General features: G+C 39.3%; 2 protein-coding genes across 4 annotated transcripts; one reads left to right on the forward strand and one right to left on the reverse strand.

The window, feature by feature from the left end:
- Window positions 1-9,168: 9,168 nt before the first annotated feature.
- Window positions 9,169-90,070, reverse strand: LOC118843270 (DNA repair protein RAD50). Of its 3 annotated transcripts, none has more exons than XM_036750822.1 (26): window positions 89,934-90,070; window positions 89,120-89,292; window positions 85,877-85,960; window positions 82,294-82,445; window positions 72,994-73,179; window positions 72,629-72,833; window positions 68,381-68,509; window positions 67,950-68,115; window positions 65,994-66,187; window positions 65,493-65,699; window positions 62,684-62,866; window positions 62,140-62,297; window positions 58,019-58,194; window positions 57,359-57,596; window positions 50,848-51,037; window positions 48,435-48,561; window positions 42,204-42,397; window positions 41,167-41,277; window positions 39,924-40,016; window positions 39,728-39,841; window positions 34,623-34,750; window positions 28,876-29,100; window positions 20,263-20,348; window positions 18,760-18,902; window positions 13,784-13,917; window positions 9,169-9,524 (listed from the first exon to the last, which is right to left on the reverse strand). In XM_036750822.1, the coding sequence occupies exons 2-26, from the start codon at window positions 89,246-89,248 to the stop codon at window positions 9,338-9,340; spliced, it is 3,939 nt and encodes a 1,312-aa protein (XP_036606717.1). In that variant the 5' UTR covers window positions 89,249-89,292; window positions 89,934-90,070; the 3' UTR covers window positions 9,169-9,337. The 3 variants fall into 3 exon arrangements, with proteins under 3 accessions (XP_036606717.1, XP_036606715.1, XP_036606716.1); XM_036750820.1 differs by having other exon boundaries at window positions 9,338-9,524; window positions 89,851-89,965; XM_036750821.1 differs by having other exon boundaries at window positions 9,338-9,524; window positions 89,844-89,935.
- A 7,107-nt stretch (window positions 90,071-97,177) lies between these two features.
- Window positions 97,178-99,219, forward strand: IL5 (interleukin 5). Its single transcript, XM_036752463.1, has 4 exons — window positions 97,178-97,324; window positions 97,544-97,576; window positions 98,621-98,749; window positions 98,835-99,219. The coding sequence occupies exons 1-4, from the start codon at window positions 97,178-97,180 to the stop codon at window positions 98,931-98,933; spliced, it is 408 nt and encodes a 135-aa protein (XP_036608358.1). The 3' UTR covers window positions 98,934-99,219.
- Window positions 99,220-144,179: the final 44,960 nt, after the last annotated feature.

Below are 144,179 nucleotides of genomic sequence, written 5' to 3' on the forward strand. Positions count from 1 at the left end.
TGTTTAGCACAGTACCTGGCACATTGTAAACACTTAATAAGGGCTTGTTGACTGATTAACTTCTTACCTGCTAAAGCTGATGACTTCTTCTTAGTCCTCTTGCCCTGGATACTCCTAAAGCTTTTAACACCATTGCTCATCCCTTCCTAGTGGATATTCTTCCTCTGGGCAGATTCTCTGATTCACCTTTAGTCTTTTCGGTTGCTCCCTGTCTCCTTTTCTGCCTCCCCATCTTTTCCTTGACCTCTTCAATGTGCTCCTAAAGATTCACCTTGAGTCTCTTCTCTTCTCTCTTTCCACCGTACCCTTTGAAATTTAATGTTATCCACACGTGTGCCTTCAAGTATCCTCTCCATGAAAATGGCCTCTGCCATATATCTCATCTTGACCTCTTTTCTGAATTCCAGACCTTCATGAGAGGCAGCAGGGAACAGTGGGGTCAGAGTATTGGAGTTCAAAGTTCAAATCCCAACCTCTGTCACTCATTAGCTGTGTGAGCCTGAGGAAGTTATTTAACCTCCTGGGTCTGTTTCCTCACGTACAAAATGAGGGGAATTTCTTAAGCCCATTAGATGGTCTCAGGGTCCCTTCCAGTTCTAAATCTATGACCTTATGGTCTCCAAGAACATATAAGTCACGCCTACTTGGATGTCCCGTTGGCACTTCAAATTCAACAAGTCGAAAACCAAACTTAGAATCTTCCTCCACCCCGACTGACTTTGTTCTTTCTTCTGGTCGTACCACCATTCACCCAGTCTCCCACATTTGAAACTTAGGAGTTATCTTTCCCTTTTCTCTATCACCTCTCATAATCAATCAGTCCCCACATTTTGTTGATTTCATTGCCAACACCGCTCACATCTCTCTTATTCTCTCCATTCGAATAGCTTCCACTTAACATTAGCTTTCATCGTCACCTGTCTTCACTATTGCAAAAGCCTTTTTGCGGGTCTTCCTGTTTTCACTTTGTCTCCTTTTCAATTCACCTTTTATACTGCTGTCAAAATAAGCCCTCTTACACATAAGTATGCTCAGTTCACCTGTCTGCTCAAAAATCTTTAGTGGTTCTCTATTTAGTAAAGTTCAAAATCTTTTGCATGGCATTCAAGGCCCTCAAAATCTGGTACCACCTTCTCTTTCCAAGCTTTTTTTTTTTATATTATTATCTTCTCTCCCCTTGGAGAGTGTTGGAAAAAGACCACACATGGCTGTTTTATTAAATCTTTAAAAAAGTAAATAAAAAAATTTTCAATGAACAAAAATCTATTCCTCTCTCACACAACATCATTTGAAAAAAAGAAAATAAAAACAAAATCCTCATAGCAAATATTCATAGTCAAGCAAAAGAAACCCACCTATTGTTTACGTACAAAAAATATGCCGCCATTTTGCATCCTGAGTCCATCACCTCTAGAATCATGGGAGGTCACTGCATTGATCAGAATTCTTCAGTCTTTCAAGTTGTCTTTATAATACTGTTGTTATTTTATAATGAACTATAACCAACACTCTGCATTAGTTCATACAAATTCATCATTCTTTGTAGCACAATAGCACTCTATAATATTTATATACCATAATGTGTTCAACCATTCCCCAGCTGATGGGCAGCCCCTTAGTTTCCAGTGGCTTTCCTTTCTTCCAGGAGCAAATACAAAATGCTCTGCTTGGCACATAAAGCCTTTTATAACCTAGCTCCCTCCTACCTTTCCAGTCTTCTTACACCTTACTCCCCAAACATACTTTCCAATTTAATGACACTTGTCTCCTAGCAGTTCTACAAACAAGACACTCCCATCTCTTGGCTCCTGGCATTTTCTCTGGCTGTCCATCCTGCCTGGAATGCTCTCCCTCCTTCACTGGACTACTCACCTCCCTGGTTTCCTCTAAGTTCCAACTAAAATCTCATATTCTACAGGAAGCTTTTCTCAACTCCCCTTAATTTCAGTGCATTTTCTCTATTTATCCTGTATATAGCTTGCTTTGAATAGATTTGTTTGCACATTATCCCCCCCGCCCCATTAGAATAAGCTCCTTGAGAGCAGGAGCTATCTTTTACCTCTTTTTGTATCCCCAGCACTTACCACAGTGTTAATAAGTCGACATATTAATATTATTATGTTATGTTGCGTTGCATTGTTATGTTATATATTCTATTCTATATTATATATTATTATGGTGTATTATAATAATATATTATATATAATGTGAGAAACATGCTCACTTCTAGAAAGAATAATGCTTGTTGTGAAGCCAGGAAAGTTCATTATATTTATTTACATTTATTCTCCTGAATGAATGGGTAGTACCCTAATGGAGTACACTTGCTTCAGAAAAATGCAAGGCCTTTACGCCCTGTTTCCAATACGAATTTCCCTCCTGCTTCCCATTGGCTAGGCACTTCAGGGTTCCTAAACTCCACCCCCACGTGGGTGCACTCCTGCCACACTCCTCATTTTCTTTCTCCTGCCTTTGAAGTTGGGGATTTTATCGAAAGTAGAAGGAAGGAGTTGTTTGCCTTTAGATATGTTGATAAGCAGGTGCCCATCCTGTCAAGTGAGTGAAGTATTGACCAACCTTCCCAAGTCTTTCTAATCGTTTGTTTTTCCTGCCTTCCCCAGCAAATACAAGACTTCTGGCATGTGACATACTTTCTTGTGGAAACAGATGCTCGGTTCGTCTCTTCCAATGGCATATTACTAAATATAATATAATATAATGTAATATAATGTAATAATATTATATTATTAATACGTTGACATAATAAAGTAGACATATTAGGCACTTAATAAATGTTATTAAACTGAATTCCTTGCAACCACAAAAAGCTCCTATAAATAGTTTTGTACGTATGGGTTTGTATAAAACTAAGCCTTATAAACAATCCATTCCAATTCAAATCACTAAGCCATTTATCAAGTGCTTGCTATGAGCGAGGCCCCCTTGCAAAGCTCTGGGGATACAAAGACGGAAATGAAACAATCCCCTGCCCTCAATTTGTCAGGCAAAGGTCCTTGTGTGGGACTTCCCTGGTCGGTGGGGCTGCTACACACCCACACGTGTGGGTTGAAGCTCTGAGGGTATCACTGACCAGTAAAGGAGTAGGTAGAACCTACTGAGAAGCTGTTTTGATGAGATAAAGAAGAAAAATGAGTAATGGCACAGCTGGGATTTATGTCATTTGGGAGATGTAACAAGATACCCTTGATTTTATCATTTCCAATCTGTGGGATTCTTTATTAATCACCTCTTTAGTACCTTCCACAAAAGTCCTACTCTGATGCCTCATTGTGGCATGGAGGTGAACCAGGGTCGTGGAAGGTCAGCAGAGGCTCTGGCAGTCTGCCACAATGGAGAAGCTTCAGTGCCTGTCCCAGTATGCTGTCTGAAGACATTAGCCCAGCTAAGTATGAAACAGGGCAGCTAGATGGCACAGAGGATAGTGCATTGGGGCTGGAGTTAGGAAAATCTGAGTTCAAATCTGGCCTCAGACACTTACTGGCCATGTGACCCTGGGTGAGCCACTTAACCCCATCTGCCTTAGTTTCTCATCTGTAGAATGGGGACACTGGACAAAGAAATGGCAAACCACTCCATGGTCTCTTTGCCAAGAAAACCCCATGGAAAAGTCCATGGGGTCACGAAGAATCAGACATGACTGAACGACTGAACAACAAAGTATAAAACATACTAAGCTTTAATATTTGTAAAAGCGCTTCCTTAGCACAGTACTTGGCACACAGTAGGCATTAATAAATGCTTATACCTTTCTCTCGTCCCCTAAATATAGAACAGCTCAGCACCAGTAGCTTGGCTAGTAACCAATAATGTGGTTGGACATTTCGCTTAAAAAAAAAAAGATGATTTAAGGAAATTCCAACTAAATAGGCCAGAAAGCTCACAGGTTCTCCTTGGAGAATCAAATTGAGAGATCTGGAGGATATCAAATGGTTAAGAACATCACAGACAAAGAAGGCGGCGATTGAGAGGACCTCAATAACTAATGTTTCATATGCCTACCTTCTCATTTCTATTAAATTTTTATAAGAATGGGCCTTGAGGATGGGACAAATTGGGAAGGGAGAGAGGACCAGGGTGACAGGAGGAATTTTGGGCAATCTAGTTGACTTCAGATTTAAAGTAGCCCTCCAATTATAGACAATAAGCACATCAGGGCATGTTTCTGGGGATGAATCTTTGCAGGATGGAGAAAAGGTAGCAGCAAGTAGAGAAGTTTCATGTATTAGGGGAATCTAATCAAAAGAACAACTTCCTTGACTGATTTTGCAATCTCTCTGGAGAGCTGGCATTTCTAGAGCCACCAGAGAGGAGGGGATCCATATTAATCAGCTACTGGAGGCAGAGAATTCCAGGTTTCTGGTTCATCTTTCCCCAAAGCCCTTTGCACATAGTGGTGGTGGTTGTTTCTTCCTTCGTTTTCAAAGAGGACCAACCAGCAACATCACAGGACGGTCTGGACTCCTGCATGAACTGGATTTAAGCGCGGCAGTGTGGCATGAAGTTGTCAGCCTCACTCTCTCTTTCAGTCATTGACATCCAGTGGCAAGACAACATCAGGTGGCTGGGTATGGCCTGGGATGCCCTTGATGTCGTACCAATCTCTAAGCGCTCCACAGTACCCACTTCCAGCCGCCCTCATGGCCACTGGAACTAATTGTTCTCATCTGCCCATTCCACTGGGGGAAGTCTTCACACGCTGGGGATAGACACCTTCCTGACTCACCAATAGTTACCCTCCACCTGGTTTGGTCAGTCTATTTGAGAGGGTGTGGCCTCTGCGCATGCTACAGCTTCTTGGAGCCACAGGTGAGAATCCCTTATACAACATTCCCAACAAGTGGTCCTCAAGCATCAAATGCCAGGCTAGAGAGGTTTTTATTTTTTTAATCATAGGGACAATGGGGGTAAGGATAATGAAGGTGCATGGCATCTCCAGACCTATTCCTTAGGGAGATTACCTTGGCAGCTGTGTGGAAGATGAACTGAATAAAGAGAGATAGGAACCAGGGGCAAAGATAAGCAGTCTATTAAATAATTCTGGCAATAAATAGGTGGTGGCACGGCTTCCCCTGAGAAGAAGACGAGTTTGGACTTGAAACACTGAATTTGAATTTGCAGGCCTTAGCCAATGAGTGGATACAAGAGTGAATGAAAGATGACTCCGAAGTTATACAATTAGGAGGAGGGTGTGCTGAGAACAACAGGAAAATTTTGGAGGAGAGGCAGGGAGAGTGAAATAAACAGGAACCAATTTGGACTGTTGAGTTTGAGATGTTACTGGGACATCCAGGTGAAGATGTCCAGAAGGCAATCGATGAGGTCATATCAGAATTCTGGAAAGAAATTGGTTTGCATATATAGCTTATCAAGTCACATGCATAGGGATGATTGATCCCACAGGATGGGGCAAGACCACTTATGAGATGAAGGCTGAGGACAGAGCTACGGATACCCCTCTGCTTAGGGGCCTAGAGATGTCTGATTGCAGACGGTGAAAAAAATGAACTAGTCAGATGGGAAGAAGGAAAGCCAGGATAGAAGCCAAAGAGAGAATATTCAGGAGAGCGTGGTTGATCTCCTTCTCCATTCATGGCCCACTGGTTTGGAATCTCAGTCCTGTATTTATCAGCCTCTTCTTCATAGTTAAAATGTTGTTGGATTTGAAGTTCTTACAAAAAATTTTTAATTAGGAAGATTTTAAGTGTGTACAAGTGGGAAGTTTACATCATTTTAGTTTCTTTTTCTCATCAGGTAGTATGGGCTTCCATGTACAAAAATCCATTCCTCCTTTATCCTTTAGGATGGTACATCATCCCATCCCTGAGAGAAATATCAATCAGGGATGCCAGGTAATCAATCACAGAGCCGGGTTTTTACCTTCAGCATGGGTATCCAGGAATGAAAGCATTAGAAGAGTCCAATCTGGTTATGACTCTGTGGTATACTTATTTCTAAAATGTACATCCAGACTACTGACTCAGAAACCTGGCTGGCAGATAAATGGAAGTCCCCACTGAGAACTCCTAACCACATCACCTCTACCCTACACGTCCCCATGTCACCAGGCCAAAGACTTTGCTACTACCAGGCCTAGTGTGAGCTGAAATGCTGTACCCACGCCAGGAAGCAAATGTCAGAAAGCTTAATTCTCTGCCCCCACTCCATCCAGTCAGGAAAACTAGGTCAGAATCACTTGGAAAGTGTTTTCTCTCAAAACCAGAAATAGGGAAGTTGGATGAAGAGGAATTCCATTTTGGACATATTTAATTTTAGAGATTTCTATGATATCCAAGTAGAAATGTCCAATGGGTGTTCGTGATGTGAGACTGGAGCTCAGGAGAGAAAAGGGCTAGATATAGAATCTGACTCATCATCATTATAATAGCTTGCATTTATGTAGAACTTAAGGTTACACTTTACATACATGACCTTATTTGATAGAACGTAAGCACTTTAAGGCCAAGGAGTTACACTTTTTGTCTTGGTATCCTAGTACTTGGCACAATGCTTGGCACACAGTGTTTTAACAAATGTTTGCTGAATAACACAATCCTGGGAGATAAGTGCTATTGTTATCCCTGTATTAGAGAAGAGGAAGCCGAGTACCAGAGTGGTTGCCCTCATCGAATAGCTAGGGAATATATGAGCTAGGATTCAAACCCAGACCTTCCTGACTCCAGGTTCACCACTTCATCTTTTATGCTATGAGTCCTCTCATTTGCCTAGAGATGACAACCGAACCCAGAGGACCTTAAGAGATCACTGAGAAGCTGGAGAGAAACGAAAGGGTCCAGGACAAAGCTGGGGAGCCCACCATTGGTTAGGGTGACGATCTAGAAAAGAGACTGGAGGAGCTGCTACACAGGTAGGAAAACCAAGTGAGAGTCCTTGCCCAAATACCCAGGGAGAGTATCTAGGAAGAAGTGGTGAGCAATTTCAATATAGCAGGTTAGGAAGGATGAGGCCTGGGATGTGTTGATCTTCCTCGTCCATGACACCACCCAGGTCAACAGGCCTGAGATGCGGCCACTTTGCTGAGGTGGAGGTGGAGGCCGTGGAGGCGGTGAGGGTGTTGCTCTCATTAAGACTTCATTTTGCAGGTGTGAGAAGCTGCCAGTAACTGGTTAAGAAATGAAAATCCTCCCACAGATAGGTTGTTTCTAGGAATTTTTTTTAACAGCCAAATGATGAATTAAAGTCAAAATGACGGCATTTTCTATAAATGAAGTAATGTCCTCCTGTCAAAGGATATATGGCCACAGAATTAACCCAAAAGATGCTTAACTGTAGCTGTCACTCCAACCCCTCTAACAGTAGAGGAAATCTTATAGGATCATAGAGGCTGAAGGCATTCAGAGGCTATCCAGTATAACTCTCTCATTTTGCAGGGAAACTGAGGTCCAAGTAAGCTCAAGGACTTGAGCACAAGGTCACATGGGTGATAAGTATCAGAGGCAGGATTTTAGCCTCAGTCTTTACTAAGTCAGAACTCCTACTGTGCCCTCTTGCTGGCATCTTGGAATTGAGTTCACAGTGTGGTGAATCTGGTAGGGACCTGCCCAGTCACCGTTTGACAGCCAGCCCAAAATACCCTTCTTAAAAACGGTTTTGATGCTAATCCCTCTCCCCAGCTATTATTATTGTGCTTGTCTATAAATAGCTCCATGTCTTCCCAAAGAGAAAGGGATGAAAAGGTTAGGGCAGGTCTCTTCAACATTTCTGACTCCTGGCCATGAAATAAGGTTGCCCACAGGTAATCCGTCCAATTCAAGTATGTCAGAGTTCCATGATGGGCAGTGGGAAGATAAGAAGTAACGTGAGGTGGGCTTTAAGGATGGGTGGAAATTCAACGAGAAATTAGGGTAAAGATAGATGAGAATCCTGTCTTGCTATTTACTACTTGTGTGACTCGGGGAGAGTCATGTGATCTGTCTGGTTTTGTTTCCTCATCCATAAAATGAGGGAATTAAGACCAGGTGATCTTTAAAGATCTCTTCCAACTCTAAGTCCTATACATATGCAATCTTTGCTTAAAGTAATTACCCAACATTAAGCATTCTCATTTTTTTGCTATGACAATCAACTTGGGCCCATATCTCCTGGAGACACCTCTAATGGTCTAATGAAATCTTGTCTAGAGGCTGGGGTTGATTTTGATAGCAGCTAGAAGCGGGGAAAAGCCCCTTGAGGATCCTTTAATCTTGTTCCAGTAGACCAGAGTTTCTTAACCTTTTTTGGCAGTGGGTGAGACCTACTAACCCCTTATCAGAATGTTTTTAAATACATAGGATTACAAAGGAAATTAACTGTATCAAAATGCAATCATCAAATTATTTTTAATTCATAGATCCCAAGTTAACAAGCCAGACCCTGGCTAGTGTTTTCTAAATAACACATCTTAGTTATTTCCTGCCACATAATAATTAGCGGGGGAGGGGGGGGTAGCTGAGGTGCCCATAATAGTTCTTCCTCTGGTTTTCACTTTAAGTGAAGAGGAAATGCATCTTAATCAGGTGGAATCAACTAATGATGTTATGTTTTTGATAGTGTTAAATTATATCATTTTAGTTGCCCAGGACTATTCTAGTGTACTAAATAATCTATTGCTGATCTTGATTACAAGTTGGGTACCTTCCAAGAGTGAAGTTCTTTTCTTGGGCAACCTAGGGTATATGGGATGGTTTCTACTTCCTGCCAAGAACAACGCAATTCTCTTCTGGGTCTCTTTGAATGGCCATTATGGACCCATACACGCACAAGCAGACAACAGACACATATTTAAAGAGCACAGAGACTCCGTTCAGAAAACAGCTCAGCGAACTTGCAACAAACTCCATAGCACTTCCTCACGCAACGATTTCAATTCAAGAAACAAACACCAAGGAAGGCAAGCACGACAGATACTTCAGAACCCCCACGTTACTCATGAGGAAACTGAGACTCAGAGAGGGGAAGGGACTTGGCTAAGGTCACACAGAGAGGCACTGGAAGAGTTGGGACAGGAAGCTCCCAGGGGATGGCTTTACCCTATACCCTATTGTATCTACTGGGTACATATTACTGGGCCTTTTACCTACCAGAGAACACACTTGTACGTCTAAAATCCAAGTGAGGCATTCACAAAATGAGCAAACAAGACAAATGCCATTTAAAATCAAACTTGTCACTTTTATTAACACTCAAACTACACAGAAATGTTCAGAAGCTCAGGCCTGGGCTGCCTGAGGCCACTAGCAGGTTCTTGGCATTTCTGCTCATCAAGATACAGCGCTTCCATCTCAGAGACACCCTCAAAGGGAGAGCTACTAGAAAGACTTCAGTGAACATAAGAGCCCAGGGAGCTGACGCTACATTTGATTATCTCTGAGCACTGGTCGATGTTCTTTCTAATCCTGTAGAATTTCTCCACATACTCAGAACGACCCAAAAGCTCCACAAAATCTTCATCGTGGGTGATCACAAGAAGCTGGAAGTTGCGTTGTTGGGAACGACTCTTTATTATTCTGGAACAAAATATTTACATGTTACTGAAGGTGTAAGAATCCTTTCTCCACAGCATGTACTGCATCTCCAGGAAGCCTCTTCCCTGCTGTGCAAGTCAATAACGACGCCGCCTCGGACCTTTCTTAACTCTCTATGATACACGTTCTGAGTTATTATGTGTTGGGTGCCTCCTTCTGCTACCAGAATGTGACCTCTTTGAGGTCGGGGATCAAACAGTAAGACCCTAAATAAATATCTGTTGTATAGATCTGAGCAAAAACAGGCTGTCTTTTGTGTTGTTTACAAAGTATACCAGTGCGAATGAAGATGACTACATGTTTTTCCAACTAGTGTTTCTCAGTCTCTCCCACTGGAAAGAAAGATGGGGAGGGCAGCCTCTACAGAACCAGGTAAGAGCCGAGATGAGGACAACGGATGAAGAAGCCTTATGCTACATTTTGAAGGCTGTTGCTAAGTCAGGATCACAGATTTATAGTTCATTTTACAACATAGGAAACTGAGGCCGAGAGCAGTTAGGGGAGTTGCCCAAGGTCACAAAGGTCTAAGTGGCAGGACCAAGATAGAAACCTAAGTCCTGTGACTCCACATCCATCTTTTTACGAAGTCACACTGCCTCAAAAATCTGGCAGCTCCACTTGAATTCCAATCGCCCACAAGGAAGCGGAGTTACTTAGTCACGAACTCCAGCAGTTCTGGACCAGAAACTTCTAACCATTCTGAAGAGGTTAGGAGGAAGGAAAGAGACATTTAAATACCCAGCTTCATTAACTCAAAGCCTGCTCTCCTTGCTTTGGGAATTTCCCAGACCTGTCTGCTTTTCTTCTCTGGTGATGTTAAAAACAAAATTACAGATGATGGATGGGGGAAGAACACAAGCTGTCCCCAGTTTTCTTAGGAGTTGGGCCTACTTAGAAATGAGTCCCAACCAGTTATCAGATGCATCATTGCTATGACACACAGAAGCTAGGTGAGTGGGCGGGTTGGGAAAATTTCTGTACTTCTTTGTGGGGAGAAGTTGAACACGCCAGTTAAGAAGCTTGCTTCGGTTTAGTGAGGCAACATGAAGTTTCAGAAAAATGCTAGCCTGTGTCACAGATAGGGGTTTGAGTGGCGGCTGTCTTAGTCTAGAACACTGCACCCAAACACCGCCAGCACAGAAGATGACAAATGGTGAGAGGAAGGGGAAAACTCTATCAATGACTATTAAACTTGTAAGCACACCAACTGTCTTAGCCTGTGTGTCCCCAGAACATCGAGCTGTAGGCTAAGAGGAGACGCCCTGTCAGACACATACAACATCACCCTGAGGAGAAGTGCAGCTAAGGGACAATGACTGCCTTTCAGGACGTATTTCTAAACACCCATGAACAATACACCCAGTAGACATGTGAATATGTGGAAAACAAGCTCTGCCGTCACTCCTCACAACACAAGTGACAAAAATGGAAACAACCTCGTCATCTCTAACATTCCTATTTAAAGTTATGCTGACTCTGCAGCTGCAGCTGCCTACCTACGTAATATGCCATTCTATGCCATAAATGAGTTATTGCTTATTTTAATTTTTTTCATCACAAACTTTATAAAATGGAAAATGTTTATTTTTTTGAGTACGTATAGTATTTCCACTGAAACTCTACTCTGATGCTTTATCCTGGGGCCAGCAGGGCACAAGTTCTAATCCAGCAGGTCCTACTGACCTGAACAGGCCTCACTAACTGCAGACTTTCCTCACCACACATGCCACAGGATGATCAATTGTTTGACCACAACAACTCTCAAGGACCACTGACCAAGTTAAAGAGGGGCTATGATCTGCTGTGGGAGCGAGTAACCATATCTATGAAATCACAGATCCATGAAATATTAAAATATTTACAACCCCCTACTGCCTCACCAAACCAAGAACTGCATTTCAAAATAAGGACTGTGTATTCATAATTTCATTGATCTCATGAAGAAAAGATTTCAGCCTCCAAGCCCAGCTTTTAATAGCCAGCTCTTTATGAGCATATTGTTACATCAGGAAGGCCAAAATGTTGTCTTTGGGTTTGTCCACATTTCTCCCATTGACAGATATCTGGCTAAAGTGATCCAACTTTTCAATATTAACCATTCAGGCATTCAGGTAAAATCAGCCCATCTTGGGACCATACAGCAGTGCATTCTATACTTTTCCATGAACATTCCCATGTAAAGAAATTCAATTAAATTCCATTCACCTAACATGTTAAATACCAATTATGTCCAAGTTAAGGCATCATAGGGTGATGGACATCTGGGATGAGCTGGGATCTCACTTTCTCTGGTCCACCTTGGCTGTGTCACGAGGCAAGTCACCTAACCCCTCAGCCGTTCTCTTAGACTCCAAGTTGTAGAGAAGCGGCTGATCTGCACTGATCAAGGGCAATTCCTCCCTCAGGAAATGAGGAAAGTCAGGACCAAGGAAGAAGAGTGGTGCTGCTGTTCTGGGGACACACAACAAAGAGTCCTTGCTTGCAAGGGACAGAACGTCTACAAGGAGGGAGAAGCGACAGAGGGCATAACACCAATAAGTCTAAAGAAAAGTGGGGAGGGGAAGAGCACCAACCGCAAGGAGGAAGAGGCTCTGAGCCAATCCTGGAAAGAAGATAAGGTAAGATCTGAAGGTCTAGGTAAGAAACCAGGGTGTAGTGGGGCAAACAATCTCATGGATTCTATCTCCCTTGTGCCTCTCCTACCATCGTCTTTTCTCTGCTCCCACATCCACCACTCTAACCCATCTCGCCTAGAGGAGCATCAGAGCTCCCCAACAGTATCTCTGCCCCCCAGCCCCAATTCACATCCATCTCTCTCACTACTGTCCCCACCCTCAATGCTCCCCCTTCAGCCTCAGGACAGGTGGCTTTGCTGATCTCCCCAGCTGATGGCCAATGGCTCTCACCATCCTTGATTCTCCTTGTAGGGACAGAAATAAGGACTGGACATGTGATTGCAACAAAACAGGGAACTCCTTGATAAGGAAACTCCCCCTACCACTGTAGGGCAGCTGTTTTGATGTGAGTGATAGTTGTAGAGATGCCCAGAGCATTGAGAGGTAAAATGATTTGCCCAGCCAGGGTCATTCAGCCTCTACATGCTAGAGGCAGGACGGAGCCCAGGTCTTCCTTTTGGCTCTGAGGTCACCTCTCTACCCACTATGCCACATTGCCTCTCATTTTCCTTCTACTATACTGATTTATGCTTATCTTGCATTCTCCCAGTAGAATGTCAATATAAGAAGAGGAAAACTGAGACACAGAGAGCAGGGCACCTTGCACATAACAGGTATTTGGTCTGAGGACAGGGGTCAGGGTGGAGAAGATGACCGAATTGTGGAGCAAACTCATTCAGAAAAGGAGAGTATCGGGAGCACAACCAGGAGCTGGGCAGGGACGTATGGCTGAGGATGGGCTCCATCAGAAGGCTCTTTAGTGTTTAAGTCTGGGGCAGAAAAACCTTGGGAGACTTATGTGAACTGCTGCAGAATGAGGAAGAACCTGGGGAACAATTATACAATGAAGACAAAACTGTAAAGGAAAAGAACATTAAAAGATTTAAAAACTTTCTAAGTATGCTCCCCACCTCTTGACAGAGAGGTCAAGATGGAATATAGGTCAAGAATGAAATTTATACTTTCAAACACAACCAATGTAGGAATGTTTGTTTTTTCTGCTTGATTATGCTTAATTGTTACAAGGAAGGGTTTTTAACCTTTTTTTTTGGTGGGGTGGGAATAGAGATGCAAAGAAAAAAAAGTAACATCAGTGAAACACTTTAAAATGCACAGAAGAGTAAAAAGAAATTCAGAAGGGAACACAATGAGCCAGGCAGTGTTGTTATTACTATGTTAAATGTAATGTAGACTTAAAAATCTGAAGCTGCATAGAATAGATTCACAGTTTGATATACAATCCTCTTTTTCTGTGCTTAATGTACAGATATGTTCATGTTTTCTGATACTGGTCAAATTCATAAGAAATAAAAGAAAAGAAGAAAAAAACCTCTTTCCTGATGATGGCCAAACGTGTGGCCAGTTAAGAACACCAGCTGAATATTTTTTTAAAATGTCCAACAAAGAGTCAAACCTTTATATTGAAATGAATCAAATTCTTCATGAAGCCTTTGTACAGTTTTCATTCAAAGCTTGTTTTAAATGAGAACTTACCTTTCTCGGTATTATTTAAAAGTTATTGCTATAAAGCTACCACGGTCCCCTCCCAGTGTAATAAACACTTACTCCACCAGGGCATGTGCAAGAGATTCAATGTTTTCTCTATCGAGGTTTGTTGTAGGCTCATCCAAGGCAAGAATGCCACAGTTCAAACAGAAGGTTTCTGCGAGGGCCAAGCGAATGATAAGAGAAGCAAGCACCTGAGGGAAAATCAATGGCAGTTAGAGTTGAGTCTGTGAGGTGTAACTAAAGCCCCCAGAAGGAGGGTATTGGAATCTGAGCCTAGAAGACAGACCCCTGTGTTTGTCAGGCTCAAGGAAATGTCACAAATGTCATTCCCAACCAAAGGGCCCTGGAAGAGACAGACCTCAACCAACCACTCAGGCCACATTCTGGATAAGTCAAAGTGCATAAAAACTGTGTTCCAGTGAGGAGTATATGCCGAGAATCTAATACTACCATAGAGGAAAGGTGATGCAGTGGAGAAGGCCAGCCTTGGAGTTAGGGGCACCTGGGTTAAATCTTGTGTCTAATATCTACTAGATCTACTAGTTCTGAACAAGTCAGTGACCTCTAGCAACCTCTAAGTTGCAGAACAATAGCTATATACCTCAGTGGAGAAAGTTTCCTCATCAGGGGTTCCCTACATCAATGAAATCATAGGTCTGGACAGAAAAAAAGAAACCAAAGAGAATCCAAAACAAAACAAAACAAAAAATCATGAAAAAAAAGAAAATGCTGAACATAATGCTAAGCCTCCCAAAGATAAGTAAGGATAAGATAAAAATAGTAGCTAATGGGAACCCATAAACAGGTTCTTTTTAAGATCCTCTTGACCAGTGATGTCAAACTCAAGTAGAAACTGGCCAATAAACTGTATGTAAGGATCCCTGCAACCACATATTAACATTATCTATGTTACACTGCATCTTTATTTATTTTGTAAAATATTTCCCAGTTACATTTGCATCTGATTCAGGTTACACAGCAACGTTGCAGGTTGCATGCAGCTTTGGGCATCTGACACCTCTGCTCTAGACAACGGGGAGTCATTGAAAGATCTTTACTAAGGAGATCTATGATCCTCCTCACTGGAGGCAAAGGATTTGTCCAAAGCTACTCCAACTGTTGCAGCAGCTGAGCCGAGAACCCTGATGCCTTGTCCAGTGCTCCTGCCACTAGAGCAGAGTGTCACTCAAGCTGTATCTAACCACTACCAAGAGCTCCTATTACATCACTCATTTCTGTTTCTCTATTTCCCTAAGGGTGGTTACTAAAGATTATCACTGAAATGTGTGAGATAAAATTGATAATGTCTAAAAAAGCTCTTAAATCTGGAAAGGTCACTACACATTCTTCACCCTAGCAGTCAGCAGTCTGCTTTGATGAAATATGTCATCTCTGGGTTAGAAAGCACTCTCTTAGTTCACAGCAGTATCAGATGGTAGCTCCTATCACCATTTTCCCTAGAGAGCTGCTGTAGTTGTTCACTCCTCTTCACTTCCTCGGGAGATGGAGCTTCATTTATTTACAGCCATCTTCCTGCCTTCTTAGGAGGTTAGGGCAAATATCTTCAACTGCCCTTTAACTGGAAACGAGTAGTTCCTTGACAAAGGCTCAACACAAACGGTGGCTAAATATAGCTGACATAAATGAGCTGCTATCTAGCTCAATGTATGAGTCTGATGACTTCACATTCAATCTGAATAGAAGATGTGAAAATCCAGATACAAGTGCTTCTGATTTTGCTTTCATAAACCCATCTTTTACTTGTAAAAGTGAAAACATCAGATCAGAATTATTTTGTACTTATATACAAGTAGGAATTGGTTGTTGTAAGCTTCATCTGAAATAAGAAGTATTCAAATATCCAGCTGTTTATTTCCAGAGTTAAAACCTTAATTCTTCTTCAGCTAAACTGGAAATGCAGAAATCTTTCCCATTCTCAGAAGCTGTCCGAAGAAGGGAAGTTTATAAGCATTTATAAGCCAAAGTTGAGAGCTTTTTATGAAAATAAAAATTCAGCCAATGTATACAATAATCTCTGGATGTCTAAAATTCTCTTAATAAAGGCTCAACACAAGCCACATGATTCAGTCCTCTGCCACAGGGCAGAATTATATCTAAGTTGTAACATGTGAAAGACTATAATTTCTCTGGGAAATCTATTTGCATGTGTATCCAGGAAGGTAAGCAGGCAAATTCCATTGTACATACATACTACAGGCAACCTTATGTCCTGAATTTTCCTAGAGTCCCAAGTTCAAGAAAGGAAAATGGGTTTTAATGAGATGAAGTAAAGGAACAGCCATTATTTGGGAGTCAGAAAATATGGTCACCGTAGCCATATGGATGTGTCTAGGAAGCTTGATAATTTCTCCCAGGGCATTTTAAACCATTTCTCATGCTGTTCTCAGCAAAGGGAAAAGGCTATTTTCCCTCTTTAAAGATTAAAAAAAATTTTATAGTAGTATGTGACTATTCCAATAAGGGCAAAAACCAAGTATTTTTAATTCTAATTCTTCCAATAAAGTAGCATTACAGGTGCTACTTTATTGCCTTTTAACCTTTTACTTCTCTTTCACATTCTTTAATATTTGCCACTTCTCTCTTAAATGGTAGGTAACTACTGGAACTGAACCCAGTGACATGCTCTATGCCAGATCCAATGATCACAATGCAGTCCTAACCTCTGGATTTTCCTAAGACTTCTCCCAGACATGCAGACTAGTGCCTAGCTTAGGCACCATGGAATTCATGCTAAAAGCAGAATCAATGATACCTTACCCTTACAGATATTTCTATTAGGTCTTTAAAAGATGGTATTTATAGTTATCTCACCAAATGTGGGTGAAGTCAACGTACTGGAGACAATGTCTGTAAGTCCAAAGATTCAAACATGCCAGATAGCAATCCTACTTTTTCAAAAAGTGTGAGTTCAATTTAAAATCTCATATGTTACTAATATGGCTACTTATGGTTTCCTAAACCAATAAGAACCTCTAGAGATATCATGGAGAGAAATGAGAAGTGGCACCAGGCACTAGACTTGGAGTGAAGAGGCGTCAAATCCTAACCTGCACGTAGCTCTCTCAGGCTCATTTCCTCATCTGCAAAATGAAGGGCTTGGCCCTCAAGGCCTTTAGGGTCCTTTCCAGTTCTAACGCTTTGAACCCACAATCTAATTCCTTTGCATGTCTAGCTTGCAAACTTTTTTGGTTACTGCTACTCATAACAGAGTTTTCAGTATCTTATGGCAGTTCACTTATGACTTGCTCCATTTCCTTGTCTGACTATTAATATGAAAATTTCTTGTTTTTGTTGATTTGTATATTTTATATTTTTGCAGATATTCATCCATTTCTTTTGATGATGATGTTAGAATCCCAGAAGATCTTGACAGTCTAGAGGACTGGACTAAGAATCAACAAGGATAAATAAGAAATTTTGTACTTGGGTTAAAAAAATCACCTCAGTGCGAAGTGGCGGGAAAATTAAAAAAAACCACACACAACAATGTGACTTCAGACTACACTAATGAAGGCACAAGTTTCTAGGGAGAAAGTGACAGCTCACATCTGAAGTGCTCTATTTAGCGTTCTGTTCTGGGCATCCTAGTTTAAGAAGGGCATTGATAAGAGAAAACAGGATGGTGAAAGGCCACATCATAAGAGAATAGGTTAAAACCAGTGGGGAAGGTCTGTATCCCAAAGGAGATAAAAAACAAAAAGGAACAGGACCTACATGTACAAAAATATTTATAGCAGTTCTTTCCTGGGGGTAAAGAACTGGAAAGTGAGGGGAAGCACATTAATTGGGGAATGGCTAAATAAACTGTGCTACATAATTGTGATGGAATACTATTGCACTATAAGAAATGACGAGCAGAATGCTCTCAGAAAACCTGGAAAGACTTGCATGAGCTGATGCAAAGTAACAATAATACTGTAAGATGATCAACATGAATGACTTAGCTATTCTCAGCAATACAATGATCGACAACAACTCTGAAGGACTTAGAATGAAAAATTGCTCTCCATCCCCAGAGAAAGAACTGATGGTGTCTGAATATAGATAGAAGCATACTTTTTTTTTACTTTTTTATTCTTCTGGAGGTTTTTTTTCAGCCTGTGTTTTCTTTTACAACATGACTTATTATGGATATGTTTTGCATGACTACTCATGTATAACCTATATCAAATTGCTTGCCTTCTCAATTGAGGGGGTGGGGAGGGAGGCAAGGAGAGAATTTGGAACTCAAAGTTTTAAAAACAAATGTTAAAAATTGTTTTTACATGTAACTAGGGAAAAATAAAATACTAAATAAAAAAAAAAAACAGAAAAAAAAAGCAATGGGGAGGTTTAGCCTGGAGAAGGGATGACTCAGAGGGATATTAGAGTTGTCTTCAAGTATCTGAAAGGATGTTATGTGGAAAAAGGATTAGACTTGTTCTGTTTGGTCCCAGAGGGCAGAACCAGGAACAATGGAGGTCTGGTGTCAAGAACACCAACAACTGGAGTTATTCCAAAATGAAGTGTGTTCTCTCAGGAGTGGAGTGTTCCCCCTCGGTGAAGGTCTTCAAGCAAAAAGCTGGCACTGGGGATGTCACAGGAGGGATTCCTTTCAGATATGACCTGGACTAGATGGCTGCTGAGGTTTCTTCCAATTCTAAAATTCTGTGACTCTAGGAATTCTCAGTTTTGCAGACAGTTAAACTTTACAAATCGCTTTACATATATTATCTTCCTTGATTCTCACAACCCTCCAAGACAGGCATTATTATCATCCCCATTTTAGGGACAAGAACACTAAGACTCAGGAGCTTAAACGACCTGACCAGGGCCACCCAGATGGCATCAGAGGGAAGAGTGAAATCCAGACTTCTCCTGCCTCCGAGTTCTATGCTCCCATCACTCATACTACCTAGCTCTCTGGATCAGAATTTAGATTTCTCATCTCTGCTTGGAGAGAATCACAAGCTCCCCTTCCCCCCTTTACTCTATCTTTATATGTAACTGCTAAAACAGTTCTGTATACCTACCTTTTGCCCGGCACTGCACCGTCCTCGCATATCCAAGGCTGTATCTCCTTTTATCATTACTACTCTATAGTTGTAATTCCTCCTTTTGTCAGAAGCTGACACATTTTCATCTGTATCAGACCGAATTTCTATATATTCAATATCTGATATAGTAAAAAGAGTTTGAGAGAAAAAAAAGAATGTTTTTGTTGAAGAGAATATTGAGCAGTATGGGAATTATCCCAAGTAATAAGAGCAGAGCAGCTCCCTAGACCTCTAGGATCAAATATAAGCGCTTCTGTTTAGTTTTTAAGGCCATTCATGCCCTGACCACAGACTAACTTTGTAGCTTCACTGATCATCATTTCTCTCCTGCACTGTGATACACCAAATCTGCCTTCTCTGTTCTGTACATGGGATATGCCATCATCTCCTGTCTCAATGCCTTTGAACAGGTTGCCCTCGTGCCTGGAATGGAACTCCCTCCTCATCCCCACTGCAGAGAATCCCTTTCTTCCTTCAGGATACGGAACAAGCAATGCCTTCTACATGAAGCCTGCTGCCCTCCCAAAATACCGTATTTATTTTCTTTATACTTATTTCATATATATTTAAAGATGTGCTTGTCTCTCCCATTAGAATGGAAGCTCCTTGTGTGAAAGGACTGCTTCATGCATCGTATTTATACCCTCAGAGCCAAGCTCCATGCCTGGCACAGAGGAGACACTTATTAGTTGACTGAAAAAATTCCTGATTGACTTTAGACAGGTTAGATGACAGATGATGTAATTAGTTTTAAGTAGCACTACTAAAGTGGCACTCTGTGTCAAGTTCAAAATAAAATATTTTTATGCTTCTCTTAAAATATGAAGTTGAATCTTTTAAAAACTGACTGCCAAAGTCAGGAAGTAGCAATCACATGATGCCAAAAGTCAAGTCAGGGAATGGGGCGCCCTCTTTGCCCTTTCTAGCTCCCCTAACAGTTTCCGCATGCTGGTTTTCTCCTTATCTGAGTCAAGCTTATCCACATCTACATTCTTCAAAAGCAGGCAAGTGCAAACCCTTTTTTCTTATCACAGCTCAGGCTAATTGTTATTTGCATCACAGCCAAATTATGTAAAGTCTGACCAGGTTGTGAACAGAAAATTCTGCCTTATCTTCTCGGTAGAGGATTGTACTAAGATTAAGAAGTCTTATGAATTCTCAGGAAGAAAGTTAGTGGCAAAGTCAGAAGTAATAATGGAAAGGGAGTGACAAAGAAGGGGCAACAGGAAAGGAGCAGCAATGAAGGAACAGGCTAGCCCAAAGCCCTGGAAAGTAAAGGGCCTCCAAGAATGCTTCATCTTGAATGGTCTATAATAGTGATATGACAGTTCACGCTAGCTGGAGTGTCACTAATGCTAGGAATGGCACGGGACTGTGGGGAAGACAGCAGGAAGTATGGATGAGAATGGTTAGAGTAGAGCCGTTAATTATGGAGTAAGACTCCTGAGAAAGACTATTAATCAAATAAATAGTAATCACCTTGACCTCGGTAGGTACTTCGCCAGAGATCACGAATAATTTTATTAATTTCTTCCATTTTCATGCTATGAAACTTCATTATTGCGCTGAGAAAAGAAAATAATTTGCCAGTAAAAAATGAATATCATAAACTCCTAATTATAAAACAGCTACATCAATTTTACTTCATTTGGTACAAGTCTCTCCCCTTTCCCCTCCAAGAAATCTTAAATTGGTCAGCTTTGTTCCAGGGACCAGTGAATCGACTAAGAAATTAATTTTATTAAGTCGCTTCTTTGGCATATATTATAAACATTTTACAAAGTATATTTATTCCTTTCAGAAGTGTTTTCCTAAGTTGTGATAAGTTACCGGAGGTAAAGAGAAAGGTCTTTGGCCACTTCTCCCACTTACACTGGTATAACATACAATAATTGCTTGTTGAACAGTCTTTCTAAGGTTGGAACCAGGTCGGGGGAACTAAGATATAGATAACTCTCATTCACAGGACAAGTCTTTGAGTTGTCAGTCCCTATTACCAAACGCTGAAACTAAGACGCTAAGCTAAGCAGAGAAATCACACCACAGTTCATCTTGTATTTAAGAGTCTCAGGACAACAGCCTGCATAACTTCTCCAAACTAGAGTCTAGACTGTTGGGGCTCCTGCAGGGATCTCTGTCTTACTGTCGCCAGTAGGTGAGGGATCTCGAATTTTCAAATCATAACAGAGAGAAGACCACCACTTAACATAAAGCAGATCATGTGCCTATTCTGCTAACTCTGCTAACTAAGCAAAGAAAACAATTATTAACGAGAGTAGAGTGGTATGATGATACTGTCGGGATTCCACACACTGATGGAAGCACTAGGAGAAATTTCCTTAAGGGCAAAAGAAGCTGACTGCCATGCAATGGCACAGGTCAGGTTTCCGGCGGCTGTTCCTGGAGTCCCCAGCTCTGCTGCCTTCCCCTCTTCACTTAGATAAAGCCTACAAAGCTTCAGTTTTGGGTTTGGGGGTTTTTCCCCAATGTTCTAGTCTGGGTCCTCTACATTTTTTGTCATTTGGGCAACTTGGTCCAGCTGAGAAGCTGTGACGCAGAAGAGATGATACTGTTTAGAAGATTAAGGTGTTTTAGATGCCAAAAGGTAAACTTCAAACATCTATACATCTTAATCCCAAATCCCACATGCTATTCAGCTGTGATAAAGATTCTCCATTTGTGTTGAGACGCATTTTCTCGGTTTTATTTGGTAACTGATAGCTTTTCAACTCAAAAGAAAAGATAATTGCAAAACTGAAAGTAGTGTGACTGGCTGCAATGAAACTTCACAACTATGTGTCACCTTTCAACAAAAGATCCTCAGGTTTCTTTGGACAACTTAAGAATCTTATGACTATTACATACTATCGTTCCCCAAAGGCAGACATTATTACTCTGAGGGTAAAATGTAGACCAAGGATGTGAGGCGGACCTTACTTCCATAGCAGATCTCTTATCTGATTGCACAAAAATGAAACTTAGCTTTATGCTACTTAACTTCAGCAAAATCATTTCATGATCTTTTGATTCACCAGCAAAAGAAACAAGAAATGACTCAACATAAAATACATTTTAAATATTATCAGATGGAGGATTATAATGCAAATTATAAAAAGAATTGGAAAAAAACCAGCAAATGACTAAAACCCATACTCAGCTTGTTAATGAGGATGCCATCTGTTCCCTCATAATCGCCCCCATTTACCTTTTATACTTATTCGTAAGATCTTAGCCTTCACTCATCACATTCTAACTCCCAAACTTCTAAGTACTTCTTACTTGTGGGGAGAAAAGTTTTCTTTTTGGGACAATCATGAAAAGGGACTCCTATACCATGACTCTAATATTTTAAAATAAATTAATTCATTCATACTTTTAAAAAAATCTACTTCTGAGGCAGCTAGGTGGCTCAGTGAGTAGAGCACCGGCCCTGGAGTCAGGTGGGCCTGAGTTCGAATCTAGCCTCAGACACTTGACACACTTACTAGCTGTGGGACCTTGGGCAAGTCACTTAACTCTAATTGTCCTGCCTTACCCCCTCCAAAAAAAAAACCCAACTACTTCAACTAACACTGAAACCCAATCTATACTTGGAAGAAATACAATCTTTTTGTTCCTCTCTCATTCTCACCATAGATATGAAATGTCATAGACTTCAAAAACATTAAAATAGAGGTGGGGGAAGAAGGGAGAGGTACTGTCTGGTTTTTGCACTCAAAGCTGCTTGGAGATGGGAAATTATTTAATAATCAGAAGAATCCCAAAGAGAATCTCAGAGATCTAATGAGACCTGGTATGACTTAAACACTTGAAAAAATGTTTTGAAGTCTTAAAAGAAAAACCATACCATTCAGAACGATACTGTAATGGGGAAATATGCTGGCTATAAAACTCAACCACTTTATTTACTGAGTGAGTGTAAGGCTGGACTTGAAGATGAGGGGAAAATGGGTAAATAAGACATATTCACTTCCCTGGGGGCTTTTATGTAGTCTAACAGGAGAGAGAAGATGCACCCACAGATACCTATAAAATAAGGCAAAGTACAGGAAGGGAGTACAGAATGCTATGACTGTTTAGAAGAGGGAAAGATCACACTAAAATGGGGAGGGGGGTGGCAGGGAGGAGGGGAAGGGGGAAAGAGGGTTCCTAAGTAATGTGTCAAGGCAGATTCAACAGGCAGTGGCACACAGGATCAACTAGAAGGTAGAGAGACTACTTAGGTACTGTTATAAACTGGGGAAAGGCTAACAACAGCAACAGCTGCCGTTTATATAGCACTTGATGTCACAAAGTGTTTTACATAATCTCACTTGACTGTCAACAATTCAGTGAAGAAGATAATGCAACTATTATCACCCCTATTTTAGAGATGAGGAAAACTGGTGAAGTGACTTAATGCAGCTCTGAAGCCAGAGCCGGGATGCAAAGCTGCATCTTCTGAGCCCAAACATGTTGCTGTTTCACACTGTATGATGACAACCCAAAGCACTTATGGTGAAAAATGATGTCTGTCTCCAGGGAAAGAAATGATGAAGTCTAGATGCAGGCTGAAACACACTTTGAAAGTTTTCTTTCTTATTCTTGTCTTTGGTCTGTGTTTTCTGTTGCAACATGGCTAATGCGGAAATGTTTTACATGACTGCACATGTGTAATCTATATCAAATTACTTGCCTTCTAAAGGGGAGGAAGGGAGAGCGAGAATTTGGAACTGAAAATCTTTAAAAACAAACGTTAAAAGTCTTTTGTTTACATGTAATTGAGAAAAAATAAAAATAACCAACATAAAAATGTATACGGCTGTTTCCACCATAGCATACTGCCTCTTAGGATGGTGGGCATGGTCGTAGGAATTGGTGAGATGGTAGGAATCATCTCAAGCAAGGAGGGATCATATCTCTCTGCAGAGACCAATGCCTTTTCACATGTCTATAATATAATACTTCCATAAATGCTTAAATGCATGTTAAAGTCAAGGCACTATGCCAGTACTATAAGTCTTCTTCCTTTTCCTATTTCCAGGCAAGCTATGCTTGTTTGAAACAAGGAGTCCAGTGATTATTCAGGCCATGATGGCTCCCTGAAAGCTTCATATATTTCATTAGCAATACAAAGAGGACTACAGCAAATAGTTAAATTTAACAGGCAGATGTGAAAAAAAAATGTGGAAAGAAATTTATTTCAATCAGTGAATTGGCCAGTCAACAGACATATATGAATTGCTTACTATATGCTGGGCACTATCCTAACTGCTGGGAATATAAACACAGATAAAAACAGTCCCTGTCCTCAAGAAGGTCATATTCTAATGGAAGAGGTATGCAAAAAGATATGTGTGGAGTAGATGGAAAGTAATCTAAAAGAAAAAGGCATTAGCAGATGTGGGGACAGGCCACCTAAAGAAGGCTGGATTTGAGCTAAGTCTTGATGGAAGTCAGGAAAACCAGGAGGTATAACCTCGGAGAGAAAGCATTCTAGATGGGAAAGCCAGCGAAAGGGAATGGAGAGAGATGGAGTGTCATCTCCAAGGAACTAGTAAGGAGGATGAGGTTAATGGATCATAGAGAACCTGCAAAGAGTAAGAATGGAAAGGTGGAAAGTGGCCAGGTTGTGAAGAGCTTTAAATATAAAAGACAGGAGTTTATATGTAATCCTTCAGGTAACAGGGGAGTGATGTGGTCAGACCAATGCTTTAGAAAATCACTTTCGCAGTTGAGTGGATGATAGACTAGAGAGGGGAGTCATTTGAAGCAGAGAAACCAGTCAGAAGGCTAACAGTCCAGTGTGAAGTGATGAAGGCCCACACCAGGGTGGCTGCATACAAGAGTGGCTGTAAGGATAGAAACAACAAGAGTTGAGAAAGGATTAGACATCTATGGGATGAATAAGAGTAAAGAGGTGAGGATGACACCAAGGTAACAAGCCTAAGTAGGGTGTCTGGGAGGATGGAGGGTATCCCTGAAACCTAACAGGAAAGTTGGGAAGAGAAAGAGTTTGGAGAGAAACATAATGTGTTCTGTTTTGGATAGGCTGACTTGAGATATCTGCAGGATATTCAGTTCAAAATGTCCAAAAGTCAGGTGGTGGTGAGTAACTGGAGCTCAGGAAGGAGACTAGAATTGGATATGTAAATCTAGGAAATCATCCATATACAGAGGATAATTGAATCCATGTGAGCTGATGAAATTACCAAGTGAGATAGCACAGAGAAAAAAAGAGAAGACAGCACGGGACAGAGCACTTGCGAACATTCACAATTAGCGGATATAACACAGATTAAAATTAGTAGAGGAGACAGAAGTGGCCAGACAGGTAGGAAGAGAAACAGGGGAGAGGTATTAGGAAAATCTAGAGAGGAGAGGGTACCCAAGATGAGAAAGTGATCCATAGTGTCAAATCCTGCGAAGAAGTCAACAAAGATCAAAACTGAGAAAAGGTTATTAAATTTGGTGATTAAGAAAGCACTGGTAACTTTAGAGAGAGCAGTTTCAGTTAATGATGTCTAGGGACGTCACTGACAAACATGTATGGAATACCTATCCTGTGCCAAGTACAGTGCTAGAGTCTGGGGAGATAACTTAGAAGTAAGAGGACAATATATAAACACAAAGGGCTGTGATAAACATTACATGATTGGTGCATTATAGAATGGCAAAATAAAGTGCTATGCAAGGTCCAATTGTGAAGATCATTAGCTTCACAAAGAGCTTTAGCTGTTACTTCAGAGTTCACTCTCAAAGGGTTGTTGCTTGTTCTGTATCTGGTATATGTAGGGTCCTTCCTATCTTGTAATACCAAAACTCATGAGGCAGGAGAGAAAATTTGCTCTTTGCTTAGTAATATACTCCAAGTTCAGGCTGAATACTAATTGATTCATTATAGACCCCAAAGGCGAGGGGGGAAATAGATACAATGCAATGGATTTTCCTTACGTACACATTTAGACTTAAGATTCTCTGACCACTGGAGATAGTCTCAGTGATTTTTCCGATGATTACTAATAACAGATACTAATCAGCTTTTCTTAAAAATGCAAAGCTAATTTCCTGCATCACCTTAAATAAATATACAAATGCAACGCTACACTGAATTCAAGTTTAACTCTACGAGGTAAAACAAGGTTAACTGGGGCCATGTTTTCTTGAAGACAGAAAAGCTTCATTCAGTGTTTTCAGGAAAACTTGTATAAAAAGGGTCTGCTAGGTTCCCTTTGTTCAGTCTAGTAATTACACTGGACAAGGCATGGCAAGGCTTATAAACATGAGTATGAATCTCTGTCATCAAATAAAACATAAATAAATAAAATGAAGGATAAAGATAAGTGTGCAAATAATTGTAATACAATGCAAAATATAGTCAAGAGGCACAAGAATGGTACAAGACAAGGTAATGGATTCAGAAGGAGTGGGATCACATCTAGATATGGTTGATGAAGCAAGCCTTCATGAAGGAAGTGGCCCTTGAAATAGACCTTGAAGAATGGGTAGGATTTCAACAGGAGAAGGTGAGGGGGCGGGGGAAGTAGAGGGGAAGGATGTAAGGGAATGGGCATTTTTGGAAAAGGAAACAGCACCGAGGAAGGGTGCAGAAGGCAAAGTAAGTGCAGCAAATGATGGTATTCTGATATGAGTGTAGGAGAGTAAGTGAAGACAGGTGGGGCTAAGTGTAGACAGACCCCTGAATGGCGGAATAAGCCAACTGAATTTTACCCTTTCATCAGCTGGGACTCACTGAAGTTTTCTGAGCAGAACACTGACCTTCACCCTTTTTCAAATGTTAAAAACCTTAGTATCATCTTTAATTCTTTCCTTGTCTCACTTCTTTTATCCAACCATTTGCCAGGCCCTATCACATCTATTCCTTCTTCTTTCTTCCCACTGCCATCACATTAAGGCCTCTCGCCTAGATCATCTGAGGAGCCTCCTAATAGTCTCACCACCTTCAATCTCTCTTTCCCTTTCCAATCCATCCAACAGATTCCTGTCACTCCTCATTCTCACTCATCGCACATCACAAATCAGTTGCCAAGTCTTGGCATTACTATCTCCACCACACATCATGAGTCCTTTCTCTGCACTCACATAAACTACACCCCTTCAGGTCAGACCTTATCACCACTCACCTGGACTGAAATAATGTCGTTATCCGTCCATCTCCTTACTTTGAGTCTTTTCCTCACACCAATCCATCTCCCATACACTTACCAAAGTGATTTTCCTAAATCACATGTCTGACCTGGGCCCTCCTTTGTGGCTCCCTATTACCTCTAGGAACAAATATAAATGCCTCTGTTTATTTTTTAAAGCCCTTCACAACCTAGCCCCAAACCCACCTTTTCAGCCTTTTTAGAAATTACTTCCCTTCACACTCTTTCTGATTCAATCAAACTGACTTTCTTACTGTTCCTCATACACAACACCCCATCTCCTGTCTCTTTGCCCAGTGAAAACAAGAATCCTGGTACAGATTGTGAAATATGAACTGACTTAAGTAACTGGAACTGTAAAACAGGACTAGCCTCTGTGAGCAAGAGGCTACTCAGAAAGCTTTGCAGCACCGAGACTCATTCTCTTTCTTCTTTCAAACCATAAGTTTTCATCTCTACTAGGCATCAATGAACAGCATATTTTTTTTAAGAGTTCCTCCTTCACTGATGAACCTAACATCTCTCTAGTATTTTTCTCTTGCTCTTCCAACATTGTCTTGGGGATACTCTAACATTTGGAGGCTCAAAAACTCATGTCAACATAGTGCAGGTAACAGGATTACAGAACTAGATCCAGAAGGGTCCTTAGTGGCTACTCAATCCAATAAATTTTAGAGGTAAAGAAGTTGAGTCCCAGAGAAGTTTTTGTAAGATCATCAAGGTAATTCATGTCAGAGGTAAGCTGTGAAGCCAGGTCATCTGGCTCCAAATTGCTGTTCTTTCTACCATAATGTACTGCCTCTCCAACACGTTTTGAACTAAATAGTTGTATATCTTAAAATGTTGATCAATCAACTTTTAAAAGGTTATTTTAGAAGTCAGGTCCAATTACAACAAAAACTCTTATGCCAAGAGCCCTTTTATTTCAAACCACAGTCGAGACAACAAACTATTAAAATAAAACATCTGGTCAGTTCTTTTGAAGTTTTTAAGACTGGATATGACCCATATGAAGTATCTGGGCACTTATCCTCAACCTTTCTATGATGTAGACAGTGGTTCTGTAACTCTGAAGGCACATCCATGTGCAATCATCTCATGACTTCCAGGTGCCTTGTAGAGTCTGAGCAACACTACTTTGTGGTTTTTCTCCCTCTACTCCTCTTTTGTGTATTTGAGATCCTAAAGTACAGAAAACCTACTAGTATAATTTTTTTGAGCTGAGACCCTACTAATATAGTTCTCTCTTTATGTATATTTGCATTATGCAAATCCAACTTTATATACAGAATCCTAAAAGAAATACACATTCCAAAAAAAACACCTATATTAACTTTACTGAACAATACTGTGTTCATTTTCTCCACTCCTGCCCCTCAGCTAGGCACTCCAAAGCCTTCTCCCTACCCCCTGACCAAAACCCTCCAATTGAAAGCAGAACAACAGATGTCAGGAATGGCTGCTGACAGATCAGGCGCTTGGCCTCAGATGTCCAGTGCCAAGAGAAGAGACCTTGACCCTGGCTCCACCCACGTCCCACTGTTTGTCCCCAGCCTCCTATCTGTGTCCATGTCCAAACCCTTCTTCTTGGTTCCCAGTCAACCTCCCACATGGCTGGCCCTGGACCTGTGTGTTCCTCTGGCTCTAGCTTCTGTGTCCCTTGCCCTGTGTGTCCTTGCACTATGCCCCTCCCACTCCCTCCACAGGTATTTGGGACCCTGCTTACATCCTTTCCTCCCTCCCTCCCCCGCATCTGCAGGCAAATTTGTATTAAAGTAAATGTCTCTTTATTTGAATAATCCATTTATGTAAAGCAAGAACTGCCTGTAGTTCATGCACAGGTGAAGATGTAAATCTCTAGAGAATTAACAAAAAGAACAGAAAAATTGGAGAACTGTGTATTCTCTGAAGGAAATGAGAATGAGGTGTATAAGATGACACTTACTGGTCCAAAGCCTTGTAATAAATGTCGAGGTCCTTGTTCACAAGTTCTGTTGTTCTCATCACAATCATCATTTCTCGGTACTTTTCCTCAGCATCAGAAAACTGAGGTTCCCGCAGTTCTCTCTTGAAATGAAGAATTTCTTCCTCATAGCCTTTTTGTCGTCCTAATGCTAAACTGTGATTTCTTTTCAGTGTTTCTATTTTTTCTTCTAATGTCTGATATTCACTGTAAAGGAAGAAAAAATCAAAACTGCACTAGGACCACTATGATTCACAACAGCCCCAAGTGAAAAACCTGCTAACAGTTCAATTTGCTAAGTATTTACTGAGCATCTCCTCTGTAAAAAGCACTATGCTGGGGCAAGGCATGCATAACAAGAACGAAAGTCTCTGATCTAGAGGAATACACCGTTCACTGAGAATACCTGATATGCACACACATAACTAGGAAACAAAGAAAGCTGAAGAGGAAGAAAGCCTTAATACAGGAGATGGGGGAAGGCTTCGTGAAGAAGGGGGCACCTGTGCTAAGTTTTAAAGGAAGTCAAGGATTCTGATGGGTGAACATGAGGAAAGACTATATCTTAGACATGAGGAGGGCTCTGTGGGACTGTTTGGAAACAGGAGGTGGAGTGTCAATTTTGGTGAACAGCTACTAGTTCAGTTTCACAGAGTCACAGAATGCCAAAAGTATCTGATCAAGCCCATACTCTCTGTGGTACAACATGACTGACACACTGGGGTGTCCTTTCTATCTGTTGCAGCTGTTATATATATACCTTGAGGGAAGGGGCCTTACCATATCCTCAGGAAATCCATGTTATTTTTGGATAGCATCAGTTGATAGGAATTTTTCCCTTACCTCAAGCCTAAATTTGCCTCTTTACAATGTCTAGCCACTGCCTGTTTCTGCCCCGTAGGGCGATGAAGAACAAGTTTCTTCCCTCTTCCATGTGGTAGCCTTTCAAATACTTAAAGCTCTTACACAACACCCCTTCCCACGCGCCTCCCCCCCCAGTCTTCTCCAAGATAAACATCCCCGGTTCCTTCAAATGATCTTTGCACAGCCTGAATTCAAGGTCCTTGACCATACTGATTGCTTCCTCTGGACACATTTCAGCTTACCAAAACCTTTCCTAAAATGTGGCCCCTGGAATGGAACACAATGCAGACAGGATCTTACCAAGGGTGCAGATCCACCAAAGGAGAATCAAAGGGTTAAAAAGGTAGAGATGAAAGAACAGGAGGCAATGATCAGAGAAGGAATATCAAAGATCAGGGCCAGGAAGGCAGCATTCATGGGCAATGGAGATCTAAGGTATAACTACCCCTACTGATGGCTGGGGTGGAATGAAGCAATTGAAGAGAATGATGAATTGGGTGACCAGACTAGGATTTAGAGCTGGAAGGGACTTTAGAGGTCATTTAGTCCAATGCTCTCATTTTACAGGGAGGGAAACTGAGGCCCACTGAGGTTAAATGACTTGCCCAATATCACAGAGCAGAATCAGAATGTGAACCAAGGTTCCCTGACCCCAAAATCAGCTATACCAACCTGTCGCCCTCCCTTTGGGAAAAGGTAACTCACTTTTAATCACTCCAAGGTGCCCCTTGAAGCAAAAATTTATGCTTTTAAAAACATCAATTTTTTTTACAGTGATAACTATGAATCATGGAATAAATACCACAATCTTCAAAAAATCAAAATTTCGAGTAAGCCAAAGGTCAATAGAAATATGTAGAGTAGTCATTCCTCAACTGATAAACGGTCAAAGGATATGAGCAGGCAGCTCTTCAATGAAGAAATCAAAACTATATATAGTCATATGAAAAAATGCCCTAAACCATTATTAATAAGAGAAATGAAAATTAAGACAACTTTGAGATATCATCTTACGCCTATGAGACTGGCTAAAATAGGAGATAGAGGGGACTACAGAGGGGATTTTGGAGGGCACACACAAAAACTGGGACACTAATTCACAGTTGGTGGAACTGTGAACTGATCTAGCCATTGTGGAGAGCAATCTGGAATCATACCCAAGGAGTCATAAACTGTGCACACCCTTCAACCCTGCAATGCCACTGTTAGATCTGCTTCCCAAGGGGATTAGGGAAAAAAGGAAAAGAACTCGTATGTTCTAAAATATTTATAGCAGCTCTTTTTCATGGTGGCGAAGAACTGGGAATTGAGTGGATGCCCATTATTTGGGGAATGGCTAAACAAGTTGTGGTATACGATTGTGATGGAATACTACCATGCTATAAGAAATGATGAACTGGTTGATTTTAGAAAAACACAGAAAGACTTGCATGAAATAATGAAGAGTGACATGAGCAGAACCAAGAGAACATCGTACAGAGCAAAAGCAATATCGTTCTAAGAAGAATTTGAATGACTAACTCATTTTGAGTATCATAAATACTCAAATCAACTATGAAGGTCCTATGAAGGACAACATTATCCACCACTAGAGAAAGAACTGGCAAACAGAAGTATGTACAGTATGGTACCTGTGTCTAATGGTGGCCTTCTCTAGTGTGGGGTGGGGAGTGAGAGAGGAAGAAAAAAGTGCACAGCACACAACAAAAGAAAACTCAGAAGGAAGCAAAGAAAAGTGGGGTAGCTTTGAAAACAATGCGTAGTGTTTATTACATAGCTTTCAAAAAAAGTAAACAGTGTGAAATGGAGATTTATGGTTTCACATTGAATCCTCTTTTTGTACTATGCTATATATGTGGATTTTTTTTGTCTTTTGTATTTAAGTTCAAGATGAATAAAATTTTTTAAAAAGATGTAGAATGAATATAAGTAAGTTATAGCATTACTATCAACAACTTAGCAGGAAAAGGCATAAAATATATCATTCAAAATGTGCATGACAGGAAAAGAGAGGGGTTAGTTACATAAAAAAGGTAAAGAATAAGGATACATATATATAACCTTATATAATCCTCACAACAACTCATTTTATAGATGGGGGAACTGAGGCTGAGAATCACTTACCAAAAGCTAATAAATGACAATCTCTCTCTTAGTTTCCTCTCTCTCTAAAATGTGGATAACAGCACTTACCCCACAAGGTCACCTGTAAAGTATTATGTATTTTACTTACACACATATACACCCATGTGTGCATGTAACACTTTGCAAAACATTAAGTGATATATCATGTTAACTATTAAGTGACTAAGGCAAGTCTTGAATTCAGGTACTCCTAACTTTATATACTAAGCCATGGAAATCAAGGAAATAAAAAATCCATTTGAATATTTTGCTCTTAACGTTACACAGAGAGAATAAATCTATAAATCATTCTACTTAAATGGATCTGAGAACTTGTCAATGTGGGTACTCCCTCCACTGTTAAAGTCTACCCAGGCTTTCCATCCTGGGTTATTTATGTCAATATCTTTCCATAACTTCTCTTGGCACCTATATTCCTCTAGTTCTTTTAATATTTTGTGGCTACTAACGTAGCACATAGGCTGTTTATCACTTGTTCCTGCTACCTGAATGGTCCATCTTCTTTTCCGCAATATTCTGTGGCTCACTTATGACCACCACATGTCTTTCATAGTCCCCTCTGTGCCACGTGGAAATGATTCTTCGGCTATCATAGTGTTCGATATTCACAAGATTACAGCATCACCATGATGTGCTTTTGTGGCAGAAAGAAGACTAAGATCGCTGCAAGATTTCCCAAAGGCAATGTAGTAGGACCTTTTAAAAAAAACTCCAGACCTGGCACTACATTTATCTTTGGCACCCACTTCAGTGAGAGATCTGTCCAACTGCAGAGCATAACCTGGGTAATGTGCACTCATCACTTTTTTTAGTGTGAATGTTCAGGCTGACCTCTTTCAAGTAACCATGGATCTCAGTGAAGAGGTCCAGTAATGTTCCCAGGCACAATGCTATTCGTGAACAGAAGTATATAGAAAACCTTGCTATGAGAAAGAATCCTTTGTCAGGTACCTTCCCTGACACTGGTGAGCATGTTTCCTTGTTCTATGACTTGTTGACACCCAACAGATTAATGAACAGTTATTCCATGGTTGAATTCAGTCATGAAATCTTGTATGATTTAAATGTATAGCTGGGAGACACAATGTGTTGGAGGAGAACCTTTATAGCTATACTCAAATAAGCTGAATACCTTTTTTTTTGAGTAATCAATAACAAATACAGCATAACTTTATATTCTCTACATCTCTCAGTCAGGTACACGGCTGTGAAGATGCTATCTGCCATAAAAACACTATCTACAAAAGCCCGTTTCCTTCTTACTTTTTTACTGAGGTTACCTTCAATCCATGCATCTAACCATTTTCATGAAATTTTAAAGAGATGAGCATAGGAGCTGGTAGCTGCTGCTGTCTTCTCTCAGACATTTTTTTCCATTCAAGAGTACTGTCCACATTTTTTTTCCATTCTTTTGGAATCTTTTCTCCTTTAAAATATCTTGAAAATCAAGGAGCACTTTAACAACTATGTCACTTTCAGTATCTTCAGAATGCCTTTGTTCAGGTCCAGTCACCTCTGACTTGATCTCCTGAAGTGTCACTGCCCTGTTTCCTTACAGAGGAGCTGGGTCCAGAAATGATGAGAGAGACTACAGTGGAAATGCCAAAACTCGTCCTCTTTATTGTTCTCTTTCTAGTTTCATCTACAAATGTTATTGCGATGATCTGACCTGACTTAGAAAAGCCTTGTGATAGAGTGGAGAGGGTCCTGGACCCGGAGTCAGGAGTCTTGAGTAGAAATCTTGTTTTCAGACCTTTAGTAACTATGTGATAACAGGCAAGTCTCATCGAAGCTGACAGTCCCTGTTCCACTTCACACATGCACTAAGACCTCCCGATCACATGCTCCTCCTGATCTCTGCTTTTCAATCCTTAGCTTTCTTCCAGGCTCAACTCAAACACCACCTCTTACTCTAAGCCTTTTCTGATGCCCCAGATATTACGGCTCTCTTCCTTGTCAGCTTAGCTCCTATTTACTTCTCTGTGTACAGGTTCCATCTTGGAAAAATATAACTTCCTTGAGGGCAAGAACAGTTTCATTTTTCTCTCTAGTGACTAGTACCTATCTATGCAGATTTGCACCTCATCTGTAATGCTTCATCTTAGAGATCTGCCTGGGATGGGGGCACTATGCAACACTGAGAGTTAGTAATTTGCCTATGCTCATACGGCCAAGGTCAGAGCCTGGACTTGAATTTAGGCCGCCTTGACTCAAGGTTGACTCTCTAAGCACTGTAATACACTGCCTTCCTCTTGTACCTAACTGTGTGATCCTTAATAAATGTCTGTTTAATTGAATGAATATTTTAGCTTTCAAAATTAATATGCTTTCTAAAATCCTAATTTATTTAGATTTTTCTTTAAAATATGCTTTAAACCTAGCTTGCTATTTTTGTTGAGAATTTACTACTCAACCCATCTGAAGTTCCTCTTTGTTTGCATGGATCTTTCCAATTTGAGGCTCTCACCAATAAACTTTGTTCCTTCATGGTTTTTTGCTCCTACTCCTTGGTAAGAGGCTGGGTGCCAATTCTTTGATCTTCCTAGAAATTTCTCCCATAGTTTTTTTTTTTTAAACAATGCATACTTTTCTATCAACTCAAGAATTCTTTACAGTTATGTCTATTTAAAATGCATCAAGAGTTCAGTCGAAGTGCTTTGAATTCTTTTTCACTAATAATTTTTAAACAAATTAAAGAATAAACTTTTAAAAGTTCCTACTTTTTCAGCTGTAAAACCTGCATCTGTCCCATCTCCTTTAAGTGCTGCTTTCTTTCTTCTTCAACCTCTTTCAGTTCCTCATTTCTCTTCCTCAGAGTAAGGTTATCTTGTAGCCACCTTTCCTGCACCTAAAGAGATAGACAGTAAGTCAGAGTCTGTACATGGCCCACTGACACAGGGTATTTCTAAGGGGGATATACTATTTTTTTCCCTTGACTTAAAACCATACTACACATGATAACAGACTGGCAAATGGAACACAGATGACAGAGGGTGGGATTTGGAGTCAAAGGACCTTGGTTCAAATGCTATCCCTGTAACCTAATGTGACCCCAGACAAGTCTCTGGGCCTCAGTTTCTTCATTTATAAAAGGAGAGGGCTACATTCAGTGGCTTCTAATGTTCTTTCCAGCTCTAAATCTGTGATCCTATGAAACTAGAGTTGACAATATCTCAATGATAGGGAACCTTTGGTTTTTGACAAATAAGCATTAGAAGAATACACGGCAGTGAAAACAAAACAGGTTTTTACAATTCCTTAGTGGCAATACTCTAAAGAGCCACAAGATGGCAACACCATGCTATAGGAACAAAGGCTCTCCAAACATCTAACAATGCTGTATTGGAGCGATCACCAACCTCTCCTGGATTCTTTCTCTTCTTTGGGTTATCATGAAATGGCTCTCTCCTGGGTCTCTTTCTACCTGTCTCACCACTCTTTTTAGTCTCTTTTGCTAGACCTTCACCAAAGTCATGACCACGAATTATGGGTGTCTGTCAAGGGTCTGTTCCGAGCCCTATTCTCCTCCATCACTTGGTGATCTCATCAGCTCCCATGGATTCAGTTTTTATTTCTATGCAGATGAATCCCAGATCTACACACCCAGACTCGGTCTTTCTCCTGAGCTTCAGTCTCACATTATCAATTGTTTTGTGGACATTTCAAAAAAAGGTACTGTTTACACAGATCTCTAAAACTCAAAACATCCAAAACAGAATTCGATGTTTTCCCACAAAACTAGCCTCTTCCAAGCTTCCCTGTTTCTGCTGCAGACACCACCGGGTTCAGTTTCCCAGGGTTGTACTTGACTCCTCATCCTCCCTCACTCCACACATCCTATCAATCACTAAATGTACTGCTCCTCCTATTGCAACCTCCTGTTTCTCTATGAAAATGTTTTTTGTCTCTGGGTGCTGGGAGATCAGAAGGGGGGAGCAGGAAGAGAGAGAGATGAATAAAAAAAATCCGTTCCTATGAGAAAATGTACCCAAATATAATTGCTGCCTTGTCTTCTAGTTAAAGGCCATGTAAATGATGTTTCCTCATTGTTACATTGTTGCTGGAGTTGTGAACTGATCCAGCCATTCTGAAGAGCAATTTGGAACTATGCCCAAAGGGCTATAAAAATGTGCGTCCCTTTGACCCAGCAATATCACTTCTAGGGCTGTATCCCAAAGAGATCACACAAGTGGGAAATGGATCGGTATATTTATAGCAGCTCTTTTTGTGGTGGCAAAGAATTGGAAATCAAGGGGATACCCATGAACTGGGGAATGGCTAAACAAATTGTGGTATATGAATGCAATGGAATACTATTGTGCTATAAGAAATGGGGAGCAGATGGACTTCATTACAATCTGGAAAGATTTATTTGAACTGATGCTGAGTGAGGGGAACAGAACCAGGAGAACATTATACACAATTACAGATAGATGGTATCTGTAAGGACTAACTTTGACAGTCTTGGCTCTTCTAAGCAATGCAAGGTTCAAAGACAGCTCCAAAAGACTCATGATGGAAAAAGCTATGCACATCCAGAGACAGAATTATGGAGTCTGAATGCAGATTGAGGAAAGCTTTTTGCTCTTTTTTTCCTTCTTTTTCGGTTTCATTTCTCCTTTCTCATGATTCATTCCATTGGTTATAATTCTTCTTTACAACTGGACTATTATGTAAGTAAGTTCAATGTGAAGGTATATGTAGAACCTACACTGGATTACATGCTGTCTTGGGGGGGAGATAGGAGGAGGGGGAGGGAGAAAAAATTTGGAACCCAAAAACTTGTGGAACTGAGTGCTGGAAATTAAAAATAAAAAATAAATTTATTTAAAAAAAAAAAGAAAATAATGATGTTTCCTGTTTCTGTGTGCTGAATGAATGTAAGCATTTTCCATTTCTTTTCCTATATGTTTTATATATTTATCAAACAGATTTTCTGTTTCTTATTCTTAGTTTTTAAAAAGTCAATGAGTAAAGTATTTTATATTTCCCCTAAAATAAAGATTTCACCCACGTAAAAATTGTTAGAAAACAAAGGGACCAATCATTAGCTCAAATTCTAAGTCTTTCTTGGAGTAACAATGATCAAATTGAATGTGCTTCTCTAACTTTATTAGAAATTTTCCTATGTTTCCATGCTATCATGAAGCAAACATTTTTATCTGAATGTAATGTTAATATTCAGTCTGACACGGATAGAGTTGGCCATTCTCCCTGCCAAGGCCAATTCCTCCACTTGTGTCCCTGAACTCATCGTCCTTCGTCTCCTCTAGGACCTTGTCTCAGTCATTTCCTTTCTCATCTCTAATCTCTCCTTACTCTACCCCGCCGTCGACAAAAATGCCCAAGTTGTCACCTTAAGCTATTGTCCTGTATAACTTTTCCCTTTCCTAGCCAAACTTCTAAAGGGTTGTCTACACTTTCTGTTTCCACATCTTCATGTCAGCCTCTTATAATCTGGTTCCTATACCACCATGCTATTGAAATTGCTCTCTCCCAAGTTATTATGACATTTTAACTGCTAACACAATGGTTCTTCTCAGTCCTCATTCTACTTGATCTCCTTGCAGCTTCCATAGGCAAGACTCCTTTCCTTGTGGTCCCTTCTTTGGTTTCTGTGATACTGCTTCCTCTTGGCTCTCTCCCTGTGCTAGATCATCTACTATCTTCAACCCACTTAGGAGGTTGAGCAACAAGGTTATGTTTGGGGACTGTTCTCCCTTTACACTTACTTCCTTGGTGATCTCATCGGTTCTCAAGTTAGCATCTCAACACAGATGGCTCCCTAAAGAGCTCAACCTAATCTCTATCCTAAACTTCATCTTGTCTTCACCAACTGGGCATCTCCATTTGGATGTCCCCTCAGCTAGGTGGTACAGTAGACCTCGCTTAACTATTTGCCTGCTTCCTCAACTGTGAAATGGGATAATAACAGCACCTACCTCACAGGCTGGCGTAACATTTGTAAACTGCTTAGCTTTATTATTATTATGATAGCTATCATCATCATCATCATCACCATCATCATTAAACTTAATATAACCAGAATGCAATTCCCTTAACCCTATCACCATTCCAAACACACCTGCTTCTGCTGAGCTTGTAGAAGGTAGCACTATCTTTCCAGTGACCTAACCAGTTACCAGTTAACTATGCAACCTCGGAGTCATTTCTGATTCTTCCCTCTCTTTGGCTTCCCATATCCAATCAGCTGCTAGATTTTATCTACTCTACCTGTAGAACTTCTCTCACATTTATTTTCTCTCCGTGCACATGACCACTCCTCTAGTTCCGACTCCCATCATCTTTCACTTGGACTTTTATAACAGCCTCTTAATAGATCTCCCTCAAATCTTCCCTTTCTCTACATCAACCAACTACATGTCAAAACTGTGCTCAAAAACCTTAAGTGGCTCCCTGCTCCCTTTAAATACACCCACACACGTGAGTGTATATATACACATATAAATACATACAGAAAGAGAGAACTGAGCAGCTTGGCATTTAAGGCCCTCCACAATCTGGCTTCTTTGTCCATTCTCAGACTTAGTTTATGTTATTCCCCTTGGTGCACTACATGTTCTAGACAAACTGACCTACTAGCTTTTCCCCCTAGGCTGACATTCTACCTTTTATTTCTGTACCTTTGCAAGACTGTCCTCCACACTAGAAATGCCCTCTTCATCTCTGACTCTTAAAATGATTAGCTTCCTTCAAGGTTTTTAGTTCAGGTGTCTCTTTTTGGATCAATCCGTCAATCCTTTATTAGACATCTTTTTGCCAGGCACTGTTTTTCACAAAACCTGAAATGAACCCTACACTTATGAAGACAGAAGTTTAGTGACTCAACCATAGTCACCCAGCCACTGCTTGAAACCAGATTTAAACTCAGATCTTCCTGCCTCCAGATGTTTTCTAAGGTCTCTTCCAGTTCCAGGATTTGATGGTTCTTACTACTGTCCAACTATACCAATATTTCACCCAATTTTATCTGATTTAGCGACCAACTTATAAAAGGGCAATGATTTGTAAATCTCATTGAGTTTCCTATTAGATAAGCAATTTCTTCAAAAGCTGCAAATATTTTTATACCTTTCACTGAAACCTATGACAATTAAGCATTCTGTTATGCAGTAGACCTGATTCTCACAAATTCATATAAGATACTTTTTTGAGCATTTAAAAATTACAGCAAGGAGCCTCTGTAAATCTGACATTTCATTCATATTCACAAAAATTCCTGGGCCTACAGCCAAGGGAGATGTAGACAAGCTTACTGGGACAGCTTTCACAGATATACTTACTTGTAGAAGCATTTCCAAAAGAAAGGATGATTTTATCAACTAATTAACCTCATCAAGCATTAAAACATGATAAAACAACAAATTCAGGGTAGAAACAGCAGGAGCAAGAGACTAATGGGTGTGCACAGAAACTAGGCCGTTTTATTTAAAGAGCACTAGCTCCAGAAACACTGGAGTCAGGCTCAAGTCCTGACTCTGACACTACGGGTGTGGTCTTAGGACATCACTAATTTCCCTTGGTCTTAGTTTTCTCATCTGTAAAATGAGGGAATTGGACTAGATAGCTTCCCTTCCCTTCCATTTCTAGATCTATGATCCTGTATCTCAGAGGTCAACCTTTTGTTCCTGTGGAAAATATTAACTGTAATGAATATCAACAGAAAAATGATTTGACATAAAGTAGTATTAACAGTAACTTTTAAGAACATATTTAATGTAGAGAGCTAGTTCAAACCTTCCCATCATTTAAATCACATAGCATATGCCTTCCCATTAAGTCACAGGCAACAAAGAACACCCACCTTCTGCATATTAATGTCTTGTCTCATAGTCTCCATGTCCTTACTTATCTTGTCTTTTTGTTTTTCACATTCATTGAACTGACTTATTACTTTATTGAGTTCTGCTTCTTTTTGCTACAAAAAAAAGAGAAATTTGGAAGTATATGGAAAATTTCATAAGCTTACTCAAATGGATTATTTTTAGGCTTTAAATTACCACTTTGTAGCTGTCTTTTCCATCTTGAATATAGTTCTCAATGTCTTTCATGTAACTAGAGATGTTTTTAACCTTCTCTTTGATATCATTTAACTGTGGAAAGACATAAATTCATGAGTTTAAACCATTTCCCAGCATTACATACAGACATGTACAAAGTATTAAAAAAAGATTTTTTCTCATGAAATGATTAATAGCATGTCTGGGTATACACAGTACCAAACTACAGCCAAGCTAGAACTAGAAGCTAGGTTTCAATTTGCTGCGTTGCTTTGCGTTGGTTATGCCCCCACTCCCCAATTCCTCATAAAATGGAGAAATTCAACAAGTGATTAGAAGCCCTGTCAACTCTAGCATCTCATACTTCCATAAACTGCAAAATCTAATACGATGAGACTATAAGATAATGATTAAAACTGCCATTATAACTTTGTTCAACTTACGTGAAAATATTTTTACAATGTAAACATCAATTTTTCTCTCCTTTTGTGGACAATGCAACTCAAAATCATACATCATCTTTTTAAAATAAGATTTTATGAACAAGTTCACATCCTAACTTGATGTTGTCTTTGTCAAACCCTCTCTCTCCATTTCTAATTAAGTCAGATATTTGCTCACTAGAATCTTTATAGGTTCTTTTGAATATAAGTCCTTTAGGCCAGGTGGATCCTCTGTGACAAACTTGAGAGAAAACACAGATGAATCATATAGAATAGGCAGGCAAGATGAGCTGCCATCTGCATCAATGGAGGGAACTGAATCAATAAGGTCAGAGATCCATTACAGGATATGTATAAACAAGACCATTTTGTGATACACTGAAAGATCCATTATTTTAATAGTATGATTACTCCTAGCCAACCTTTTGTGATGAGTCCAGCCTTTCCTAATCTTTTTACCCAGGCTGATCCTTAAACATACATCTGACTTGTTTCCAGGCCTACATTCAAAGATTCTCCAGCTCAGTGAATTAGATCCAATAGAAACTGTGTTTTGCTGCAAAGGTCTTTTAAGAATCCAGGGCCACAAGAGTGGGACTCAGATAAAGAAGGTAAGATCTCAAGGCAAAAACAATCTAAATATAACTATTGGAATCATAGAATGTTAAGTACCAAAAGCCCTTCAGAGATCATCTAGCTCAACACTGTCATCTGAAAGAGAAGGAAACTGTTCATGAATGATATAAAGTAAAAAGCAATTTCATGAAAAATACACACAATTTTTACAAGTGAAGTCTTACTTTTTCCTGTACTGCACTGTTACTTGTGTTCTTTTTGTTAATTAATTCTTCTTTTTCTTGCTGCAATTTTCCCAGAGTGGCTTCCAAAGGACACAGCTGCTCTTTTGAATCCTAAAAGAAAAAAAAAAATGCATATACACTAAGGAGGGATGGCTTCATATTATCCCATGATCTTTACTATGAAATGTCTCTAGGATGATTCTTAGGGCTACTTTAACACAGATTTCAGAAGCACAGCAGTTTGTGGGTGAGGTGGTATCCTTTATTTATGTTTCTACCTTGTTCTTGTTAATCGACATATATAGAACTATAAAGACATTCGGTAATACATTTATCAGGGCTTAATGAACATAACAAATAACTCTGATAGTAAATCTAAAAGTTTAATTAAAATGACTCCATCTCTCAAGTTGTAACACAATTCCAGAACCTTAAGAGTTGGAAGAAATCTTAGTCTGAGGGTTCTTAATCTAAGCTGTATGATATTGCTTTATAAAATATTTTGATAACTGTATTGCAATGCAAGTGGTTTTCTTTGTAACTCTATGTATCTTTTTTATACATTTAAAAACATCATTCTGAGAAGGGGCCCAATAGGCCTCACTAGACTGCCAAAGGGGTTCACACATAAAAGTAGTTAAGGACCCCTGGTCTAATCCAACCTAAGTAGGAATTCCCTTTCCTGACAGGTAGTCATCCAGCCTTTACTGAAATAATGGGAATCTTACTGTCTGATAATGAACTGACTCCATTTTTAACAATTTAATTGTTAGGAAGTGACTCTTCATATTGAGCTGAAATTTGCCTCTCTTAACTCACAGGCACCGATCCTACTTCTGCCCTCTCAAGCCAACATACACTTATACCTTCTTCCACATAACAGGCCTTCAAATATTGGAAGACATTTATCATGTCTCCCCTTAACTAATCTTGTTATAACTGAAAGGGTAAAACAGAGAAAACTCAAATAATAATAATCCCTTGTTAGTTTCCAAACTGTTTTCACATATGTTGGTTGTCAATTTATATATTCTTACTTTTATTTCTCGATGTAAGGACTGAACTTCTGTAGACAATTCTACAGTCTGTTCCTCCAGCTGCTGTCGACGTTGCAGATTACTAGATATCTGAAGTTTCTCTGATTTCAGTTCATTTACTGTGCTTTTTAGGTGCTGGATTTGTTCCTGCTGATCTTGTATAAGCTTACGATTCAGCTCAATTTTACTGGAGACTACAATGAAAACACACGCCATCAAAGATGAAAATATTGTATCACTCAACATTTACCACTGTAAATCAAGGAAAACTTCTAGAAGTTCATTTGCAGCAAAAAGTCCTGTCAGACTATATATCAATTAACCAATTTAAAAGTATTTATTAAGCAGTTAATATGTGCAAGGTATCTCCAGTAAGACAGTTCCTATCCTTCAGGGACTTACATTTTATCAGGGATAGCTTGGTGATATAGTGGGGCAGCAATGGGACTGGAGTCAGGGAGACCTGAGTTCAAATCCAGTGATCCTGGGCAATGCAATTAACCTCTGCTTGCCTCAGTTTCCTCAACTGTAAACTGGGGATAATAAAAGCACCTACCTCACAGGTCTGTGGTGAAGATCAAATGAAATCATATTTGTAAAGTGCCTGGAACATAGTAGGCATGTAATTGTAAGCTATTATTATTGTTAGAGTCATCATGTGCACATGAGAGGAGTGAATACATTTCCAAGGAATGTTGTTATGTATGAGGAACATCAAGAAACCCAGTCCGTCAACTCTATAGTACGTGAAAGGGAGTCATATATAATAAGCCTGGAAACTGGAAATTGGAGTCAGGTTGTAAGGGGCTTTAAGAGCCAAAAAGAAGAGTCTGCATTTGATCCTAAAGGTCCCCAAAGAGGACAGGGAAGAGTTGTGACTCGGAATATCACTTTTGCATCCATGACTGAAATAATCCAGGTGAGAAGTAATGAGGATTTGAATTAGGGTGGTGATCATATGAGGGGACTGATATGGGGGTAGACGAAACAAGACTTGGTAAGTCAGAACAGCTAGGTGGTACAGTAGATAGAACACTGGTCCTGGAGTCCACAGGACCTGAGTTTAAATCCAGCCTCAGACACTTGGCACTTACTAGCTGTGTGACCCTGTGCAAGTCACTTAACCTCGACTGCTTCACCAAAAAAAAAAGAAGAAAAAAAAGACTTCGTAAGTCACTGAATCTGGGGATGAAGGCGAGTGAGAACTACTTGTCTCTGAGAGCAGGTGTACCTTTCTCCTTACAACTAATCTTTCCATTAATTAATTAATCCTTAATCCCCTCCCCTCACCTTCCCTTGGACAGAATATCCCCACAATCTCTGTCTCTCTCTAACAGCCAATCTCTCCCTATAAATTGGCTCATTTCCGGCTGCCTACAAATACATCCAGGTCTTTCCCATACTTAAAACACCCTTGTTTAACCAGACCCTGTCCTCAAGCTATCATCTTCTATTTTTCCTCCCTTTCACAGTTACATTCCTAGAGAAAACAGTCTTCTTTTGTTGCCATATTACCTCTCTTTCACTCACTTCTCAAACCCATGCACCCAACCACATTGTTCACCGGAAAATGCTCTCTCAAAAGTTATTCATGATCTCTTAATTTCTCACTAGAATGGCTTTTTTAAAGTCTACATCTCTGTAGCATCTGACAGTATTGACCACTCTCTCCTCATGGCTACTTTCTTCTCTCTGGTTTTTTGTGACATAGTCAGTCAGTCGATAAACATTCATTAAGCACTGCTATGTGCCAGGCACTGTGCCACATGCTGGGGATATAAAGAAAGGCTTCCCTCTTCATTCTCCTCCAGCCTGTCTCACTACTCTGTCTCAGCTGCTTCGCTGGCTAGTCATCTATGTCATTTTTTCAACTGTGCATTGTATCCCAAGGCTTTGTCCTTGAAGCTTCTTTTCTTCTCCCCTCCACAATATCTTGCTCAGTGTTATTGCCTGATATCAGGGGTTCAATTGCCATCCCTATGCAAATGATTCCCAGACAAATCTATCCAACCCTACTCTCTCTCATGAGCTCCAATACCACATCACCAACTGCCTACTAGACACTTCAAATTAGATGCCCCGGAGGCATTCAGAAAGCAATGTGTCTGATAAAGAACTCATTATGTTTTCCTTAGACCTCCATCTCCCCGCAACCCTCCCTATTAATTTCAAGAGTACTTCCTTCCTTCCAACCATCATGTCCAATGACTAAAGATGTCGCAACTGCTATCTTCAAAAGATAGCTGAGTCCACACTGATCGAGAGAACCAGAAGTCATCCACTGATAGTCATAGTAACATTCATCACTAAAGAACAGAGACAGCTCCTTCCAAAGTTATCCTTGCCATTCAATCTACAAGCATGAAGATCAATGGGCCTGTCTAGTCCTCTACCCTTCCCATCGCCATTCGATATTACTGTTTAAGGCACAGACTCAGGACTATGAAGAAAAAGGTTATAATTTAGAAGACATTTGGAAAAGATGGGAGATGTGTTAAGATTAACTCTAGAGTAAGAAATACAAAACAAACCCACAAAATCATTGGCCTTTCTGTATATTACCAATAAAACCCAGCACGAAGATATTTCATTCAAAGAAGAATTCTTTGAGGATTGAGAAAAGATAGTCCATTCAAAATAATCACAGAAATATGAGTAATGACTAATAGCCATGTCCCAAAAGGTAAGTGGTTAAAGGATATAAACAGTTCGCAAAAGAATTACAAAGTGTTCACAAGAAAGAATACTCCAAATCACTAATAATAAGCGAAATGCAAATCCAAACACCTCTGAGGTTTGACCTCACATCCTGCAGATTGGCAAAATAGCAAAAATTAGCACAGTCAATGCTGCAGGGATTGTGGAATGACTGGCACACTAACACACCGTTGATGGAGCTGTGAAATGGCACAACCATTTTGGTAAACAATGTGGAATTACACAAATAAAGTGACTACGATATCCATACCATCTGAACCAGAGATTTCATTACTGGGCTCGTACCCTAAGGAACCCATCAATGAAAAGAAAGTTCCCATAAACACCAATTATAGCAGCATTGTTTTTTGTGACAGCAACGAACTAGAAACAAAGTAGATGCCCATCGACTGGGGAATGGCTAAACAAGCTCTGATCAATGAATGTAATGAGATTCTACTATACTCTAAGAAATTATGTATGTAATGAATATAGAGAAGCATCGAAAGATGTACACGGATATATATATGTATTGAATATATATATATATGCAGAGTAAAGTAAGCAGAGCACAATAATTCCAACAGAGTAACAGAAAGAACAATCACACACCAAAAAATTAAAAATCAAAGTAACAAAATTATAAAGATGAAGTTTGACTTAAATGAAGCAATCTGAACCAGACTTGACCCATGCCTTTGTGGAGGCGAGAAGTCCACATGTGATTTTGGCCTTTTTTCAACATACCAATTTTGCTGATTTTCCCCCCTTAAAAAAAAACCATGCTATTTGTCATATGGGATGGTTGTCTGGGCAAGAGAGGAGGAAGGATACGGAAGATAGCTATGATGATGCAAGAAACAGAAAACATCAACAAAAACTTAATTTTTAAAATGGCAGAATATATAAAATATCCTAGAGACCAGCTGCTGAGACACACACAAGGAAGATAAACTTGTCGACTGAAAGCAAAAGGAGAAGGGAACAGCAGAGGAAGAGATGGACAGTATCATGGACACAACGAACATGAGCATGGATAAACTTTGGCAGACAATGAAGAATGAAAGGACCCGGTGTGCTGTGGTCTATGGGGTCACGAAGAGTCAAATGTGACTGAACGACTGAACAACAACAAAAGCCTGTCATGCAGCCGAAGTGAGGGACAGACAACCTGAATATTGCTAGCTGTATGATGTCAAGAGAGCAAGAAGACACCTAGAACACCGGGCATTCCACTTATGGAAGATTTATGAGAACACGAGCAAGAGTCATCTAGAACGAGAGGGCATGGATGAGCTGCAATCTCCACCATGGTAGTAAACACTCCCCTCAATACGTCGGAGACGATCAAGTAACTGACATCATCATCTCTCCCCCAGTGTGCTGTGCACAACTGCAGTTGCTTATTAATTTAATATTTTTATGTCCTATATACATTTTATGAAGTAGGAACTTCTTAGCCTGGCAATTAAGGCTCTCCACATGTCAGCTCTAAGCTGCTAGAATTACAGGCAAACCTTATTTCATTGCGCTTCATTTATTATGCTTCATAGATACAGCATTTTTTTTTTTTTACAAATTGAAGGTTTAGGTCAACCTTTTACTGAGCAAGCCATTTTTTGAAAAGCATACGCTTACACTGTGTCTCTGTCACATTCTGGTAATTCTCACAATATTTCAAACTTTGTCATTATTATTATATCTGTTATGGTGATCTGTGATCAATGATCTTTGATGTTACCACTGTAATTGTTTTGGAGTGCCACAAACCCCACCCAAGTGAGATGGCAAACTTAATGAATGTTGCATATGTTCGGACTGCTCCATTGACTGGCCATTCCCCATCTCTCTCCCCCTCTTCTGGCCTCTCTATTCCCTGAGACAACGAGACTGAAATTAGGCCAATTAATAAACCTACAATGGCCTCTAAGTGTTCAAGTGAAAAATGTTCAAGCGGGATGGGTTGGGAAGGAGCAAAATGTAGTTGGCCTTTCACAACATGAGTGTTGTGGAAGGGTTGTGCATAGTGATGCATGCGTGGCCTAGGTTGAAGTGCTCGACTTCTTGGGGAGGGTGGGTGGGAGGGGAGGAAGAGAGAGAATTTGGGACTCAGGGTTTTAGAAGCTGATGTTCAAAAACAAACAAAAAAAAAAGTTTTTGCATGCAACTGAAAAGTGGGATGCACAGGCAATGGGGCGTAGAAATTTATCTTGCCCTACAAGAGGGGAGGGGGAAAGGGGATGAGAGGGGAGGGGGGTGATAGAGGGGAGGGCTTACTGGGGAACGGGGCAACCAGAGTATATGCCATGTTGGAGTGGGGGGGAGGGTGGAAATTGGGAGAAAATTTGTAATTCAAAATTTTGTGAAAATCAATGCTGAAAACCAAATATGTTAAATAAATAAATTTAAATAAAATAAAATAAAAAAGAAAAGAAAAATGTTCAAGAGTCAATCAATGTAGTAAATGTCATTGTATTATTTTAAGGAACTGCCACAGCCACCCCAACCTTTAGCAACCACCACCCTGATCAGTCAGTATCTATCAGCACTGAAGCAAGACCTTCTTCTACATCAAAGATTACAACTCACTGAAGGTTCAGATGTTGTTAGCACTTTTTAAAAATGAAGTATTTTTAATTAAGGTATATATATTTTTTAGACAAAAGACTATTGCACACTTAAAAGACTACAGTATGGTGTAAACGCAACTTTTTAAATGTACTGGGAAACCAAAAAATTTGTGATTTGCTTTATTGTGATATGCACTTTATTGCAGTGGTCTAGAACTAAATCTACAGTATCTCCAATGTATATCTGTATTTTACTCCATTCCCCTTCATAGGTATTCTACATTCTGGCCAAACAGGATTACCAGCTGTTCTGCTTTCCTCCTTTTTCCATAAATTTGCACAGACCATCCCACATCCTTAGAACATATTATTTCCTTATCTTCACCCATTAAAATCCTATTCTTCCTTCAAAATTCAACTTGGGTACCACATCCTCTTTGAAGATTTGACAGCTTCAGCTGAAAATAATAGCTTACTTCTCATGTAGATACATTCATACCAATCTGTCTATATAAATATGTATGCATATATATGAAAGATATATAATAAGGTATTATTATAATTACAATATAAAATAATATACAAATAAAAATAATTACAACAAAGTATATGTAATTTAATTAAATAAATTAATAAATAAAAATAAATTAATTTAATTAAATTTAATAAAGTAATTTTTTCTAGACACCCATTCCTTTGCCCAGATATCTTTTTATCATTCATTTGGGTGACATAAGGTAGAATCTGATATTATTTTTCATATTGGTGTCCCATACAACCTCAAGACAGTGCAGGGGATAAATACTTGTTTAACTGAATGGCTATTTAAGTTGATAAACCATTATCAATCTGAAGAAAATCAGGTAGTAGAAATTTCTGTTGGGACAACAAGGAAAAATGGGTAAAAGAGGTGTTTTATATAATAAAAGTCATCATTTTGGGAATATTGAATTTTCTGTCTTACCTGTGTCCAGTCTATGTTGTTTTTCTTGCTTTTCTTGATTTACTTGTTGAACAGTTCGATCCAAATCTACGCCTTGTAGCTTAGCGGCTTGTTGTGCAATTTTTCGTTCAACATCTCTAAGCTCCATCTTAAAAATAATAAAACTATTTCATTAAATTTTTTTGCACAATACAGTGAATGCATTCTGTTATTCAAAATCTTCAAAGTGAATAGGTACAACAGAACAGGTATCATGCTAAGTGTAGATACTAGACGTGGGGTGGCACTGAGAAATGCCTCTAGTAGAAGGTGGGATTTAAACTGAATCTTGAAGAAAGCCAAGCAGCTCAGAGGCAGGAAGAAGAGCATTTCAAGCATGGGGGACAGGCAGTGAAAAGGGATGGAACCAGGAGACAGGGTGTCATGTGCAAAGACTAGCAAGAAGACCAGTGAAGTTGGATGGCAGAGGGAAGTAAAGAGTGAGAAGACTAGAAAAATAGGAAGGGGCCAGGTTGTATAAGCCAAGAAGAGTATTTTATAGGGAGTCACTGGAGGGGAGACCCAGGGGATGAGGAAACATGGTCAGACTTCCATTGTAGGAAAATCTCAAAATCGAGCTGAAAATGGACAGAGTAAGGAGACACTTGAGGGAGAGCCACCAGCAGGCTTCTGCAATAGTCCAGCTAGGAGGGGATGAGGGCCTATATCAGGGTGGCAGAGGCTGTGTGAGCAGAGAAAGGGCCATATATAAGAGATGCTGTGAAGGTAGAAATGACAAGACTTGACAAGACTGGATATGGATGTTGATAGAGAATAAGGAACCTAGGATAACACTCAGATTTCAAGACCAGGTGATTGGGAGGATAAAGGAATTAGGAAGGGCGGGTGAATGAGGAAAAAGATAATGTGTCTGGATATGCGAGTTTGAGATGTCTACAGGATATTGGGCTCAAGCTGTCCAAAACGAAACTAGTGACGTGAGATTGGAGCTCGGGAGAGAGACTGGGCCTAGATATAGAGATCTTAAAATCATCCCCATAGAGGCTGCACTCATGGGAACTGGTAAAATTGCCAGCAAGATGGTACAGAGGGAGAAGAGGACCCAAGACAGACCCTTGGGGGATACCCACATGGCCATGACCTGGATGAAGATCTAGCAAAGAAGACTGAGAAGGAAGAGGCAGTTAGAAGAAAAACCAGGAATAAAGAATGTCATAAAAACCTAGGGAGGACAGAGTAGATGGTGAACGACTGTGTTAAATGCTGCTAAGAGGTCAAAAAGGATGAGGATTGAGAAAAGGTCATTAAATTTGGTAATTAAGACATTGCTGGAAACCATGGCGAGAATAATTTCAGTTGAATGATGAGGTCAGAATGAATCAGTTTTGAAGAGAGTGAGAGAAGAAAAAGTGGAAACACCAACTGTATATGACTTTCTCAAGGAATTTAGCCACAAACAAGTAGAGAGATATAGGCTGGTTTTAGAATGACTGTCACAGTCAGTCTGCTGCTAGACTTTCCACGAAGCCTTTCAGTTTGGTAAAAACTACCACAGCTTATACTCTGATGGTATAACTCATAGACCCCTAGTTTACAAGTTTAATTAATTTTTAGGAAATTAAGTTAATGAAACAATAAAAATGTTAGCAAATAAAAATGTAGTTAGGAATGCAAATGACATACAAAGAATAATACAGAAATGAAAAGGAAGTTGACTAATATTTATTTGTTAACAAATTGAAAGAAATTTCATTTCTATACAGTGCAAAACCAAAGACTACAACAATGAAGTTCTGCTTTCTAATTCTGATTTTGATGTACCACTCAGCTTTCCTCTTCAATTTTAGGTTAACTTGCCAAATGCCTAAGCATCATAATCCTCTTATTTTCTAGCAGATTCTTTTAAATTTGAAGATACTATTTCTTCATCCTTAACATTTCATCTTTCCTAAAAGAGATGCCTAACACCATGTGGAGACTATAAAGCTATGGCTACGAGGATGAATAGCAAGTACATTGCACTACGAGCTCTCTTATTGAGCTCATGCTACATGCAAGACTATTTCAAGAAGAGGGCTGCAACAAGACATTTTTATACAGTTGTATGTCAGACTTTCCTAGCAAAAAGTCAAGAACAAGCTGTATTTCAGCGTTTCCATTTAAAATCACACCATGCTGGCCACCTCCTCCTCAAATAAAATTTATCTATAATCAGCTGCTGGAAGAGGTCAACGGATTGGATAAGAGAACTGAAGAACAAGACAAAAAGTTGGTAAGAGCAAATCAAAAGGTTAGCTTGAGGGACCAATGAGCCTGCAAGTTAATGGATTATGAGATTTGATGAGAATGCTGAGGAACAACGACCAGGAAAGAAAACTACAGAAACTATAAAACTATAAAAAATTCTACAGAAGTGTTATCATGGCCTACATACCTGTAACCTTTCCATGATAGTAACATCTGTTAAGCATGCTTTAGCACTTTCTTCTTCAGGTATTATAGTACCTAAGAGAGTCTCCTGTTCTTCTATTTCACCCTTTAGATGCTCTATGTCCCTGTTCACACTCTGTAGTTTATTCCTCAATTCTGGTATTTCTCTTTCCTTCAAATCAATTATGTTTTGTCTTGAAAAAAAAAAAAAAAACACAACAAACACAAAATTCTAAGTAAAAAATCAGTTCAACAATTATATTCAACATATACTCACTAAGTTATGTACTATATGCAAAGCATTTGTTTTTAATATTAAAATATATTTTAAGCTATCATTGATGCCTGACTTACAGCCATTTCCCAACATAATTCCCCCTCTCACTGAACCCTTCCTTGTGAAAAAGAGAAACAGTAAAGCAAAGCTATCAAACACAACAACCACATCAAACCATACATGCGACATTTTCCATGTAGAGTCTCCCACCTTTCTACACAGAGGAGGGACATGGTGTTTTATCATCTTTGGGACCAAGGGATCACTACAGTAAATCAGAATCTGGCTCTTTCAGTGTTGTACTCACTGTGTGTACTGTTCTCCTTTTCTGTTAACCTAATAAGATTTATTTTCAAGTAAATGGTTTCTAATGAAACCATATATAGAAGATATATTGTAAGAGAAGTACCCCAAAAGCTGTATTTCAACCAAGTCAAACTCTTTTGTGTAATAAACAAAGTGGGATTACTCTCTCTCTCTCATGCACACTGCAATAATCCGTATTTTGGGGGCTTACTTAGGCTGTTGTAACAAGCCATCTCTGCTCTAGACATGCTCCTCTATATCTACAATCTTCCATGATAGAATCTATGCAGGAAACTTCTACCGTGTGGGTCTGAGTAGTCAAAGCCTGGCGACTCCTTGTCCATGATAATCAGAGGCAGGAAACAAATCAGATGCCCTGAGCAATCCTCCTCCCCTGGTCTTCCACTGTATCACTAAATAGCTCTGTGGTATCGAGATGAGAACCCAGTTGAAACACATATATCAACTAAATTTGCTTCTTCATTATTTTTCCTAATCCTATCTCCTGTGGTCAAAAAGAATAAATTAAAGCCTTCTTCCACATGACAGCCCTTCAAATACTTGAAACGGTGTCCTTCCTAACACATCTTCAATCTAAACATTCTCATTTCCTTCAACCAATACTAATATGGCCATGATCTCAAGGCCCTTTACTATCCTCATCATTGTCCTCTGGACATCCTCTACTTATAAATGTCCTTCAGGGGACACTGACATAAACATAAAATATAGGAGTCAGAAAATAAAACCCTAGATGTTGTCTGACCATAGCACTAGTCCTTGACACCGCCTCATTAAATGAAGTCTTAAGGTCGAGTTAGCTCTCTTTCATACTGACCTTAAGTTTTGGTAATCAATACCTTCTCAACTAACCCTCAGTTACCTCTCCTCTCTGACTAGAGGGCTAGAGGGCAGAGCGTTAAACTTCTCCCAAAGCCTTCCTTTATAAAGGGCTTAACAAGTTTCCCAGTAACTCCATTTTCCATCGGCATCTCTGCTTGGCTTCAACTCCAGGGAACACCATGCCTCAGTGTCCAGCTCCCCCGTGGTAGATATTTTCCCCTACCTCCCAGTTTCTGAGCTTCTTTTTGTATGCTGTCTTCCTCCATTAAATTGTAAGCCTGAGGGCAAGGACTGTCTTTTCTTATTTGTGTCTCCAGCACTTAGCACAGTGCCTCACCCATAATGGGTGTTTAATAAATGTTTATTAAATTTAATAACAGTCCCCTAAAACTCACAGATCATTTTTAGATAGACTGCTATCTAGCTACTACTCTCCAAACTCATCCTCATGAAGTTGAGTTTTTGAACCCAAGTAGAAAACTTTACAGTTAAAAAGAGGCATGACATAATAAAAAGGGCACAGGACTTGTCAGAAAGACTTGGTTTGAAAGGTGTGTGACCTAGACAAACCAAGTAACCTCTCCCAGCCTCAGGTTCCATATCTGTAACATGGGAGTCATTTTATCTGTTGCACTTATCTCTCAGAATTGTTGACACTGAAATGGGAAACTATATGTAAAACACTTTATAAATGTCCTTTCTTATTATAATATACTGATTTGAAATTTGCTGTTATACACACACACACACACACACACACACTCATTTGAACTTCACAACACCCTGTAAGGTAGATACTACAGGTATTATAATCACAGAGCTAGAAAAAAGCCTCAGCAGCCATCTAGTTCAATCCACATTTGAACAGTAACCTCTACTACAACATACCCAACCAGCCAAGGCAAGATAACTATCTAGTCTGTGCCAGAAGACTAGCCCACTATCTTCAAAGGCAGCCCATTCCACAATAGATAGCTTTTGAAACTTTTCCCCTGGTTCCTGATCCTGATTCCTCTGGGGATAAATGGAGTTAAGTGATCCTCCTTTTACATAAAAGCTCTTCAAATACTTAAAGCCATTTAAACCCTCTCCTCTGGACTCTTCTCCAAATTAAGCATCCCTGGGCAATTCTCAAATGTCAAGGACTGTAGTCCTTTCACCATAGTGATTGTCCTCTTGTGGGCAAAACTTTGGGACCCAGAACTGAACTATATGATACTCCAGATGTAATTTGACCCAAGGCTAAATACACAGAGATGCCTTATTCTTGGAAGCCATTGCTATCTTAATGAAACTCAAGATCACATTAGCTTTTTCTTGGTTGCCACCCAAATATGATTGCTGATTTATTGCAAGTCTACCCAAACCCCTAAATCTTTCAGTGCTTAGTATACCAAACGTATGCTTGCCTAAAAGACTTATTTTATGGAGAACTCACAGGGCAAGCATTCACATGGGGGTCAAAAGAAGAGATACAAGGACACTCTCAAGGTCTCTCTCAAGAACTTTGGAATTGTGTGACATGGGAGACACTTGGACAGGACAACCCAGCATGGCATGCCCTCATCAGAGAAGGGGCTGTGCTCTATGAGCAAAGCAGAATTGAAATAGTTCAAAAGAAACACACGATGTGCAAAGTTAGAGAAGCCACTCCAAATGGACTATTTGTGCCCAACCTGTGGTAGAATATCACTTGATCCTCTTCGAGAACAAAGGACAACAGTACCTGGCAGAAAGTAACCTTGGGTTTTTTTTTTCTTTTTGTAAAAGAATAATTTTTTTTTGTCATCGTGAGCTCGAAAAATACTGACAAAATGGAATACTGACATTATGTATATATACATACATAACACACATACACACACAAAACAACATCAAAGGGTTATGTATATGAAACTGAATCTCCTTTACCTACAACTTATAATAAATTAATTCCAAACCAATACCACTTGTCTACTTCTTTCTGAAACTCCTTTTCTCTTCCATGCATTTTTTAAATGGTCCACTGATTTTTTTGGCATTATTATTTTTTAAATTCGCAAAAATCTATTTTCTTACTTTTCTACCCCCTCTGGAATTGTGGCTGGTCATCATACTAACCTGAGTTCCTAAACCTTTCAAAGTTGCTTGACTTTAATTAAATTGTCCTCCTGGTTCTGTTCACTTTACTCTGCATCAGTTCATAAAAATTTCCCAAGTTTCTCAAAAACTATGTCTTTTAGTATTTCTTATAGCACAACCTTATTTAGGTGATATTTATATACCATACTTTGTTCAGGAATTCTCCAATTGATGGGTATTGCCTTCAGAATCCAATTCCTTGTCACCACAAAAAAAGCTTTAAATATATTTGTACCTCCTTATTAAAGAATTTATTTTGTTTAGGACTCCTCCCTCTCTTAATCTACCCTCCCTCTAATTCCCATGGTTTCCTAGGGTCTCTTGTTTCATGTTTCTCTACTCAACTTTTGTGTGTCTGCGCGCGAGTGTGTGTGAATGTATGTGTATTCTTTCCTCCTTTGACTAGTTCAGGTGAGAGTTAAGTTCAAGTGCTAGCCACTCCTCCAACTCCTTCCACCTATAGAGGAGCACCCAATTGTGTGAGATAATTTCCCCTTTCTATTCTTCTTTTAAGATCATCAAGACATGTGAGAACCACTCTCAGTCTCTCCCAATCTAATTAGACTCTTAAGGCTAACAGGATTCAGAAGGATAAATATATTATCTCCCCATATGTGAATGTAAGCATTTTATTCTTGTTTAGTTCCATTATCATTATTCACTCATGCTTAACTTTTTGTTTCTCTTGACTCCTGAGTTTGAATTTCAAAGTTTCTGTGCAGCTCTGGTCTTTCCAACAGGCTGCTGACAAGTTCTCTATTTCATTAAAGATCCATTTTTTTTTCCTCTGAAGACTTTCAGTTTTGCTACATAAATTATTCTTGGTTGTAAGTCTATATCCTTTGCTTTTTGAAGTGTTATATTCTAAGCTCTCTACTCCTTTATAGTGGTGACTATGATCCTGACTGTCTCTTCTGGTCACTTGAGTTCTTTCTTTCTGGCCACTTTGGCCTGAAAGGTCTGGAATTAGGCTATGATGGGAGTTTACATTTTGGGACTTCTTTCAAGAGGTGATCAGAGAATTATAATTCCAGTTTGTTCTCTGGTTCTAAGAGATTTGGTTAGTGTTTTTTTATGATTTCTTGAAATAAGATGCCTAGAATCTTTTTGTCGGTCATAGCTTTTATGTAATCCAAAGATTCTTAAATTCTCTCTCCTTGATAGGTTTTCTAGGTCATTTGATTTTGATAAGAGACTTTAAATTTTCTTCCATTTTTCAGTCTTTACTTTGTCTTACTATTTCTTGTTGTTTCAGGAAGTCAGTGGCTTTTATTTGTTTCATTCTAATTTTCAGGGCGCTTATTGCTTAGGCAAAGTTTTCTTACTCTTGTGCCAAACTCCTAATTCTCTTTCCAATTCTTTGTGCTCTTATTTCTTTTCCATTTTTCCCTCTCCTCCATTCTCATTTGGTTTTTAAAATCATTTTTAGCTCTTAAAAAACCCAAATTCTAGCTTCAACTCTTCCAGAAATTTTAGCTAAATTTGTGCCAAAATTGTGTTCTTCTTTGAGGTTTTTGCTGGCAAATGTTCCAAAGTCACTCTCTTTTCCTGCATTTGTGTTCTTATCTGTCATGCTAAGAGCTTTTTATAGTGGGTTCCTTTTTTTGTTTGCTCATTCTTATGACCTACTTTCTGACTTTGGTCTTTATATTAGGGCCAGGTTTTATGTGCTTCTGGATGGAATGTCTGGGCTGGTTTTGCTAATACTTTCTTTGGGTACAGAATTGTATACTGGGGTACATGCTGTGTTATTCCAATATCTCAGGGACAGCCCAGGCTGGGGACCTGTAAGCTTTCTGTGTCCTTTCTGTAAGCTTTTCCTGGTCTGATGCAGGGCAAGTATGATCACTATTCTGCTGGTCTGAGCTCTGCAAGTTCCTGACCTGGATTTGGGTCTGAATAACACTCATGTGGGTTTTGTCTCAAGTCGGAAGTTCCAGTAGACTGCTGCTGGACTTAGCCACTATCGGCCAGCTGGGAAGATGTGCTAGTTCAGAGTGACAGAACTGCAGGGTTCCATTTGCTCTGGAATTTCTATCGTGGTTATTCCACTGCAGGCTTCAAATCGGGTTAGAGGCTAGTTTTGAGGTCCCATTTTGTTTTTGATTTCAGAGCCACATGGCTGCTGTTTGTTTCTGAATTTGTTCCTCATTCAATACACAGCCTAGCACCACCCATGTCCAGTCCCTTCCTCAGTCTACCCCAAATCTGTGACCTAGAAGTGGGCAGTGAGTGACAAAACTGCCAGTTTGTACCTGTTCCCACTCCCTGTACAAGGTAGAGGTGCTGCAGTACAGGTCTGAGACCATTTGTTGCTCTTGAACTCAGCCTCAGTCTTCTTTCAGTCCTGGGGTGTTGGAATGGTCTCAGCTAAGTGACTATAGCATGTTTGTTGACAGACCCTGTCCTGATAAATCTGTCTGTCTGTCGCCCCATGCTCCTTGTGACTCTTCTCATGGACTTCCCCATTGTAATGTGGTCTGGTGCATTTTCTAGATATGTCTGGAGCTTTTTGTTTTATTTTGCTTTGTGGTGGGGTAGAGTCTATGGGGGGAGACAGGAAGGGAACCTTGCTGCATTTCTTCCTGCTACTCGGTCATAGTAAGCTCTTAATAAAAAGCTTGTTAACCTGACTTTTGTTTTGCAAAAATATATCACCTAGAAGCAACTGTGAAGAATTCAGCATAAAAGTTGATCTGTTTCATGACTACTTTAAGAACTTTCCACTAAGATGGGTATTAGCAATAAAAATAACAGCATGAGGCAATGAATGCCAGCCTGTTGCATTCACTAGGATGCCTAATACTTTATTCCAGACACACACACAAAAAAGGAATGATAATTTAATATTTCACCTCAACTTTATTTTAGAAAGGACTAGCTAACAAACACTTGGTTTGAATGGGTGAATTTTGATACTTACAGTGCTACTATAAGAAAAACGTTCGGTTTGGGGTTTTTTTTTTACCTTATTGGTTTCAGCCCCATCATTTCATCACGCCTTTTTTCTCTTCTCTTCAGCTCAGATTCTGTTGACTTGAGTTTGTCTGGAGCAAGGCGTAGCTTGGATTGCAAATCACTTATCACATCTTGTAGTTCAGCCTCTGTCTGAAAGACTCTTTGACATACGGGGCAACATGACTGGTTTTCATCAGTTAGCTGAGTAATAAACTGGGAGTAAACTGCTGTGGCTCCAGCAAGCATTGCTGTTTTTAAGAAAGGAAAATAAAATTTTCTAAATTTGGTGTTTTATAAGCTAGATTTCATGTATCTGAAGAGGAGATATCAAAGTTGTCCTCTTTTCTAAAATGAGTATGACTGTTTATAATTCCTCGAATGAACACGCTATTAAAAAGCCTCAGCTGCCTGATACGGATGATAATAGCTGCACTTACCTCATGTAGTAGTTTTGAAGATCAAATGAAATGTTTGTAAAGCATTTAGCACAGGCCCTAGCACACATGGGCACTATATACACACTTATTCCTTTCCCTTCCCCCTTAAATCTTCTTTTGTGAAAGATTCCTAATGATCATTTGTATAAATTACTTTTTTGATTTAAGGAAGAAGTATGATAAAGGGAACTCTAAGCACATTTTTAAATGGTCAAAAAAATGATAAATTTTACCTCGTTTTTTAGAAGATTTTTCAATTTCATCCATTAGTTTGTCTAAATCACTTTCAAAATCTTGACTCCCACAGACATCAAACAGTTTGTCTTCATATTTGGCCAGCTGCTCTTCCTTCTGCTTGAGTTCATTGTTGATGTGATTTTTATTTTGTTCCGCTGAAGCTAGTTCTTTACTGAAATAGAAATGGCCTGCTTTTAAAACACAAACTGTGCTCTTAAAACACGTGGAAGGGAAACAGAGTAATATATATGGCTAAAAACTGAATCAAAATAATTCCCTTTCCACAAAAGTATATATACATATATCAAAGAAAATATGATGACAGCTAAGAGAATATAAAAATAACTAAGGGAACACTCCTTGATGGGGTGGAGGCTGAACAAGATAGGTGAAAATGTGTTACCAAGCATGATAACTAAAAAGGAGGTTAGTGACTAAAGCTGGTATACAATTAATATTGCTTCAACAAAGCTTGCTAAGTACTCGGTAGGGTTAGCAACGGACAGATTTAGTACATGCAATAAAGCAAACAGATCTAGCGAATATATCAGTCAATTGACAAGCCATTACTGTCTACTACTGTGGTTCTTGTGTCACGGACCCCATTCAGCAGTCTGGTGAAGATTATGCACTCTTTCCCAGAATAGTGTTTTTAAGCAACTGAAAGAAATGCTAAATTTCAGTTAGAGGCTAGTGAGAATAGAGATGTAATTTTTTTCCCATCCAGGTTTAACCCCTGGTCTACTCTGTGCCATGCACCATGCTAGGTGCTGGAGATAACAAAGACAAAAATGAAATGGTCCCTCTTCCTAAGAACAGTATAGTCATATATAAGTATATAAAGAGTAAATAACCCATCTATAGCTCTTATGAGGCCTAGCACAAAGAGACCACGGGAGAAAAAGCATCTACGTATAAACAAATTTCTTTCTGTAGTAGTAAAGAAGTGAAAATTAAGGGGTTATCCATCTATTGAGAAAATGTCTAAATAAATTATGGTATATGAGTGTAAAGGAGGATTAATATAAGAAATGATTAAATGGATGGTTTCAGAGAAACCTGGGAAGACTTGTATTAACTAATACAGACTGAAGTGAGCAGAAGAGAACAATTTATACAATATCATTGTTTAAAACACCAGCTTTCAAAGACTTGAGAAGTCTGATCAACGCAAGGACCAACTGTGAATCCAGAGGACTGATGATGAAGCTACCTCTTAACAGAGAGGTGACAGACTCAAGATGTAGAATAAGACACACTTTTTCAGACACAGCCAAGGTGGCAATTTGTTTTGCTTAATATGCCTATTTTTTACAAGGGCTTTTTTCTTTTCGGTTCCAAAAGAGAGGAAGGGAGGAGATACCTTTTTTAAAAAGTAGAGAACAAAACAAAGACTAGAAATAAGAACACACATGCAAGACAACTTCAAAAGCCACAGGTTAAATTTATTATATACTTATAAAGAAAATCAATACTTATATAATAGAGACCTGCAGTTCCATGTAAAATCTTTTCTGTTTTTTTCTGTTCTCTTTTCTGTTGTATGTATGTATGTATGTGTGTGTGTGTGTATATATATATATATATATATAGACACATTTTATTTGTTTTGGGGTTTCTTGGGGGGAGGTCAAGTTAAGAATAAAAATAAGTTTAAAAAATAAATTCAAAATAAATACAAGGTGTTTCAGGAGGGAGGATATCACAGCTTGGGGACAGGGATCAAGGAAGGCTTCATGTAAAAGGTAGTCCTTTAGCTGAGCTTTGAAAGAAGGATTCAGGAGGGAGTACATTCCAGGTATATGAGGATAACCAGTGCAAAGGCGTAGAGATGAGAGATGGAATGCTATGTATAAAGAACAAGAAGGACAGTTTGGCTGGACTATAGTGTGTGTGCCACAGAGTAATATAAAATGATTGTGAAAGGCCTTAAAAAACAAAAAAGGGGCATGTAATTTATCCTAAAAGCAATAGGGAGCCACTGGGGATGACACGGTCAGACTGGCACTTAAGGAAAATCACTCTGGTGATTATGTGGAGGATGAACTAGAGTGGGTGAGATTTCAATCAGGGAGACTGATTAGCACAGCACTCTACTGCAACAGTCCAGGAGAAACAAAGGATTGAGGTAGCAGCTATGTGGATAGGTAGAAATCACCCGATACAAGAAATGTTGAGGGTATAAATATCAAGAGCTGACAACTGACTGGATATGTAGGATGAGGAAATCTAAGGAGATACCAAGACTGTGAACCTGGGAGACTGGAATCATGATGGTTCTCTCAATTAAAACAGGGAAGTTGTTGTTAATAGGGCTGTGTTTGTGGGTAAAGATAATTCTATTTTGGATATGCTGAGTTTGAGATATCTGTGGGACAATCAGTTCGAAATGCCCAAAAGGCAACTCATGGGACTAGATCTCAGGAGAAAGACTGGACCTGAACATTGATCTGTGAGTCATCTACAAAGAGATAATAATCAAAGCCATGGAAGACAATGTCAGCAAGGGAGAGAATATAGTAAGAAAGCACTATAAGGGACAGGGCCTTGTGATATGCACACTTAGGAGACATGGGTGGATGATTCAGAAGAGTGAGAAGAAGCCAGGTAGGAAGAGAACCAGGAGAAGGGAGTGTCATGTCAAATCGGAGAGTATCTAGGAAGAAAGCATGGTCAGCAGTGTCAGATGCTACAAAGATCAAGAAAGATGAGGACCGAGAAAAGACCATCAAATCAGGCAATTAGAGGTCACTGTTAACCTTGCAGCTTCAGTTAAGTGACAAGACTGGTAACTAGACTGCAAACTGTTGAGAAGTGAGAGATAGGAGACCAACAAGTGTAAACAGCCTTTTTCTATGATGATGACCTGGAATTTGCTCAAGATACAGAATGATAGCTCTAGTGAAGGTTTAATCAGCAAGCCAAGTTAGGATGAGAGGAGTCAAGAAGCTGAAACAAGAAAGTGTCTAGCCCAGGGCAGTTCAGGACTCTCCAATTCAGACACAGCAACAGCTGCCTCAATTTTAAAAGAGGCCTAAGAGAATGGTGGAGCCTGGTTCCCCTAGGGAAATAATTTTGTTTTCCCGACCCAGAGGTGGAATTCTCAAAGTATGAAGAAGGCAGCAGGGAGGGAAGAAGTTCTATATCCTCGGAACATGGAGATTTGAAAGGGTATGAGATCCTTAAGAGTTCTTGGGGCCCCTGATATCTATTTAGGACTGTTGGAGGCCTCAGGTTAGATATAATAAAAAAAATAGCCTATCATAACAATGTTTTCTTAATTTACCAAAAACAAACAAAAAACCTCATTTATGAGGGATTGGTCACCCATACACACCATAATATACAGGATTTATTAAAAGTACCCCTTATTAGGATCATAAAAACTAATAACGAAAATATTACGAATCTGATTTTCTTGGTCTCTTAAACAGCTATACAAGATTTCATAGGGAAAATAGAACAAATCATCACTATTTGCCTATGCAACTCCATATATTCATTTATAAAGATATACTACTATGTAGGGATAAGACCTAGACCTACGATTTCATTGGTATAGATAACTTGCAAGTGAGGGAACTCCTTCTATCAATGCAGGTTGGCACCCCTTTTGCGATATATAGTCTTAAGAAACTTGCCTCTAGCACTGCGAGATTAAGGGACTTGCCATGGGTCACACAGCCACTATGTGTCAGAGTCACAGCCTCAAGGACTATACTGCCTGCTTCTCAATACATGAATACATACAACTTGAAAAACACAAAAATGTCCTATTGAATATGTCAAGATAAGAGTCAACATGGCATAGTGAGATTTCAGACTAGGAGTCAAGAAGACTTAGGTTCAAAATATTGCCACAGACACTAGCTAGCTGACCCTTGGCAAGACACTCAACAATTCCTCATCTCTGAAGTAGATAAGTACCTACCTCACAGAGCTGTCATGAAGATGATGTTAACAAGATAACGTACCTCAAGCACTCGGCAAATATTAAGATGCTATATGATGCCAACTATTAAAATACACCATTTTACCACAATAACCAATTTTAGGAACAATTTTTAAAAACTCGATCAGTATGAAAAAAAAGACTCCTACAAGAATAACAACTTACTTAAATTTGGCAAGTCTGTCCCTTGTCTGATTAATTTCTTTAGATTTACTATGAAGCCAGTCTTCAAGTTGCTTTTTGTTGGGAAAATAGCCTAACAATGAAGTTAATTCATCATTGTGTCTTGATTTTATTTTTCTTATTTGTTCATCTTTGTCAGCCTATGGAAAAAAAATTTAAGACTATTATTTTTTTTAATGGAAATGCATCTGACAGTTTTGATATGCCAATTATGATACCAAAAGAAATATCATTATCTCAGTTACTAATTGGATTGGACCTGAGATTTCACTGGTAGAGGGGCCTCCCAACTGAAGAAACTCCAGCTACCAATATAGGCCAGCATCTTCTCTGCAGCTTAGAGTCTCCCAAGAATTGCCCATAGCACCTTGAGGCAGTAGTTCTGTTTTGAAGTGGAACATGAACCCAGGTATTCCTGGTTTTGATGCCATCTCTCTATCCACCACAATACAGTGCCTCATCAGTTACTAATGCCAAACCAAAATTTCAATACTACATTAATACCACTAGAATTAAGATGCAATACTTTGTCTCTGGTCAACATTTCCATTTGGGTTCTCGTCATGGTGTGGAGGTTTAATTGTTCCATCTCCTGGTCTAATTTACGAAGGCTTCTGTCCAGGTCTCCTTTCTCCCGGAGCAGTGCTGGTACTTCTTCTTTCAGTGCTGCTATGTTACTGCTCTCCTCTGCCTTGCCAAGTTCAAGTTCCTAAGGAAAAAAAGCAGCACAAATTTACCTTCTGAGCAGTGACGAATAACAAGAAGTTGGAAAGTCCATTAGAAAGCTACTGAGCATCAAACAAGGGGAAGAAACATCCATGGGTGACCAAAAACACACTCCATGCCAATTAAGGAGACTTTCCTGTGGACTCATGGTATGTGAGCAATTGGCCAAACCACACGTAACGAATGTGCTGTTTGTATTTCGGTGACAATTTCATGAAGAATATTCCCACCAGAAAGACAACTACTAAGAAAAACAAACCAACAGATCCAAAAGGAGTGGGAAAAAAAGAATATTCTTGACATCATCTCATCCTGCCCTCTTTTCACCAGGTTCTGACAAAGAGGGACAAGGCCGGCCCCTCTCCTGTGTCCTTGATACCACTCTCTCCTGTCCTCTACAGCACGTTGCATCAGCAGTCATCTCAAGTTTTCATCCTCTAACTACTGGGTTTTTCACTAATCCTTAAAACATGCCAAGATTATTTAAAAATCTTCACTAGATGCCACTATCCCCTCAAGCTATCACCCTATATCTCTCTTCCCTTTCTTAGCCAAACTCCTTGAAAAGAGTTGTCTATACTTGCCTCCCTCATTTCCTTTTCTTCCTACTCACTCCTCAACCTTTTGCAATGTGGCTTCTGAGACCTCATCACTGAACTGAAACTCCTCTCTCCATAGTGACCAACAGTCTCTTAATTGCCAAACTGGATCTTTTCTAAGTCTTCATCTTTCTCAGACAATTGGACACAGGTGATGCTGTTGACTACTCTTTCCTCCTGGATGCTATCTCTTCTCTGGATTCTCACAACACCACCCCTCCTGGTTTTCTTCTTACCTGCGTGAGAGCTTTTCTGTCACTTTTGCCAGCTCATTATCCATACTACATCCCCTAATGGTGGGTGTACACCAAGGTCTTGTACAAGACCCTCTTTTCTTCTCTTTACAAGTCTCTCTCTCAGTAACCCCATCAGTTCCCAAGGTTAACTATCAACTCCATGCAGATGACTAAGAGATCTAGATATCTAGTCCCAGTTTCTCCTCTGAGCTTCAGTCCCACATCACAAATTACCTATTGGACATTTTGAACTGGATGTCCCAGAAACATCTCAAATTCAACATGTCCAAAACAGAATTTTTCATCTTTCCCCTAAATCTTCTCCTTTTCCAAACTTCACTATTTCTTTTTTTTTTTGGAGGGGGGAAGGCAGGGCAATTGGGGTTAAGTGCCTTGCCCAAGGTCACACAGCTAGTGTGTCAAGTGTCTGAGGCCGAATTTGAACTCAAGTCCTCCTGACTCCAGGGCCAGTGCTCTACTCACTGCACCACCTATCTGCCCCCTAAACCTCACTATTTCTGTTGAAGACATCCCCAGTCTTCCAGTCTTCCAGGTTTGTAATCTCAGCATTATCTTCAATTCATTATTTGCCTTCACCCCATTTCTAATTGGTAGTCACATCTCCACAACATCTTTTATTTCTTTCCTTCTCTCTACTCACACAGCCACCACCTTAGTTCAGGCCCTTATTACCTCTCACCTAGATTAGCACAAGAAATGTTTCCTAATTGGTCTCCTCATTACAAGTCTCTAATCGCTTGAGTTTCTCCTATAAAATGCAGCCAAAGGAATTTTCTTTAAGCACAGACCTGACTATGAAACTCCCTTACTCAATCAATTCCAGGTGCTCCCTATTGCCTCCAGGATCAACTATCAGCTCTTTTGTTTAGATTTTAAATCCTTCACAGGTTGGCTTTAACCTATTTAAACTCTCACTGAATATTACTCCCATGTCTGTGCTCACTGATCCAGGCAAACTGGCTTTCTTCCAGCACACAGCCAACACTCTACCTCCAGTCTCCAGGCCTTTGCAATGGCCATGCCCCATGCCTAGAATTCACTCTCTCCTCACCTCTACTGCACAGAGTCCCTCTTTTTCTTTCAAGATCAACTGAAGCACTACCTGCTGAAAAAAAGCTTTCTCATCTCCTTCCCACCACCTGCTAACATGTTCCTCTCCTGAAACTATCTTGTATTTACCTATACTTACTCATTTTGTATTTATTATGCATATACCTAAGTATGTATTTGTTGTCTCCATTAGGATCTGAGGTCACTTAGAATTGTTTCTTTCTTTGTACTGGCATACTGAGCACCTATTTCCTAAAAAATAGCCTAACTGAAAACCATTTTTAAAAAACACAAGAAATTACAAGAAATGTGGGGGAAAAGGAGCTATGATCTCCCAGGAGTCTGTCTCCATGTGCCTGCATTTTGATTTTTTGATAAAAGTTGAAAAAACACTGAGAACATCTAAAAGTCTATTACCATAGGCTGAAAGAACTGTTCTTTCGGGGCAGGGACTGAAGCTGCTCTAAAGGTCTGTTATGTGGCAGAGTTGGGGGAGGGGTTGAGTGGTGGGAAGAGCCTCTAGGAAACTTTTCTACAAAGGTGTGCAAATTAATGCTTCTTTACATTACCAACTTATAAGGGCTCTACACTGTCTACCACATTACCATGTTTGTGTGTCAACAAGCACGATAAAATTTGAGCAAGGAGGATGTTGACTAAGTCATTAGGTCTATTCCTTAATTACATTAGACAAATATCTTACAGTTTTTCCAAGTTCCTGGTCCAGTTCAAGAATTCTGTCCGAAGATCCCTCTAGCTCTTGCAGTTCATATTTTACATTTTTCAGCTCAGTCTGTTTCTTATTTTGAATTTCTAATTTCAGTTCAATTATTCTTTCCAGGCCAGTTTTCTTATCTCTTATTTCATCTATCTGTTTTTGTTTCATACTTTCTTTTCCTGCAAAGTCATTCTAAATACAAATATAAAAAAAAAAATAAACAATTTTGTCATTATGTACTTAGATATGTAAGGGAAATTCATTTATGACTGTTAAAATATAAAGATTTCAATCTTTTTTTTCTTTTAAAAAAACAAGTTTCTTTAATGTATATCTCAATACGAGTTTTAAAATCTCTTAGAGCCAAGATATATATTATCTTCAAAGATTTCACATTAAATGCCACTTAAAGATTAATACCAAAACCAGACAAACAATGCAAAAAGATGAAAAATACCACAGACTGACATATTACAAAATGTTTACCATCATTCGCCTATTAGCTTCTGTTTCTTTTTCTTCTATGTCCCTCACAAGCTTCTGAAAATTTTTAATTTGTCTTTCATTAAATGGTGCCCGCTCATAACCATCTAATTCTAAATGTGTTGCCAAAGACTGTATTAATGAATCTCTAGCTCGGATGTTCTGTTGATGGCGATCTGCTTGTAGTTGCAGACGACCTTTACATAAAAAGAAACACAAAATCATTAACAATTCTATTCATATGAAATTAAGACCTAAGACTTTAATTGCTTATATCTTATTCTTTCCAATTACAGGTAAAAACAATTTTTTAACATTAATTTTTTTAAAAGTTGAGTTTCAAATTCTCTCCCTCCCTTCTCTCCCCAAGAAGGTAGGCAATTTGATACAGATAATACATGTGCAGTCATGCAAGACATATTTCCATATTAGCTATGTTGCACATGGACCAACTCCCCCCCCCCCCCCCAAAAAACCCCAAAATATAAAAAGGTTAAAAAAAAGTTTCAATCTGCCCTTAGACTCCATCAATTCTTTCTCTGGAGGTGGATAGCATTTTTCACCATAAGTACTTTGGAATTGTCTTGATTAGGGTAGCTAAGTAAGCCTAATTTTTAACATTTCATGCCAAAAATATATGACCCTGTGGAAAAATGCCACAGACAATGCTTTTCAAGAGTGTATGTTCCAATAGTTGTATTACTCAGACTTTTGGAAGATAAGAAGTATTTTATAAGCATCCTCTAGAGGTAGTGTATTATAGCAGAGAGAGTGCTGGGCCTAGAATCAAGCAGACCTGGGTTCAATCAAATTCCATTTCTGACATTTATTAGCTAGATCGGGGCTATCCAAAATGTGGCCTACACTTTGTGGTCCACCTAAAAGCATAGAAATTTACATAAATGCTTTAGTAAACGAAGCCAAGCTACTGCAGAGCTCTCACTAAAATGGCAAATCAAAATATATTGTCTATCATCTCAATAAAAATCTAAGGTTGGACAGCCCTGAGCTAGATGATGGGCAAACTACTTAACATCTATGTGTTTCAAGCAAATCCCTATAACTTATGTTCTAAAGCCATTGCCAGGTTAGGATTTGGTTCAGTAAAGAGAGTTCCCACCACCTAAATCATAGATCTTTGGAAAGTACCATCCTTTCACCTACACTCTTTAGTAGAACATTCTTAAGGAAAAGCATAGCACTTAGATTATTGGCCTATATGCTTCTTAATTATTATCCACTTGGTAAGTGTCTTATAGCAGAGTATTATATAAACAGTATTTTCCTATGTATTTGTTGGCATAATTAAGAAGTTGATTTTAATGTACAGTCGTGTTGCTGCTGTTTTTTAAATATACAGTCTCCTGATCTCAAATTGTCAAATAAAGTGTTTTATAAGCCCTTAAAATATTTTTTTTTAATTCCCAAGATGTGTGTTAACAGTTGATCAATTGTGATTCCATAAAGAATCTGTGATTTCATGAGTTTATCATGGCAGGATGAAAACTCTCTTACCAATATAGACTGCAATCCTATACAGACAGAATCATCTATGAGTCTTAAAACAGAGATAATTAGCATGGGGCCTGTGAATGCGGATTAAACATTTTTTTCTGTAACCAAATTTTAATGTAATTTGTTTCCTTTCTAATCCTAAGTATTTTATTTTATGCATTTAAAAGCATATTCTGATCATCAGCTGCACAGACTGCCAAAGGGGTCCATGAGACACAAAAAAGGTAAAGAACACCTGGCTTAGAGAGTTGCTCAGAGAGGTTAAATGACCCACCTATTGTCACATGGCTAGGAGACATAAGAAGTATGATCTGAACCCAAATCTTGCTGGCTGCAGATCCAGTATTCTATCTCTTCCCCCACAGTGTCTCTCCAGTAATAACACCTAGCCACACTAAATACACTGACTCTCGCCATGAATAAAGTTCAAATAGTCCATTCTACCCTGTTCCACAAGCAGTTCTGATTTTTCATGATTCAGCAGCTTAGACTCCTTATTTGTTCTGTCCAGCTCTCGCTGACAGTCGATCAGTCTCCTTTCCTTTTCTCTCACTGTTCTCTGGTGATTGTGGTACAAATCATTTAGCTGTTCATCAGTCCCTTGAAATACCTGGGCAAAACCAGAATAAATAGCTTTAAAACAAAAATGTAAGGGGATATTAGCGTTGCTTTAACTAGCAGCAACTTGTGTAGATATGCCATTATTTTGGGAAGGAAAAAACCCAAAGCTCCAAACCTCACTATTATTTATAGAAGAAATATTAACATTAAAATAATGATCATTTTCAAAAAGAAGAGGGCAGTGCCATGGTTTAACACAATAATCTCTTTTATACAACTTATATTCTACGGTGGAATAAAATTTCAATACAAACCTTCTCCATTTTCTGCTCCAGTTCATTGTTGTCCTTTTCCATCTGCTTCTTTCTACTTTCCAGAGCTTTAATGTCATTGTCAAGCCTCACTATTTTAGAAAGATTCTGTTCAATTTCCTTTAGATGAGCCTGAAAATAAAATAAGCCTCTTCATATATGAAACTTACCATAGCTTAACTTGTTATTTAAATCATTTTAAATGCTCACAGAACTTAATTTAACTGAACACACTGCATTTAAGGACAGCAAAGAGGTTTCTATAGTAAGAAATTTTTATTTTAGATGGATCAAGAATTTTGAGGGAAATCAGTCTTTTCACATATCCCACAAAAACAGCAACAAGCATCTTGAACCTAGCACTAAGACTCAAGAGAAACTAAGGGAAAGAGAAATACCCTTTACAAAAACCATGAAGTATGTGTGAGCACTAACTTAACACATAAGACATATAAGAGGTCTATATAAGGACAATTTCAAAATGATTTTGACAGAAATTGAGGAAGAAGAAATGAAATAAAAGGACAGGGACAGATATGTGGTACAGTTAAGAAACCACTGGGCCTAGAGACAGGAAAACCTGAATTCAAATCCAGCTTTTCAGATACTAGCTGTGTGACCCTGGGCAACTCACTTAACATCTAATTTATCTCAGTTTCCTCATCTGTAAAATGGTATAACAATATTATCTACCTCACAAGGTTGCTGCGAGAATCGAGTGTAAAATGTTTAACACAGTCCCTGGCACATAGCAAACATTGTATAAATGCTAGCTATTATCAAATTCCTGTACATCATTAGGTCATGCAAATATTATACTTGTCTAACTTGCTGATTTAATGCAATACAAATCAAAATATTAACTGAGGTTATAAAATAGTGGTTTGATTTGCAAGGAGTAGGTTCCTTCTGTATATCTGTCAAATAAGTAAAGAAATTAATTGAATTATGGATAAGAATGATTATCAAAGTACTCTTCAACTTGAACTCTTCAAAGGAGGAATGCTAAAAATTTATGGTATCTCAAAGCACTTTGCTCAGGAATGAATGCAAAAGTGTTTATTAAACACTTACCATATGCCAAGCACCATGATAAGTGCTAAGGATACAATTCCTGCCCTCAGGAAGCTCAAGTTCTAATAGAAGAAAATAACACATACAGGGGTACAATGACCAGAGAGAGGGATATTTTGGTTTGGAGAGTTACAGGGATGGGTTGAGGGAGCCACAGAGGAGGACACTTGTATAACATCATTCCAAAGTCACCAGTGATCTCTTCTCTGCCAAATCTGATGGATTTCCTTAAACCTCATCTTTCCAGACCTCCCTGTGGCATAAGAAATGGTTGGCCACCCACTACTCTTGCATATTTTCTCTCCTTCATGGGTTACATGTGCAATGGCTTCTTCTCCACCTCTTTTGCTGATTCACAATCCAGATTACTCCCCACTAACTGTGTGTAGACTCCCAAAGCTCTTCCTGGTCCTCTTTTATTCTTCCTCTATGGACTTTTACTTATATATGCCTCATTGGCTCCCATGGATTTAATTATCATATCTATGCTGCTGACTCCTCAATCTAGATATCACCTATTTCTAGCCTCTATTCTGTGCTTCAGTAATGCATCTCCAACTGCTTGTTGGACAAATCAAACTGGACGTCACACACCTCAAACTCAACATGTCTAAAATGGAATTATTTTTCACTCCTAAACCCTCTTTCCTTCTAAATTTTTCTGCTTATATTGGAAGTACCTACCACAGTTCACCCAAGCTCATAATCAATCACTAAGTATTTATTAAGCACTTTATGTGCCAGGCTCTGGGGATACAAGTATAAAGAATGAAACAATCTGGGGCAGCTAGGTGGCAGTGAGTAGAGCACCAGCCCTGCAGTCAGGAGGACCTGAGTTCAAATCCGACCTCAGACACTTGACACACTTACTAGCTGTGTGACCTTGGGCAAATCACTTAACCCCAAATGCCCTGCCTTCTCCCCTCCAAAAAAAAAAAATGAAACAATTCTTACTCACATTCTAATGGGAGAGACAAGCACATTTAAAAAAATATAAAACATAAACAACAAGTTAATAAATACTAAAACAAAGTTAAATGCAAGTACTTTGGGAGGGAAGGCACTAGTTGTTGAGGGGAATAAGAAAGGTTTCATGCAGAAGGTGGTATCTGAACTATATTTTAAAGGAAGACTGTGAAGGGAAGGCAGAGACAGAGTGGATTCCAGGCATGGAGGGCAGCCAGTACAAAGGCACAGAGACCGTAGGTAGAGAGAAATAGGTTATCTTGTGCGAGGAAGAAAAGGCCAGTTTGGATGGATCAGGGCACAGGAAGGAGAGTACTGTCCTATGAGGTTAGGGTCAGTTTATAAAGGCCTTTAAAAGTCAAATAAAGAAGCTGATATTTTATCCTACAGGCAATAGGAAGCCACTGAAGTTAAATGAATAGGAGAGTCAAATGGTCAGACCTGCATTTTAGCAAAATTTTGGCAGCAAATCTGTAGGACAGACTGGAGTGCTAAGATACTTGAGGCAGAAAACCAATATGTTATCACAATAATATAAGGGAGAGGTAATGAGAGCCTGAACTAAGGTGCAAAATGTATAAAATGGAGAGAAGGGGTCCGATGTGAGAGACAACGTGAAAGTAGAAATACCAAGATTTGGCAACTAACTCTTTATATGAGACGAGAGAGAGTGAAAAATAAAAGATAATGCTGACATTATGAACTTGGGAGACTTCAGGGATTGAGGTACCTTAGACAGAAATAAGGAGGTTTGGAAATGGGGAAGATTAGGAGACAGACAGAGCTGGATATATAGATCTCTGAATTATCTGCTTAGTTGATAGTTAAACCCATGGGAGCTTATTAGTGGGGTGGGGAGAGCAGGAGGGAAAGAGAATGAGAGCGAGAGAGAAGGCAAGAGAGAAAGAGAGAGAGCGAGAGTGAGAGAGCGAGAGCGCAAGAGTGAGAGAGAGCGACAGAGAGAGAGAGAAGATGAATAACAAAGAGAAGACGATTTAGCACAGAATCTTGGTGAATATTCACAATCAGGAGGCATAATATGGTTGATGAAGTAGCAAGAGACAGAGGAGCCAAGACAGGGAGAACCAGGAAAGAGCAGTATCACAAAACCCCACCCATATATAATCAGTATCCAAGTCTTGCCATCTCTATCTCCACAACATTTCTGGTATCCATCCCTTCCAATCTCTCACCAGCTCAGCTGAAGTTCTCATCACCTCTTGACTTTATAAATGACTAGAAGAGCTCCTAATCAGGCTCCTACCTCCCTATCGCATCCACATAGCTGCCAAAGAGATTTTCATAAAATGCAGGTTTGACTACATCACTAAACTGAAATGGCTCCATTTTACCTCTAGGATCAAATATAAGCTCCTTTTTAGCTTTTAAAGTCCTTCACAACTAAGTCCCAACCTATCTTCCCCATCTCATATGGAAACCTGTGTTCTCCCCACACTCCAGTGCGGAGTCAAACTGGCCTTCCTGCTCTCCCTCCCACCTCAGGCCTGTGCCCTGGCCTAGAATCCACTCTAGCCTCACTCTGGCTCTTGGAATCCCTCATCTGGCTCAAATCTCTGAGCGAGCCATATCTTCTATGTGAAGCCTTTCCTAATATTTCAGCTGTCTTGGGTGCCCCTCCCCCCAACTGCATCTTATGTATGTTTTGTAGATACTCTGCATATCATTTTTACTTATGTACAAGCTGTCTCCTTCATAAAGTGTAAGCGCTGCGCAGCCAAGGATGTTTTGTCTTTGTACAACTGGCACCAAGCACCATGTCTGGCACGTACTAAGCATTTAATAAATGCTGAATGGTAAATTTTCAATAATGCATCCTAGTAGACAGGCAGAGTAACCAATGATTAGGAAATGATGCAACCAACTACAGTATATGAATACAACGGCATATTACTATACCATAAGGAATAATGTGAGAAATATGAAATTTGAATAAAAACAATACAAAAAAATACAAAAAACCCAACTGTCAAAACATGAGATCATGCTGATACTGCACTTTCAAAGTTGAAGCACGTATCTTTCCTTTCCATTAGTCAAATGGCTTTAGAACATTACAGGAGGAAGACAGAAGAGATCACTGTCAGCTAACGCAGTAAAAGAAGGCTCCATGGAAGAAGCCAGTTCAATCAGATCCGGATGCCTACTGTGTCCATCTACCTAGGCATTGCCCTCATTCCACGAGTAGATTACCTTCAGCGGTCCAAGCTCATTGTCATAAGACTTGACAAACTCTTTAGAAGATGCTAACTGAGCTTCCTTGCTGACAATCTGATCTCGAATCTCACAAGCTTTTTCCTTATTCTGTTTCAGGTACTTTAGCTCAGTCTGACATTCCTTTACCCGAATGCTTTGGTTGAGACGCACTGAACGAAGTGTCTCCAAGGCTTTAATGTACCTGAAAGAAAGGCATAGAAAGGGTATTATTTTTCTGCTGCAGTAGTTAACAGCAGCATAACGTAACTCTGAACCAAATGAAACATTTTAAAAGAGCTAACACAATTATTTAAACAGATGCAATTTTGCTAATGAACTAAGAGGCACAAAATGCTACAAACCTTGTCGCTGAAAAGATCTCATCAAATTTCTGTTTCAGGGCTTTCCCTTCACTTAAAGGCCAATTAGAATCTTCTTGATGGCAAAAAATGACATTGTTGAGCACGGATTTGGAAACACCAAGGGAGCTGATCATCTCTCTGTCGATTTCTGCACACTTAGAGCTGAGGCTCACCTTCTCACCGTGCCTACAGATGATGACGACGAAAAATATCTTAGATTTGTGTAACGAATTACATCATTTTATTTTATCCTCACAACAGCCCCATGACCTACATAGAGCATGTATTACTATCACCTTCATTTTAAATATGGGGAAACTGAGGCTCAATGAGGATAAGTTACCTGTCCATGATCAATAAACAGGTGAAAAGCCTGAATTTTTAAAGAAGACTTAAGTAGATAGAACCTGCAAACTACATACTGGTGAACTTTACTTCTACTTGTGACAAAATTTTAGAACATATTATTATAGGGATGTAAGCATTTAGAAAAGGAAGAACCAATCAAATGGAATGAGTCATGCCAAGCTAACCTCATTTCATTTTCTGATAGTTACTAGACCCTTAAAATAAGAGAATACAGTAGACAAAGTACTTCCAATTTCAGCAAAGTACTTAACAAAGTCCTCCAAATAATCCTCATAGACAAGATGGAGGGAATGTAGATTAGATGAAATAAAGGTAGGAATATCTGGAAATGCCTTAACTACTTGACCCAGAAGGGGTCAACGTGAAGTGAGGTCCTCAGTGAAGTACAATAGTCCTATGCTGCTTAACATTTTTATCAGTGACTTGGATGAAGGGATAGAAGGTCTCCTTATCAAATTTTCAGAGGATACAAAGCTATGATGGATGACACACTATGGATCCAAAAAGATCCCGACAGTTAGAACAGGCCTCGAGGCTGCAGGTCCCCCACTCCAGGCTAGAACAATGAGCCATAGCTAATAATATGAACTTTAATAAAGAGAAAAGTAAAATTCTACACTTGAGCTTGAAAAAGCAACTTCACAAATACAAGTGGGAGAGAATAATTACCCGCATAAAACAAATTCTAGCCAACTTAACCACTACATACTCCTAGAACTTAGTGTGTTTCTTGCATCTGTGTACTTACACATACCTTCCCCTGTATACCTAGAATGCATGTGTTCCTCATCAATTCTGACTAGTTATCCCTTCCACATCATGATTTTTCACATTGCGACTTTCTCCATCACAGGTTCAATATATCATGGGTAGGCATAAGAAATTACATGGGAATTTGGGGGGAGTTTAGCAGAAGCCACACACGACACACAAAGGGTAGCAGAGCCTATGACCAAATAATTAGGCCAAATTTAAAATAAAGTAATGTAAACACCCTATAAAAGAAAAAAATTCAGACTTCTTCTCTAGTACAAAGAGAAGGCCAAAAACTTTTATGCAGATTTTCTAGATCCCGGGGGTGCTGAGCCCCTAATTCCCATAATGTAGAAGGAATAACTGGATTGGAAGTCTTGCTTTCTGCTTTTTCTTCTGCTCTCTCCTCTACTGAGCTTTCTCAAATCTCCACAAACTCAAAGTACTCTTCCCAGACTCAATTTTTTCTAGATTACTGAACCGGGATCTCTCCTGTCACCATGACTTCCTACTTTACATACTAATCTACCTACACGTGTCGTAATCCCCCAAAACTAGCTGTATGTTAGTGCCCTAAGGACAAGAACTAGGCCATACTTTATCTTTGTATCCTTAGGGTATACAGCATGACTTAATGGTTACAGAGGTAGGCTAAAAACTAAGAAGACCTAGGTTCAAGTTGTACCTCTAATATTGGCTGTGTGACCCTAGGCAACTCGTTAAGACTCTGAATTACACGCTAATGCATGGTTGGTAGAGTTGTGAACCGATCCAGCCATTCTGGAGAGTAATTTGGAACTATGGCCAAAGGACTATAAAAATGTGCATACCCTTTGACCAAGCAATACGACTTCTAGGTCTGTATCCCAAAGAGATCATAAAAATGAGAAAAGGATTCACATGTACAAAAGTATTTATAGTTCTTTCTGTGGTGGCAAAGAATCAGAAATTGAGGGGATGTCCATTGATGGGAGAATGGCTGAACAAGTTGCAGTATATGAATGTAATAGAATACTATTGTGCTATAAGAAATGATGAGCAGCTGGTGGTCAGAAAAACCTGGAAAGACTTGAATGAACTCATGCTGAATGAAGTGAGTAGAACCAGCAGGTCACTATACAAAGTAATAGCCACACTGTGTGAAGACTAACTTTGATGGACTTATCTTTTCATAGCAGTGCAAGGATCTAAGATAACTCCAAAAGACTCATAATGGAAAATGCTATCCACATCCAGAGAAAGAACTATGGAGTCTGAATCTAGATGGAAGCATACTCTTTGCATGCTCTTTTTTTTTTTTTTGCTTCTTCTTTCTTGTGGTTCCTCCTATTGGTTCTAATTCTTCTTTACAAAATGACTAATATGAAAGTGTTTAATATGAATGTATATGTAGAGCCTATACCAGATTGCATGCTATCTTGGGGTGAGAGGAGGAAGTGGGGAAAAAATTTGGAATTCAAAAAAACCTTATGGAACTGAATGTTGAAAACTGAAAAAAAAATTAATTTAAAAATGTTAAAAGAAAAATAAATGTTAAAATTGTCTTTACATGTAATTGGAAAAAAATAAAATATTACTTTTAAAAATAAAAAACCCTCCAAATTATAGAGAATATGTCAACCTGCTTTGAGAGAGAAATTTTCCTCACTCAGGAGTTCTCTATTCAACTAAATCATAGCTCTAGTCTCTATCCATATTCTTTAGTCCCCAAAACTTAGTTCTTTGCAAAAAGTATATACTTCATACAGGTTTATAAAATCAAATTTAAGAGTGCACTTTAAAAAAGCAACATATGCCTTATTTTTATTCATCGATCAGCTACCTTTTTTTGAGGTGAGGAAAAAATTTCCCTTCAAAAAGTGTAAAAATTGCCTCTATTGTCTAAAAATAACATTTGAATGATAAAAGCCAAATAATTATATATGAGTTTAATGTGGCATAACTTAGAACAGGGCTGTCTAACCTTAGGTTATCTTAGGGCCAAATTAAAATAAGTATTCGAGGGCTGCACCCAGAAAGTGGAGGAATGTGCATCATCAATATGACAGGCAAAGGCGCAAAGCATGAAAGCAAACACAAAACAACAAAGTGACAACACAACAGTATAAAGGTAGGTGCATACTGACTAGTCTGCATCGTACAGACCAAACGCATCCCAGAGATCTATTGAAAATTCCATGCAATATGTTCCCAACTGTAATACTTCTTAAAAGTATCAAAGAAAATGAACATCAACGAGATTATTTATTAGTGATGGAATTAAAAAATCTAATATGCATTCCATGCAAATTATTTTATTTTTTCACTTGTGAAAATTAAAACCCACAGGTGGGCTGCATAAAATCGCACTGCGGGCCACATGTGGCCCATGGGCCATATTTTGGACAGCCCTGGCTTAGAATAATGCTTATACTCACTTACTATGTTTCTTATGGTAAAGTATAAGAAGCAAGTTTTTAGACTACCAATGAATTACAAGAATTTCTTCTGAAGTCAATATAAGACTTATTTTAATAGAAAGACAGAGGTTGAAACAGCCAAATTAATTTTCTTAACTGGGCCCTCATCACTAATAGCAATTACTTATTCTTCCCTGACTCTAATTTACTCTCCAAAGTAGTTACTCTAAACCTTTGCCTTTCTCCTCCAGACTCCTCCTCTACCTTTTTTCCATCCCTCTCGGCAAAGAATCACTTCTGACTTTACTAACAAAATGTAGACCACCCATCGATAGGAGAACAGCTGAACAAATTGTGGTACATGAATGTAAGATTATTATGGCAACATAAGAAATGACAAATATGAAAAATTCAGAGAAACTTGAGAAGACTTATATAACTTAAGGCAACACGAAGCAAGCAGAATCAGAAAAATTTACACAATGACCACAATACATAAGGGGAAACAACACTTAAAAACCACCAGAAAAAAAATGATGAAGCATGCCTCTTGGGGGAGATAGCAGACTACAGGTATGTAATGATGTATAATGGCCAACATGCTCATTTATTTTGCTTAACTGTATTTGTTTAGTACAGGGAAGGGTTATATTTGGGGAAAAACATGTAAAAAAAGAACCCATGGGGGGCAGAGCCAAGATGGCAGCTGGAAAGAGGGACTTAAGCTCTCCCCCAAATCCCTCCTAACACCTGTAAAAAATGGCTTATGAAATAGGAGAGGGAAGCAGGTCTCCAGCCCAGGACGGACTGGATGGTCGCTGGGAAGGGTCTATCGCATGGTGCTGCGAGCGGAGCGCAGCCCAGCTTGGGCCACGCCAGGACAGACCAGACCAGGAGTCCACTGAAGCAGGCCTTAGGGCCATGAATCATTGAGCTGTGGCAGTTAATAGACTTCTCAATCCATAAACGCCAAAGACCACAGATCAGGTTAGTGGGTAAACTGCTAGACAGCCACCAGCCCTGGGGGTGGCAGAGGTGGTGCGGCAGTGGAGCTCCAGCATCAGCTGCTTCCAGAGTCCCTGGCTCACACAGTGGGAGGAATCAAGCGGCAGACCAGAGCAGGAGTGCAGGGCTTGCTTTGCCCTGCTTGGATATGGGTCGCGATCCTGGTTGGCGGTTCTTGGGGGAGGAGGAGCACTGGTGTGGCAGAGCTTGCGGTGACAGTGTAGTAGAAGTAGCTCTGAAAACAGCAGTGCAGCCCCTAAAGCTTGGGACAAAGGGCTCTCTACTCTATACGCAGTCATAGCCTGACAAAAAGCTCAAGTAGCTGGCTGGGAACATGGCCAGGCAGCGAAAAAGGATGCAGACTGAGACTCAGACTCTAAAATCTTTTTTTGGTGACAAAGAAGATCAAAACATACACCAGAAGAAGTCAACAAAGTCAAAGAGCCTACATCAAAAGGCTCCAAGAAAAGCATGAACTGGTCTCAGGCCATGGAGGAGTTCCAAAAGGATTTGGAAAAGCAAGTAAGAGAAGTAGGGGAAAAATTGGGAAGAGAAATGAGAGTGATGTGAGAAAACCATGAAAAACAAGTCAACTTGCTAAAGGAGACCCAAAAAAAATACTGAAGAAAATAACACCTTAAAAAATAGACTAACTCAAATGGCGAAAGAGCTCCAAAAAGCCAAGAAGAGAAAAATGCCTTAAAAGGCAGAATTAGCCAAATGGAAAAGAAAGTCCAAAAGACCACTGAAGAAAATACCACCTTAAAAATTAGACTGGAGCAAGTGGAAGCTAGTGACTTTATGAGAAATCAAGATATTATAAAACAGAACCAAAGAAATGAAAAAATGGAAGACAATGTAAAATATCTCATTGGAAAAACCACTCACCTGGAGAATAGATCCAGGAGAGATAATTTTAAAATTATTGGACTACCTGAAAGCCATGATCAAAAAAAGAGCCTACATATCATCTTTCAAGAAATTATCAAGGAGAACTGCCCTCATATTCTAGAGCCAGAGGGTAAAATAGAAATTCAAAGAATCCACCCATTGCCTCCCGAAAAAGATCCCTAAAAGAAAACTCCCAGGAATATTGTCACCAAATTTCAGAGTTCCCAGGTCAAGGAGAAAATACTGCAAGCAGCCAGAAAGAAACAATTTGAGTATTGTGGAAATACAATCAGAATAACACAGGATCTAGCAGCTTCTACCTTAAGGGATTGAAGGGCTTGGAATACGATATTCCAGAGGTCAACGGAGCTAGGATTAAAACCAAGAATCACCTACCCAGCAAAACTGAGTATCATGCTCCAAGGCAAAATATGGATTTTCAATAAAATAGAGGACTTTCAAGCTTTCTCAGTGAAAAGACCAGAGCTGAATAGAAAATTTGACTTTCAAGCACAAGAATCAAGAGAAGCATGAAAAGGTAAACAAGAAAGAGAAATCATAAGGGACTTACTAAAGTTGAACTGTTTTGTTTACATTCCTACATAGAAAGATGATGTGTGTAATTCATGAGATCTTTCTCAGTATTAGGGTAGTGGAAGGGAATATATGTGTATATATAGACAGAGGGCACAGGGTGAGTTGAATATGAAGGGGGTGATATCTACAAAAATAAAACTAAATTAAGGGATGAGAGAGGAATATATTGAGAGAGGGAGAAACGGAGAGATAGAATGGGGTAAATTATCTCACATAAAAGTGGCAAGAAAAAGCAGTTCTGTTGGAAGAGGGGGCAGGTGAGGGGGAATAAGTGAATCTTGCTCTCATTGGATTTAACTGAGGAGGGAATAACATACACACTCAATTGGGTATCTTAGGGGGAAGGGAATAAAAAAGGGGAGATGATAGAAGGGAGGGCAGATAGGGGAAGGTGGTAATCAAAAGCAAACACTTTTGAAAAGGGACAGGGTCAAGGGAGAAAACTGAATAAAGGGGGACAGGATACGATGGAGAGAAATACAGTTAGTCTTTCACAACATGAGTATTGTGGAAGTGCTTTACATAATGATACATATGTGGCCTATGTTGAATTGCCTGCCTTCTTAGGGAGGGTGGGTGGGAAGGGAAGAGGGGAGAGCATTTGGAACTCAAAGTTTTAAAAGTAGATGCTCAAAAAAAAAATTGTTTTTGCATGTGACTGAGAAATAAAATATATAGGTAATGGGGCATAGAAATCTATCCTGCCCTACAAGAAAGTAAGGGGAAAGGGGATGGGGGGAATGGGGTGACAGAAGGAAGGGCTGACTGGGGAACAAGACAATCAGAATATATGCCATGTTGGAGTGGGGGCAAGGTAGAAATGGGGAAAAGGAAAATAGAAGCCTTCTATCATTAACTCCCTTTGCTGACCTACTCAAAACCCTCCCCACCCCAGCCCATGTAGGCCAAAGCGAACCCCTTTACTTGCTCTCTTGACTCTAACCTTCTCCATCTTTCTCTAGGAGCACGTCTCTCAATCATTCCTGCTTTATCCTCTTTGATTTCTCCTCCGCTACTGATTCCTTTCCCATCTACTGGATATACAGTGGACACATTAGACTCAACATATCCAAAATGGAACTCATCATTTTCCCCTCTAAACCTTCCCCCTCCTCAATTAGTGTAGGACAGCACCATCCTTCCAGCCAACAGTCATCCTGGACTCCTCAATATCTCACCCTTCCCCACCCCCATATCCAATCTGTTGCCAAAGCCTGTCAATTTCACCTTTGCAAAGTTTCTCAAATACATCTCCTTCTCTCCTCTGATGCTGCCACCACTCCAGGACAGTCTTCATCGCCTCACACCTGGATTATTACAATAACCTGCTGGTGGATATGCCTGCGTCAAGTCTCTCTCTGCTCCAATCTATCCTCTTTTCAATCACTAAAGTAATTTTCCTAAAGTGCAGATCTGATCACATTACCCTCCTACTCAATGAAATCCAGTGGCTTCCCAAAGCCTCCAGAAGCAAATACAAAGTGTTGTGTTTAGTATTCAAAGCCCTTTAGAACCTAGCCCTCTCCTACCTTTCTATTCTTCTTACACTCCTCCATGTACTCTTCGAACCAATGATATCAATTTCCTTGCTCATTCCCAACCAAGTCACTCCATCTCTTGGGCCTAGGCGGTTTCTCTGTCTTCCATGTAGAATACTCTCCCTCCCCCACACTGTGATTACTGACCTCCTTGACTTCTTAAGTCTCAACTAAAATCCCACCTGCTTCCTGTAGGAAGCCTTCCCTAACCCATCTTAATTTTAGTGCCTTCCCTCTTTTAATTATTCCCTATTTATACTTTATAGAGCTTGTTTGTCATATTTGCTTGCTTGTTGGTTCTCCCATTAGACTGTAAGCTCCTAGAGGTCAGGAACTATCCTTTGCCTCTTTTCGCATCTCTAGCATTTAGCACAGTGACTAGCATATAGTAGCCACTTGATAAATGTTTAATGACTGAGTGATTTACCTATCTGTGCATATATTGTATTCCCCCATTTTATGTGTGCCTTTGTATCCCTAGTGCCTAACTCAATGTCTTACCCACAAGAAAGAAAAAACAATGCTGACATAGCAGTTTAAGATTTGTAAAGCACTTTTCATACGTGATATCACCTGATCCTCATAACAATCCTGTAAGATGTTATGATCAACGCATTTTACGGGTGAAGAAACCATGATAGAAAAATTACTAGAAACTTTCCCACAGTCACACAGATAGTAACTGACAGTTGTGTTCGAGGCAGGATTCAAACCCAGAGCCTGGTGAATCCAAGTCCAGCACTGCTGGCACTACACCAGGCTAACAGGTGACTCAGATATCTGCTGACTTTAACTGAATGTCCCATTTACCTTGTTTCCCGCATCAACTACTTGCAGAATTCCCCAATGATTTTTTTTTTCCATTCAGCATGTGTTACTCTATGAATTACATCGCAGAAGCATGACAACATCTCCTAAAGCCTTTAAAGGCACCATTCAGTTTACCCAAGTGTCATATATTAAATGATACCTGATCTGTATCCCAAAGAGATCATAAAAATGGGAAAAGGACCCACATGTACAAAAATATTTATAGCAGCTCTTTTTGTGATGGCAAAGAATTGGAAATTGAGGGGATGTCCATCAACTGGGGAATGGTATATGAATGTAATGGAATATTATTGTGCTATAAGAAATGATGAGCACCTGGTGGTCAGAAAAACCTGGAAAGACTTACATGAACTGATGCTGAAGGAAGTGAGTAGAATCAGGAGAACATTGTACACAGAAATAGCCACAGTGTGTGATGACTGACTTTGATGGACTTATCTTTTCATAGCAGTGCAAGGATCTAAGATAACTCCAAAAGACTCATAATGGAAAATGCTACCCACATCCAGATAAAGAAATTTGGATTCTGAATGCAGATGGAAGCATACCATTTGCTCTCTTTTTCTTTTGTTGGTTTTTTTTTGTTTTTTCTTTCTTGTGGTTCCTCCCAATAGTTCTAAATTTTCTTTACATCATGACTAACGTGAAAATGTTTAATATGAATGTATAAGTAGGGTCTATATCAGATTGCATGCCATCTCAGGGAGAAGGGGAAGAAAATTTGGAACTCAAAATCTTACAGAAGTGAATGTTTAAAACTAAAAATACATTATTTTTAAAAATGATACCTGAATGTCATGGAAGAATAAACTTCGTTATTCATGAAAGAATAAAGTTCACGAACCTACGCAATGGAAAAAATATTCTTCTTGTGAACATAAAATGAAAAGGAAATGGAACATGAAACAATAACTTACTTTGTTCTAGTAATGACTCCTTCCAGGGTTTTAAATTCTGTTTTTTTGCTTTTCTGAGTACACACCATTGACCTCTGTACAGCTACAAGTTCCCCATTGACATCACGAAACTGTAGACGAATCTGAGCTTTAACATCTGTTTCTTGAGCAATCTATGATTCAAACCAAAGAAAATAATCAATTTTACAGAAAAAAATCCATTTCACCCTTTATACTTTCTGTAATAATGCAATATCACTTAAAAGATATGTGTACCAGGGAAGACTATTTCAGCTTTAGTTCCTCCCAAATTACAATTATTCAAGCACACACACCCCTACCTGGTGTCACTTTGCCTTTTCAGAATTTTCACATTGCTCCCTGGCACATAATCTATGCTCCAGTTGAACCAAGCCCTTTCTTGTCTTTATGTACATTTGCTCACATTGTTCCATATGCCTTCCTGTTGAATATAAGCTCATCATTTAAAGCCCAATTCAAATGTCACTACTTTCACCAAACTTTCCCTGAATTCTTTCCATGACCAGCCCCATCTCCCCTTAAGTAAAGAATTTTTACCCCTCGGATTTCACAGAGTACTTTGCCTATAACTAACTCCCTCAGGGACTTAGGAAATTTCTTGCATTATGGTTATCAATGAATAAATTATATCTACCTACCTACTATATCTACCTCTAAGCTCTATGAAAACAAGAAACTGTCTTGCCTAAAGTTTCTTGCTTCCCTAGCACCTAGAACAGCTAATTGTTAAAACTGACCAAAAAGTATGATAAAAGCAAGGAGCTAGTTTCCTCTAAAGACAATCTCCTATCCTTGAGGCCAGAAGCAGGAAATCTTTTTATCTACTAGAGGCCACTAAACCAAAGAAAAAAAAATAACTGAAAGATACATAAATGAATTACAAGTTAACTTGGGCTTTCTTTTTTAAAGTAGATATAAAATATTTCACTTCTTCACTTTAAAAATCAAGAACTAAGAAAAAAATTTATTACACAGACACAAAATCTTTAAGGGAAATCTAAGAAAAATGATTTATAATGAGGACAAAGAGGCTAGACTTTGGGCAAGTGTTCTGACCTCTCTGGGCATCAGTTCTATCACCTGTAAATGAGGGAAGTGAACTAAAGTCCCTTCCAGCTCTTTCTATGATGCTCTGAAAAGAGCATTTGATCTAAAGAAACCCCACAGACACAAAGGAACTTGTCAAACAATTTAGATTTTTAAAAAGACAAGTACAGAAGATAGGATCAAGGACAGATAAAAGGAAATCAGCACAAAAGTCTATCACTGTCCTGTAAAAGCACCAAAATTGCTAAAGCTCAGAATGAGCTGGGGCTCTCAAAGAAAAGTGAAGACAACAAAAAGAGAATTATTCTAGCTGTACTGGAGAAAGTAAAGGGCCAAGGAAGACATTCAACTACTGTTCTAAGATGGAGCAGTGTTTAAGGCAAAGACTGTTAACGTCTTATTTTGCTTTTCTTTACTTTGTTGAGGAAAATTATCTCTGGACTGAAAAGGACAGAATAAATATTTCCAAAGGGAGTTGAAACTAAGGATGAACAGAAATTAACAGATAGCCTAATTGCTTTTGATGAGTTCAAGCCAACAAATCCGAACAAATCACATTCACTCATTCATTTAATAAGCATTTATTATATGCCTATTATGAGCCAAATAGTAAGTTAAGCACAGAGATTTCAAAGACAAACATGAAACAGTCCTTGACCTCCCAAAACTTATGTTCCACTGGGACCAATAATATATGCATAAGTAGATACAAAATAAGTACAAAGTAAATATAAGATAATTTTAGATAAAGTAGTGAGTGGTGAGGGGGAGGAGAGGGCAGGGAGAAAAGGGAAAACAACTAGAAACTGAGAGTACAGAAACAAAAAAGAGTCTCTGTCCTCAAGGTGCTTATATCCCAGGAATTAAAAGAATTGGCATATGTTATTGTTGAGCAACTAATCTGTAATCTTTAAAAAATTATGAAGCACAGAAGAGGTACCATAAAACTGACATGTCCCATTCTGAAAGACAGAAGAGGGTAGGATCTTCAAAATATAGGCCAGTGAGCTCGACCAATATTCCTGGCAAAATTCTAGACTATTATTAAAATGAATGAACATCTTCAAAAGAAGTGACAATCAAAGAGAGTCAGACTGGATTCAATAACTGCAGGTCTAGTCAGACTAATATCACTTGGTTTTTGACAAAGTGCCTGAGAGGGAAAGAGAGCAGACATAGTTTACCTATTTAAATTTCAGTCAAACATGCAATGAAATCTCTCATGCTATCTTTTTAGATAAGAGAGGCAAACAATTGTTAGATGAATTTGGAAGTGGTTAACTATGTAGACCTAAAGAGTCACTGATGGTTTGATATCAATTTGGATGGAAATCTCCAGTGGATCACCAGAGGAGATCTGTCCTTAACCTTGTGCTGGTTGAGATTTTTATCAGACTTGAATAATGGCACGGATGACATGCTTATCAAAAATGTAGATGACGTAAAGTTTGAAGGGATATCTAACACTCTGGATGACATTTATGAATCAAAGACTAAAATTGGAAAGATGAAATGTAATATAAATGTCAATCTTATTAATTCAAAACTCAACTTCATAATTACTATGTGGTAGATAAGCATAGTCTGAAAGAGATCTGAGGTTTCAACAGACTTTAAACTCAATGAGTCAGGTGCTCTATGATACACAGCACCAAAAATGAATGTTCTATGAGGATGTACTGAGCAAGGCTTAGTGTTTAGGACTAAGGGAGGTGTCAGTCTTACTGTACTCTATCCTGGCCAGATCACAAATGGATTCTTAGGTTTAACTATGATGGGAGGACATTATAGGAAGTACACTGCTAAATAGGCAATCATCCAAGCAAGGACCACTGAGATAGTTAAAGGACTAGAGATCATGCCAACTGAGTAGTTGAAAGATCTAGGGATATGTAGCCTGGAGAAGACAAGTAAAGGAGAGTCATGATAGCTCTCTTTTAAGAACAAGGTCTTCCAAAAGTCTTAGTGCAGTTTTAAGACTTTGGGGACACCCTGTTTATGAAGGGCTGCCACGTGGAAAAGGGATGTGGTCCCAGAAAACAGAATTAGGAACAATGGGCAGAATTTGCAAAGAAACAGATTTAAGCTTGATATAGGAACAAGTTCCTAACAAGTACATCTGTCCAAAAGTGGAATGAGATATTTCAGGTTGGCTTAAAGAACTCCCTTGCCAGAAGTCTTCAAGCAAACATAGGATAATCATTTGTCAAGTATATTATGGGGGGAAGGGGGATTCATATGCAGGTTCAGGTTGAACTAAATAGTTTTAGGATCCCTCTTGACATGAAGATTTTTGTAATGGTATACCCTAGAAACATATGAAACAGTGGTATGAGTGATTATGACATAAAAGAGATACGGCCTTACTATTTTCTTCGGATTATGTTATGTTTAAAAGCTGCTCAAATTTCTCTGTTATACTACAACCTGTAAGTTTTATTACTATTTCTGTTAACATTTTTTAAAAAGTGTATCAGAAAAATACAAATTACCTTTGCATATATATTCTTCTTACCTTTGGATCATAAACAAATGTATTTCCTTTGGTACCAGGAGGGAAATCTCCAGTAGAAACATACTTCAGACATTCAATGATGGTCTAAATACATGAAAAATGATATATTACACAAGATGAGCTATTCAAAATGGACTTCAGTGTTCTCATCTGTAAAATGAGCATGTTGAAATAAATGACCTCTAAGGCTCATTTTAGCTTTAAAGCTATGATTTTATAATCAAGAGACAACATTTGCAATAACTTAGCACAATGCCTGGAACATAGAAGGCACTTGTAAAAATACTTGATCTCCTCTCCCTTATCATCCTGTGATAAAACATTACTCAATTTGTTTCTTCCATATACTGTAAAGTCATCAAACAAATACCTGCATCACAAATGTCTACTGCATGCATAACTTTGCACATGAGACTATAAGGAATGCAAAGAATACAGCATACGGTCATTGTCACTGTACGCAGAAGCCATTTAAAAACTATTTGTTGAAAGCATTCTTCCAATTTATTTATAATTTAGTTCCTATATACAAAGTTTAATAACAAAGTTGTCTTGAAAAAGGCAATACAAGAAATATTACAAGATAGGTTAAGTATGTCAAATGAATGGTACAAGCAATAAATACAAGGACACAGTAATATACATGTTGGTTATGTTGTAGGGAGAGGATTAGTGAAAGATTGAGAAGGCAAAAGGTAGTCTGGGATTAGACTGTAGTCGTACATATGGTATGTTTATTAATTTAAGTGGGAAAGACATTGTCCTTTATCATAATACAGAGCTGTCCAAAATGCGGCCCGCAGTGCGATTTTATGGGGCCTACCTGTGAGTTTTAATTTTCCCAAGCAAAAAAATAAAATAATAATTTGCATGGAATGCATATTAGAGTTTTTAATTCCATCAGTAATAAATAATCTCATTGATATTTTCTTTGGTGCTTTTAAACAGTATTATGGACAAAACATACCGCGCAGAATTTTCAATCGATCAGTGGGATAAGTTCCATCTGTATGATGCAGACTAGTCAGTATGCGCCTACCTTTATACTGTTGTGTTTTCGCTTTGTTGCTTTGTATTTGCTCTTGCACTTCATTCCTTCGCCTGTTATATTGATGACGTATTCCCCTACTTTCTATTAGTGTACTGTATTTTTTATTCTGGGTGCGGCCCTCAAATAATTATCTTATTTTAATTCAGCCCTAAGATAACCTAAGTTTGGACAGCCCTGTCATAAAATGTAAACTACACTCAGAGTTTGGTTGATTCTATCACCACAACCTCTCAAATCCATTCCCTGTCCTTTTCACTCCCAGGTATCCAAACTCTACCTGAACTATTTTAACAACTCTTGACAGGTCTTCCTGCCGTTAGTCTCTCCCATAAAATACCACTCTCATAGTATTACTCTCCTGATCAAATATTTGGTTCCCCACTGCCTACTTACTAGATTAAGTCCAAATTCCTTATTCTAGCATTCAAAGTCCTCTATAATCTACATCTGACCAGTACTCCCAGCTTTACTTTACAATATTTCTCTTTCGTACACACTACAAATTTCAATATCAATTTAATTTGTATAATTACTTTTTTATGTCTTGTCTCTGCCTGTCTACCTATTAGATTATCAGCTGCTTGATTTCCGGGACTATGTCTTATTCATCTCTATATCCTTAGTACCTAGTAGTCTTTGCAAATAGTAGGTACTTAATTTGTTGAACTGAATTTTTTGATGGAATAAGACTATTGTGATAATCACACCAAGATTCTTAAACTAGCCCTACTCAATGCCACACAAGTTTAAAAGTTGCTTAACTGACATTTCACATTCATTTTGCTTTTACTTTGTTGTACATTTTTCTCCAAAATATATATGGATTTCTACTTTGTTTTCTAAACCATATATTACATGTACTAACCACACCAGGAGTGTGGATGGTAAGATAAAGAAATAGTACAATGACTTAATAAATATTAAATAAGCAAGAATCAGACCAAAGGAGAGATTAGTTATATTAATAAATATTTTTCATTCATATATAAGGGCCTTTCTTCATAAAATCCTGTGACTTAGGTGGGATGAGATCATAGCTAGAGATGAAAGGATCCTCAGAAGCCATCTAAGTCCAACCCCTCTTTTTACACATGAGAAAACTGAGGCCCAAAGAAGTTAAATGACTGACTCAAGATCATACAAGTAGTTTTAGAGGTGGGATCTTCTCTGAAGTACTCTGACTAATCACAGTTAGAGATGAAAGGATCCTCAGAAGCCATTTAATTCCTTTTTACACATGAGGAAACTGAGGCCCAAGGAAGTTAAGTGACAGACTCAAAGTCATACAAGTAGTTTTAGAGGTGGGATCTTATCTGAAGTACTCTGAGTGGAGTCAGTGCTCTTTCCCTGTATTGTAGTACTTAGAGACAATCTACAAGAAAATCTTTCTAGTTTCTTAAATGAGTAGACATTCTTATTAAGGTCCAAGAAAATAAATCTTGGATGAATTTTATGTTTTAAAACAATACTTTAAAAGATTAACATTACATAATTCATCCTCATTTTGGGATTTTTTTTTCATAATCTAAGCCTTTAACTTGGATTGAAGATACCTGAGATCACTTACCAGGTCTCCCTCCCCTTCCCCTCCTTACTCAATAAACTCCAGTGGTTTCTTATTGCCTCCAGGAAGAAATACAAAATGCTGTTTGGCCCACAAAGCCCTTCATAATCCAGCCCCCCTCACCTTTCCAGTATTCTTACACCTTACTCCCAGACAAGTACTCTTCAATGTAGTGACACTGTAGTGACATCTGTCTGCTCCCAGGCATCCTCTCTGGCTGTTTCCCCTTGCCTGGAATACTCTCCCTCCCCCCCTCTGAATAGTGACCTCCCTGGCTTCAAGTCTCCCCCAAAACCCCACCCTCTACAAGAAACCTCTCCCAAACCCTCTTAATTCTAGCGCCTTCCCTCTGTTAATTATTTCCTATTTATCCTTCATACAGCTTGCTTTGTATATACGTTTGCATGTTGCTGCCCTCATTAGATTGTAAGCTTCTTGACAGTAGGGATTATCTTTTGCCTCTTTTTCATCCCCAGCACTTAACACTGTCTGGCACACAGTAGGTGCTTAGTAAATGTTTTACTGAGTTATCAACTGTTCTCGTCTGCAGCATAGCACAGAACCAAAACTGTTACGGAACTGAAGTGAAAACGGGCGCATTTTTGTCCTGTAGCCCAATAAGACTTACCGTCTTGCCCGCACCATTGGGTCCAACCAAAATCGTTAAAGGACTGAAGAAAGTGATAACTTGCTTATCCTTGTCTTCTATTCCAAAACTCCTCACACCCATAATGCTCATCTTTTCGATCCTAGACATGTTTTCAATTTTTTTCTTTTTTCAATATACAGAATTTTGATGACCTAAGCAGAAAAATATTTTATTTTATTTTGGAGCAAACTCCAACCTCTAAGGATAATTTCTACCGTCCAATAGAGTGAACGGATAACGGCTCTGCGTTGCCCTAAGTTCTACTCAGCTTGGCATCTGTGGTTTAAGGTCAAACCAATGGCAGAGGCTCCGTTGGACCAGAAGCCTCGGTGGTAGAGACTGCTACGTTTTGCCACTCAGACCCAACAACCTTACACCCGAACCCGGGGCTCAGGCAGCGCTCCAGGCTGGGGATCAGCGAAAGGGAACGAGGAGGGAAGAGGGATGATAGTACTGGCTGGGGTCTTTCAGGCTGGAGCTGAGGTGATGTAAATGAGGAAGGGGCGAGGAAGGAAGGTTTAGGTAGTGGAGCCGGGATAGGACACGTGACGATGTGGTGGGGAGGAAATGGGGAGATGTGGCCAGCGGTAAGGGGATTGAGGGAGGTGGGGAGGTGAGGATAAGAGGACGTGAGGGAGCCCGGGGCCATGAGACAACTGTAGGCCACAGCTCAGACCCCGCAACTGAGACCCCAACCTCCTACCGGCTACCTTCCTAGTGGCCGAGGCGGGGTCGGGGTCGGAGTGGGTGCCCCTCCACCAAGCTAGCAACTCGGATACCTCCAATCACACACCTGCGCTTCCCGCTCGCCTGCGCCCCACCCCTTTCCGTTGCGCAGCCCCGCCTCTTCCGGCCTCTCGCGCGCGCGCTTCTTCCCCCGCCTCTTCCGGGCCGTGCGCCCAGTAGTCGCATACCGGAAGTCCAAGCTTTTCTCCGCCCCCTCGAGGCGGGGAAAACGCCGGAAGCGGAAGCAGCCCAAGCCTGCTAAGAGGTCACCCGCGACCACAGGGTCGGAACTAGAGCAGTTTGGGCTGGTTTGTGTGTCCGTGTTTCGGGTGTGGTTTCTCTCGCTGCGAGTGGGTTAAAGGGAGCTGGGCGGGACTCCAAGCACCCCGGCTTGCCCGGGAGCGGGAAGCGAAGTTGTGGGAGACAACGCAGCTGAAGCTAGATCGTAGTTTGGGGTCCGTCCTCAAGAGGGGGGAACCACATGGCAGAGCGCCGGAGGACGCCTTCCCATGCCAGGCTCAGAGCTTAGAGAAGTGAACGGGACCAGGGTAAATATGCCTCAAGCCAGATTCAGAGCCGACAGGCCCCGGTGACCAACCCCTAGTCTTACAGACGAGGAAACTGAGGCAGACGGAGTTAAGGTGACTTGCCCAGTGTCCCGCATCCACGGCTGGTAAAAGTGCCCGAGGCGGCCTGCGAACCCGAGTCCGGCCCTGTGTTCTCTGTGCAGCGCTGCCTCTCCAGTTAAATACCCATGCAGAGTTTTAATGTCTTGACGTTTTGAGTAGCCAGGGAAAAGCTGCAAAATTAAACGCTCAAAATGTTAGGAACGAGTAGTTAATTATTCCTTTTTTTGCTCAAAATGGTTGGGACTAACATATCGTTTTGCTTTCTACCTCTCTAAATGCATCTTCCACGTGATATTTATTAGACATTATAATAATCTTCGTTTGCCCATTTTCTTCCCGGATCTCTGTAAACAATGAATTTCTATTTCTTTAGCCTAACCCAAGTCAAATAGGCCTTTCTTGTTTCTGACGCAGGAAAAGTCTTTGTGCATCGAGTGAGGCTTTGGTCAGCATACAAAACATAGCGTAGAGAACTCTTGGGCGAGGAAACTGCATTTTGGCACCTTTGCAGTTCTCTGAAGCCGGGGGCTGCTCAATCTGAACTTTGTCTCTCTCGTCTTCACTCAGGGCTTAGAAGTTGAATAAATATCTAGTGAATGAACAGAATTGCATCTTCCCAAGTCTGCCACTTAAAACCTGTATGGCCTTAACCATACCGACCCAGTTTCCTCATCTGTAAATTAAGGATGCTGAACTTGATGGCCTTGGTTGTCTTTTCTCATTTTAAGGCCGTGATCCAAGATTACCTGAAAGATTAGACACCTGATAAAATAGCAATAATACAAGCCTCCCTCCCTGTGCTAAAAAAGATACTAGTTGAATTTTCTTACTGCTTTGGTGCCTGTGCCCAAAGGCTAATGGAAAGAACATTTAAACTAATTTAATAGGCATTAGTAATAATATTAGTAATGTAATTGAAAAATCTTTATCTGTACTTAAAATGTGCCTTGCTCATGTTCCCATTTTAGTTTCTGCTTTGTGCTCTATATATGAAAGAGGCACCATGCATAGTGCATAGAGCCACCCTCAGAACCAGGAAAACTTGCCTTCGAGAAATACTGGTCTCTCAGTGTTCTGGGCACCTCACTAAGACTCTAAATTTCTGAGAAAGTATCAACTTACATTAGTGAGGGGAGTCTTCTTATCCAGGAATTCTGTATATCAATGAAATCACAGTCCCTATCCTTATCTATATTCTCACTCAATGCCCTAAGATGCTTCTTGTGTTAGAAACAAGAAAAGTCTTTTTGACTTGTTTTATGATGAAGAAAAAATAAATGTGTTGTCAGGTTCAAAGTCAACAAAACTAGCAGAACTGGTTTTCTGAGATACCCAAGGGCACTGACTTGTTCTTCCTTGGGCTTCTAAGATGAGATGCTTCTTGTCAAGACATGAGGGTCTGTCTCATCCACACATGGATAACTGTCTTGCCTGCCATTTTCCAATGTGGACAGTCACACACATCCCCTTATCTTACTCAACCAGCTGGGTTGTAAAATTCCACTCTGAATCACTCTTCTTCATGTGCCCTGGGCTGTACACCCTGATTTGAGTACTAAAAGTAGTTTGGGGACCGCTGTGGCTCCCTGCTTAAGATCTCACAGAAGGGAATTTACTCATTACAAATGTAATTTGAAAAACATACAATCATTGTCTATGTTGAAAGATGGATGTGATTTCCAGATACTTTATCCTCTCTCTTCCCTTTCTCTTTCCCCTAAGCCACCATAGTACCTTCAATCTTTTCTCACCAGGAGTCATTTCTGGTAACAGTCATTAGTAGGTTGTCTTCTAAATTCAATTGTCGCCCAAACAATGGAAGTTTGCCTGTAAATAAAAATGGAAGGGAGAGTAAAAGGATCAGATTATACATTAAATGTCTCTCACTAATAGGTTATCATTTGGTTCTGAGTGGGTGACATTTTCTAAGCTCCCTTTCTCTTTATTACGTTTGCGCTGTGACACATTCAGTGAGCCCAAACTAAACAAGGTATTATGAGGGATAATCAGTATGCTGAATAATAAAATCAGAATCCAAAAACATCTGCATAAGCTGGAATGGTAGTCTGAAGTTTGCACTGTGAATTTAAAAGAATAAAGTTCTCCACATTGATTTTTAAAAATTAGTTGCAAAAGTACAGGATAGAAGAGGCATGTTTCATGTGTAAAATGCCTAGAGGTTTTTAGTGAATTGCATGCTTAATATGATTCAGCAATAAATGGCAGCCAAAAAAAGCTAATAACTTTCATAGACTTAAAATTGTTTCCAATTATATGTGAAAACATTTTTAACATTTGTTTTTTTTTAAATTTTGAATTCTAAATTCTCTCCCTTTGTCCCTTTCAGGGAAGAATACACTCCTCCAGACTAAGGGTGCCCTACTATGATTGACTCTTCTAAAAGAAAAATGCAAAAGTGGTTGACAAGCTTTAGAAAATGAACCCTAGCTCTCTCCCAGGGACATGAACAATTCTTCAGACTTACAGTTTCACTTTGTAGATGAGATACCCCCAGAAAGTAAATGTACTTGGAATTGCTGAAGAGTCAGACCTTCTCCATGTCATCAGATATCTCAGTGTGAGGTTAATGGGTAAAACAAAGGCCTCATCCTGTGATTTCATCAATTTAACCAACCTCTCATAGTCATAAACTCCGTAGAAGTATACTGTCTAAAACTAGGGGAAGAATGATTCAAAGTACAGAGCCTACATACTTTGCCAGGATCAGACCACATCTGGAATATTATATCTAGTTCAAAATGATATATTTTAGAAGAGACATTGATAAACTGGAAGGAAACCAGAGGAGGAAAATCAGGATTATAAGGGGACTCAAACCATCCCATGCTAAAATTAACTGAAGGTAGTCTGAAGGAGTAGGGGAGGAAGAGGAGGTATGATGAATCTGGAGGAACTTTGAGGACACTTCATATATTTGAAGGGCTGTCACATGGTTGCCTTCTTGTGGACACTTCCCAATTTATGAATGTCCTTCCTAAAATACTACACAGTACTCTAGGTGTGTTCTAATCTTGGCAGAGTATAGTACAGTGGTCTGTTACCTCCCTTGTCCTGGATTCTAGGCCTCTCAGTGTGGCTTAGCACAGTATCAACTTTTTTGTGAGTGGAAAGGGTCTATGTTGTCCTGTTGACCTGCTGAGTTTGCAGCCTACTAAAGCCCTCCAATCTTTCTCACGCAAACTTTTTTCTAGATACACTTTCCCCATTAGTTAGATAGATAATTGCTCTTACTTTCTATATAGGATGGCCATTGTATAAGGGAAAGCATACTGAACTTGTAGTCAGAAAAGACCTTGGTTGGATTCCCAAGTTTGACTATTAGCTATGTGGCCATGGGGAAGTACTGGGGAGAAGCATCTGCTATCGAGTTCCCAAAATGGGGAAGGAAAGCCCAGGTTGCCTCAGCCAATGGGACACAAATAACTGAAAGTCAGACAAATGTTTCCTCCTTGGGGTAACTCCTTAAAAGCTGCCTGTGGCTCTAAGATGTTTGTGGCAGCCTACCTATCTGTTAAGGTGTGAGAATACTGGATTCCTGAGCCCACGGGAATTATTAGCTTTCTCCTCAACTGCCCAGTTCCAGACTGGGCCACGCAGGTCTTGAAGCCTCAAGATAATGACAAGCTTAAGATTCAATTTGTTCCAGATGCTTTTCCTAGGCAAGGAATATGAGAACCTGAAAGAGAAACCTCCCCAGGGCGGAGAGAGGAACGTGAAATGAATTCACTTCCTTTCCTAGCTTGAAGAGAAATAATCAATATGATCGCTGTCGCTGGCAAATACTAAATCAGAGCTGGTCTGACCAAGTGGTCGTTAGCAGATCCTATATGGAAAGTAAGAGCAATTAGCTATCTAACTCATGGGGAGAGTGTATCTAGAAAACAGTTTGTGTGAGAAAGATTGGAGGGCTTTAGTAGGCTACAAACTCAGCAGGTCAACAGGACAACATAGACCCCTTCCACTCACAAAAAAGTTGATACTGTGCTAAGCCACATTGAGAGGCATAGTATCCAGAACAAGGGAGGTAACAGACCACTGTACTGTACTCTGCCAAGATTAGACCACATCTAGAGTACTGTATAATATTTTAGGAAGGACATTAATAAATTGGGAAGTGTCCACAAGAAGGCAACCATATTAGTGAGAGGCCTTGAGACTCATAAAAAGATCCATAAAAGAACTAGATATTTGGCCAGGAGAAGAAAAGACATAGAGGAGGCCTGATAGCAATCTTCAAATGTTTGAAGGACTATCGAATGAAAAAAAGAATTAGAGTTTTTGTGCTGGTGGAAATTGCAGAAAGGCAGATTCAGCTTCAATGTGAGAAAAAATTTGCTCACAGTAAGAATTATCCAAAAGCAGAATGAGCCATCTTGGGAGGTAATGGGTTCCCCCTCACTAAATAAAGGTCTTAAAAGGGAATCTGGGTGACCACTTTGTATTGTAGAGGGAATTCCTATACAAGCTATAGTAGATGGCTTCTGGGGTCTCTTTGAACTCTGAGATTCTATAATTTTGTAATATCCTGGAGTTCAACAGGACCTGTCCTCCATATAGGGTTGTTGTGAGGACCAAACAAGATAATATTCTAAAAATGCTATATAAATGTCATCTGTGACTATTCTGCTGGACTTCAGATGGAAGAACTTGGTCCAGGAGGAGGATGAAATAGACCAGCTCAAAATGAGGAAAAAATTCCTAACAATTGGCATATCCAATTGCGTTGCTTGGGGTAGATGGTGAGTTCCCTGTCACTAGAAGCCTCTCAAGCAGAGGCTGGATAACTATTTTCCAGGAATGGTGTAGACAGGATTCACGATTTGCATATGGATTAGGCTTGATGACATTTGTAGCGCCTTCCATCTCTCTGATTTAACACCATCTCCAAGGTTCCATATTCCTTCCAAACTAATTTTTTAAAACACATATAAAACCAAGCAAAACTAAAGCTTGTGGGTGAAAAGTTCAGTTATAAAAGATTTCAGTTCAAGATAATGCTGGCATTTTAGATAGAATCAATGCCAGTCAGTGCTAGTGTTATTTGTAGTGTCATTTCTTAAAACTAGAACAACCTAAGTTGGGTAAAACAGTGGATAGAATGGTGGATTTGGAAAATTAAATTCAAATCCTGCTTCAGGTATTTACCAACTGTATGGCCCTGGGCAAATTGTTTGGCCTCAGTTTCCTCATCTATAAACTACCTTATAGGGTCATTGTGACAATAAAATGAGATGATATTTGTAAAGCACTTTAGAAACCTTAAGCATTTTATAAGTGGACATCTATTATTACATATTATTAATAATCTCAAGTTTAATAAAATGTTATTTCTGTCTTCTAGCCAATTTTCTCAAGTCTTGTCCTTTACTGTCTTGGTTGTATTTATTTCCCTTCTGGAATCTATTTGATTTTCTGCATTGGCTGATGTTGTTTTTTGACTGTAGCACCACTTTAAGGGTGACCAAGTGGCTTTCTAAAAGGAACAGTCTGCTTATTCCTTCATCCTAAAGGAGAGGGAAGAGCAGAAATCTCTCAAGAGGCAAGAAGTCGGCAAGCATACTGAGAGGAGGCTGTGAGGAGCTCCAGCAGAACTTCCTTAATCACTGGTCACCCTCAAAAAAGTAAACACTTCCTTAAGATGGTGGATTCCCAAGAGTTTACCATTCCCTTTAGATTAAAAACACAATCTCCTCCATTGGCATGTAAAGTCCTTCCTAACCTGGCTTCCGCCTACTTTGTCAAGTTGATAACACATTTCTCCTTCTTACGTTATAGGGCTATAGCAAACCTGACTTGCTTGCTATTCCCCCGTGTTCTGTTCCCCAGTGTTCCATCTCCTGAGTCTGCACCTTTGCCCAGGCTCTACCTCATGCCTGGAATGCTTTCCCTCCGCCCTTCTCCTCTTGGGAACTCCAAGCTCCCTTCAAGACTCAGCTCAAATACCAGGTCTTTCAAGAAGCCTTCTCTGATTGCTTCACTTACTAGTGTCACACACCCTCCCCCCCACCCCCAATCACTCCTCTTAAAGGGATTATCTCACTATGGTATCCTAAGGGCACAATACCCAATCCATAGCAGGTACTTCATAAATGCCACATTGATTGATCAGATGACTGCAGTATTTCAAGTCACTGGTCTTAAGGAGGCAAACTTGCTATTTTAGGAAGTATAATCAGAGGTGACTGCGTGATATGAAAGAGGGGACATGGAATAATGGACAGAGAGCTGTTCTTAGAGCCAAGAAGACCTGGGTTCGAGTCCTGCCTGTGATACATGCAGGCTATGAGGTCCTAGACGAGTCACTTAACTTATGAGTGCTCTAGGCAATGCTCTAAGACTATGAGATACAGAGAAGGTGCCAACCTGTATTGGTAGAGGGAGTTCCCTCCATAGTATTGAAATCACAGGTCTAGTCCCTATCCCTATGAATCATTTTAGTAAAGTTAGGAAAGACATATCATTTTGTGAGGAGATAAAAACAAAATAGAGAAGGAGAAATGGAAATAATTATGTTCCATGAGGTGCCCCTCTTCAGAATTCTCTATCAGTATCAAAGATCAATAGAAATTATTCATTTCCTCAAAGAGAGAGAATAAATTGGTTGGGGATATGGGCCAGCAGTACAGTTTCTTTGCTGGGGATTAACCTTGAGCAGCTCAGCATGATGAAAACGCTTGTTTGCTTTCCACTACTGGCTTTCTATGTAAGCTGTGCTTATGGGGTCGCCACAGGAAATCGAGTGAGCAGCCTGGTCACAGAAACGCTATCATTAATCACAGCTCACCGAACTTTGCTGATAGGCAATGGGGTAATTTTCAATTTATTTAACAGATTCTTTTTAAAGTGGTGTCATACTTTTGGTGTTTTGCTTACCATTTCTTGTTGATATTAATAATGAAGTAATGGAATATTTTAGAGAAAAGTTTTGACAATTAAAACTAGCAACTAACAATTAAAGCCACTCTATTGTCAGTCACAAGTGCCAAATAACTCAAAAGATAACCCTCGTGTTTGCTTTTATTTTTAGACTCTGAGGATTTCAATACCTGACCCACAAAATGTAAGTGAAATAAATTATGGTCGTAGAATAATCATCTGTAAACAAATAGCATATTTGTATAACATAAAAAAACAGCAATTACTGTCTGGAATTAAGTACTCTGGACATCTTCTTTCTGTATGTTGGTTCTCCCGTATGATGTTAGGATTATGAAGAACTTCCTAGTAATTCTTTGTTAATTGAGAGGCAGCCTAGGTAGTGGAAAGATGACTTGTCTTGGAGTCAGAAGGTCCAAGTTATAGTCACAACTTTGATACTCACTAGCTGTGTGACTGCAGGCAAATCACTTAAACTCTGATCCTCAGTTTCCTCATTTATATAGAGAGAAAATACTTATTTTGTCCACCATGAGGAAAGCATTTTGTAAATCTTAAAAATAATATACAACTGTGAGCTATTATTATCATTATTAATAGCTGTTTAAAAATAGAGTGGGCTGCGTCATGAGATAGTGAGCCCTACCTGTGAGGGTTATCACATAGCAAATTCCTTTGTGGCATTATATGGCCAACCTGGTCACTTTTAACTCTGAGATTCTCTGATTGGGGTGCGTGCATGTGTGCGTGTGCGTGCATGTGTGTGTGTGTGTGTGTGTGTGTGTGTGACAGAGAGAGAGAGAGAAAGAGAAAGAGAGTTGCACATGTACCCTTCTTCCTGGTGCTTAGCACAGTGCTAATGGTAACTTAGTATGGTATAGTTGGAACTTATAAATGCTTATTGACCAATTGACTGATACTTGTCTAAAATACCCATGTATTGATTTCTGACAGTCTTAGTGATTTAAAGCTACATTTATTACACACATATAGGCATCACAGTGTAAATGATGACAGCCTAACTGAATGGGCCGTATTTAAGTTTGTCATTATATAATTATATTAAAATTGTAAAATATATATATCCAGTAGGCTATGTGTTAATTATAATATGAGAGGTGGACCTAGCAAAACTTTAGGGAACTACAAACATGCAGTCAATGCCAAATGAAGTATATATTTTAAAATAAGTGTTTACCCTTTGTTTTTTGCTATACTTTTTTTCTAGCATCCACTGTGTATTGAAGAAATCTTCCGGGGAATAGAAACACTGAAGAACCAAACTGCTGAAGAGAATGTGGCAGAAAAAATTTTTCAAAACTTGTCTTCTCTAAAACCATACATGATTGCCAGAGAAGTGAGTTCTGAGGATCAGTGATATTTTATATGATTGTGGTCTGATAAGGGATAGCCTCTAACAATACTGTTTCTTCTTTTTTCAGAAACAGTGTAGAGGAGAAAGAAGACGAGTAGAGCAGTTCTTGAACTACCTGGAAGATTTTCTTCGGACAGTAAACACTGAGTGGACAGTAGAAAGTTAAGAATGAAAAGGGAGGTTGCAATGGACCGATTTGAGGGAGGTAAATGAGTCTTGCCTGGCCGGGATGGAGGACACTTCCACAACTCTTCCAAAACAAATGAACTCTTTTGGTTATTACAAACATTTTATGTAAAACAGAATATCTTTATTTTTTTATGATACTCTTTCTAATTTCTTCTTCACATGTTCAAATATTAGTTTTATCCAACTGGATTTTTGGAAAATTCCAAAAATGAATTGATTCCTCTAAAAAATGCCAAGGCAAGTGGTACCCAGTGTGTCTTAATAACTGGCAGTTTTATCTGCCTGCTTTCTGCTCCCAAATGCAGCTATGATGTCTGTTTCTGTTTGGTGTTTTCCTCATCACTTGCACATGCAATGACAGCAACCTTGGCTACAGATTTTGTGGCATTTTTGGCCTCAAGAAATTACATGGTCATACTTTATTTATTTGCTTTGATATATTTAAATGAAGGTCATTTGGACCCCTTTGTTTGATTGTGGACTTGTTACATTCTGAGCTTCAGTGTCTTTATGTGTAAAACAGTGGGAGTGTAATGTAAACCAACATAACAGTAAAAAGCAATGCTATGAACATAGTCACAGTGACATCTTCTGGATAAGAGACGAGGAAAACTCTTTAGAGAGGTATGGACCTATGGGTGTGGCATTCGGTACACTGTCAGTGTACAAATGTGACCAATGTATTGGTTGGGTTTTTTTGGGGGGGGTTTCATTTTATTACAAGAAAAGATTCACTGGTCAGGTGTGAGAGTATGTATGTGTATAAATATACCCCAAAATAAATGTGATGGGGGAAAAAAGCATCCAGAAAACTTTTTTTAAAATTAGAGGTTTAGACTAAATAGAAGCCATTTACTCCCTCTTCTACCCTGTTCTACATATCTAAATCCCTTGATATCATCCCCCATTTTCTCCTATCCTTCAGTCGCTGATGGAGAATTGAACCTATTCTTCACCAAGGCCGTCCCCTCTGCTCACTGTCTGGAGTTAAGTGTTCTGAGCATCTTCTGTATTTTGCTTCTCCCTTATTGATTTTAGGATTATGAAGAATCACTTACTAGTAATTCTTTTTTTTAATTTATGGAATAAAGCAAGCATTTCTATAACATAGTATAATAAAAAAGATGATTGCACATGAAACTGAAAAACTATTATGTACAACTTGCTATTCCTTTTAAATATATAATAAAGTTATTGTGTACATTTCTTTTTCTTTTCTGTTTTTTTCTTCCCTCCTCCCTCCCTGCCCCCCACCCCCACTCTGCTCTAATTCAGAGGCCACTTGGTATGTGGAAAGATCACTTGTCTTAGAGTAAGAAGGCTTAATCTCCAGTCCCAACTCTGGATCCCATCCTCTCGAATTTTCGGTCTGTCTATATTTTCTGGTCCCTTCCCTGTTACCCACAAACATGTCCAAGTCCCTCTAGCTTCAAAACAAAAACCAAACAAAACAAAAAACTGCCCTTCACCAGACCCTCTCATCCACTCTAGCTATCATCCTGTATGACTTCTAAAGAATCTGTCTGCTTTCTTTGCCTCCACTTTCTCTTCATTCACTTCTTAGTACTTTGCAATCTGTACTTCATCACTCAAATCAAAATTACTGTCTCCAGAGTTAACAAAGATTTCTTAATGACCAAATATGATGATCTTTTCTCAGTCTTGTCTTTCTTGACCATCATCTCTTCTCTAAGTTTTCATGACACTACTTTTTCCTGGGCTTTGTCCTAACTGTTTGACCACTCCTCTATATAATACTTGTAGCTGAGCTCTGTGCATGCCCAGATCACCTAAGATGAGGCATCCATGTGGGAAGAGGCAGGAACTTGCTTCTGGGAGAGATATACTATGCTCCCCCTACCACATAGGTGGAAGTAGTCTCTTTGCATTGGCTGTATAGCTGGAAGATGGTGCTTCTTTAAAACTACCAGACTGGGATAGTATCCTCTCTTTTCTGCACTATCCAGAGGGTAAAGGTCCTATTTACCTGAAGCTTAAGCAACATGCATTGAGCTGTGATGGTGGGGGAGGAGGAAGAACAATTTTCCCCATCTCCTTTTTAGGCACTGTGGCCCCAAAGAATCAGGCTTGGCATTTTTGTTGTTTGTCCTTTCCATTTCTAAGCTCAGGAAGCTCAAACCATGGTGGGAGGGAAGTTTTGCTCCACTGAATCAATTCAGGATGTCCTCAATTCATATCTTTATTGAATATCCATCTCCTGCTATGGTTAAGTAAATATCCTTTAGGTAACCATTGTTACTCCTAGCTCTTTCTACATGATCAGTCCATCTTTTTTTACCCCTGGCTCTACATTTTTTCAATGACATTCTATACACCAATTCCGGGTAATTCCTCATTTGTAGTGTTCACAACCGTCATGTTGTGATTTGTCTTTTCTGATTCATCCTCTGTTGTCTTTTGGGAAATTCTCCTTTTCAGCTCTGAGATAGTAGTACATGACTCAAAACCATATGATATCACTGGAAGTTTATTGGTATTAAAAGATAAGTCCATAATAAGTTATCAATATGTCATAAGAAGTGAAAAATATGATGAATACACAGGAGCATGAGAAGACTCATGAACTGATGTGAAGTAAAGCAAGCAAAACCAGGAAAGCAAAATGTACAATTACAACCATAGAAATAAGGACAGCAAGAGCAAAATAATAAAAACTGAGTACTATGAAATTATAATGATCAAGCTGGGGCCCAAAGAAGAGATATGAGAAGGCACCTTTCCCTACTTTTTTTTTTTTGCAGAGGTAAGAGAAAATGGGTGTGGAATACCACATATGTCATATTTTTTTGATGTGTTGATTAGTTTTGCAGGTGGATTTTTCCTGTTTTTTTCCTCTTTGTTTTAAGTATATGGTATTTTTGGAGGGATACAGGGAAATGTAGATGATGAAAAAACAAAATATATCAATCAAATTTTTTTTTCTTTTTAAAGATAAGCTGTTTTTTCATGGAGAAGGTTGGAGTCTTAAAAACAGGGCAATTTTTCCAGGGCAATCCAGGCAATCCCAACTGCTAAATTCTGAGCCCAGCTCATTCTTTATTTGCAGTGTCTATCTAAGGTACCGATAACTCTATATTTGTGTGGGCAATGGACGTTCTTCATCCACCTCAGCCCTCGCTGATGCATATCTATCCTTTCACTCTTTTCTGATTCATTTTCTATCATAGTTTATGATCCCCTGTCTTCTCCTTCTTTGCTCTAGGCTTGGAGGAATATGTGGACTTTACCCTTGTGATTGCCAACTCTTCTTAAGTTTTCTTGACACTGGTCTTTGATAACTTGAGAGGAGAAAGTGAGGCTGATGGTTTTCTGCAACTGCCTCACTTAAATCCAATTCGAGCAAGTCAAGATCACCTTTGTGATGTCATTGGTCCTCTTCGAAAACAAAGGACAAACAACAACTCTTCTACTTCCATCATCCTGTCTTCTCTGGCAGCTTTCCCTGTGATCATCCCTCTTCTCTTTAACATATGCAAATTATGCAAATCAGTAGGCCTGGACTCTTGACCAAGACCAGGCCCTTGATAAGCTTGAACTGGTTCAACTGGTTTGGCCTCTCTAGTTCCCCTGACTGCCTACATCATGCTCTCCTCAAATGGCTCATTTAAGCAAGAGTACAAGCCTCTGACCTTTCACCTGACTGACCTGAGGCCTGGTTTCTGCTAAAGCTGGGGTGGAGGAGGGGAAGTACACCTTCAGTTCTGTGGAAACAAAACTCCTCCTCCCATTTCTTACATATAGATTGGGAGCTATCTTCATAAAGATGATAGCTGAATCCAAGAGAGTTGATTATATTAACAGGACAGAGGGTATATATAGAGAAAAGAAGACCAGGACAGAGCTTTGGGTTTCACTTGTGCATAGTGGATGGGACATGAATTATAATCCCTGCAAAGGGCAAATATTCAACCTTTCCTTATCTACTTCCTTCATCATCACTTTTAAATGTGCACTGATCTTCCCTATTGTTGAACGAATTTCATCTAAACTTGCCATTCCCTCAATCTATCATCCTATATCTTTCTTCCCTTTCTCAGCCAAACTCCTAGGGGAAAAAAAACTGTCCGTGCTCTTGACTCTGTTTTTTTCCTTCTTCCACTCACTTCTCAACCTCTCATGATATGAATTCTGTCCCCACTACTAGGTCTTAGCTGACTCTTTGCTGACCCCATTTGGAGTTTTCTTGTCAAGGATACAGGAGTAGTTTGCTGTTTCCTTCTCCAGCTCATTTTATAGATGAGGAAACTGAGGCAAACAATGTTAAATGACTTGCCCAGGGTCACACAGCTAGTAAGTGTCTGCGATCATATCTGAACTCCGGTCTTCCTGACTCTAGGCCTGGCACTCTATCCACTGTGCCACCTAGCTACCAGTTAAAACTACTCTTGGCAAATTCACCAATTATCTGTTTATTGCTAAAGCCCATGACCTCTTCAGACTTTGTCTTTCTTGATCTCTCTATTGCATTTGATACTATTGACTACCCCTTCTTAATATAAACTCTCCTCTCTGGGTTTTTGTGACATTGCTCTGTCTCTATTCAATACTTTTCTTCTTGTATGTAATATTGATCCTTCTTATTTTCCTTTGTGGGATTATAATTCATGTCCCACACAGTATGCACAAGTAAAACCCAAAGCTCTGTCCTGGTCTTCTTTTCTCTATATATACCCTCTGTCCTGTTAATATAATCAACTCTCTTGGATTCAGCTATCTTCTTTATGAAGATAGCTCCCAATCTATATGTAAGAAATGGGAGGAGGAGTTTTGTTTCCACAGAACTGAAGGTGTACTTCCCCTCCTCCTCCACCCCAGCTTTAGCAGAAACCAGGCCTCAGGTCAGTCAGGTGAAAGGTCAGAGGCTTATACTCATGCTTAAATGAGCCATTTGAGGAGAGCATGATGTAGGCAGTCAGGGGAACTAGAGAGGCCAAACCAGTTGAACCAGTTCAAGCTTATCAAGGGCCTGGTCTTGGTCAAGAGTCCAGACCTACTGATTTGCATAATTTGCATATGTTAAAGAGGGAAGATAGGGGAAATAAAGAATGTAGATTAATCCTGAACTCAGACAAGGAAAATCTAATTAACTTCACTTTTGCTTCTGTATCCTTATTATCCTACCTATATAAACTGTATAACCCAGGAAAACTAACTGTAACTCTAGCAGGAGTGGAAGGAATGGTCCTCCCCCCCCCCCCCCCCCCCCCCCCCGCCCCACCCCTGCAGCTGCATCAGTGTGAGTGTTCCCAGTGAGCACTATACCGCTCTCTTGAGGAGAGTAATAAATGCCTTCCTCTGCCCACTCTGGTCCTGATTCTTTGGGTGAGAATGGGCAAATCACATGGATCTTCCCAAGGTCATGGGAAAAGGAAAGCAATAAGCTGTGGAAGCACATCTCAAGCTAACTTCCTGACCCTGCCCTGGGGAGTCCTGTGATCCCCACTGCAGTGTTAAGAGGGCTACCACTTGGGATTTCCCTGGGGAACCCTGTGGTCTGCACGGCCTTCTTAAGGGGACATCACTTGGGACTTCCGGCCCTGTCTTGGAAGCCTTGTGATCTTACCACCTTTCTAAGGGGCCATCACTTGGGTCCTCCTTAGGGTCGGACCCCTAGGAGGCCCTGTGATCCCCACAGATTAAGGGGGGCTACCACTTGGTCTTCCTCTGGGAGTCCTGTGGTCTGCACAGCCTTCCATAGGGGTAATCATGTGGCTCTTTTCTAGGGTCCAACCCTAGGAGGTCCTGTGATTCCCTACAACGGTTCTAAGGGGCCATCACTTGGGTCCTCCTTAGGGTCTGACCCCTAGGAGCCCTGTGATCCCCACAGATTAAGGGGGCTACCACTTGGCCTTCCTCTGAGAGTCCTGTGGTCTGCACAGCCTTCCTTAGGGATTATCACAGGGTTCTTCCTCAGGACTTTGGCCTGGCTTAGGAAGTCTAGTGATCCCCAAAACCTCATTTCTCACAATTTGGGGAAGTCCAATGATCCCCAAAACCATGTTTCTCACATATAGATCCAGGCTTTGACTTATTTCTCTCCCGAGCTCCAGTCCTATAATTCCAACAGTCTGCTTGATATTTCCTTTTGGATATGCCCATAGGCATCTCAAATTCAACATGTCTAAAACAAAAGTAATTATCCCCCTAAATCCAGCATTCCTCTTAACTTCCTTATTTCTACTAAAGAATCATTCCTCCAGTCTCTCAGTTTCACAATTTAAGAACCATGCTCAACTTCTCCCTTACTCACTGTCCTCATATTCAATTTTCTGCTTTTGTTGATCCCACTCCCTCAATATCTTTCACGTGTCCCCTTCTCTTCACTCACACCACAACCACCCTAGTCTATTCTGTTATTTCCTCTTCTTTATTCTACTGAAATAGACTCCTAATTGGTCTTCCTCACTGAGTCTCTCCCATTCCCATTCTATTCTCATATAGACACCAAATTGATATTTCTAAAAGATAGATTTGACTGTGTTACTTACTTGAACAAAAAGCTTCAGTGGTTCCCCATTGCTAACAGGACAGGAGTTCTTAACATGGAATTGTTAAGGCAATCAGACTTTTCCCTGTTCTTCCCTTCTGGGATGCTAAGACTATTAAGTCTCCCCTTTGTTTGAATTGGTGGGAAACCTTTCGCTGTCTTTGTTTGGGAATATTTCTCAGCTATTTCTCAGCACTGAGGCAATCAGGAGTCATTGACTTGTATATGATGTGATACTGGGGATGGGAAACTTTCACACACCCAGCCTGGGTGAGGTCAGAACCTTCAGTGTTATGAACAGGATATAATTGAGGGGAGCTTGGTGTTTGACTTTTGGGGCTCACTTATGGAAGGAGTGTTGAGACTCTGAGCAAGCCATGTAACTGCCCCCTGGCTTTGCTAACCCAGACCCATTGGGTCTTCTCTGGTAACTATGAATTGTGATTTGAATCAGACAAGGTCTGTCTGCTGATGTTTGTAGTTTCTGTTTGTATTTGCCTTGAAGTTCAGGGGGCTGATCTTTTCCCCCTGAACTAAGTGAGATTGTTAACTCCTTAAAGTTGCTTTCCTTAGAAAAGCAGATCAAAGAAACTGTGTTGGCAGCCCTTTCTGTGTGCTGGTTGTTGGTCTTACACTGCCACAGTAGCTGCTAGCAAGGTAGTTGCTACAGGAGTCTATGAACTTTTTAAAAAATGTTATTTCTTTTTTTTATGAAAAAATCATGCCCTCACTATGTGCCAGGCACTGTGCCAAGAATTAGCGATACAAATATGAACAAGGAAGATAAACTCCCCCCTCTCAAATACATTATTATTTCAATATATTTGGTTTTCTTTGTAATCCTATACATTTTACGTTATGCATTTAAAAATATTATTCTGAGGAGTCTATAGGCTTCACCAGTCTGCCAAAAAAATATCCATACACAAAAAATGGTAAAGAACCTCTGCTGTAGTATAAAATAAAAACTCCTCTATTGGGCTTTTTAAGACCCTCACAATCTGGCTCCAGCCTATCTTTCCAGGTTGTTTACATAGCACTCCTCATCTACTCTACCCTCCAGTCAAACGGCCTATGCTGTTCTTCACAGTCCTCCTTTTATTTCTTGCCTCCGCATATTTACACAGGCTGTTCCACATGCCTGGAATAGACCTTTCAAGGCTCAGCTCAAGTTTCATATCCTTCAAGAGGTCTTTCCTGACCTCTCTAGTTGTTACTGTCCCACCCTAATCTCTTAGTGTTACACATACATAAATACCCACAGTGTCACAAAAGTCAGCATAGTTTTATGCTATAATAACTTCAGAAATATAAATGCTACAAACTTAACAGAAACAATTTTAAATTTACATAGTTTCACAGATTTTGAATAATACGTTTTAAATTTTAATAAAATGGACCAACCTGTCATTATGCATTACATGGGTAACAGTTTTTGGAAAACACTTTCTCAGACTGGTGTACCAGTAGAGGAAGTCCTAGACTTATGGTATAGAAACTCAGAAGCTTATAGCTTGGTCCCTCCTGTCTCCAATACTCCTTCACCTAACAGCAGGAAATAATAGACATGGTAGAGATAGAAGAACATTTGTGTCTTGCTTCTGGCCATTGGTAGGCCCATGGGGAAAGCAGCCACTTGTGCTACCTCTTTCTTCCCACCCAGAGGCACTCTTCCTCTTAATCACCACTAGGAAAGAGAGAGACTGATTGGACCAATTAAAGTCTTTTGTATGCATACTCAACTCAAACTCAGCTGCCAATCAAAAGGTTTTTCTTCACTGAGCAGTAAGTGCACAGGAAACAATCACAAAATACCTATGTGTGTTCTGAAGTAGAGAGACCAACCCTTCCATTCTACGTATCAAACGCTTCTAGAAGCAGGTTCACCAAACACCCACATGGGTCTCTCGCGCATGCTCCGAGGACTGGAACCATCTTGGCCAGTCTCCCGTTGTTGTTGCTTGTCTTTAGTTCTCAAAGAGGACCATGGCATCAGGAAGGTGATGCCATGACTTGCAAGTGGATTGGATTTAAGTGAGGGAGGGTTGTACAAAGTCGCCAACCACACTTTCTTCTCCAGAGCCATTTGGATCTAGTGGCAAGATATGGAGCAGGATGACTAGAGATGACCCCCATGCAGTGGGAGACGACCTTTTTAAGCTAAGGTCTTTCCCAAGTCTCATTTCGACTGAGACAATGCCCATTCAGTGATTAAGGTTAGGTAAGAAATGAGGCAAAGAATGGCCTCTTTTATCTAGTTAAAAAAAATCAGTTTGGGAGGGGAAGACCTTCAGGGTTTCTGGCCAAAACAGAAACAATTTCTATTTACACTCACTCTGATAAGCTAGCTTTCGCCTTATTTTACAAGGATGCAAATTCATAGTAAAGAATTAAAAACAAAGCAGATATACATTGATTGAGAATGGCTAAATGATTGCAGTACATAAATATAATGGAATTTTACTATACTGTAAGAAACAATGTATATGAAGAATTCAGAAAAATGTGAGAAGACGTCTATGAACTGGTGCAGAGTGAAGTAAGCAAAACCAAGAAAACATACACAATGATCCCAACAATATAAGTGGGCAGAAGAATAAAATAGAACTGGATGTTGTATAATTATAATGACCACTGTTGAATTGGGGGACTGTGTATGAAATACTGTATATCCTGCCAGAAATGTGGTTTGGTTTAAACAAACTAATTTTGCTTTCCATTTTAACATTTGTTACAGTAAACTATCTGCAGGGAAGGAGAAGGAGGATTGATATATATATATATATATATATATGGAAATGAATGTTATGTAAATATAAAAAGCATCAATTTTTAAAAAACAGAATGTAGGCTCCTTGAAAACAGAGACCGAATCATTTTTGTATTTGTATCACCAAAGCCTACTACGATACCTAGAACATGACTGGTGTTTAATAGTTTCTCCACTTGTTTTCTGTTGTTTGAATGGTTAAACCAAACTCTTGATTTAGCATAGATTTAATTTTGGAGGTCCCACAATGCTCCGGAGTATGAAGCAATCAGCACAATGTCATCTGTAAACATTTACATGTGCCGCTCTAAATGCAGGAGAAAATGAGGAAGGAGAAGAGTCTGATGAAAATGATTTTCCCTCATATAGAGTGTTGGAATAATATAATTATGGACTTAGAAATGGAACGATACTATTATTTGCTAATAGACTAATATTGCTACCGAAGGATAGAATTAAAACTCTTACACTTGAGAAATTTATTTGAGTGCGTAAAAAAAAACAAACTAAAATCCTCAAAGACTGTGCCTCCCACCGTGGGCTTCTTTCTACTTTCATTAATCAGATATTGGTGAATCTGACACAGAGGATCTTGATAATTCTTGATAAATGTTTGATAAATATTCTTGTTCTTAGCTGCTAACAAAGACAAATGAATTTCACTTCTTGAGCAGTTTTCCTATAATTAGGAAATATAATTCTTTACTTGGTGAACTCAGTGTCTTGAGGGGAGAAAACAAACAAAAATGTTCCTTTCAGAACCCTTCCAAGTTCTCTTTCCTAGTCCAAACCTCAATTGTCTTTAGTCACCAAGAAAGATCTCTGCTTCCCAACCCTGGAATGGCACTTATCCTATAAATAGCTTGTCTATAAATAATTATTTGCATGTGATCTTCCACATTCGATTGTGAACTCCTTGAGGGCAGAAACTTTTACCTTTCTTTGCAGTTCCAGAACTTAGCACAGTGTGGTGTTTGATGCACAGTAGGTGATTAATAAATTCTCATTGACTGACTAAGTTATCTGTCACTTCCTTTCTCTCTAACCCCTAACAGGTAACTTGCAAATAATAAACCTGGCTTCCAAGAAGGGGGAAGTCCCTTGAGTATGCCCCCCCCCTCCCCACACCCTCCCTCCACAGAGCCACATTTAAACATAGCTTCTTGTTACTAAGCACCTCTGAGGTTGTTGGATTCAAGATCATCAGTTCAGGAGTTAATGTTAAAGATATTAGAAATACAGCAAAAGAGGAGAATGCACATGTCATGGTAGTGGGCATCCTGAAAAACGGTGTTTGCTTCATGTTCCTTAAGTAGCAGAATCCCCAAATGCAACATGTACTGCCAGTTATTACTTTTTAGTCCCCTAGAGATGGGGATAATGAGAGCCCCAGGGTGAAGGGCCTTTCTCAGCAATTGAGGAGGCAGAGAAATCACAGGTACCATTGGAAGTGGAACTGTCTCCTAACCCAACATCATCCTCTGTCTTCCACACAAAACCCTCTCCCTAAGAATAAGTTACTCTGAACAACTGAGATCTGACCAAGATCATAATAAACTGAACAAAAAAGTTGAACTCTGACCTGGACATGGTTAATTTAGGATACTCATCTTTTGTTACAGCAAGCCAAAGCTGACTGATGATAAACCCCAAACCCTTTGTTCTTCCAACAGGATGCTCACAGCACTAGGAACCAAACGGTAACCCCCAGGGGGATTGTGCTCATGGCAGCTGAAGTTGGAGCCCTAACTAGGAATGATTGTGTCTGGGGCATGTGCCCCAAATCCTTCCCTAGGCAAGTAGTACCAAAGAGCTTAGTCTAGCATAAAGAGTACTGGCTTGCACTTCATACTGGCTAAGAAATAGAGGGGTAGATTAGGTTAGGCTACTGTTTGATAAACCCAAAGACCCCAGCTTCTGGGACAAGAGCTCACTGTTTGACAAAAACAGCTGGAAAAACTGAAAAATAGTAGGCAGAAACTGGGCATAGACCAATGTCTGACACCGTATACCAGAATAAAGTCCAAATGGGTACACGATCTAGGTATAAAGGATGATACTATAAACAAATTAGGGGAGCAAGGAATAGTTTATCTGTCAGATTTATGAGGAATGGAGGAATTTGTGACCAAACAAGAGATAGAGAACATTATGAAATGCAAAATGGATAATTTTGATTACATTAAATTGAAAAGTTTTTGCACAAACAAAGCCAGTGCAACCAAGATTAGGAGGGAAACAGAAAACTGGGAAAGAATTTTTACAACTAGTATCTCTGATAAAGGCCTCTTTTCTAAAATATGTAGAGAACAGAGTCAAATTTGCAAGACTACAAGTCATTACCCAAATGATAAATGGTCAAAGGATATGAACAGGCAGTTTTCAGATGAAGAAATTAAAGCTCCCTATAGTCATATGAAAAAATGCTCTATATCATTATTGATTAGAGAGATGCAAATTAAAATAACTCTGAGGTACCACATCACACCTATCAGATTGGCTAGCATGACAAAACAGGAAAAAGATAAATGCTGGAGAAGATGTGGGAAAGTTGGAACACTAATTCATTGTTGGTGGAGTTGTGAACTGATTTAATCATTCTGGAGAGCATTTGGAACTATGCCCAAAGGGCTATAAAACTGTGCATACCCTTTGACCCAGCAATATCACTTCTAGGGCTGTATCCCAAAGAGATCATGAAATTAGGAAAAGGACCCACATGAACAAAAATATTTATAGCAACTCTTTTTTGTGGTGGCCAAGAACTGGAAATTGAGGGGATGCCCAGCAATTGGAGAATGGTTGAACAAGTTGTGGTATATGAAGGTAATGGAATACTATTGTGCTATAAGAAATGATAAGCAGGTGGACTTTGGGAAAACCTGGAAAGACTTATATGAACTGATACTAAGTGAAATGAGCAGAAGCAGGAGAACATTGTACACAGTAACTGTGTACACACTGTGTGAAGACTGATTTTGATAGACTTAGCCCTTCTCAGCAATTCAAGAACCTAAAACTTTTCCAAAGGACTCATGATGGAAAATGCCATCCACATCCAGAGAACAAACAATGGAGTTGAAATGCAGAGCAAAGCAGACTCTTTTCTCTTTTGTTTTGTTTTGTTTTGTTTTGTTGTCTTTCTCATGGTTTCTACCATTCGTTATAATTCTTTTATGCAACATGACTAATGTGAAAATGTATTTAATAGGAATGTATGTGCGGAGCACGTATTGGATTGCATGCCATCTTGGGGAGGGAGGAGGAGAAAATTTAAAACTTATAGAAATGAATGTTTAAAACTGAAAATAAATAAATTAAATATTTTTTTTTAAAAAGGGAGTAATGTCTTGGAGTCAGAGGACCTGAGTTTAAATACCACTTCTGAGGCTTACAACCTGTATGACTTTAGGCAAGCTACTCAACTTCCCTGTGTCTAGGTTTCCTCACCTGTAAAATGAAAAGATTGGACTAGATGGCCTCTGAGGTTCCTTCCAGCTCTAAATCCATGATCTTAAAGACACTCTCCTGGGGGTGAGGAGTTGGACACCATGCTGTGGGAAGAGAAAGAGACTCCAGGATACTTTAAGACTCCTCCATGGAAGGTACCCATCCTCCTCCCAACTAGAGGAAAAGGAAGCCACTAAGTAGTGTCTTATTTAAGTCAATGTTCCTACCTAGTTATAAAGAATAATTACTTGGAAAGGGATTAGGAATGTGATGAACAAGATGGAGGACTAGACATTTTCTCTGAGCCTCAAAAACCTCTCAAAGCTCATAAAATAGGAATTATGCACGAGATAAAGCAATTTCAGCTGTCTACATGTTCTAGGACACCAAGAACCCAAATGAAGAAATAATTCAATGAACTAAAGGCAGAGAAGGATACTCCCTAGATCCTAACATACCCAGTCAGCACCCCCTCCCCCAGTACTTGCCACACTCTGGTAGTAGATTGTCCTGGCTGGTACACTGGTACAGTCACATGGTAGTGACTATGCTACAACAAAACTAAGCCAGAGAACTGAGGGCACTGGAGCAGCGTGTGTGTGTGTGTGTGTGTGTGTGTGTGTGTGTGTGAGAGAGAGAGAGAGAGACAGAGAGAGAGAGAGAGAGGGAGAGAGAGGGAGAGAGAGAGAGAGATAGAGAGAGAGATAGAGAGAGAGATAGAGAGAGAGAGATAGAGATTCCACTAAACTTGAGGGGAAGAGCTCAGAATCCAGCTGGGTCCAATTCTGTACACCCAGAAGTCACTTGGTGAAGAAGCTAAGGCCTATGGAATGTGAATTGTTCAATGTGAAAAGAGGCTGAGATAGCTTTGAGGTCTAGCTTCCAGGAAAACCACCATCAAAGGGGAAGGGGTTGGAAAGTGAGCAATAGAACATAAGGAGGGCAAAAGACTGAAATTATCAAAGATCTCAGGAGGTAAAAAAACAAACAAACAAACAAACCCAAAACACCTGTTAAAGACCTTGAGAATGAGCAGGTAAGCCAGTTGGGAAGATATTAAGAAAGAAGGAAATATGGACTCCAGATCAGCTAAAAGAGAGTAGAATCTATGAATAAATATTATGACAGGGCTGTCCAAAACACGGGCTGTGCGCCCCCATGTGGCCCTCCTGTGTCCACCATAAGCACAGAAATTGATACAAATGCTTTAGTTAAAGCATTTATGTCAATTTCCATGCCGGTAGTAAACACAGGCTGGCCTCATAAAATCACATTTTGGGCCACATAAGGCTGGAGGGCCACACTTTGTACGGCCCTATTGTAAGACTCAATACTTGATGAGGCAGAAAACCTTGTGGGTTCCTAAGAGATCATAAAATGACAGTAGGATGTTCCTAAATTGTTTAAAAGAGAAATAAGTATTGTAAGAGCAGAATTTATAGCCTGCACAGCAGAAATAATTGGCAGAATAGAAAACCTTGAATCCATGGTGACAATTCTCATGGAGAAAAACAAAAGAGAGAATAAATAATTGGGGATACAAGTGCACAGAATTGAAGAACCATCTGGAAAAACAGAAGAAAAAACAATAACATTAAAAGAAAACACTCTACACAAACAAAGCATAAGAATATTGAAGACAGGATGCATAGTGACAACTTAAGGATTATAAGTCTCTCAGAAGAACATAAGAGATTAAAAAAAATAAACTAAACATCATAATTGAAGAAGTAATAAAAGACAACTACCCAGAACTTTCCAACACCAAAAACTAAGTGTAAGTCAAAAGAATCTCAAGATTGCCTCCAGGAAAACAAAACAAACATGCTACAATCTCTAAGACATATAGTAGTAAAATTTAACAGTTCCAGTGACAAACAATAAATTCTGCAGATGACTTTGAGAGATCTTCAAATATAAAGGAAAGGAAATTTGAATAACAGAAGACTATTTTTCAACTGCCAGAAGCAACAGGAGGGAAATGTATGATGTGTTCTCAAGAGAAAAGCTCTAGATGTAACCTGAGAAAATGTATTCTGCATATCTGAGCCTGACGACAAATGAAAAAGACTTTCAAAGCACCTTTAAGAGAAAATCAGATATGAACAAATTATTTGCTTCGAAAACACCTCTGAATAGATAAACAAGAAAAGCAAACAAATACAGCAGCTAACAACAAAAGAACGACAGATAATGAAGAGATTCCTTTCTGAATGCACATGAGGAGACAGTTAAAACCACAAGTCAAATAGAAGTAATGATGGAGACAGAGGCCTGACACATTACAGACTAAATCTGATAACACACCACATACAAATGAATCGAAGTTTTATGCAAGATTAAATTACAGAATAGGAAAGTGCATAAAAGATGGGGAGGGGAAGAAGAAAATAGGAATATATGATTTACCCTAATCAAGGTAAAGGTTAACAGTGAAGGGAAAATAATTCCTGTGGTCTCTCAGTAAGAACACTTACAAGAGAATGGGAAAAGAGGCAAATGGAAGGATTGAAAAGAAGGCAATGAAATGGGAAAATATTGCCTTAGTGAAGGAAGGAGGTGCCATTGATGAAAGCTCCACTGGGAGAAGAGAAATAGTCTATAAAGGGAGACTGGGACTTTTAATGGGTATAATTTGCAAAGATTTGGTGCTTAGAAAGACCACTTATCCTGCCTGAGCAGAAGGGGAGTCAGAGCTCCTGGGGACAACTGACACTCAGAAAAGTGGGAGAGCAAAGACTCAAGGAGGAGATTTGAGTTTGAGATTTGAAGGGGGAAAAATGACCAAGAGGAGGGCAAAAGCTAGTAGTGAAATACACAAACAGGGACACAAAAAAATTCATACAGTGAGGTGATATCATCTCTATCATTTGCAGAAAAATTGTATTTCTAAAAGTAAATCATAACAGAAGAAAGGTGGTGTGGGCTAATATCCACAAAGCAATAACATAAAAACTGCTTAGAAGGAGCCTGATGAGGATAGGATCTTAGAAGTTTTGTTGTTATGGTTGTCCTTCATTTTCAAAGAAGACGGTGACATTAGGGAAATGATGACATGACTTGCAGTTGACCTGGATTTGAGTGAGGGAGGGCTGTGCAAGGTCACCAGCCTCACTTTCTCCTCCAGAGCCATCTGGATCCAGTGACCAGATGTTCAACAGGATGCCTGGAGATGGTTCAGGATGCAATGGGAGACCCTGGCCCTTTTAGGCTCAGGCCATTTCATGTACTCACTTAGAGGGAGGCATTATCAATGAGCATTAGCCCATTCCATGCATGAGGAATATACAGACTAAAGGACTACATAAGTATGAGGACAAGGAATCAAAGAATAAAAGCATAGGATAGACAGAAAAAGAAGACAAATTATGAAGATAATGAGTAGAAGAAATCCTTTTTAGAAAAAGGCGTAGAAGTTCTAAAAACTAATAAATAAAACAAGTTGAAGGGGACGAAAAGAAGGGAAGTTTTACCTAGCTATTTAACTGAGAGAAAAAAGAGAGGAAGAATTAAGAAGATAAGAGCAAAAAAGTATCTAATAAGTTAAACAAAGCTCCAAAACTAGGGAAAGGGATAACAAATAGGAGGTAGGAGGCAAAGCTTGAAAGTGAGAGGGAGCCAATGAGAAGAGAGTTGCCTTAAAATAGATTAAGATAAAATAACTGAAGAGATCTAGTACTGTGTTTACCTGAGGAGAGGGAAAAAAATCCTAATATGGAAAAAACCCCACAGTATCAGTGACATTGAGAGGGATACATAAATCTAATTCTCCTGACTTTAAGTGTAAATAGATTAAGCAATCTAATAAAATAAAAAAAGAACAACAGAATGAATAAGAAAACAAAACCCCACAATCTGTTGCTCACAAGAGACAAAAAAATATATAAAACAAATATGTATATAGAATAAAAATGAAGGGGTTAAAAATACTATGCATCAGATAAATTCAAAATGGCAGAAGTTCCAATCATACTATTAGATGAAACAAAGACATTCAAAACATAGAAAGGAAAAAACAAGGAAACTACATTATTCTAAAAGGTGCCATAAAACAATCACTCTTTGAAGATGATATGATGGTATACTTGAAGAATCCCAGAGAATCAACTAAAAAACTTGTTGAAATAATTAACAACTTTAGCAAAGCTACAGGATACCCACATAAACTAACAGCATTTCTATATATTACTAACAAAGTCTGACAGCAAGAGATACTAAACTAAAAGAGAAACTGAAAAAAGTACAGGAATAAAACTAAAAGTTGGTTATTTGACCTAAAGAATAAAATCAATAAACTTTCAGCCAATCTTGTTAAAAATAAGAAGGAAGAAAAATCACCAAAATAACAAAAGCAGAAGAAATAAAAAGAATAATTAGAACCTATTTAACATAGTTATACACTAACAAAACTGAGAACACAAAAGAAATAAAGGAATACCTTAAAAAATACAAAATACTCAAACTGACAGATCTAAGTATATATAAATATATATAATATGTAAATAATAAATATATGTAAATAAATATATAAATAGAGATCTTAAATAACCCAGTCCCAGAAAAGAAAACAGAACTAGCTCTAAAGGAACTATCAAAAAAAAATTCCTGGTCCTAATGAATTTACGAGAGAATTCTATCAAACTTTACAGTCAGAGCAATGCTACACAAATTATTCTCAAAAATAAAGAAATAAAGCATCCTGCCAGATTTCTTTTATGAGACAAATATAGTTTTAATATCTAAACCAAGGAAGGAAGAAGCATACAAGGAAAACTATAGACCAATATTATTAATGAATATATGATGTAGATACAAACGGTACCCTAAGGGTTAAAAAGAATATTAAGGGTTGCTTTTCCCAGTATTTTGTGAAGCCCCTCCTGAAGGGATTGGGTCTCATTCTGTAGTTTATCCTATAACTTGAGAGCATCCTAAAGTCCTTTTCCCCTTATCTTGAAATACCATAAAACTTCTTCCCTTGTAAGACCAAAAGAATTGCTTTTCCCCCCTTATCCTGTGTCCTCCTAACTTTATCTTTAACTCCTACAAAAACCTCTAAAACTATATCATCATTCTGAAACCTCTATATAAGCATAACTCCCCCAAATATTGGTTTCTCAATTAGCTTTCTTGCCATGGGAGGCCTGTGTTGCTTACAGGTTAAATAAAGCTCCCAATGAATGACTAAGAAAAAAAAAGCAATTCTTAATATTCTTTTTAACCATTAGTGTACCTTGTATCCACACCACTAATATTATTTGACATAGTCCTAGAAATGCTAGCAACAGCAATAAGACAAGAAAAATAAATTAAAGGCACAAAGATAGGTAAAGAGGAAATAAAACTACTTCTATCTGCTGATAACATGACAATTTACATAAAAATCCTAGGAAATCAGCAAAGATACTAATTGAGGTAATTAATACAGCAAAGTTGTAGGCTACAATAGAAACCCTCAAATTTCTAAAACATTCCTGTATAATAATAACAAAATTCAGGAAGCAATAATAGAAAGGGAAACCCTATTCCAAATAACTATAAAACAAAATATCCGGAGATCAATATAACATAGCATATTCTATTCTATTACAAGGATTCTATTAGACTCTTTTTTAAAATTCATATTTAATTTATTTAATATATTTAGTTTTCAGCATTGATTTTCACAAGAGTTTGAATTACAAATTTTCTCCTGATTTCTACCCTCCCCCCCACTCCAAGATGGCGTATATTCTGGCTGCCCCGTTCCCCAGTCAGCCCTCCCTTCTGTCACCCCACTCCCTTCCCATCCCCCTTTCCCTTCTTCTCTTGTAGGGCAAGATAAATTTCTATGCCCCATTGCCTGTGCATTTTATTTCCTAGTTGCATGCAAAACCTTTTTGTTTGTTTGTTTTTGAACGTCTGTTTTTAAGACTTTGAGTTCCAAATTCTCTCCCCTTTTCCTCCCCGCCCACCCTCCCTAAGAAGGGAAGCAATTCAACATAGGCGTATCATTATGTAAAATCCTTCCACAATCTACTCATTTTGTGAAGATTAACTATGTTTTGCTCCTTCCTAACCTATCCCCCTTTATTGAATTTTCTCCCTTGGCCCTGTCCCTTTTTGAAAGTGTTTGTTTTTGATTACCTCCTCCCCCTGTCTGCCCTCCCTTCTGTCACCCCCTTTTTTATCTTCTTCCTCCTTCTTTCCTCTGGGGTAAGATACCCAATTGAGTGTGTATGTTATTCCCTTCTCAGGTCAAATCTGATGAGAGCAAGATTCACTCATTCCCCCTCACCTGCCCCCTCTTCCCTTCCTACAGAACTGCTTTTTCTTGCCACTTTTATGTGAGATAATTTACACCATTCTATCTCTCCCTTTCTACCTCTCAATATATTCCTCTCTTATCCCTTAATTTGATTTTATTTTTTTAGATATCATCCCTTCATATTCAACTCACCCTGTGCCCTCTGTTTCTATATACATACCTACATATATACATACATAGAAACACATATATGTATATGTATATATGTATGCATATTCCTTTCAGCTACTATGATACTGAGGTCTCATGAATCATACACATCATCTTTCCGTATAGGAATGTAAACAAAACAGTTCAACTTTAGTAAGTCCCTTATGACTTCTCTTTCTTGTTTACCTTTTCATGCTTCTCTTGATTCTTGTGCTTGAAAGTCAAATTTTCTATTCAGCTCTGGTCTTTTCACTGAGAAAGCTTAAAAGTCCTCTATTTTATTGAAAATCCATATTTTGCCTTGGAGCATGATACTCAGTTTTGCTGGGTAGGTGATTCTTGGTTTTAATCCTAGCTCCATTGACCTCCGGAATATCGTATTCCAAGCCCTTTGATCCCTTAATGTGAAATCTGCCGGATCCTGTATTATTCTGATTGTTTTTCCACAAGACTCAAATTGTTTCTTTCTGGCTGCTTGCAATAGTTTCTCCTTGACCTGGGAGTTCTAGAATTTGGTGACAATGTTCCTAGGAGTTTTCTTTTTGGGATCTTTTTGAGGAGGTGATCTGTAGATTCTTTCAATTTCTATTTTACTCTCTGGCTTTAGAATATCAGGGCAGTTCTCCTTGATAATTTCTTGAAAGATGATATCTAGGCTCTTTTTTTTGATCATGGCTTTCTGGTAGTCCAATAATTTTTAAATTATCTCTCCTGGGTCTATTTTCCAGGTCAGTGGTTTTTCCAATGAGATATTTCACATTGTCTTCCATGTTTTCTGTTTTAGAATATCTTGATTTCTCATAAAGTCCCTAGCTTCCACTTGCTCCAATCTAATTTTTAAGGTAGTATTTTCTTCAGTGGTCTTTGGACCTCCTTTTCCATTTGGCTAATTCTGCCTTTTAAGACATTCTTCTCCTCATTGGCTTTTTGGAGCTCTTTTGCCGTTTGAGTTTGTCTATTTTTTAAGGTGTTGTTTTCTTCAATATTTTTTTCAGTATTTTTTTGGGTGTCCTTTAGTAAGTCATTGACTAGTTTTTCATGGTTTTCTCGCATCCTTCTCATTTCTCATCCCAATTTTTCCTCTACTTCTCTAGCTTGCTTTTCCAACTCCTTTTTGAGCTCTTCCGTGGCCTGAGACTAGTTCATGTTTTTCTTGGAGGCTTTTGATATAGGCTCTTTGACTTCATTGACTTCTTCTTGCTGTATGTTTTGGTCTTCTTTGTCACCAAAGAAAGATTCCAAAGTCTGAGACTGAATCTGAGTGTGTTTTCGCTGCCTGGCCATACTCCCAGCCAACTTACTTGACCCTTGAGTTTTTCTTTGGGGTATGACTGCTTGTAGAGCAAAGAGTACTTTGTTCCAAGCTTGAGGGTATGCGCTGTTGATTTCAGAGCTATTTCTATACAGCCAGCTCTGCCACACCAGCATTCCTCCTTGCTCAAGAACCGCAAACCTAGACCTGATGCAAATCTTAAGCAGGCTCTGCACTCCTTCTCTGATCTGCCACTTAATTCCTCCCACCAGGTGAGCCTGGGGCCAGAAGTAACTGCAGCTGTAGTTCTGTAGCTGCACCACCCCCCGCCCCACCCCCTGCTGCCCCTGGGGTGGTGGCCAAACCGTGAACTCTGTCTCCCACAGCTTTTCCCACTAACCTTCTCTGTTGTCTTTGGTGTTTGTGAGTTGAGAAGTCTGGTAACTGCCACAGCTCACTGATTCAGGACGCTAGGGCCTGTTCTACCTAGCTCCTGGTCTGGTTGGTCCTGCCGCTGCCCACGCTGGGCTCTGCTCCCCTCCATTCCCAGCTCCGTGTGTGATAGACCTCACCCAGTGACCATCCAGGCTGTCCTGGGCTGGAGCCCTGCTTTCCTCTGCTATTTTGTGGGTTCTGCAGTTCTAGAATTTGTTCAGAGCCATTTTTATAGGTTTTTGGAGGAACGTGGTGGGGAGCTCACGCAAGTTCCTGCTTTCTAGCCACCATCTTGGCCGGATTTTATTAGATTTTTAAAGAATAGAAAGAATAATTTAAATAGCTAGAGGAATATTCACTCATGATGGCCAGTCTGTGTTAATATAATAAAAATGGTGATACTACCAAAGTTTTAGTGCTATATCAATAAAAATATTAAAAGGATACTTTCCAGGACTTGATAAAAATAATAATAATTCATTTGGAAAAATAAAGTGTCTAGAATATCAAGGGAAATAATGAAAAGACCTATGGATAAAGAGGGAATAGTACTTCTAGACTTCATACTGTGTTATAAAAGATCAGTCATCAAAGCCATCTGGTACTGGTTAAAAATAGAGAGGTAGATCAACGATACAGACTAGACAAGGAAGAATCAGAGACAATGGAACTCAATAATCCAGTGTTTGATAAACCAGAAAATATAAATTACTTGGAAAAGAATTCCTTATTTGATAAAAACTGTTGCAAACACTGGAAATCAGTGTGGCAGAAATTAAGTTTAGACTAATAGCAGATACAATACTCCACAACACATTCTAAATGAATATGTGATCTTAATAACATTATTTTGGGCTCTTTAAAATATATATTTATTTATTTTATTTTAAAACTGAGTTCCAAATTCTTCCCCTCCCTCCCAACATCTTCTACTCACTGAGAAATGATATCAATTATACAAGGGATATAATGCAAAACATATTTCCATATTAGTCATATCACCAAAAAACCAAAAAAAAACAGAAAGAAGATTACACTTCAATTTGTGGTCAGAGTTCATCAGTTCTTTCTGCAGTCAGATAACATTTTTTCATCATGAGTCCTTGAGAATTGTCTTTCATAGTTGATCATCATTACAATATTGCCCTTACTGTGCACAATTATCTCCCAGTTTTTCTCACTTCATTTTGCATCAGTTCATATAAGTCTTGTTATGTTTTTCTGAAACCATTGCCTTGTCATTTCTTGTTGTACAAAAGCACTCCATCACAATCATTTGCCATGACTTGTGGAGCCATTCCCCAACTGATGAGCATCTCCTCAATTTCCAATTCTCTGTCACCATAAAAAGAGCTGCTATAAATATTTTTGTACATATAGGTTCTTTTCCTTTTTCTTTGATCTCTCTGGGGTGCAGACTTAGAAGTGGTATTGCTAGGTCAGAGGGTATGCATATTTTTATTGTCCTTTGCGTATATTTCTAAATTGTTCTCCAACATGGTTGGAATAGTTTAGAACTCCAATATCATTATTAACTTCCAGATCATTCTACAAAAAAATTAGAAAAGAAGCATATCATATAACGCTCACAGATATGGGTAAGAGATGTATTCTTTTTTAAAAAATTCTTTTGGATTTTTTATTTTAGTTTTCAACAAAGTTCTAAATTTTCTTCCCCTCCCCTCCCTCCTCTCCCCAAGACAGTACAGAATCCGATATATGTTTTACATATATCTTTGCATTAAACTTATTTACACAATAGTCAAGTTATAAAGAAGAATTATGACCAATGGAATGAATCATGAGAAAGAAGAAACCAAACCAAAAAAGAAGAGAAAAAAAAAAGAGCACATAGTTTGCTTCAGTCTGCATTCAGACTCTATAGTTCTTTCTCTGGATGTAGATAGCTCTTTCCATCATGAGTCCTTTGGAACTGTGTTTGAACCTTGTATTGCTGAGAAGAGCCAAGTCTATCAAAGTTAGTCATCATGGAAGCAATATGACTGTGGTTGTGTACAATGCTCCCCTGGTTCTGCTCCCCTCACTCAGCATCAGCTCATGAAGGTCTTTCCAGGTTATTATGAAGTCCATATCTTCCCCATTTCTTATAGCACAGTAGTATTCCATTACATTCATATGCCACAACTTGTTCAGCCATTCCCCAATTGATGGGCATCCTCTTGATTTCCAATTCTTTGCTACCACAAAAAGAGCTGCTATAAATATTTTTAGTACATATGGATCCCTTTCCCGCTTGTGTGATCTCTTTGAGATACAACCCTAGAAATGAAAGTATTGCTGGACCAGAGGGTATGCACATTTTTATAACTCTTTGGGCATAGTTGCAAATTGTTCTCCAGAATGCCTGGATCTGTTCACAACTCCACCAACAATGTAACAGTGTTCCGATTTTCCTACATCCTCTGCAGTATTTATCATTTTCCTGTTTTGTCATGTTAGCCAATCTGACAGGAGAGATGTGGTACCTAAGAGTTGTTTTGATTTGCATTTTTCTAATCAATAGTGATTTAGAGTATTTTTTTCACATGCTTATAGATATCTTTAATTTCTTCCTCTGAAAACTGTCTGTTCATGAGATATATTCTTAATCAAACAAAATATAGAGGAAATTATAGAATATAAAATAAATAATTTTGATTATATAAAACTAAAAAGCTGTGTAAACCAAATTAATGCATCTAGGATAAGAAGTGAAGGGGCCAAATGGAAAAAAAAGTCTTTTTAACAAATTTCTCAGTTATATATATATATATATATATATATATATATATATATATCCAAGATATATAAACAATTAACATATCTGATATATATGCATACATATGGACACATAAGTTCTATATCACATATACATTTACATATATGCATATCCACATATATCTATATATATGTATTATACAATACACAGTACATATGTGCTTACATGTGTAAGTATATACATGTCTATATACTTATATATGTATATGTGTGGATATATATGTAGTCAAAGAATATTAATAGTTTTAAACAAAGAATTTCAATGTATTAACAACCATAAGAATGCTCTAAATCATTAACAATTAAAGAAATGCAAATCAAAACAAGATAGCAATAGTCAATGTTGGAAGAGCTGTGGGAAGATAGGCACATAGGTGCATTGTTCATGGATCTATGATTCAGTAAGACAATTTTGAAAAAGAATTTTGAATTATACAACTAAATTAACCAAAATGCTCATACCCTTTGACCTGGAGATTTTATTGCTGGAATTATACCTAAGGAGGCCACTGATGAGAAGAAAGTCCTCATATATTCTAGGAGCACTTTTTGTGATAGCAAAGAATTAGAAACGAAGTCAAGGCCCATCCATTGAAAATGGCTACGGTCTATGAACATTATGGAATATTACTATGCTAGGAGAAATGAATGATATATGTGATGAATACAGAGAAGCGTGGAAAGATCTACATGAAATGATAAAAAGTGAAGTCAACAAAGACAAAGAAAACAATATACACAATGACTAGAACGATGTAAATGGAAGGAACAACCACAAAAAAATCAAGAGTGAATATTGCAAAATTGTACTTCTGCATAGCTTGAAAGAAGATATGAGAAGACATTCCCACCCCACCCCTTTGCAGAGGTGAGAGGTTCACAAGTGTTGTATATCGTACATATTCTCATACTTCTTTAATGTACTGATCAGTTATGCTCATTTCCCTCTTCTTTTACCTTTACATTTTTTGTTTTAAAAAAAATACTATTTGTTGTATGGTATGGTTTTCTGAGAGAGGGAAATGGAGGAATACTGGGGGAAACTATGGTGATGAAAAAAGATATCAATAGAGCTTATTTTTAAAAAATGAATAGTTAGTTGTTTCTTCACACTTGGCATCCAAGGAGCCTAATTACTAGGGGTCGGGTAGGAGTTGATGAGGGGAAAGTGTTAAATACAAACATTTTTCAGAAGAAATTGAAAGAAGGCTTGAAAGCCAAATTTCCCAAATCTTCAAAGTATCACATTAGAACTAAAAGAGATATTAGAGGTTATCTAGTTCATCTCCTTGGAGCAGGAAATAAAAGGTTCCCGATGGTGAAGCCAAAGACTTACCCAAGTTCAGAGAGGAGGGTTCATTCATCTTTTATTGAGATTGATACTGAGTTGAAGCAAAGATCTTTAGAACTAAAAGGACTTTAGAAACCACCTGGTCCAACCTCCTCATTAAAAAGAAGAGGAAATAGCCCCTGAGTATTTGTCTTCCTAGCCAGAACTCCTTATAAAGACTAGCTAGGAAGTGATGTATCTAAAACTTCTTTTTTTCCGATCTGAATTTAGAGAGCAGAAAGGTTGACTGCCCTTTCTTTTATTGGGATATTTCCGTTTAAGGCCAGTCTCTAAGTGAAAGCTCTTTCCTGCTGATTGAATAGGCCAACAAAGGGAGGCCAGATTAGAGGCAGGCCCACACCCTTTCACTAACTAGGTGTGAGGACCCAGGCCCCACACCTTTTTGCTAACTAGACTCTGAGCCCTCAGGGCCCTGAACAGGGTACAAGAGCTCTGAGGCTGGCCATTTGCCTTTGGAGGCACAGTCATTGCAAGAATGTTGGTGATTTGGCCAGATGAGACTCTGGGTAGCTGTTGGAGCCTCCACCAGCTTTGAAAACCCAGATGTTGGTGCCTCTCTCTGGTAACTATGTAATTCCCTGGTCAGACAGATAGAGGCCTGTATGTTGATTTCTGTGTGTGTTTGCTCTGTTTATATAATGTATGCTTGTAATTTCTGTTTGTATTTGCTCTAAAGTTCAGGGTGCTGGCTTTTTTCCCCTGAACTAAATGAATGATATATGTATGATTAATTAAACTGAGATTGTTAACCCCTTAAAGTTGCTTTCCTTAGAAAAGCAGATCAAAAAACCTGTGTTGGCAGCCCTTCTGTGTGCTGTTGTTGTTGGTCTCATACCCCCACAGCAGCTGCTAGCAACATTGTGGTTACATTCTGTTCTCTTCATTTTCCTATTTTTAACTTGGTCCTCCTACCACCAAAATTAGCCTCTAGGCCTCGAGAAAGTTTAAGAAGCAAACTATTGGGAAAAGAAAGGGCAAAAAGATTTTCCCTAAGCACAAGTCTGACCGTGTCATTGCCCAACTCCATGCACTATAGGTGCATATATAGGTGAGGAGAAGGGAATAAGCATTTGTATAGCACCTACTACGTGCTGGCCATTGTGCTATGCAGTTTATAAATGTTTCATTTCATCCTCATAACAACCCTGCAAAGCAAGCGTCATTATTATCTTCACTTCACAGTTGAGAAAACTGAGGCAAACAGAGCTAAGTGACTTGCCCAGGGTCACACTGTAGCATCTGAGGCCAAATTTGAACTCGAGTCTTTCTGACTCCAGGCCCGTGCTTCATTATAGCCCTAGGTGCCTCTAAGTACAAACTCCTCTGTTTGGCATTCAAAGTTTTTCACAATTTGGCTCTAACTACCTTTTCAGACTGATTATACATCACTTTCTTTTGTCTATCCTACAGCCCCATCAGACTGGTTTACTTGCTGTTCATCGAACCTAACATTCCATCTTTCCTCTCCTTGCTTTTGCACAGGCTCCGCCCCTTACCTAGAATGTATTGCCTCCTTACCTCTGCCTCCTAGAATCCCTCATTTCCTTAAAAGTTCCGTTCAAATCACCTTCTACATGAAGCCTCTCCTAATTTTCCCAAAAGCTAGCCCCTTCTCCCCCAACAAAAAATTATTTTGTACTATATATATACATACATACATATGTATGCATACATATTATAGTTAGATACACACACGTTGTCTTCCTCACAGAATAATGTAAGCTAATTGAGGGCTGAAATCGGTCCATTTCTTCTTTCTTCTTCCTCTCTCCACCCTCTATAGATTGAAAATGGGTTGAGGAATGATGTAACATGAGGCCTCTGGTCTCCAGTCTTCCCCCTCTCCCCATTTGACTGGATGTGATATGTGAATTGGTCCCTAAAGTGCTACCCACTGTCTGTACTGAGGGGACCGGAGCGTTGAGCAAGGGATGGGCCGTTCTCTCAACCTCTAGATGGGGACAGAGCTTACGTCCCACCAGGCTCTGACTTTGCTTAAGGAATGCTTCTAGACTCAATCACTCAGTTGGTTTCCCTGTCAAGAGGTTCTTTTAGCCTTTGCTCTTAAGAACTGCGTGCCACCCCCCCCCCCCAGCTCCTGTCACTGGTCACTGACTTTCCCAGGCTCCAAGGAGGTTCCTCCTGTCCACTCCCACCCTACCATCAGGCTCTACCCCTGCCCTGCAACTAAACTAGGCTGCAGCCTTTTTGCTTAGAAGAATATAATTGATTGTCTGTGGCCCTTTACGTTTCCCACCCCGGGGTGAATTGGAGGGGAAAATCCCAAGGACCCACTCTAGCTCAAACCCAGGGTGACTCCCCTGCTCTTCACATCCCACTTGGTTCTGCCCTTTGATTTCCTGAATACTCTAAAAGTAACCTAAATGGAGAAAGAAGTTAATTCTGCCTTGATTCACAGGAAACCATTATTTTCAATTTTTTCCCTTCTAAGAAGTTTACTTTGCCCCCAGTTTCACCCTGGGAATCCCCACCAGAGGGAGAAAGAGAAATTTATTTTCTCCTCCTCCCCCACTCCCTCCCCCCACCTCCTTCCTGCTCTGCCTCAACCCTTTTGTGTCACCATCCGTTGAGGACAATAGCCTCTGAGATGCTTTTGACTTCTGATCCAAGCATCTGATACTCACAGAGGAGGTACAATTCCCACATCCCTTCTAGCGCTTAGCACAGGTGCCTGGCATGTAGTAGGCAACAAATAAATGTTTATTGACTGAATGAATAAAAGCTATAGTCAGTTGTTCTTGCCCAGCTCATCCAAGCGGGGTGAGGGTAATTACCACAGACTTAGCTGAGGCTTGAGAGGAAGTGGGCACTGCGTCCCCGTCTCTCTCCATCCTAAACTTAAGCTGAGGGCCAGGGGAAAAACAAGGCCTAGGCCTGGGAGTTGTGCTCAGTCTATCTGATTTAGCATTTTCTACAAGAAAAGCCCCAATGTTTCTCTCCTTCCTGAATCTGGCAGAGTGTGCAAAGGGAAAAAAAATAGATGGAATTTATGTTGGAGCAACTGAGTTCATAATACCAGATTTATCACTTACTATCTGTGTGATTTTGGGCTAGCTAGTTCACCTTTCTGGGTCAAAGTTTCTTTATCTGTGAAATGAGGGAGTCAGTCTAGATCTGACATCTAGATCACACCTCTGAGGTCAGTTCCAGCTCAAGAGACCTATGATTCCATGTTCCAGCAATTCCAGCAATCAGCTTACTTTCTTCCAGGTGGCCCAAGCAAACCACCCACAGAAGCCACTCTAAGAAGCCACCCATGATAGCCTGGGTTCAGAGGTAAAAGTTCAGGGACTCTTACCCCAGAGCAGTAGCTCTCCATGTGTGGTCCCCAGACCTTTTCAGGGGGTCCATCAGGTCAAAACTATTTTTATCATAATAAGATGTTTTAATCTCTAATATAGTAAATATCCATAGACCTAATCCACACAAACAAAACCTCTTTGGGGAGTCCTCAATCATTTTTAAGAGTACCAAAGAGTCCCGAGACCAAAGTGTTTGAGAATCTCTGCCCTGTTGTCTGCTTTTGCCCTCAGCCTTGACTGGAAATTCAACTGCTGTTATGTCAGCCACCCCGGCTCTAGCTCCTGACTAACCTTTGGCCACTATTCCCTGTGCTATCACTCCCTCTCCTCTTCCTTCTCTCTGCTTCTGCAGTGAGGCTCTACTCATCACCTTCCATGATGAGTCAACAAGAAATCATATCTTTTCTTCCATGCTATGGGGTTTGCCAGAGAAGGAGAAGCCATAGCTTCTGCCCTGAAGGAGCTCACACAATGGTTGGGAAGATACTGTCATACAAAAAAAAGAACTAAAGGATGATGTACGATAGCATGTAAGCAAATGCTACCTTGAAGTTTAAACTGTGAGTCCTGTAAGAGAATGTAAGATCAATGCAACCTGGAGGAGGTCTTCAAGGATGAGGTGGATTTTGAAGGATAGATAGGGTTTTAACAGGTAGGAAATGTGCGTGAAAGCTTTCTGCTTTCTATAGAGTTTCTGCTGGCCCAGAGAGCACTTTATCAGCCCCTTTGGCTCCTGTTTATGCTGTCCTTGCAAAAATTGACAGGCAAAACATAGCAATTCAACACCTGAGATCACAATTCTGGAAACACTACGACTCTAGGCAAATCACTTAACCCTGTTTGCCTCAGCTGGAGAAGGAAATGGCAAACCACTCCAGTATCTTTGCCAAGAAAACTCCAAATGGAATGATGCAGAGTTGGACGTGACCAAAAAGACTCAATCACTACCACCACCAACAAATGTGTGAAGAACAGTGCTAGGCACTGGGGATAAAAATTAAAAAAAAAAAGACATGGGTACTGCTCTCAAAGAATTTGTTATCTATGAGTGGACATTGATTGCAATTACACAATTAGAACTAGAGGTGCCTTCAAAAGGCCTTATTCAGCCTCAGCCCTTTCTTTTACTTAAATCGCTACCCCTGGTTTAACTCCTTTGCTGCTGGTACCCGGAGAGCAATAACGTAAGAGGAGAGGCCTTGGACCATCTCCTCTATGGGGCCTTTGAACATGGGCCTTGATTTTTTTTTGCTTACATCAGTGTTTATTCTTTTGTTTTAGGTGAAGGTGAGTTATAAATAGTCAGAAGATTTAGCTGTCCAGGCATCTAGATATCTGGGAGTCAAGGTGTCGGGAAGTTTTGGGACTCTAGGAGTCCAATCCATGCTGGGTTTTACAGTCAGCCCATCATCAATGCACCATGGAACAACCTTTGGGATCCACCTCAGCAGTAGCTGAGAAAAGGATTCAGCTGAAAATGATATGACATTTGGACATGAACTTGTTAAAACTAATACTTTGGAGAAATTGTGCCAAGCTTCAAGGCACTCTCTTCAGACGTATGTACCTGGAGTGTTGGGGGGAAATGTTTCTGCTTTTCATGCTATATCTTTAAAGTGAATCTCCCTTTGTAAAAGTTAATTGATATTAAATGGAACTGGGATTCTTCTAGTCACTGGTGGACAAGGTAGTCAGTCACCTAGAACTCTGAAGGGCAGATGTAGCATCCTAGCTCTGAGATAATGAGCCAGAGCATAGTTACTACATATACAGCAATAACTGTCAGTGCTCTCCCTCCCAAATTATCTTTTATTTAACTTTTTTCAGTCTTTTCAATCATGTCTGACTCTCTGTGGCCCCATTTGGAGTTTTCTTCGCGAACATACTGGAGTGGTTTGCCATTTCCTTCTCCAGCTCATTTTATAGATGATGGACTGAGAGAAACAGGGTTAAGTGACTTGTCCAGGGTCACACAGTTACTAAAGTGTCCAGATTTGAACACAGGAAGATGAGTCTCCTGATTCCAAACCCAGTGCTCCATCTACTCTATCACTTAGTTGATCTTTATTTAGCTACTTTGTGTGTGTGTGTGTGTGTGTGTGTGTGTGTGTGTAGAACATACAATAAATCTGGAAATACAGAATGGGGTTTTGTTGCGAAGGGCTTTAAAAGCTAAACAGAGTTTATATTTTATCCTAGAGGAATTAGAAATCCACTGGATTTTATTGAGAAGGGGAGTGGTGTGGTTAGACCTGCACTGAAGGGAAATTACTTTGACAGCAGTGTATAGAATGGACTGGAGCGGGAAGAGACCTGAGGCAAGGAATCCAGCCAGGAGGTTGTCCTAATACTCTGGGAGAGAACTGATAAGTTTGTGTGAGTGGACAGAAGGGGTTAGTAGGAAGAGTATAAGATGTCTTCAAGGTATTGAGCCCCAAGTGCCTAGGAGTATAGTGGTATCATCAAGGAATAGGGAAGTTGAGTATCTTGCTGATTACAATGAGATAGGGCAGCTAGATGGTGAAGTGGATAGACCATTGGTCCTGGAGTCAGGAGTACCTGAGTTCAAATCTGGCCGCAGATTTTTTTTTAACTTTTGACCCCGAGTAAGTCCTTTAATTCCAATTACCTCCCCCAATTTTTTTGGATGAGATGAATTCAAACTCATCTTGTTTGATAATGGGATCTGAAGCTGGTGAGATATCTAGGTTCAGGCACACAGAGAAGGGGACAAGAGTCCAGGGGAGAGACATTATATGATTTCTAATCCGAGCTTCACACAGACAGCTTCAATTACATAATTTCCTATCAAAATCTCTAATGACTCCCAGTGTCTACAGAATAAAGTCCAATTATTTTAGCCTGGGTTTCAAGGATCCTCACAGTCTGCCTACATTTTTGCTTTCATTCCTGGTCCTGTATTCCATCCCTACATGTCCTCTGGCTATACTTGGGAGAGCCCCCTTACCTTACCCCACATCTCCCAGGCTTCTCATCCTCTAATCTCATTCCATCTCTACATCTTTGCTCCCAATGTTCTCTTCTACTTGAGAAAGCTTTCACGCACATTTCCTACCTGTTAAAACCCTATCTATCCTTCAAAATCCACCTCATCCTTGAAGACCTCCTCCAGGTTGCATTGATCTTACATTCTCTTACAGGACTCACAGTTTAAACTTCAAGGTAGCATTTGCTTACATGCTATCGTACATCATCCTTTAGTTCTTTTTTTTGTATGACAGTATCTTCCCAACCATTGTGTGAGCTCCTTCAGGGCAGAAGCTATGGCTTCTCCTTCTCTGGCAAACCCCATAGCATGGAAGAAAAGATATGATTTCTTGTTGACTCATCATGGAAGGTGATGAGTAGAGCCTCACTGCAGAAGCAGAGAGAAGGAAGAGGAGAGGGAGTGATAGCACAGGGAATAGTGGCCAAAGGTTAGTCAGGAGCTAGAGCCGGGGTGGCTGACATAACAGCAGTTGAATTTCCAGTCAAGGCTGAGGGCAAAAGCAGACAACAATTTCTGAGTTACTGACTACTTACTTCCAAGAAGACAAATGCAAATTCAATATCTACTAATTCAATATCTATGCAAATTAAAGAAATGTCATTGTTCAATCTCTCTTACTTAATAACAGTCCTCTTAAAAAAATGTTGGTTTCTCCACCATTTTTAAAGACAATCTTTTTCTGTTGTCCTCACAAACTGAAACAGGGAATGACCCTCAAAAGGCAGCAAAGAACAGTCATTCTTAAAGTCACAAGTAAAATGAACTTGATAGCGTATCTTATCACCTTCTACAAATCCAGTTATATGTAACAGCATTTCCTGTTTCTCAGGAGCAGAAGCCTAAGCAGATATCTTTTAAAGAAGAGAACTGAGAATACTTACCCCCAGGGACCTGCCTTGTTTATTGAGGCTAACTCATAATTCCAAACCATAAGAACATCCCCAGTTTCTAAGCTCCCTGGATTGGGTCTCCATCTAGTTTCACACAGTGAGACAGAGACAGGAAAACCAATAGATAGGGTATAAAGATGTAAGGTCCCTGATGGTGAGAGATCATGCGGGCTCCTATGAACACTCAGAGATACCACAGTGATAGGAAATGCAAACTCGGGCATTTTCAAAATAGGTCACTTTACTGAATAAATAGATCAGCATTGGTAAGTAAGAAAACCGAAGTTGTTGCTGTCTCACTGCTTCCTCCCCTAGCCTCTTCCTCTTGAGCTTCTCTTTGCACACTATAGCTAGTTCAAGATATTCATTTGTGATCAAGATCTGGTCTTTTCCTTTATTCAACAGCTATTCTTTTGATATCATCTATGTGCCAAGCCTATACTAGGTTCCTAGTCTCTTCTTTCAGGTGGTTTACAATCAAATAAGGAAGAATAGTCATAAGGTAGAATAAAAATAGAATAAAAGAAAGGCACATAGTAGGTGCTATAAGAGTTTATATGAGAGGAACATAATATGTGGGTGGGTGGGGATAGGAATCAAAGAAGGAAGCCTTCATGGAAGAAGCAGCATTTGAGTGAAACTTGAAGAATAGGTAGGAATTCAATAAATGGCAATAGGGAAAAGGCTGTTTGATCAGTTAGTTAATCAATATTTACTAAGCACCTACTATGTGTCAAGTGGGGTGCATGGGATGCTCAGAAAGCACTAGCACCTTTGGAATGCTAAGCTCTTTTCAGGGATGCTCACCCACCTTTGGTGTCCACCTTTCACCCAACTCTCACTTGTGGCTCCAAGAAGCTATAGCGTGTGCAGTGGTCACACCCCAGGAAAACCATCTCAGCAGACAGGCTAAACTAGGTTGAGGGTAACATACAGGTAACAGACAGACAAATCTGTCAGTGAGTTAAGGGGATGTCTACCACAAGAATGTGACAACTTCTCTGGTGGAATGGGCAGATCAGAACAACTTGTTCCAACCACCATAAAGATAGCTGAAGCAGGTGCTGTGGAGTGCTTAGAGCTTGGTCAGACATCAAAGATCCCAAGGTCTTTCACTACATCCTGGGCCATCACCAGTCATCTTGACTTTTGTCTTGCTACTGGACTCCAATGACTCTGGAAGAGAGAGTGAGGCTGATGACTTTGTGGGACTCTCCTCACTTAAATCCAATTCACAAATAAGACAAGACATCACTCATTTATGATATCATTGATCTTTTTCAAAAAAAGAAGGATGTGTCATGTGCTGGGATACAAATATGAAAAATAAAGACCAGCTCTCCCCTCAAGGAGCTTATTATCTAATAGGGGACAAATAAGACAAAAGAAAGATAAATAGGAAGGGAAAGCTGAGTGGAGGAAACGGGACCAGAACTGGGCTTTGAAGTAAGACAAGATTTCTTTTTCTTTTTTAATTGATTACTTTATTTCCCCCCAATTACATGTAATAACAATTTTTAACATTTATTTTTTAAAATGTTAAGTTCAAAATTTTCTCCCGTTCTTCCTCTCCTTCCCTCCACTGAAAAGGGAAGAATTTGATATAGGTTGTACGTGTACAGTTATGCAAAACATATCTCAATGTTTATTGTGAAAGAAAACCCAGACCAAAAAAAAACTCAAGAAAAATAAAGTAATGAAAAATTATGCTTCAATGTGCATTCAGATTCCATTTGGTTCTTTCTCTGGAGATGGATAGCATTTTTTCATCATAAGTCCTTCATAATTGTCTTGGATCATTGTATTGCTGAGAATAGCTAAGTCATTCACAGTTAACCATCACACAACATTGCTGTATACAGTACGGTATTGCTGTATACAGTACAGTAGTATACAATGTTCTCCTGATTCAGCTCATTTCGCTTTGCGTCAGTTCATGTACATCTTTTTAGGTTTTTCTGAGAGCATCCTGCTCGTCATTTCTTACATCACAATAGTATTCCATTACATTCATATACAACAATTTGTTCAGCCATTCCCAAATTGATGGGGATTTGCAATTTGCAATTCTTTGCCACCACTAAAAGAGCTACTATAAATATATATGAGTCCTTTTCCTTTTTGTTTTTTATCTCTTTGGGATTTAGACTTAGTAGTGGCATTGCTTGGTCAAAGGATATATATGTGTGTGTATATATATATATATATATATATATATATATATATATATATATATATATATATATATATATATATATGTTGGTTTGTTTGGGCTTTTTTTTAGCCCTTTGGACATAGTTCAAAATTGCTCTACAGAATCAGTATACCATTTCACCAACAGCGCATTAGTGTCTCAATTTTTCCACATCCCCTTCAACATTTGTCAAATTAACCATTCTGATAGCTTTGGGGTGTTAGCTCAGCATTGTTTAATTTGCATTTTTCTAATTAATAGTGATTTAGAACATTTTTTAATATGACTAGAGATAGCTTTGATTACTTCATATGAATATTTCCTATTCATATCCTTTGACCATTTATCAACTGAGGAATGGCTCTTATTTCTATAACTTTTCATTCAGTTCTCTATATATTTGAGAAATGAGGTCTTTATCAGAAAACATTGTACACTTTTTTTCCACAGTTATGATTACTATGTATTTCCCTCCATCCTATTTTCCCTGTTTATCCTGCTCTTTCTCTCTCCTTTCACCCTGTCCATTCTCAAAAGTGCTTTGCTTCTGACTTTTAAACTCCCTCCCATCACCAAATCTGCCCTCACTTCTATCAGCCCCTCCCCCTTCTCTTATCTCCTTACCCTCCTAATTTCCTGTATGGTGAGATAGATCTATACTCAACTGGGTGTGTATGTTATTCCCTCTTTGAGCCAATTCTGATGAGTGTACGGTTCTTGTGCTTCCCTTCCCTACCTCCCCTATCTCCCCTTACACTGTAAAAGTTCTTTTGTGTTTCTTTTATGTCAGATAATTTATCCCATTCTATTTCTACATTTTCCATCCTCCCAGGGCATCCCTCTTTATTACCCCTTACTGTTATTTTTTAAGATGATTATCTCATCATTCAACTTATATCCATGTCCTCTGTCTATGAATACTCCTCCTAATTGCTCTAATAACGAGAAAGTTTTTAGGAGTTACAAGTATCATTTCCCCATGTAGGAATGTAAACAGTTTAGCCTTATTGAATATTCTATTCAGCTCTGGTCTTTTCATCAGGAACGTTTGAAAGTCCCCTATTTCATTGAATTTCCCTCTGGAATATAATAGTTCAAGCTCTCTGATCCTCTAATGTAGAAACTGCTAAATCTTGTTTTATTCTGACTGTGACTCTACAATATTTGAATAATTTTTTTTTTGGCTGCTTGCAATATTTTCTCTTTGACCTGGGAGCTCTAGAATTTGTCTATAACATCCTTGGGAGTTTTCATTTTGGGATCTCTTTCAAGAGATGATCAGCAGATTTTTTCAATTTCTATTCTACCCTCTGGTTCTAGAATATCAGGGAATTTTTCCTTGCTAATTTCTAGAAAGATGATATCCAGGCCCTTTTTTTGATCATGACTTTTAGGTAGTCCAATACTTCTTAAATTATCTCTCCTGGATCTGTTTTCCAGGTCAGTTGTTTTTCCAATGAGATATTTCACATTTTCTTCTATTTTTTCATTCTTTTGATTTTGTTTTATTGTTTCTTGATGTCTCATAAAGTCATTAGTTTCCATTTGCCCAATTCTAATTTTTAAGGAATTATTTTCTTCGATAAGCTTTTGTACCTCCTTTTCCATTTGACCAGTTCTGATTTTTAAGGCACTCTCTTCATTGAACAATTGAACCTCTTTTTCCATTTGGCCAATTCTGCTTTTCAAGGCATTCTTCTTTTCATTGAATTTTTGTGCCTCTTTTACTATTTGGACTATTATGCCTTTTAAGTTATTATTTTCTTCAGTATTTTTTGTGCCCCTTTGCCAAAATTGTTGACTCTTTTTTCGTGATTTTCTTGCATCACTCTCATTTCTCTTTTCAATGTTTCCTCTACCTCTCTTACTTGATTTTCAAAATCCTTTTGGAACTCTTCCATGACATAAGACCAATCCGTATTTGTCTTTGAGGCTTCTGATGTAGTGGTTTTGATTTGTTGTCTTCTGAGTTTGCAATTTGGTCTTCCCTGTCACCATAGTAACTTTCTATAGCCAGGATCTTTTTCTACTGTTTGCTCATTTTTCCAGCTTATTTTCTGACTTTTAACTCTATACTAAAGTGTGGCTCTGCTTCTGGAGTGGAGGGGCACTAACTTTAAGATCTTTCAAGGTGGTGTGGTATAGGGAGAGGTGTATTTGCTACTCTCCTGGCCTGTGTTCTGGTCTGTGAGCAACCACAAGCAGTCTTTTCAACCCTGGAACTGTGACCAAGACCCCAACTCCCCTGTGACTGTAAGCTCTGATATGCTAGCGCTCCTCCTCACACTGGAACTGAGATCCAGGACTGCAACCCAGATCCAAGTATGGGCAAAGCAACAGAATCCTACCCTTGTGCCAGCAAAGGGACCCTTATAATCTCCTTAGGACCAGTTGTCTGACTCCCTTACTGACTGTGAACTGAGAGGTCTGGCAACTGCCACTGCTACCACTGATTCAGTAGCCCCTAAAGCCTACTACTGGTTTACTGGGACACATCCTACCCAGAACTGTGCTCCACTCTCACCCTGGTGCAACAGACCTTTCCTGCTGATCTTTTAAGTAGTCTTGAGCTGAAAAATTGTTTCACCCTTACCTTTTGTGGGTCCTGCTGCTCCAAAATTTGTTTTGGGCCATTATTTAAGCTGTTTAGAGGGGTTTTGGGGAGAGTTCAGACAAGTTCCTACCTTTTCTCTGCCATCTTGGCTCTGAAGACAATTTTTAAGAGATAGAGATAAAGAGGGACATTCCAGGTGTGAGAAATGGATTGTGTAAATGCAGAATTGTGCAAATGCATAATGCACTGAGACAGGAGATAGAATATCAGATTTGGAGAATAGTTCAATTTGACTGGGACATTGAGTTTATGAAGGAGAGTAATGCAACGTAAGGCTGGAAAGGCTGATGAAAGTTGTTGTTCATTCTTCATTTTTAAAGAGCACCAATGACACGATGTCATGACTGGATTTAAGTGAGGCAGAGTTGCACAAAGTCATCAGCCTCACCCTCCCTTCCAGAGTCATTGGAGTCCAGTGGCAAGACAAAAGTCAAGATGACTCATGATGGCCCAGGATGCAGGGGATGACCTTGGGATCTTCATTATCTGACCAAGCTTTAAGTACTCCACAATACCTGCTTCAGCCAACTTCATGGTGGAGCAAATTGTTCTCGTCTGCCCATTCTACCACAGGAAGATTTCAAATGCTTGGGGTAGACATCCCCTTGACTCACTGACAGTTTTGAGGCTTGTCTGTTACTCTCGATCTGGTTTAGCTCATCCGCCCAGACAGTTTACTGGGATGCGACTGCTGCACATATGACGGCTTCTTGGAGCCACAGGTGAGAATTAAGTGCCAAGTGGACTCCAAAGGTGGATGAGCAGCCCTGACAAGAGCTCAGCAGCCTTCACTCCAGAGGTGCTGGTCCTCCCTGAACACAATAGCAATGGTGGAGACCCAGTGCATACCAGGTCAAAGAGAGACTTCCTGCTAATAGTGAGGTCCTCTAGCTGTTCCTGTTTGTGGATAATATTGTATTTATTGTCTCTAATCTCAAAACATTGCTGAACCTTCTGGAAGAGATCTGGAATTATTCATAGGAGTGTGGCCTGTCCATCCACACAGAAAAGACCAAAAAGATGAATAATTTTTATTGCCTAGATTTCAACACGCATCTTAATGTGGGACAGACAACTACAGATAGACAGTCATCTGCACCCACAGCTGAAAAGGAGCTGGAGAACAGGTTGGGTGATCATATCAGGAAGGTAAGTAAATGCGAGGCTATGGAGTTTGTATTTTTCCTAAAGGAAAGAGAGAGTCACTGAAAGCTTTTGAGCAGAGGAGGCTTGAATCTTAGGAAGATGATTTTGGCAGCTGTGTTTGTTAAATGGAATGGGATAGACTTGAACATCTCTCAGATTCGTCCCTTTTCTCCACACAGCCACCAACTCAGTTCAGACCCCTTGTCACATCTCACTTCCTAATTGGTCTCCCTGCTTCCAAGGTCTTCCCTCTTGAATACATTATCCACACAGCTATGAGGAGGTTGGACCAATGATCTCAGAGGTCTCTTCCAGTTCTAAGTCTATGATCCAAAACAGCATAAGGAAAGATGAAGGTTGTACAATTAAGATGTAACATTTCTGAAATGGCAATGCCAACTAGTGGAAAAATGGAATCCAATTTATAAAGAATTAACTGATTGACTCGCAATTTTACTGAAATACACTGACTAGATCAAGTAAGGTGAGCTATATAGAATTATCCTTAAAAAAATTTAAAATTCATTTTATAACAAAATAAATCATTTCCATGTAGACAGTACAACATAGAGGATTTAATATAAAACCATGAATTTCCATTTTAGATTGTTTACTTTTAAAAAATTATGTAATAAATACTGTAACTATAATAGTTATATTAACTATAAAAACTATATAATAACTATAATAAACTATGTCATATATATGGATGTACATGTATATATATATACACATATAAACATAATACCACACTATACATACTTCTGTTTATCAGTTTTTTCTCTGGAGTTGGATAGTACCTTCCTTCACAAGTCCATAAGTAATTTAATTGGGATGGCATTGAATAGATTAGCTAGGTAATTTTAATTAAATCTATTTTAGCTTTAATTTTGTCTGAGATTATGATTGCTATCTCTGCTTTTTTTATATCAGCTGCAGCATAATAAATTCTATTTCAGTCCTTTATTTTAACTCTGTGTGTATCTCTCATTTTTAATGTAATTGTAAACAACATATTGCGGGATGATTTTTAATTCATTCTGCTATCTGTTTCTGTTTTATGAGTGAGTTCATCCCATTCACATTCGAAGTTATAATTATTAGTTGTGTATTTCCCTCCATTCTATTTTTCCTCGCTATTTATCCTTCTCGCCCTATTTACCGTATCCCTCTTTAGGCATCTAATTTACTTTTAACCACTACCTTACCCTCCTATTCTTTAATCTACCCACCCTTCTAAGAGTACCTCCCTTATACTTTCTCCCTACCCTCCTACTTCTTGATCTACATACCCTTCTAAAAGTCCCCCTCTCATTCTATCCCCTTGACCTCCCTTTTCTTTGTAAAATTATAAAACTTTTATACCCTTCTAGATGTATATATTATTCCCTTTTTAACCCAGTTCCTATGTGAGTAAGATTCCAGCACTACCAGTCCTCCAACCCTCTCTGCTTCCACTGCAACAATTCTTCCATTCATGCCCTGTTTGTATAATTACTACATTTTACTTCTCCCTGAACAACTTCATTTTTTAGAATCATCCCATCATATTCAACCCCAAACCTTTTATCTCTGTATGATCTTTCAAACTACTCGAATAATGATAACAATCTTAAAAATACAGATAACATTTTCCCGTATAAGATGTAAACAGTTCGACCTATTGAGTCCCTTTTAATTGGTCTTTAATGTATGTAGCATTCATTATTTGCAACATCCATCCTTGGTCATTTGGAGAGTTGCAGAGATCAGATGCAGTGTAATATACAATAGCTCCCTCTTCTGACAGAACAAGCTACGTTTAGAAATTGGTTCCTTACAACATCAGACGAAAAGGAAACTCAAGTATTCAAGATTTTTTTGTCCATTTTGTGGGTACTCCAAGAATTGTTCTTCTCCCCTTTTTCTCTCTGACAGCATGTTAGTGTAGTCTTCCAAGTCACATTCAGGTTCATGGAATCTATTTGGGTCCAAATTCTATTGCTCATAAACCCTCTCTTCCCCTCTGAATCTCATGTCCAAAGTTAGGCCCTCAGAAGAGGGCATTTACTTAAAATACAAATGTTCAAGGTAAATAATAAAGAATTATCATAAGCCGCAAATGTAGTTGGCACTCCTACTCTGACCCTTTCAAATTTCTTTGGGGACTCTTGCTTTCTAAGGAAGCCCCCATTCTTCATGCAACCTAGTAGGTATAAGATATAGCCAGTCAACTCATGGCCCACTGGTCAGTAATGGCTGCAGTCCCTCGCTGAAGTATTTCTCATCTCATGTCATGTGGCTGCCTAGGGTATATTGAACAGTAGGCACTAGAATTTCACAGTATGGCAGGCTTAGAAGCATTCTCTTTCTTCTGCTGCACCTGGAATTCTTTCTGGTCATGCCTAAGGTCCTTTGTTTAGCCTTTTCCAAATACTGACATTTCTTTCTGTCTCTCATCTCTCTCCCTACTCAATTCTGGCTTCTTTAGTTCTTTCAAAACCTCTTCCCTCAGAGATGGTTCCACATTGTGTGCTCACACACAGGCTTCTCTGAGAGCCAATTCAGGACCCTCTCCCCAATGAAAGAACCAAAGTACCCAAAGAATTGTGGAAATGTGACCATTTTTCAAAAAGCTGCCTTATATCAATGGCAATCCTGACTAGGAAGGAGGACATGAAAGGCATAGTTCTTGGGGAGAGTTCTCTCACACTGGAGGAGAGTAAGTAAATGAAAGAGATTTGGGAATTGTCCGCAGATCAAATTTATTTACATTAATATTATTTATTTATTTATATCCATGCTTATTTATTTATATCTATAAATTCTCGTCGATTATCTATTTCCTTTTCTTCTCTTTCTAGGGTAACTTAGAGTCATCATACTCTTCTACGTCTGGGGCTATAAGCCTGTTGATGTCAAGATTAATACTACGCTACACATAGCTGGCGTTAGTGATATGTGTCAAGTCAGCACTTATCTCCCTTCCCTTAAACCTCCCTAGGAGGAGCAGCTGGAAATACCATTTGGGAAACGGACGAGTGTCCAGCACAGACTACCAGTACTCTACCATGAGCGTACAGGGCATGGCCTAGAGCAGGACTGTCCAAAGTGCCGCCCGCAGTGCGATTTTATGAGGCCTGCCTGTGTTTACTACGGGCGTGGAAATTGACATAAATGCTTTAACTAAAGCATTTGCGTCAATTTTAGTGCTTGTGGTGGACACAGGCGGGCCACATGGGGGCGCACAGCCTGTTTTGGACAGCCTTGGCCTACAGCAGACAGCTGATGCTGGAGCTCATGAATGAGAATGATCGAGAGAACTCCTGTGATCTGCTATAGCCATGAAGACTCATAAGAGGCAGGCTGAAGAGAAGACAGAAGCATTGCAACAGCCTTGGGACCCATGATTCCACTTAAAATGTAGGGACTTCATGTTTTGTTGAGTCAGTGGGGACTATAGATGAATCTTCCAGAACTGAATTGAATTCTTTTTTTTATATCACCTTCATTTTCCTGCATGCACCTTCTCCCGAGTTATCCCTTATAATAAAGAATAAATATGAAAGCTAACAAAACACAGTTCAACAGAGCCAACATATCAACTGTTTGACACTATGTATGCATATGCAATGTTTCACACATATCGCCTCTCACCTCTGCAAGGGAGGGAGGTGCGTTTTCTCATCTCTCCTCTGAGGACAAGTTTTGTCACTATAATTACATGACATTCAGTTTCTTTTTGGGGGGATGTTCCCATTTACGTTGCTACTGTCAGTGAGTATTTTGTTTCCCTTGGTTCTTCGTACTTTACTTTGTGTCAATTCATATGTCTTAATCTTGAAGATAAACTATTTTTTTTTTGCACTTTTGATGCAACCTTGGGTAAGTTATATGACCTTCTTATTTCTTTGCAAAGGAATCTAACCTCTAAACTAGGGGCCAGGTCACAGGTGGATCCTGAGTGGAGGAAAAGATTAGGGGATCCCTGCTTGGGAGTATTGTTCAGTGTCACATAGGTTTCTTCAAGAATGAACAGAGTGGGTTTTTGAGGATCAGGTGGGCTATACATTAGGTGTCAAATAAAGTTGAACCAAAAGTTTCCTCCTAGGAACTAGAGCTATGGGGAGAAGGAACTGGCCAATGGGGTCACAGTCTTTGGAGCATGTGTAATATTCTCTGCCTGCTGCAAATCCATGTGAGGGCTTCTGAGACTGCCTTTAGATATGTGTAGCAATTGATTTTGGTCATCATTCAGAGCATGCACAGATATGCCACAACCATTTTCTTTCAACTTAACTGTGTGGTGAAGAAAAATTTTTTAATTCACCGCAGAGCTAGAACTGGGTGTGCCTGCAAAAGTCATGAACAAGAAAAATCACCCTCTCTTCTCTGGTGGTTTTTGAGTGAAGAAGAAGAGCTGCTACAAGCCTCCTGAGAGGGGGAGGGGCACTATTTCAGAAGGCTTATCTCCCCCGGACCACCATGTGGCCAGGAATGCATGACTCTGTCTCTTTTATCTCTGTTCTTACCTGATTATAGGTGAATGGATATCAGGGATATAATGGACCAGGAGCTTTGAAAGGTGGGAAGAGCCATCAAAGGTACAAGAACTGGAGTCCATAGCAGAGTTTACCAGCAGCTGAGCCCAGAGAGGAGAAATGAACTGCTTGGCCCATTCTAATAGCAGACTAGCCTGGTAAATGAGACACTATGTCCTGCAAGTAAGGGACTGACTTGCCCATTGGCTAGGTAGCACCTAGAAATGAATTTCATGGAGGAATGGTTTGCATTCCTTTAAGTTTGAATCTTACACTCCCCAGGGACAAAGACAGTAGAGGAGAGTATGCTCTGGGTTTTAAAGGTTTGTGTATTTTACTGTAGTGTACTTTGCCTCTCTACTGCTAGTGTTTTTTCTCTGAGATTATCTCCTATTTACATTGTTTGTATCTTGTATGTACATAATATTTTGCATGACGCTTCCATTAGAATGTGAGTTCCCTGAGGGCAGAGACCATGTTTTTTGCTTTTCTTTGTATCCCCAGCACTTAGTAGACTGTCCGGTTCATAGTAGGTGCTTGTTGGCTGATTAAATATCAGTCAAAAATCAGCTTCGTAAAAGCTAATTGATTTTAATTGGTTAATAGTATAGACCTCTCACCAAACCATATTGAACCCCCAAGACCTGAGAAAGGCCTAAAACCTGTATTGGCCAATCAGGAGAGGCATTGTGGCCCACTCTGAGCTTAATCTACCATAATGCTTTGCAACACTCTGGCATAATAGACATACCTTGCTCTCTGACTGAACTCAAAATGCCCCTTCCTGTGTCAATACTACAAGGCCAGGTGAAGCTGGCCAGAGCATTCTTCTGTTAATGATTACCAAGGACAAGATGCCTTGACTGGACACTACCTTGAATAATGGACTTTTCTTATCTTAATATTTTATGGACATATACTATGCTATGTCATGTTAAATGGTAAAAGAAACACAGATATCCTGTGTTTTCAATTGACACTTTGTCAGCTCTCTTATCTTATCATATTTACAACCTATTCTAAGAAAATTCCTTTCTCATAGTATGGTTAAACATATATGGAGATCATAAATTTGAGTGACACAGATATCTTGAGTTGGGATTGTTCTAAAACATATTTAAAAGCTTCTCATTCTTTTATCAGACAGTCAGAATCTAATTTTTGACTCCATGTACATATATCTGCTAGCTTAAAGGGAATAAACACTATGAATTTATATATCACCCACCCTGTTTGCCTCTTTTAACCAAACTTTCAAGTCGACAATAGTGATGCAGAAGAGATTGATCCATTTCATCACCGGGGTTGATCAATCAAAATTATATTGAGGCAATAATCACTGGTTAGATGCTATCAAGGAAATACTCATTGATTTGATATTGGGGAGATATTAATTCATAATTGATATTGACAGGGGTGGGGGTGGGCATTGGTATAGCTCATATAAGTTCTGGAGCTACTTTCCTAATCTCTACTTAGACTAGAAGATCAGGTCCCCAGAAAAAGAATAGGGATTCTCCTTCAGGGTTCTACTGATAACACTGAGGAATTTGGTGTGTCTTTTTCTAACACCATAGCTTACCAGCCCCTATCTGGTATACTCCCCCTAATGTCAATCACTTATTCACCTAAAATCAAGAAAGAAGAAACACAATTAAGATGGAAAAAACAGCAGTGATGCATGCATTCATAGCCATATGGTAGCCTGGTAGATAGGGCAGGTGAAGCTGCTCTTGAACTCCCTGCCTAGAGGCTTACAGAAGTTTTCTTCCACATTCAAAAGCAACCTGGGAAGATAAATCAATTTTGCTTATTCATGCCTTTTATAAGTATACTGAGTTCCAACTCAGCAGCCAGTTAAAAGTACTGTCTTCTCCACATACTAAGTGAACAGGAAATAGTTACATATCACTTGTGCATTCTCTGAATTGAGAGCAGGGTCCTGCTGTTTTACATCATCAAACATTTCCATAAGTAAATGCAGAAGCCTCCATTTGGACGCTCACTAGTTAGAGAATACTAACTATTATGATACCAACTAATACCAACTAGCTCCAAGGCCTGGGCCCCTATTTCAATACATTCGTATAGAACTTCAAGGTTTAAAAGTACCTTGCATATATATTATCTCATTTGACAGTTTATATTATAATTATTTTTATTAGGCTGTGAGGGCAGGAGAAGAAAAGCTAAAAACAAAACAGGAGTTCTAAGGACCTGGTCTAAACTTCAAAAATGCCATTTTCCCCATAATATCTGGCCAAACCAGAAGGATAAGGGGGTGAGAGTAGGCAGAAAGCTTGACAGAACCCTACATATATCTGTGTATACCGGGTATCCCCGGTGGCTACGTCAGATGTGTTTCATTAGGTCTGGAGGAGACAGGCTGGAGCTCAAACAACCCAGAGCCAAAGTTAGCCTCTTTTCTCCCCTATCCCTCAAATTCCCCGGCGTTCTGAGGCTCTTACGTTTCCTATAGAGGTCAAGACCCATTTCTTATGATCCCACTGATGGCCCCTAGGGGG

Source organism: Trichosurus vulpecula, chromosome 3 (assembly GCF_011100635.1).
Source record: "Trichosurus vulpecula isolate mTriVul1 chromosome 3, mTriVul1.pri, whole genome shotgun sequence".
Lineage (NCBI taxonomy): Eukaryota > Metazoa > Chordata > Mammalia > Diprotodontia > Phalangeridae > Trichosurus > Trichosurus vulpecula.

Coding starts and splice junctions, on each gene's coding strand:
- LOC118843270 (XM_036750822.1), bottom strand. CDS start 89,248: ATGTCTAGGATCGAAAAGATGAGCATTATGGGTGTGAGGAGTTTTGGA. Junction 39,842..39,923: donor GAAAAGACAGCTACAAAGTG/GTAATTTAAAGC, acceptor TTTTTTTTGTAG/CAAAAAGAAGCAGAACTCAA. Junction 18,903..20,262: donor AAGTACCTACCGAGGTCAAG/GTGATTACTATT, acceptor TTACTATATCAG/ATATTGAATATATAGAAATT.
- IL5 (XM_036752463.1), top strand. CDS start 97,178: ATGATGAAAACGCTTGTTTGCTTTCCACTACTGGCTTTCTATGTAAGC. Junction 97,577..98,620: donor CAATACCTGACCCACAAAAT/GTAAGTGAAATA, acceptor CTTTTTTTCTAG/CATCCACTGTGTATTGAAGA. Junction 98,750..98,834: donor CATACATGATTGCCAGAGAA/GTGAGTTCTGAG, acceptor TTCTTTTTTCAG/AAACAGTGTAGAGGAGAAAG.